The 144,179-nt window shown below is 39.8% G+C and overlaps 3 protein-coding genes and 1 long non-coding RNA gene across 11 annotated transcripts; 1 reads left to right on the top strand and 3 right to left on the bottom strand.

Moving 5' to 3' along the window:
- Positions 1-36,085: 36,085 nt before the first annotated feature.
- LOC128805132 (uncharacterized) lies at positions 36,086-44,499 on the bottom strand. Of its 2 annotated transcripts, none has more exons than XR_008436292.1 (3): positions 44,393-44,499; positions 41,448-41,560; positions 36,086-36,287 (listed from the first exon to the last, which is right to left on the bottom strand). It is a non-coding gene; the product is annotated as an uncharacterized LOC128805132 (long non-coding RNA). The 2 variants fall into 2 exon arrangements; XR_008436291.1 differs by lacking the exon at positions 36,086-36,287 and adding an exon at positions 38,901-39,319.
- A 30-nt stretch (positions 44,500-44,529) lies between these two features.
- Positions 44,530-46,127, bottom strand: LOC128804955 (uncharacterized). Its single transcript, XM_053973300.1, has 2 exons — positions 45,219-46,127; positions 44,530-44,650 (listed from the first exon to the last, which is right to left on the bottom strand). Exon 1 carries the CDS (start codon positions 46,125-46,127, stop codon positions 45,219-45,221), a length of 909 nt encoding a protein of 302 aa, XP_053829275.1. The 3' UTR covers positions 44,530-44,650.
- A 10,478-nt stretch (positions 46,128-56,605) lies between these two features.
- NT5E (5'-nucleotidase ecto) lies at positions 56,606-82,043 on the top strand. Of its 3 annotated transcripts, none has more exons than XR_008436506.1 (9): positions 56,606-56,965; positions 61,511-61,733; positions 67,216-67,404; positions 71,601-71,798; positions 73,202-73,353; positions 76,498-76,610; positions 77,424-77,569; positions 78,749-78,878; positions 79,050-79,135. XR_008436506.1 is itself a non-coding variant. In XM_053974471.1 (9 exons), the coding sequence occupies exons 1-9, from the start codon at positions 56,651-56,653 to the stop codon at positions 80,994-80,996; spliced, it is 1,695 nt and encodes a 564-aa protein (XP_053830446.1). In that variant the 5' UTR covers positions 56,609-56,650; the 3' UTR covers positions 80,997-82,043. The 3 variants fall into 3 exon arrangements, 2 of the variants coding, with proteins under 2 accessions (XP_053830447.1, XP_053830446.1); XM_053974471.1 differs by lacking the exon at positions 78,749-78,878 and adding an exon at positions 80,839-82,043 and having other exon boundaries at positions 56,609-56,965; positions 79,050-79,250; XM_053974472.1 differs by lacking the exons at positions 77,424-77,569; positions 78,749-78,878 and adding an exon at positions 80,839-82,043 and having other exon boundaries at positions 56,607-56,965; positions 76,498-76,606; positions 79,050-79,250.
- A 1,363-nt stretch (positions 82,044-83,406) lies between these two features.
- SNX14 (sorting nexin 14) lies at positions 83,407-129,187 on the bottom strand. 5 transcript variants are annotated; one of them, XM_053972951.1, is made up of 29 exons: positions 129,066-129,187; positions 128,858-128,978; positions 127,985-128,061; positions 127,794-127,872; positions 121,258-121,301; positions 116,577-116,664; positions 112,852-112,936; positions 110,464-110,620; positions 110,111-110,186; positions 109,236-109,280; positions 109,073-109,153; positions 108,814-108,928; positions 108,267-108,422; positions 107,853-107,977; positions 106,732-106,790; positions 103,207-103,233; positions 99,412-99,544; positions 98,560-98,761; positions 97,523-97,606; positions 97,287-97,387; positions 96,900-97,011; positions 95,064-95,104; positions 94,779-94,898; positions 90,441-90,564; positions 89,756-89,920; positions 88,611-88,706; positions 87,172-87,263; positions 86,961-87,017; positions 83,407-83,577 (listed from the first exon to the last, which is right to left on the bottom strand). In XM_053972951.1, exons 2-29 carry the CDS (start codon positions 128,960-128,962, stop codon positions 83,539-83,541), a joined length of 2,685 nt encoding a protein of 894 aa, XP_053828926.1. In that variant the 5' UTR covers positions 128,963-128,978; positions 129,066-129,187; the 3' UTR covers positions 83,407-83,538. The 5 variants fall into 5 exon arrangements, with proteins under 5 accessions (XP_053828926.1, XP_053828927.1, XP_053828928.1 ...); XM_053972952.1 differs by having other exon boundaries at positions 127,985-128,058; XM_053972953.1 differs by lacking the exon at positions 103,207-103,233 and having other exon boundaries at positions 129,066-129,186.
- Between the last annotated feature and the right edge of the window lie 14,992 nt (positions 129,188-144,179).

Raw genomic sequence — 144,179 nt, 5'->3', positions numbered from 1 at the left:
AATTTATTAATTCAGGAGTTCAAACTGGCCAAAATGTTGTTCTCATTTAACCAGAATCAAAGACATGTTACAAAGCACCAAATTATCAGATATCAGAGGGCAACCCAAATTGAAGTTCATAGCTAACTGTGCATGTGGTCACAGCTACTGTACCAGTGAATGGTGAATGATTCAGCCTCCCTCTGGGGGCATTATATGCAGGAATCACAGCAGAATTCTGGATATTTTAATACCAGAAAAAGGCAGTGGAAAGATGGGCATGTGGGAAAAAAAAAAAAAAATTGAACAGCTGGGGGGTTTGCTTTACGAAGATACATTAAAGGAATGATGTTTGATTGTCTGCACAATGTCCAAAAGCCATATGTTAACCACTTCAAGTATCTGAAGAGTGTAAACAGCAAGCAAGGGAATAATTAACTAGGCTAGAACAAGAAGGTGTAACTAAAAATACAGAAAATAAATACACTAGGGGAAATCCTTAAGAATGAGCTTTGTTAATTACAGATAAGTATCTGAAAAAAAAAAGCAGCAGGAGCCTCATTTTTCCTTGTAACTTAGAGAGTAAACTGGACAAATCACTGAAAAAAAAATTAGATATCTATTTGGGGCTGGCTGGCAAGAGAGCTTGACAGCTATTATTGTTTGATAATATCTTCCTTTGTGGTATTTATAAATCAAAATGCAAAACACAAGTGGTCACTCAATGAATTGAAATAGCCATTTACCTCAATTAACCCTACTTTTCTAAAATGTTAGAGCAAACCAAATAACACCCTTATGCAAACTATACTTATGAACACTTCCTGAAGGTATTTTATGTCACATATTTTTCAAAATAATAAAACCAATAACACTGCACATTTAAAATAAACCAACAAACAAAATTGTTCCTAAACAATTGTTTAGGACAGAAAGTTGGAACCACTAAAAGAAAACCAGCATCTTCTGCATTTGCAATCCAGAATTCAGGGAGTCTTTTCCTCTGCAGCTTCAGAAATGTTCTTTTGTACTTCTCGTTTGCTACTCAGCCCTGCTGTTGTAAGAAGAAAAGTTTGTTCCTGGTCAAAAGGCTGGAATTGCCATTTATTTGCAAATGAGGAACTTGATATTCCCACTCCTCTTACACAAAGCCATATTGTTATTTACTAATTCCCTCTTAGTCCTGCTTCAGTGTTTTAAAGATGGATTAGAAGGTGCAAAAGATAAAAATGTACTCTAGGTGAGCTCCAGGGAAAATTCACCTCAAAAAAAAATCTGCTTTGGAAATAATTAGATTCAAGATCAGCCAAATAAAGGACATAAGAAACTGAATGGGTTGGAAAAAACAGTTTGGGTTGGAAGGGACATTTGAAAGTCAGCTAGCTCCAACTCCCCTGCAATAAGCCAGGACATCTTTTACTAGAATCAGGTTGCTCAGAGTGCCCCCATCCAGCCTGGCCTTGAATATTTTCAGGGTTAGGGCAAGTACCACCTCTCTGGACAACCTGTTTCAGTGCATCACTACTCTCACTAAAAAGATCTTCCGTATATCTAGTCTAAATTGACCCTTGTTCGATTTAGAGCAATTGCCCCTTGTGATATTACCAAAGGGCCTTGTAAAAAGTTCCTCTCCAGCTCTCTTGTAAGCCCCCTTTAGGTACTGGAAGGGGCTGTAAGGTATTCCCAGAGAGAGGGAAGATCAAAGGTCTTACAGAAGTCCTTAGAGGGATTGACTTCCATGCTAGTCAATCCACTACTCAACAATGCAGGAAAAGAGATTATACCAAGAGCTGTCTCATTTGAGAAAATTAAATTCCAGTAGTAAACAAGTGTCTCTAGAGCTAGGAACCAGGGTCCACAGCCAAAAGAGGGAACAAGTCAAAGGAACTTTGCTGACATGCTGGTACAGCCTAGACTACATGCTCACACCTTCAGCTAAGGGGTACAGACACCAAACTGCAAAATGCTTGTAAGAGTCTCTAATATAGAAAGGGAAACCCCTTTTAAAAAAAAAACAATTTGAACATAGGTGGAGAATTGTTGCCCCAGTCTGCTTACTAAGATTACAGCTACCAACATTCTCCATTCAAAGCATTTCTAAAAAGCAGAGACTGCTTTTTCAAATTGAAATATTTTGTGTGATTCACAGTGCTCTATTTTTTAGTTTGTTTTTTTTTTTTCTTACTTTCCAGGCCATCCTAGAAGGAATGAATCTAGAAAGTAAAAACAGAAAAAGTGAGAAGAAAAGGGGGAAGAAAGATGTGAGAGAGAAAATGAAAATTGACCACGGAAAATATATTTGAAAATAGCAGAAAAAGCTAAAAAAAAATGTGGAGAAGTCTCATCAGGATCCAATGAGGGGCTTTCAGTTTACTATCTTATCTCTGGGTGAAACTACTCACAGAAATCTACCAAAAACGTTGACAGAGCAATTAGTCAACAAAGGAGCAAACAGGTGGAAATCCATGACCGAGAAAGAGAATCCGTCCTGGCAAGCTGGCATCACAGCCATGACCTGCTGGCTCCAGCTCTCTGCAAAGTTTAATGCCTGCATCCTTTAAAGCAGTTAGTGCACTTAATAGGGGTCAGTGGAAATGAAGCACCTACATAATGGTTAGTCACCTAAATATCTTTGCAGATCCAGGCCTTATTTCAGCAAAGGGCACAATAGGGCACTATTTGTCATGGAAAATGAGATTCACCACATTACCAGTGACAGAACTTTCTAAAGAAAGTCCCAAACTGAGCAACTTTATTTGGAAATGACCATGCAGCTACTTTTCTGAGCAAATGTGCACATTTACACTTTGTTCCCAGGGAAACAATTACAAGAACACTGAAATATGGAAAGATTTTTGCTGCTGTGTCAGGTGTTTTCATAATAGAAAGTTTGTCCATAAACATAGTCCTCCTCCAAAAAAAAAAAAAAAAAAAAAAAAAAAAAGAAGAAGAAAAATAAAGTAAGGGTGACTCAAGGAAAAAAGCATCCAGGGCAGAACAGAAATTAAGCTGACAGCCCTGTGAACCCAAAACAGCCCCCAAAAAAGATGTGTCTGCCAGCAGAGCCAGCTGCGGCGTCAGCCAAAGAACTCAGCCACAAAGCCAGACACGGCTGCTGGAAAAACACATTCCAGGTCCTACACACTGCTGCCAAGTCCACCCCATGATTATAGCCACGGACTTGGGAGAACCCAGAGGAAGAAGGTGAAAAGGAATAGGATCAACACTGCCTACAGGGAGAAGAGGCAGTGCCAAGGCAACACAAAAATTACTGGTTAGTCCGATTTTACTTTGTTCCTGCCCTACTTTAATGGAGAGTCTAGCTATGGTCTTTCAAAGTTTAAGGGAGACTTTGTCATTTTTGGCAACAAATCTAGCTTTCATAGCAAACATGATAATGGCCTGAAATTACATGGACTTATGGTCCAATGGATTCCAAAGTGTTTTACAAACTTCAGCTGATATATGGCCAATGTATACAGGGACCTCTTCATCCACCACTGAGATGTGCTCAGCCTCTAAGACAACCTGTCACAAATGCTTAGCAAAGCACAGAAGCTCTTCACAGTATTTTAGGCCAGGATATGGTGAATACTTTGCGCTACTGAATATGAACAGGAAGGAGGAATATAATTATTTGAGCAGATATTCAGTTGCACTCACTTACACTCCTTCTGCTCTACACCTGCTCTTAAACTCTTACTACACTGCCTTTGAGTGTCACAGTTTGATGACCTTTTTTTCCAAAGTCTCTTTGGAATGTCCTCAGCAACACAGTTGGATTCTCCTTCTGTTCTGACTGGTGCATATACTGGGCTCACACCAGTGGTTACCCCTCCACATATGTGTCCCAGTACAGTTCCCAGCCAGATTCAACTTCTTCTGGGACAGAAATATATAAAGGCCAATAAAATTCTGGGTGAAGCCTTGTAGATCTCTTTCCCTTTGGTTATTTACTGCACAGTGGTAATTTACCATATATGATGCTTTCTTTCATAAGCACTGATGTATTTTAATTGTCTCCTCCACAAAAAAGAAAAACAAACAAACAAAAATAAACAAACAGAAAATCAACCCAAACCACCATTTCACAAGCAGTACAAAGTTTTTCAAGCCCAATGTCTACCTGTCAACATGAACATTCATCTTAGCCACAATTTGATTCCTTCCCCTAATTCTATAAGAAAATTATCATTTTTGCTCTAAATCTCTATTAAGCACGTAAATCTTGTGGCCTTTCTGAAGTCAAGAAAATGTCAAATTATTTAATCCTGTAAAAAAAGCTTTGTATAGCTAAGCAGATTTGTGCAACATCTAGAAAGTTTGATGGATTTGGAAATGTGACAAAATATGTAATGCAGATTTTCAGATAAAACAACAGAATCACAGATATTCTAAACAAAATAAAATCAAGCACACTTTTAAACTTCACCTCCAGGACAGGGATATAGACAGATCTTTCTCTTCAAGGGATATTAGGGAAAAAATATTTCTAATTCCATTTGTTTTCAACTTTCTTTTTCCTCTCTCTTTAAGTATTTTCTCTGGTAACAGGGCTGATTTTTACACCTGTCACTCACACTGCATTCAAATCTGTCCCATCCAGTGCCACCATAGACTCATGTCAGGATAATCATTGTAAGAATGTCAAACTCTGATTTTTTTTATTTTTAGCTTTTGAAAACAGATGGTATTTTCCAAAGGTAAAATATTTCTGGTCATGTGTGAGAAAGAAATATTAACTGTCATTGACTGAAAATTTCGTCCTAATACCGAGCAGATGGTCCCACCCCTTTCAATTCCCCTGAGTGTGTCACACAGTCCTACTTTGTGCATCCAAGAATAGACTCAAGCCTTCTTCATATGGTAGATGTACTACCACTTCACAAGGACCAGGTAGGAAATCTGTAACAGTCTAGAAGAGGCAACAAAAATATGACAAAATTGACTATATTTGCCTCAGGAAACTTCTACAAATCAGGTGCATGCTAGCCTTGGGAAACTGCTTTCAGAAGCTCATACACATTAGAAGACCTGAAATAAAACAATTTATTATGCCTCTTAAATATGTCATTACACATCTAGTAAAAGCAAGCAGATGTAAAAGTCAAGCTGTCAATCTCAAGCTGGGTTGTATCTCAATGTTCTTATTTTCCTTAAAAAGCTTCTCATACCCAAAAAGTGAGAATAATGTGCTAGATCTGGATCCCACGGTCTGATTTCACAGGTCTTTAACTCACACCCAGTTACTCCTGTGCTGGGCTCAGCAGGTTGAGCTTGGCTGACTCTTGTGAGTGCAGCACACCCATCAGGCACTGGGGACCTGGTCTGATTTGCAGATATCCAGAGATGGAGACACCAACATTCCCCACAGTGGTATTTTCCAAAGGTTAGTCTTTTCCCTGTTAAAACTTGTGTCTTATTTCCAATATTATTTTGTCTGGCTTCAATTTCAGGCTATTGGTTTTCATTATTCCTTGGGCAAATAAGCCTGCTCATAATCATACATGTAGATATACAGCCCTGATGTTCCTATCCTGTTTTCTCTGCAGCTCCCAGAGCTCTGAACAGATGGCAAAGGCAGACTAGCTCATGTATTAAAAAGGGGAAAGCTCAGCTAGGGAAAATATTGCACTTAAGAAAGTTGTTTTGTTGTTTTATTGTTTTGGTTTTTTTTTTAAGACGACAACAGCACCCACAAAGACATGCAGCATTTTGAGACTATAGTCTTTTGTTGAACTTCTCACCACCAGCTCCTTGCTGGAGAGCTCTCTCCACAGAATTCCTCCCCACGTCAGCTAGTGGTGAAAATACTTTTCCTGCTCCATTTTTTTCTTGATGGGGGATCCAAATTTACTCCTCGGTTTGCCACATTTCAAAGGGAATTATAAAATGCCAATCTCTTCCAGTGCTTCTTTTTTGGACTGCTACTCTTAGCTGAGGTGGCTGCAGAAAATCACACCAGCATTTTAATGAGGAATTCAGAGAAGTTAAAAGACCTTTCCATTGGTGTTTAAATCTCACACAAACACCAGGCTGCAGCTGTAGCCTTTGCTGCTTATGGATAAATGTATTATTTTAGAACATGGCCAAGACCTCCTTCTAGGAGGTCCTGCAGGAGTGGAGCCAGCAAGTGATTATGAAAGGCAGCCTAAAGAACATTTGACACTGTTTTCTGCCTACGCTTAACAAGCACCTCGTAGTTCGGGCTGCAGTTTGCACGATTTTGGCTTTTAGAAAATATGAAACACCTTAGTAGATGGATTTTACGTCTAGGAGATTCCATCTGAGGCACTGAATCCACCCAGTTTTATTACTTTCAAAAGGTTGGGAAAAGCTTCAAAGTCGCATCTGACAACTTCATGAACTTATTCTAAAAAAATATCTGGAACTTTGGCATCCATGCACTTTTTTAAAAAAATAAACACATACAAAAAAAAGATCTACACCTCAAATAAATCTCACTAGACTTATTTTCTTCAGCTAAAATCAATGAATTTGTTCATTATTATGTATTTCATTTCCTTTGAATAAATAAGTCTTTGTTTACTACCTTTTGAAATACTACTCAGTATGTCACTCAGCCCTAGTCTGTCTTGTGATCCAGTGACTGAGATGGGAGAACCAGCTGGCAACTGAGAACATTTGAGTGAAATAAAAGCAAAGAGCAGAAGCTGCAGACTGGTCAGAGCTACAAAGGTGAAGAGAAGGGCATCATCCATTCCAGGAGAGAAGCTGGGACCACGGTTAGGAAAAAACTTCTGAGGAATGCATATGGATTGCCTCTCTCTCCATGTCTTTTCTAATTATTTTAATAAGACACACTGGGCTTGACCCAAAAAGGGACTCAGGTAAATGATGACTATCTTATACAGTGCATGGCCATTAGTGTTAATTCCACAGCATTGAACAGCCACTGGTGCTCTCTACATTCTGCACAGGGCTATCAGGCAGGTGAAGATTGGATTGAGAATGGGGACGATACTGGAAAACCAACAGAAAATGCTACAGAGAAGTAGCCTGCACATTTGGGATTTTAATTTCAGGTAAGATAGTGTAGAGCCTTAAAAGACTTGATTAGAGCTCAGCTCTGGTGTCCCCCAGGTAACATTCACTTACTCAGACACAAAGACACCTATTAAGTTACATGAAATTTGCATTTTTTTCTACAGAGCAGCCCAGCTTTAAAAAGAAGATTGGAAACTGCCTCTTACAATGGTCAATATCCTTCTCCTTCAGAGTTCTCCTGAGGGGGAACTGGCCTAGGTTTCCCATTCTTTAGCAGAATTATTTGTCCTGGGTTATTTGTCCTGACCATGCTAGTTTGTGCTGGAGGTGCCCATCAGAGGAGCACCTCGAAATCTGAGGATGCCCAGGTGATGGAGGTGGTGTACCCTAATAAGAAAGGCAGGAAGGCTGCTAATTTTGAGCATTGCAACTGGATGTACTATGCTGATGTGCTGTCTTATGAGCTGCTTTTAAATATATCGTAGTTGTTTGCAAAGGTGTTTTCTGCAGCACTGCCTGCTGCTCACAACTTTAGCCCAGAGGGACTAAATTGAAGGAATAGGAAGGAAGCAAAAGCCTTTTGCAATATCCAGCTTTGCATGTCAGAAAAGCAGATGTTCATTGACAGGATGAGATCAATAGAAGTATGGGGGCAAGGGACAAAAGAGAAAGAGCAAGCAGAGGAAGGCAGTACAAAGTAGTAAGAAAAGGGGAAAAGTGAACAAATGACAAAAGGATCATGACAAATTTCCACACAAGCTTGAAGTCACAAATGAGAAAAGAAGAAATTAGAAGCTCCAAATGAGAAAAGGAGAAATCAGAAGCTCCCTTTGAGACCATTAAAGAAGACGGAGTCTGGACAAGCAATCTAATATATGAGAGGCAAGGCTAGACATGGGCAGGCCTTCAGCACTTAATTGGGAATGGAGCAGGCTGACTCTGCCCAAGAAGGAGCTCAGAGGCTAAAAAAAAGAATGGAGGACAACATATACCAAGGAATTGTGTAGGGTTACTTGCAGCTCAGATATCCAGTGACTAAAACACTTCAAAGAGATGCACAAGAGAGCAAGACCACTGGAAGGAAAATTACTAAGCAGAACTCCAGATAGAGAAAAGTCAGCAAGCCAGACAATGATGTGAGGAAAGAGTTCAACCTCACCCATGCAATAAAGCAAGCAGTAACATCACACTTGTTGGGCCAGTCAGCTTTCCAGCATTCCAACACTTCTTGTCCTCTGGAATCTGGTATCAGAAAATATGACTAATTCAAGAATTCCAGGTTGAGAACAATTGCAGTTGGCACTGCTACATTTCTAAAAATATGTGTTTCTAAACCAGAAGTGCACAAAGTCTCAACAAAATCACTATGCTACTCTACCTTCAAAAATAATTGTTATAAAACTACCTGCAGGAACCAGATAGTGATTTCCACCATCATACTCTAAAGTCTGCAGTTTTCTAAGCCTAGCTTAGTTATTCCAGTTAGCCTAGGAACAGGTTAGCTCTGGACTGTTTTAAATCCTCATTCTTGAATTCAAATTCAAGATTCAGCAATTTGTCATGAAGTTCCTTAAGCTTTCACCCTTCTACTTTGCTATCGGGATGTGTAACTAAACATATTACAGCTGAAAATAAACCAAAATGATTGGTGGACTGTGGCAGTAAAATTATAAGTAACTGAGCATGTCTTGCAACATAAGGTGAATAATATCTGAAGCAAGTTAGGACAAGAATGCTTGAGGATTCTCAGTTGGGGTGCTAAGACATTTATTTATTACACAGTTCACAACTAGTTGCTAGCTTACCTTGTTCTCTCTTTTTATTTCCTTTTTCCATTTGATGTGGAATGTCAGGACAGGTACTTGTTTCAAGTTTGAAGAGGAGAATGAAAGTGTTGTTTCTTTAAAATGTTCTGTCCTTTTTGTTCATGTACCTAATGCCTAAAGCAGGACTGTATTGGAAATTCTGGTTAAAGTATTTTCTAGAGGAAAAGGTCAGCCGAAGCAAGAAAGAAGGATGATCTCATATTTCTGACAGCTCAGATACAAGCAAATCTTAGCACCAATAAGTTATGTCATCTGTTAAATTCACATAAGCAGAATGCTTATGTAGATTTTGCACTGTTATGACAAGGCTGTAGAGAACAGGGGGTAAATATTCCATATGAAATAGCTATCTATACAGGGTTACTTGTATCTATTATTATCTTTAAATAAATCAACTGAGAGTTAAGGCCAGCATGGTTTTCTGTTCTGTCTTCAGAGACCTAAGCTGTGCCACATTAAAAAACATAGAAAGCATAAATTCATATTTGGCCAGAATAACACAGAAAGCCATACCTTAGTATCTTACTCACTGAGACACCGTCCATCCTGACCTTGGCTGTAGCTCCATATTTTACACACTATTACTGTCATAGTAACAGACAGAGCCAACAATAATTTGCTTATACAATTTACAATACATTGTCTCCCAGCCACACTGAGGTCTCTTTAACCATCAGCAGATGTGTTGCTTGTATTAGCTATATTTGAACAAAGCAGAATCTATTCAGCCCTAAAGTCCCTATGGCTGGTTGGCTGTGTTTTGAGCATAGTGCATAGCAAATTTGGTGTTCATACCACTGTAAGTAGTTACAGCACAGCTGAGGAGGTCCAGAAGCTTTAGCCCACAACCTGCTAAATTTCATGTGTTTCTCCCCTTGCTGGCATCGCTCAGCAAGTTTAATTGGCAATTAATATTGTAGATGTTCTGTGATGTTCAGTTCTTAAAGTTCTTTCTACGTCAATAACATCCAAAATTTCTTCACCATAGCCTTAAAATATTAAATTTCATTTATTAAATCTTCAATATTCATGCTTCATAATGGAGCCACAAAATCTTGTACAAAAATCTATATATTCACATTAATAATCCTGAAAAATAAACTAATGCAAAGAAGAAAAACACCATCACTGTTGTCCCACATAAAAGACAGAAGGGCTGTGGTTTTTTAATGTATAGGTGTGGACCTACTTCTGTAAGCAAAGGCATTAAAGAAAGAAAAAAGCACATCCCCCCAAAAAAGGCAAGTCTTTTGTTCCAAATTTGGACTCCTGATACAGCAATACAAATGTATCTAGTGCAGTGCAATAAAGAATGCAGCTATAATTAATTTTTTTTTCTGGGTTCAAATTCTGACTGGTGAAAACAGGTTGATCCTAACACTTGGTTAGGATCAGCAAATAACTTAAACTAGTAGTCCCTGAACAGAAATTCATTTGGACAGAAAAGCTGTGTGGTTTCAAGGATCACTAGGCTGAGAGCTATGACTACTGTTTTTAACAGCCAAAGTAGACAAAGAATTGCCTTCCCAGAAGGTTCCCCAGAAAACGTTTGCTTCCTATTTAAAGAATATGAAGGCAAAAGAAACAGTTCAGAAAGCTGCAATATATTTTACCTTTTTTTTGCTAATTTTTGCTCTTTTAATTTCCAGAATTAGAAGACAAGGAACAAGGCAAGTCTGAAATAGATGGAGTTGACTTAAGAACTCTATATATTCCTCTGCTTACTTACCCCTTCTTCTATCAGTATTTCCTCACACATTTTATCCAGCACACAGCCTTTTTTTTTTAATACCTTTATCCCATCATTTATTTCCCTTCCTGGTATCCATAATACCCATCTTTGACATCTGGTTATTAAACCTACCATTATAGCACAATGTAAAACATGGAGTTTATAAAGCTTGTTGCTTATTTTGATGGTGTGGCTCCACAGCCCAAAGATTTTGCTTTTAAGCCTGACATATCCAGTCTGCAAGAGATTCATACAGCTGTAGAGATGTTCTTATGCCTGCTAGAAAATGAGAAATTTAGGTTCAGAATTTCCCCTTCTTCTCGCTGCCTCCACAGGAGATAGTATTTCTCTAAGCTGATCCCCAGCTGCTTTATTGGACCCTTGAGTCCATTGCCAGATAATACATAACCCCAAACAGCCTTAAGATTGCTGGAAGTTCCTGAAGGGTCTGGATGCAGGAATACTGCAACTCAGAGAAAGGCAGCTTTATACTTCCTCCCTTGGGCGTCCTTTTTGCTCTTTGGACATAATAGAGCATCCGGACTTCATATTTCACTTCTTTCTCTCTGCTTCCCTTTCTGGAATGCCAGTGTACATCAGACCTCATGTCTAAAAACCTAGGTGAACTTGCTATAAAGTTAGATGTTGATCTAATTACTGCAGACTGGATGTTTAATCCTTCTGCTGCTTCTCTCTGAAGAATCACAATGCCTGAACTGTCAAGCACTGGCAACATTTCTCTAGGATCTTTTGTTCTTATATAATAATATTCATCTTAGTTGAGACAATTATGAAATTAAGGACCTTATTCCTTTTCCTAAGATGGTTTTGCTTAGTTCCAATATGTCTCCAAATTTTCTGAACTTCAGGGTAGTAATTGTCAGCAAAATAGATAATTCTGTTCTTATACAGCTCTTCATTGTTCTTCCCAGCTGCCTGTAAAAAATTATAGCTGAGTTTGATAATTCTGGAAACAGAAAACGTATCTTGAGGGGTTTTGTGCTTCTGCCCTTTAAGATCTTTACATAAGACTATCAAAATGCAAGGATTGTATAAGTGACAGAGACAACATTCCCACATTTTAGTTATTTTCTGTGTTTTTAGGAATGCTATAAATCCTGTCATTGCTTCTCCTTTGAGCTGTTTCCTAAATCACCACATTTTACTCTTTGGAGCCTGTTCTGTTTTACCAGGAAAAATGAGATGTGTGTTCCCCGCACAAGGTTAATCGATAAAATCTTTACAGTCTCTTCTCATCTGGCCAGCCTCACTTTAATTTCAGTAACAGTGCTGTCAACTCACTCAGAGAGGCAGTTTAAGCTTTCTGAAGCCTTTGTACTTAATTTCCCCGTTCTTTTATTCTTTATTGCTAACTCTTTTTAATGTATTATCCAAGTTTCTGATAGCCAGTCGTTTTCACAAAACCCAAGATCTGCAAGTCATGTTGCCTCTTGAAAATCTCCATTTTTGAGAGTATCTGTTAACCCTCAAATGTGTGGAAGATTACTTGTAAAACATGCTGTAATGTATGGGAAATACTGAAAAAACAGGTTACAAATATCTTCAAATGTGTACTGTTTCTAAAAGTACTGCTTTTCTTCTTCATCTTGTGACTTTTGAGGCCTGATTCATGATTTTCAAATGCCTGAGACTGGCAGTGATATTTTTTCCCAAAAGCAGAGCAAATTTTCTTTTTGGCCAGCAGAGTACCTCAGGACAGTTCTGGACAAGAGTCACTCTGTATCTCACCACTTAAGCCATTTTCCCCAGCAGTTGCTTAATACCATACTTCACCTTCCTTTCCAATGGAAAAGACTCTTACCAGTGTTCCAAGTCCTTTTACATCAATTTTTTCACCATCTAAGTGTTGAAATGGATAAAGTGTGGCAGGCAACATTTATTTGAAAGACATATTTTCCGATTCCAGTCACATTTACACATGCATCTCTGCAGCTTATATACACAGAGACACGTCAGAAGATTGGGTGATCAGACACAAGAGCAGCAATGAATGCTCAAGGACTGTCAGCATTTGGTTTTGCCAGACTGTTTGGTGCTTGTGCCAAATACCTCACCACAGCCTGAGATTTGATGGAACTGAATGTTTTGGAGAATATTGTGGAAAGCTGCCAACATTGCCCTTAAAATTAAAGAAAGCATGAAATATTATATTTAATTTTATGATTCTGAGAAAAGTAAGCTATTTATTCAGGATAAGCTTTATGACTGAAATAGATTTTTTTAATTGGCAATTTCACTGTACTTTATTTTTTCAGATCCATCTGTCTGAAAAAATAAAGGGAACAGGAACTGAAACGGTGCATGGAACTTGGGCAAGGTACCAGGGTTGTTTAAAATTTGTAATATTAATGTACTAAAAAATCTACTCTTTTTCCAGTCCTCTCATTGTAATATTTGAGAACCTGAGATTTTATATTCATAGCATTCTAGTTTTTAATTAAGGAAATTTAGAATAAGATTAAATTATGGGCATTAAAAACAAGGAAACAAGAATAGTGAAAAACAGTTAAATATAATTCAAAGTGAATCTTCCTTCTATCTCTATCATGGCCTAAAGATTCCTGCATAGGCAACAAATGCAAGGTTTTCCAAATAAAAATTACCCTAGACAGACCTGATGGGAAAGCTGGGAGCTGAGTTGTTAAACACTGAAAGTAGTGCAAACATGAAAGCACAAAAAGGCCTCTTGGGCAAGTCTGCAAAATATATTTATAAATACAACCTGAGGAGATCTGGGAATCACTGAAGAAATTTAAAAGCTAAGTTAGGCTGGTTTATACTGAAAATTTAGGTGGGTCTACAGTTCTGGACAACGTGAGGAAGGGCTCAACTACACATGGCAGCTTCCACTGCAAAAAGCCATCATACAGCTATCAAAGGGTCATCAAATGCACGTAGTGAGACTCACAACTGAAACAAGCAGGCTGTGGCATCAACCTGCAAACTCATGCAGGAGCAAAACAAATTTTACATTCTGCAGCATCACACACCTACATTTTTCTTAAAATGAATTGTTATTCAAATAGTCATAGATTCCATCTTTAAAAAGAAAGAGGTTTTTTTCCAAAATATTCTTTTTAGAGATCTTTTAAATTAAAAAAAAAAAAAACTCAAAGTGAAGGTTCTTCTTTAAATAAATAACAAATTTTAAGGAGATTAAAACTATAATGTGTTTTAAAACCTACCAGTTTGGTATGTTACATACATAATACAAATACATAATACAAGAATAGATCATTCTCTGTTCCCAGTTGTCTAGAAGTAATGTCAAAAATATTTCTAAACAGCAGGATTAAAATACTGCACATTACTTTTTATGCTGCTAGCAGCTGTACTATCCTCTGCAAGCTTCGCTTTTCCAAATGATTAGAGCTACATATTACAAAATCATGGTTTGTTTACTTTTCTATCAAATACCTTTAATTTGCACCCTGAATGGAAGTGCTTTAGGTTCCAACTCAAATAACAGTAGGTTTTGAAGCTGTAGCCACAAGTGCTTTAATCATGTGCTATATGGAACAAGTTCTAAATATTAAGAAGAATATGAGCTCTACCAGCTAAATAAAAGGCTAGGATCCAGCAATACTTCTCTGCAAACACAAACTGAATCTCACTCTCTGTGTGACCTTGAGCAAGCTACTTGATCTTTTTGTGCCTTGACAAGACAATTATTAAAACTTGGACTTCTCTGACTAACAGATGTTTCTGTCCATCAGCGTAGAGAATACTAGAGTAAACACATTACTGAAAACATTCATGACAATAAAACGATGTGGAACCAAATTTCTTTCATTCCCTGTGATTTGCATCTTCATAATTCTTACTGCACTCACTGACAAAGCCACTTAAACCATGAGATCACTTGTTTTCCAGCAAATTAAGTCCCAATACTTGCCAATCATTCTGCTTCAGAGGTCAAGGAAGATAAAGTCCTTCTCTTCCTTGCATAGATCCTTAAGACCATTAGAATTACATCTATTTGCTAGAAGTGCTCACAAAGCTAACAAGTTCCAAATGTTTCCTTTTCTTAAATGCATGTTTGTTTCAAATCATATGTTTTTAATCTGCATAAATTACCCATTTCTTATTTATCTTAAGTATATGCTGTCCAAGAGATAGCATAACTAATACAAGTTAGAAAACATTTTTTTCTTGCTATCACACAAACTGTTGAGCTAGACAAAAAACTACTATCTTCCCATGACCAAATTATGAAGCCTGTAGTACCACTAAGTAAAATACTAATTGCAGAGAGTATCATTAATAGAGCTGATTACTTAAAATAGGCCTAGGCATAATTAACACTAAATACATAATGATAAAAAGTTTCAATACCTTGGAGTCACAATCACACTTACCTAATCAGTAGGTTCATTACATGCTATCCCAAGGTGATCACTCAAAGGTAAAGTACTTATTCAAAGCTCATCTTAAATTCTAGTTGTATTGAAGAGAGGGAGGGAAATGCTTCTGAGGGTGGGACATCCCACCCTCTACCAGCTGACTAAAGTCACCTGTCTCAGTGTAGAGACAGTCTAGATGAAACTCCTAGTTGAGTTATCAGGTTGAACATCTAAATTCAGGTGAGAAAAATGCCAGCCAAATGTGGGACAGTCTTCTTAATGATGCCAGGCAAAGAATGTAAAAATTAACCAAGTTCAATATGTCTGTTAGATTGCAAAATACTTCTAGGTCTCTACTTCTTTTATGTGTAATGCTTGGTCATTCTTGCCTGGGAGAAAGACCTTTGAAGCATCTTAAAACTATTTTGTTTTTGGATTTTTAAAATTTATATTTGGATTTTTAAAATTTATATTTGCTTTATTTATATATATGCATATATATATATATATGCATATATATGCATATTTATATATATATATACATATATATGCATATTTATATATATGCTTTATGCAAATAGAGAAATAATATGCTTGAACATGTGTCCAACGGTTCTACTGTAAAAAGAACAGTGTTGAAAGAGACAATGCACAAAACAGAGTCGGGAAAACATTAAAACTCAGATGCAGAAGAAGTACTATTCCATAATTAGTGTGAGCTCTGATAGATTCAGATTATTGCTATTCAGGCTAATGTAAAATAAAAACCCATTAGATGTTGCAGACTCAAGGTGGTTCCATGAAACTTGCTCTTCCAGTAGACATCATTGTAGATTTTGGGCATTATTTTATTTTCATAGCATTGATAAGCTTTTGTCACAGGGCAGTTAAAATACAAGTGTTTAAACAGGGGGTTGGTTTGGAGAGTTTTGAGGGGATCTTTTTGCTTTGCTTAACATAAAAACATCCAATAAAAATTATTACTTCCACCTTAGGGCTATTATATGTGAATCCATATTTTCCCAAGGATGCAACCTTATTACACAACCTTTCTAAGGTTGTTTAACAGTTAAGGTTTGAAAAATTAGTTCAGGTATATAATATAGGGATTAGTTCAGGTATATAATAATATAGGGATTAACCAGAATCTCTCTGGTGCCTCAGACTGATTCCAGAAGGTCATCCAGCAACAGCAACGGTGTTATATGTTATGTGTCATATATGCATCTTGTCATATCACAAGAACCTACTTCATACTAAAAGGAATCCAAAGAGATTTTGGCAAGGAAACAAGAGATTCTTAGGACATTCAAGCTGGTCCTTACATGTTCTAGTGGCATCCATTCTTCCAACATATTCATGGGGACTAGAACTAGCTGTAGAGCTGGGAAGGAAAGATAAAAGTGTAATTTAAAAGAATCTGTGAGCACCATTGATGGAATTATGCTTCCAATTTGAGTCTGGTATGAACTCTAATGAGGTTCCCTCCAGAGAAGTGGAATTTTTTTCTGTGCCACTTGTATCAAAAGCTATAATTCTAGAAATTTGTAATTAACTCTAGCTGCAATGTCATGAGTTTTCTCTCCATTCTTATCTAATCCTTAGAGACACTGAAAATCTAACAATGCCAAGTGCTTGAAAGATGTCTTCACAAGACAGTTTCCAGCACATAATATTGTCAAGGCTCTCTAGTCTCTCACCCATTTCCATGCAGTGAATGAAATACTGACATATAAAGATATTAATCCAAAAAGCATTTTTGCACTTCTAGGTTAAAAGAACCTCACAATAATACCCTGCTGTATGTCAATATCACACAGGCAGTTGTCATTACAACTGGCTCTGTCCAGCTTTATTTACTGTGATCAGAGCTTGATATGAAACCTGAAGCCTTTTGCCATATCTCTCAAGAAAATAAAAGAAAAAGACAAAACAGCCAAAAACCTGACTTATGTTTCCCAAAGCTGCAAATGCAAAGTGATGCTAGTAAGCAGGTTTCTAATGAGCTTTATGAGTAATTAATCCATTTCTTCTGGGACAAAACAAATTTTCAGACATCAGTTATACTGTTGACCAGGGGAAGAGTTAGGTTTTGAGGGGATTTTTTTAAGACAGTAAGAGTAGAAAACCATATGGACTCTTCCTATGGATTGGCTTCACCTTGCTGTACATGGAACTAAAACATACAGTTGTTTCCTATGCAGAGAAGTCCCAACTTAAATGTAACTTTTTTTTTCCCTTTGAGAGCCCCACTGCAAGGCTCTTCCACTGTCACCTCCTGGCCCTGGCCAAGCAGGCACCCCAGGTCTGCAGGAGGAGGATGGATGGCAGCAAGGCTCACAGCAAATTCAGGGGGTGACATGCATCCCCTCTTTTGCTCCCCTTTTTGAGTAGAACACAGGAAGCTCCCATGATTTCCCTGGGCACTCAGTGTCCCCCAGCCCATCCCTCAGCAATCTCTTTCCCAACCTTTATGCTATGTCATTTCAGCTTTCATCAGTCCTCTTCCTGGCTTAATGCCTCTGTTTCCTTCTTCTTGGCCCACTCCCAGTTGATGAAGACTTGGTTAGGACTGAACATTAGTCCTAAAAGGAAAAGGACAAAATAACCACAATCTAGTGGTTATTATAACTACAATCTAGTGGTTACAGATGCTCTCCTACCTTTCAGTCTAGATATATCTGTATCATTTTGCAGCCCTGTGCCCTCCTTCCAGAGTTAGGTAAGACTGAGTAGTTCCCAACTGTGTTTATTCTCTATTGCCCTAACCCACAAAATACACCTATGAACTATTTACATCCCTTATCAGCCTTCATCAATCAGGTTAAATATCAGTTATTTTTAGTCTGCCCTCCTGAAGCAGGCTTCCTCTTCCACACTTCTCCGCACCTGTTTCAATTTGAATATTTTTTGTGTTTTTTAACACAAGCAGACAAAATTGTATGAGAATTCAGCTAAGGTCATATTGGCACCACTCAGAAAAATTCCTCTTTTATTTAATGCTTCTGCTAGCAATATTCTGCTTGAGATTTATATTTACTTTTTTCCCAGCTGTGCCACATCCTTGGCTCAGTCAGAAACTTTTGTCTTTCCCTGCTTTCAACTGCTGCTTCCTGCTTCACATAAAACTTAAGACAAGCTATGGCAATGAATTGAAATGTGTTTAATAACGTCTTGCTTCACTTAATTTAGTCACAATGAAGATTAAATGTTATTTATAGTGTTATTTTACTTGTTTGGATTAGAAGAATTTCTTATTCGTGAAATTCTAATAACTCAAAAATTATACCAACAATTATAAACCAAATGCAGGGTGAAGAGCAGGCATCTGTGCTGGTCTGGGACTGCAGTTCCAGAAGCTTCAGCTTTGCTACTGTCAGCTTCAAAGCCTGACTACAGTTTCAAAGATGTCATCATCTTGCTTTAAAAATTAAGGCTATTTTAGGAGGTTCTTCAGCTGTTTATAGAGATCCAGCTCTCAGCACAGTCAACTCAAGAGGTGGGAGCATATGTCTGAGGACATCTCTGGGCTTCTCAGACCTGCGTTGGACCTTCCTCAGTGTATGTTCAGTATCCCATAAAGCCTGAGACTTTTCATGGAAATTAGCACTGAGTCGAGCACCAAAAGCCACAGTCATGCTAAACTGACTCTGGTTGAAACATGAGGTTCTTTGCTTTTTCATATTCCTTGAAAAGGTCATGGCAAAATGACAGATTTACAGATAGATAATCTTTCTCCAGCTGTTGCTGAAGCTGTGTCTCCTCCCATGCTGGATGTGGCCAGTTAAGCCAGCATTGTTGCTGTGAAGCATTAGTAGATCAACAAACCCAGGGATCAAGGCCTTTCATAGATTATGATACCACATAGATTATCCTTTATAACAGATAAAATTCCTCAAATCTATATATCTCATCACTGAAGTAGCTTTATCAGTGCTGTTTTACTTTTCCAGAAAACGCACAATTTCCTGCATTATTTTACCGGCTCACTTTGCTGGTTGCTGGAGTGTGTGCACATTAGGAAGCTGGCCTTCTGGGCCATGCTCTCCATTTTGGTTTTATTTTCCTTCAGTGATTTGTCACTGGATAAAACAACAGAGCCCTGGAAGCATGATCTGAAATCCCAGTTCTGCCCTTGGCCCAAGCAGAGTAGAGGACTAGTCAGGCTCCCTTCTACCTCCTGCTCTCCCCCTCCTACTTCTCAACTGAGTGTTTTTAGCACTAGCCCATCATGCAAGAGGCAGATGGTAGCACGTCAGATGAGGAAAGTTGCTTCCCTGACCAGATACAGTACCAGAATGACTATTAGGACAGTGTTAAGTGGGAAATAAACTCCTCTCTTGAATGAATGAGAAATAGATTCAAGACAAGACCTGAGTGACTAAATGAAAGTATTCAGGCTGTCTGGTTTGGTGTCCAATAAATCTGTTTTCCTATGGGGTTGTCACGCAAAAAAAGTAGGTAAATTGGATGATCACTTGGCCTGTTCCAGAATATTTCTGCCTTTTATCACTCCGCTGCAAGGGTTAATATGATACGGGCTGTAATGAGCTGGCCAGCTCCTGACATGAACAGAACCTGATTGATTATATGCACAGTACACTAACTCTCTGCAGATGATAATGGCCATTCATGTATCATGCATTCAGCAATCACCAACATCTTTAATACAGATGTAAACCTTTGTATTGATGCCAGTTAAGCTACAATGAAGAGAGAAAGAATGTCAGAGAACATTCATTTTCTTTCAAAGGGTCACTCCCAGCAGTACAGCATGCCATTTTGTGCTGCCGCTGTTTCTCAGAAACATAATTCCCAGGAATGTACTGTTCCTAGTTTCAGAAGTAAGGACACAATTAAACAGAAAAATACTGCAAACAGATAAAATCCATTGCAGCACCGCTCTCATCCTCTATGCAACAGCATGATGATGCAATGGTTTTTGTGACAAGATGTCAAAGGGGAGAGGGTGACCACTGTTCCCTGCTGGACCATTTAGGATGAGCTGGACAGTAAATAAATTCCAGTAAGTTTTTCTTACCTTCAGTTCACAAGAGGCATTTGCAAGTACAATGTCACGGCGTTTTCAGAATAACCTCAGATCCTCCTGGAATCAATGAGAGACAGGCAGGTACCACAAAACAAATCCGCAGAAGAGTAATTCAAGGAGAAACTTGTGCAGGGAATGGAAACAAGGTGCAAGTGGAAAAGGGGATAATATGCAAAACAATGGTGATACCACATAAAAACTTGCACGACAGACTAGACAGGCAAGGAACAGACAGCAGGAAAACATGGGATGGGTCATAACAGAAAACTAAAATTGCCGGGACAAGTAACTTGAGCTGAAAAGAAAGGTGGGATAAATAATAATTTCAAAGGATATGTTTCTTTGCAATATAAGCTGAGATCAGTCCTCCTAGATGCAACTACTACATCATACTGCTAAATCCTAGCTTTGTGTTGAACACAGGTATGGCTGGAGATGGTGCCCCCAGACCTTGCCCTTGGCTTGGTGTCACCCTGTTTTGCTTTACACTCAGCTCTTTTCTCTCTTGTGCAAGCACAAACACTGAGGCACCAATGCACCAAAAAGCTCACCTGGATGAGAAGAAGGAAAAGACAGCCATTCCTCACCTGCATCAGTTTTCTGATCAAATTCAGTAGGAGCTGTTGCAAATGGTTCTGTCAGCAAAACACAGGAGTCAGCAGACAGAGACTGGCATGAAGAAAGAGTGTTCATGGAATGGGGCATGGACACATGCAATGAATTACACCCTTGACATTTGCTGTTTCTGCTTCATATCTGAAAGAGGGCTTGTATGCCTGAAATCTTGTCTGTGTTATTTTATCAGTTAGTCTAGTAAAAACAATAACAGAGAAGGGTCAGAATTAAGATTTGGAGCAAAACCAGCTCTAGTTTATAACTAAAATAGTTGCTTACTTGAATAATTAGACTCACAAAGTTAGTTCTGCTTTGCCTGCCTGGTTCAGTACACTATAAGCCAACTTTTGCAGCAGTTGGAATTAAATCACAGGAATGGGATTGGTCAGAAAACAAATTATAAAGTAGAGTAGCTTAAAGGTCAAAGTCCCAAAGAGTTAAGTATTCTTTGAGGAATATTTCCATTCCCAAATGTAGACGGGTGTAACTCAGGCTTGAAGTCATTGATAGGAGTGGCTAATTGCATCAGGTGCATGAATATGCCTCCTGAGAGGCCAAAGTATCCCACAACACCAAATTAGATAAATTGGAGGTTTGTTATCTCTTTCACTATCCGAGCAGTACTTCTTGCTTACTTCTTCTTCCTCACTACCCTCCAGTAAATGTGTAAGTCACTTTTCATGTCAAAATGTCCAACAGAAATGCTTCTCCTTTCAAGACAAGCTTAACCTATCTGATGTGCCATACCAAAAACATGAGAGATATTCAGCAAATCTACATTTGCCCACGCTGTATTTAGGCAATGTTTTGACAGAGGTTATTTAACACTGGGACAAATGAGATGGTGTCAGGTGTCTGTACTATATGAAGGAGGGGGAAATATTTACCACCATTATTTTTGTATGTATGTAATTCTGAGAGACCTATGTATTCTGATAATTAATAATCATATGTCCAGAAGACAAAACACTCACCAATTCAATTTATTCAGCAGTTCTTGCTGTATTAAGACACTAAGAAAAAAGAAAAAGAAAAAAAAAAAAAAAAAAAAAACTTCCATGTGCTGGAAAATAATAGCCTAGGACACCAGAGAGACAAAGGAATGCAAGTCCATTTAATGTGTAATCAATTCACCTCAGTTTATAATAGGAATTAATCTCACTTCCTCCCATACGGTAAAAAGTATGCAAACAGAGAAGTGTAACTGATGAAAGTATATAGGAGGTGTCAAATATTCCACAGATGCAAGCCAGGAGCTCAATTTAATTGGCAAAGCACAATCAACAGAGAAAACAGATCTAAGGACCTACTGGACTTCTCTTTTTGTATAGCTAATTCCCATGTACATTAATGCCCTGCAAAAATTATTTGGCCTCAACATATCACCAAAAAATCAGTCAGAATTAACTATTTAATCCTGAAGGTGTAATTTTAGGAGACTAAAGTTCAGCATTTCAACCGCTCAGCAAAAGCATTCAACATCAGTTAATTTGTCTGTAATTTTCTGGAGGAGATTACTGAAAACTCAGATCTGTCACTTTTTTTTTTTTTTTTTATATTTGTATCTACAATGGGAATTTCAGAGCTCTGTGTTCCCTCCCCAGGAAAGTGTCCCATTTCTGGCATGGATTCAGTCACCTGTAGATCTGCCCAGACTCTCAGCCCTTCCACTCAAGCAGAGACATATAGAACCTTCCTACAGCCACAAATTCACCCAGAAATAGCTGAACATGATCTACAGGAACATGAATAGCTCCTGTATGTAAGATAACAGTGCTGGGGAACTTCTCTTTTTCTCCTCCAGAATGAATCACACAGAAACTGATGGCAATACTGCCCTTGATGATGATGATCAAACCATAGAATCATAGAATAGTTTGGGTAAGAAGGGATAATAAAAAAACATCTAGTTCCTGCTTTGTGCAGGAACACCTTCCTCTAGACAGGTTGCTCAAATCCCCATCCAACCTGGCCTTGCACACTCTCAGGGATGGGGCATCCACAATTTCTCTGTGCAATCTGTTCCAGTGTCTCACCACTCTCATAGTAAAAGAATTTCTTCCTAATATCTAATCTAAACCTACCCTTTTTCAGCTTAAAGCCATTGCCCCTTGTAGAAAGTCCCTCTCCAGCTTTCTTGCCACTCCCTTTTACGTACTGGAAGGTGCTAGAAGATCTCTCTGGGGCTTTCCTTCTCCAGGCTGAATAACCTCAATTCTTTCAGCCTGTTTTTCATAGGAGAGATGCTCCAGCCCTCTGATCATCTTTGTGGTCCTCCTCTGTTCTTGCTCCAGCAGGTCCACATCCTCCTGATGCTGGGGCCCCAGAGCTGGATGCAGTACTCTGGGTGGGGTCTCACAAGAGCAGAGCAGAGGGGCAGAATCATCTCCCTCAATCTGCTGGTCACATTCCCTTTGGTTCAGCCCAGGACACGGCTGGCTTTCACAACACCCCCAAAACCTTCTCCTCAGGGCTGCTCTGAACCCATTCTTCACCCAGTCTGTGTTTGTGCTTGGGACTGCCCTGACCCAGGAGCAGGACCTTGCACTCGGCTCTGTTGAACTTCATGCTGTTCACTCAGACCCACCTCTGAAGCCTGTCCAGGTCCCTCTGGATAGCATCCCTTCCCTCCAGTGTGTTCACTGCTCCTGGTAGCTTGCTGTCATCAGCAAACCTGCTGGGGGTGTGCTCAGTACCACTGTCCATGTCACCAACAAAGATGTTAAACAGCACCCATCCCAACACCAGTCCTTGAGGGATGTCCCACACTTTGAGCATGACCATCTAGCCAATTCTTTATCCACTGAGTGGTTCATCCATAAAATCGTGTTTCTCCAGTTTAGAAACACAGATCTTGGAGGATGAACAACTAAAATAGGGAAAGAATTGTGCATCCTTAGTTCTCTACTTGTCTTGTTCAGATGCAGAAATCCGGAACAACTTCAAAAGAAGACATCAACACCTTCAAGGCTTAGGATTCCAGTCAGCAGCAGATTTCCTTGCAGGTCACAGTTATTATTTAGTGTCAATCCTGCTGTCCCCAAAACAGTGAGTAGCTGAGGTCTCTAACATTATAGTGTTTGTTACAGAAGTTTGTTCTCCTGCTCTGTCATATCTCAGAAGAGGTATTGGAGTGGTCTCTTGCCTATTGCAGAATTTGTTGAGCCTCTCTTGTAGATCATTTTCAGAGCTACATGCTAAAACTGCTAGTTGAAATAGAGCCTATGAGCACCAGTATGATATCCTACTATAACAGTCATCACCACCACAACTCTCTTGGCTAAATGGAAGGAAGAAGTACCCACAAACAAATGGGACATTCGAGAGAACTTAGCACTAATCTCCAAAATCGCAGGATGTTCTGCTTCTTGATGTTCCCAAATTACATCTCCCCTGAAGCCCTTCAAAATTCATTTCTGGACAACCACCGGGAAACACCACAGGATGAACTGCCTGAGCAGCTCAACACCTACCTGAGGCCTGAACCTTCTTCACATCCGCAAACCAGGCACTCTGTTAATCTCTCCTGTGACACTCAATCCAAAAGTGCTTGAAGGAAAAGGCAGCAGAGGCTGCCATACTTTTCCAAAACAGCTCAGTTTAACCAACACTGGATTTGCTTCCTCTCTTGCTGCCAGCTATGGAGACCTACCTTTCCCTTTCACCAGCTCTTGCATTAATTTGACCCCTTGAAAAGTGAATTTAGCTCACTAAACTGGCAGAAACCTAACCCAACAAAACAAAACAAATCAAGAAAAAGTGAATACTTTTCACCACTTTAATGAGCTAATGGATCAGACACATCCCAGGGATGACAGAAGGGAGAAAAATGGAGTGTGTATCCAGGAACAGGCCTGGCCCTTTCACCAGCAGCACGTTCGTGGGCTGAATCAGCTGCCTCATGAAGCCTCACCCTCAGGAGAGGATAAAGCCTGTTGGAGAGGCCAGATACTCTGAAGAGGACTGGGAAAGAGAGAGTGAGACCCTTCTAGTCCAGCTGCAGTGCTGGAGGGTCCAAGCTGCTAGAAAATCAGGGCTAGGTAAGTCTTCTCAGAGGAGAGTTGTGACACGCTCTGGCTGGAAGTTTGGTCACCCATCAGCTCCAAATGGAAGGAGAGGCAGGAAGGGCAAGGGAGGTTGTCAAAGCCTATCAGAGTAGGGGTACTGTCATGCCTTTGAAAGGGTAGTGCTACAGTTGGCATTTTTTGTTGGCACAAAAAATGATGTGTCCTCCAACAAGAAAATTAAGGACCAATCACAACAAAGTTTACCACAGTGACTGAGGACATAAAGGCCTGAGCTGAAATAAAAGCCTATCTAACACAGCAAACTGGACCACATGCAACATTTTCTGGTTGGTATATACAGTTGAGAAACATCAGAGAGCAAGAAGTCTGGGTTGACAAAGCAAGTAAATAATTTGTCAAAGAGAAGAACCTGCCCCGTGTTATATCCATGTATGGATATAATTGACCACATTTCATCTTAGGAGAAAAGAAAAGTTGTGGCCAACTTCAAAGGGAACTGAAGAAAAGTATTCTAATGATTAATGAATTAGCATCGTTGAAGTAAACGAGCTATTCTGAATGCCTGCCCAGAGGCAGTCATGGGAAAGTTTCCAGAACTATTGTCATTTTTCCTGGAACTCATTGACTTTAAGGACTCCACAGCTGCAAGAATTGTGTGAGCATTTCAAGACTGTCATTTTCACCACTGATTTTCTGAAAAATTCTTCCTGAACTGATTTTTATTGGTTTCAGCTGGGGAATCCATTGCACCCAGCCAGGAAATGCCACATGCCTCCTAAGCTACTGCTCTATTCTTCTTGCACTGATGCTATCAGAGACTCAAATTCACTGCGGGGAGAACGCTGGGGGCCAAATTTGCCCTCTGATGTATGCACACAGCTCCCATAGAGCTAATGCAGAATTTTTTTGCCTTTGATGCCTCTTATAAAGAAGCCTGGAAGTATTGCATTAGAACAGGGAGTTCACACTATTGGTGGTCCCCATTGTCATTAACACAGTTAGTGGCGTTCCAGTGAAAAACACAGAACAGCTCTTTTGTTTGTTTGTTTTATAAGCAGATCTTCCAGGGTGGGATCTAGCTTGCTCAAATCCTGCCAAAGATGAAACCTCAGCCTCTAAAATCCACGTAAACCAAGAGTGATCCATTCTGCTTTCTTTTAAGAGCTGTCTAACCTTTCAGGCACTCAAATAAATCAGGCACTTTCCTTCTCTGCCTGAAAACTCTACAGGCAACTAATTCACAGATCCATGCTCAGCAAGGCCAACTGAGCACACTTCCAAAAGGAGTTAGGGATGGTATCTCACTCCTGTTCCCACTCTTACTCCCAGCCACACCAAGCCATCGCTTCTGTTGTGCTAACTGTGATGCTCATGGGTCCCTTGCTGTGGCAGTTTAACTCACTACACAGCAGAATATCATCCACGTCTTTGCAGGCCTTGTTTTCTGCTACTACAGTGAGTTGAGTCAGCTCCCAGAGGGTCTCAGTCCCACAGCCAGCCCTAGGTATGTGGTTGCACATGCAGACAGAAAGTGTGAATGAGACCACTTTGACAGCATTTTTGGCTCATGAAACTGGTTGCTTTATTGCCAGTTAATGTTCAGAAGGTCCATTCCTGGGAAGAGAGGAGCTCTAAGTCATCTGCTGCAACTTGCAAGCAGGAAACTACCCCAGATCTACCCCTACCCTCAGCAAAATCTGCATAAGTAAGGCCAAGACTACAGCTACTGTAAATCACTGACTCTTGAAAAACCTACATCAGGCAAGTTTGTTCAGTTGACTTGGCTTTTCTTTGATACGGTTTGGACTTTTTCTATGAAGTCTAATAAAGACAGACAAATTAGAGCAAATCGTTAAAGTGAATTAAATACATATAAACATAATTTCACATTGAAGGAAACATAAGTGAAGACATGTAACTTGGAGCAGAACTGAAATCCACGCCCACCAGCTGCAGCCAGTTCACCTCCTCCTTCCCGCACTGAGTACGCACCCCGGGTGTGCTGCTCTGGGGAACTGCTCTGGTCCTCTGTCCAGACTCCCAGTTTCAGCAGAGCTTTGATCACAGCTCTTTCCTGAATGCATTCTTGTGTGCTGGAGCAGCCATGCGAGGGGCCTTGATGGGACTGAGTGCTGAGAGCCACAACAGAAACTCATTTAGTTTGATGTGACAAAACTGCTCCTCAGACAAATGCTCCGTGGTGGTCCCACGGTAGGAACATGTGTAGAAGGCCTTGCTGAAGTAATAATACTGAAGTAATTTCATGCCTCCACCCACTTCCAGGCCTTGAAAATTTGTCATCCTCCAGTGGTATAAATGGATGCAGCTTCTCTGAATTCAGTGAAGCCATGGTAATTTACTGAGGATTCAGATTTACTGAGGGTCTGGTCTTCATGGTCTTACAGTAAACTACCATAATGAGCTTTATTCTGAGTCCTATTTATAAATAAAAGCTTGTTGTTCATAAGTTCAACCTTTCTCAAGTCACAAAAATAAGAAATTTTTTCTAGCTTCTGATTAGAGAATAGACCTACAGACTACCTATATTTATAAGTATCTAAATACTTAAACTCCCATTTCAAAAAATTAAGGACCAGGTTCTGTAGGAGACATCCTATAAAAGAATTCTTTCCCAGGTCTACAGTGATGCTCAGATGAATGATCAGATGAATGATCAATGATGATCAGATGAATCTGATATCCTAAGATTACAAAGAGGAAATATTAACACCTAAAGCAAGTAAATCAATGTGTGAACTTTTACAATACTTTCTGAAGCAGTTATTTGCATACGTGTGTTCAAGTTCTTATGAGCTTATTTGTTAAGCAACTCCATCACTTGCATATCTGCCATCAGTAACATACAGACACATGTCATTTTGGCAGTCTACTGAATCACTGACAGCATTTATCCAGCAATTTTTCAAGCATGTAGAAGGTCTAGATTCCCAGGACCACCAGTGGTACAAAAGAAAGAGGATACAACAGACTCCTCTGCCATCAAAAGAAAGCAGCCATTAATCCACCAGGAGTCTTGAGCAGAAGGACTCACAAATGAGCTTAGACCAGATTTGCGTGCAACACAAAAAGTTCCAGAGAGCTAGATGTGACACATAGGCTGAAATTGCAAATAGCTTTGCCTCTCCGCAAGGAGGGGCCAATATCATCCCATATCTTGCTTATAAATCTGGTGTTTGAACAACCATCTGAAATTCTGGAATCAATGCAGAATGTTAAAGCTGTTAAGCTGTTTAAGTCTGATGGGTGCATTCAGTGGGGCCAGTTCTCTAGTAACTGGATATGAACTCAAATTCATTGAAACTATGGTCTTTTCCAGTCCAAGCCATTCTGTGATTCTATGAAACAGTGTTTAACAGCTATTTTACTTAATGAAGTACAATCACAACCAGGTTTTACGTTTTCCTAAGGCCACGGAAAAAGTTAGAGCATTAGATAATATCATTGCCTGCTTAGAACGCAACATTTCACACTGGAGCAGGATGGAAATCACATAGATCACTGCCAGACACGCAGATTTGTTCTTATAAGATCTCTCAGACTCAAAATAATTTTATAATAAAGAAAAACTCTGCTTCAAACTACCCTGCAGTACAAAAATTCCAGTGACAAACTTCTACTCTCTTCTTTTTTTATTTCACATACCCTTTCAAGTCCTTCTCTACTCCACTGTCAAGTTCTGTTTGCATCACCACACTGAGAAAGAGACTGGAAACAAACCACAAGAAAATCTGTCTTGCTAAAATAAACCTGATTTTCCTTTCATGTGAGATGACTAACTAGCATTTTACTTTAGTTTAGTGAAGAGGTTTGCCAGAATTGCAAAATTTTGGATAGAAACTTGGTTTTCAATTTTGTTTTTCAAATTTCTGCTTATACTTTCAAAGTCAAATGGATTTAGGCTTGCGTTTTGACCTCTTCTGCAGGTTTTTTCCTCATTGACCCACCATTCCACTATCTTCACTCAGAACCTAAGCTTCCAGAGAACAATATATTTGCACACTGGCTTGCTAACATAATGAGCATAGTTTTAAACCAGAACTGCTGGACACTTGAACTTGAAGTTGTCAGAGAATGGTTAAATGAGGGCAGCCACAGGAGGGGCTTAAAATAATTAAAGGTAAATTTGCATTAAAGTTTAGAGGCTTAAGGACAGTGGTGGGCAAGGAACCATCTCTTTTCCATGAACCAATTAAGAGGAAAAGATTGTTGAGCCCAAGGTGTTATTGCAATATTTCATTAGCATTGGATGATATATAGAACTGGCATATTTAGAGAAGGTTACAGTTTGTTCAGTGGAAAGGAAAAATCTGACATACTAATCATGCATACACTTTCTCTGAAGTCCAAACAGAGGGGGGCTTGCGGTTTTAAGATCTTTGGACAATATTAAAAAGGGCTAGAAGACTATTGGGACTGTCTTGGATTAGAACATAGCATAATATCACATTGGGAAATTCACACAGCAAAGTTTGTGACAGTTACAACAAAAATTACCTCAAGTGTATAATTTGGTGTTTTGAATTTCTTAAACTTGATCTGAAAAAAAAAGGAGTATTACAAGGCCTGTTCAAGTTGGCCAAATATTCAAACACTTTTATAGTCAGTGAACGGAGATAAATATTTGACAAGAGCTATTAATCCTAGTCAGATATTCTAAATGGAGTCAAACAATCCTGGGAGTGCTCCTATCCACTGCCTGAAGAGACAGCCTGGACATCTGGTCTAGATATCCAATGTCTAGATGTGTAGGATACATGAGCTGACTCCCTCCCAGCAAGTTCTTGAAATATATCTATCCTGGAACAAAAAGGACAGTACTTGCCTGGACTCCACTCTAAGGAATAGGGAGGGATGGGGTGGAAAGGGGAAGTGGGCTTGTGACTGTGGCAAAGAGCAAAAAGGACAATGGAATTTAGGAAAACAGCTATCAAGAAATGTCATTTTAACAGGTTAGGAAAAAATAAAAAGAGTCCAGTTCTTTAAAAAAGCAGCAATGAGGGCATTGTCAAAAAGCAGTAATTCTTCCAATCCATGTCTCATTGTCAGATGGTGGCACAGCACTTCACAAAAGATGCCAGACTCTTGTGGGGAGTCTGAAGAAGATGTCTAGAAATACAAGGAAAATTAGGAATTGCTGAAGGAACTCAGAATATTTAAGTCTAGGGGAAAAAAGCCAGACTGATTTACAAAATTGTGATAATACTCTAGAGTAGCGCAACATGAAGGAAATTTGCCAGTTAGCATGAATATGTCTGATTTTAAATTGGTCAAAAATGCTCTGAAGTTACAGCAAAAGAGGTTTAGGTTGACATTAGAGACTTCTTTCTCTAGCAAGACTAGTGAGGTGGTGCAGTGGAAATTCAACAGTCCCAATCTATTAACAGAGTTTTATGAACAACTTTCATCAGTGCCTGCAATAAATGTAGATAATTGCCTTGGAGTAAGTGGTGGAGTAGATGAGCTCAGTCATTTCCTAAAGCAGACTCCAGTAAAGCTAATTTTAGCCTAGAGATGCTAATTCCTCTTGGCTCTCTCCACAGTTAGTCGAGAACAACTCTTACAGATGCAGATACAGAACAGAACTCTCCCCACTGGCCTAACATGAAGAGACCCAATATTCCCCCAATATTACACCCATCCTGGTCCCCTCCCTTTCAATCCACTTACAGTCTTTTCTTCCTGATCTTTTCAAATACTAGACTTCAGCCTGTGAAACCCAAAAATATTCCCATTCCTTCTCACTTTATTTCTCAGAATTGAAGAAGCACAATTTATTGAGAATTCTTACGAAACAGATCAGACTGACAGGGCTGTGTATGAGAAATGCCTCGGTCTAAGTTACAGTCAGGTCTGTTTTTCAGGAAGTGCAATTACAATATCACAAGTGTCCTTTGTCTCAAATTTTTTTTAATCAACACTAACTAATCAGCAGATATTAGTGCTCTCTGGAATATTCCCTCAGGTTTGAAAAGTAGTCACAAGTCAGCAATCATTCTTAAATACTTGCATGAGAAAAAATGTGGCCTCTTTGCCTTCCAAAAAAACTTCATAGTGCCTTTGAAATTAACTATAGTTTAGTAGGGCATATTGCCCAATAGTGAAAACAAAACAAAAACATAATCCCTGACAGACAGAGGTCAACAGCAACAACAGGCTCACAGTCACTCTCAGGTTTCTGCCAGGGATAGGGTTCAACTTCCATTGTACAGGTTATGTGCAGGTTCAGTGACCACAGAACATGCCCTTGAGCCACCCACTTTCCTCAGGATAAGCTGGCTGCAGAGTGCTCCACCCAGATGCTTCAGTCTGCATTGCATGGGCAGGACTGGCAAGTGACACTGATCATTCAGGGTGAGACCACAGGCACTGCCTCAATCTCAGAAGCACACAGGCAACCCTTGCACTGTGCTTCCTCTAGGAACTAGGGAAAAAAAACATTGTGGCCATCTGGTCATTTTATGAATTGCTTTTGCTTGCCAGGGAACACTTGGGGACCCCTAGCTCAAACAACCCTCAGTTCAGAAATCAAGATTTTTATCTAAAGCCTCAGGAGATAAAGCATAGTACAAGGTAATCTAGACACATGCAGGTTTCAAAATTATTAGAAGAGTAAACACTTAAATCTCAAGTACTGCTCTGCCTTATGGTCTGCTAACCCCAATGTTATTCAGCTGCAGATCCTCTCTATCACTTGCTTCTGTTTTATAAGTGACCATACTGGGAGTCCCTGGGTGAGTGACAGCAGATGATGTGGTAGGACAAGGCCACAGCCCGGTATTGACACAGGCAGCATAGCCTCAGCACTGAACCCACCTAATTCACCCTCACATTCCCACTAGCCAGCTGCAGGATAAGAAAGGCTGTGGATAACTGCTGGGGGCTGTAACAATAGAACTGTAGAATCATTAGGGTTGGAAAAGACCTGCACGATCATCAAGTCCAACCTGTGGCTGAACACCCCCTTGTCAACTAAACCACAGCACTAAATGCCACGTTCAGCTGTTTCTTGGTGAAGCACTTCCAAGTGATGGCTGTTTCTCCACCACTTCCCTGGGCAGCCAATGCATTGGGCATGACAACACTGTCCACGAAGAAACTCATCCTGATGTCAAATCTAATGGTTTGGAAGGAAGCAAAAAGGATGTTTACACACTATCAAAAAGGTCTATAGGTCACAGCTTCTTCTTTGGGAGATACTAAGCAGTATGAAGCCAAAGCAGATCACTGGGCTGAAGTGTTGTTGGCAGGAGAGACTTGAGGCTTGGCAGAGGAACCCAGCTATAGGAGTCCAGGACATCCCTCTGGCTGCCCTGGCTGTCTCGAGACCCTGGCAGGGGGCTTGGGGACCTTGGCAAGAAGTCAAAAACACTTGTGGCTTCAATTTTAGCCCGTGAGAGAAGCTGCCAACTCTGTATGAGGAATTACAAGCCAAAAGGGTTTGAGTAGTATAATAGGTGAATTGACACAGGATGGAAAAGTAGAAATGTGGGGGTTTTAGACTGTGATTCAGGGGTACAAGATGGAGGAATTTGAGCATGTCCTAGCCTTCTTCTCCTTCGTCTTGTCCTCCATGTCTTGGTGTGATGGTGACACTTTTCAATTGGTTTAAGGTAAAGATTCATTGTCTAACATAGGTGATGGGAATTGGCACAAATCTGTAAACATACTACACGTAGTTTTGAGTATATAATGTGGGAGCGCCTAAGGCTCGGGGCAGACTGCTATGGCTTCTTTATTAGACGGATCTCGGCAGGTCAGATAGAGAATGTTATAGATAAGGAAAAATAAACAACCTTGAAAACTCAACTTCACGCATTCCAGACCTCTTCCTCGGTTGCGCGGGCTGGGGAACAAGCACTTTTATGATTTCAGGGTCATTCCAAGCAAAGCAAACCCGTCACGAAGGGAGTAGAGTGAATGAGCAGCTACAAACTCATTCACACAAGAACATTGAATCTGAATTAGATACCATGAAAATGTAAAACCACATTATCTGTTGAGAATTAGACAATCCTACTAGGTCATAAGGGGGAAAACACCTGAAAATGGCAGAGACAGCACATGCATTGCTCTCTGTGAAAACCAGAATGAGAGACACAAGTGATAGTTTGCTTAAGGTAACCAGACAATGGCCAGAGAGAAAGAACTTGCTAAGAGAGAAAAGCAGAGCATCACTTGGTGAGAAAGTACAGTCAATGGCCATTTCTGCAAGAACCAGAACTAAGGCTCAAATAAGGAAGAGGTCAAGATGCAGGAGAGCAATTAAAAGGTCCCTTTAGCCACACCCCCAGCTGGAAAAGGGAGACTGTTCAGGAAAAATGAGCAATTAGTAAATAGGTACAAAACTTACTAAGAAAAGTAAACAAACCAGGAAATATCATTCCATAGACACACTTGGCTTATTTTTCAGCTCTTAGACTTGAACTCACTTAAACAAGTTTATGATAAATATTAAGACCCATGCTGCCTAAGAAAAGCAACAATGTATTAACATAAGCCATGCCAACTGAATACTGAATGCACCATAGGAATGCTATTGAATAAGAATGAATAAGAAATACTGAATGCCTGGAGATTATTATCTTGATGATGCCTCTATTATTCATGTCATAACCAGAGCTCAGCACTCCTACAGAGTAGCCCCGCATAGCTTCCAGCAAACTCCTGGTTTTTTCTCTTCCAAATGGTGAAGCTTTGTCTTGAGGTTTTAAAAAAGTTTATCAGTAAAGGATAGAAGACAGGTCATGGTGAGGTGCATGATCAGTCATTGAAAAATATTCATCATATTTATGATTTTAAAACAAAATTTCTTTGAAGCATTTTTAAGTGTTGCTTTACAATTTTCCACACATAAATTTTGGATACAAATAGCAGCAGATTCAAACACTCTGCTGGCATTTCCAGTAGTCCATAGTCATCAAACTGGCAGCTGTACGGCTCTAGCAACACCACCTGTAATTTAAGATGTGTACGTAAATAGTCAGGGGTGTAAAAATAGACTGTCAGCTTTCCTGAATATGAATGCTAAAGAGCAAAGTGTTGCAGTTCCTTTTCTCAGGTGATTCAGATTTATAATGAACAAATTCCTTATGAATTCTCAGCAAGTATGCAGACAACTGAATGTTAGCCAAAGATCCAGCACAAAGGTAGGTTGAAACACAGGAAGAGACGTGTAATAGTAGCAATATATAATTTATTCCAGTATCCCAGTTACACTTGTATCTGCTTTCATCTCCACCCAGATATTTTCCTGCACCCTATAAAGAAATGTCAAGCACATTCCTAATCTGGTGTTGAGTGTAATCCGACATTTGGAAAAGTTTGGTAACTAGAAGGTGAGGTCACATACACCCCTGAGAGAATCTGGATACTTCAAAGGATGAAGTTACCAAGCAAGCAGAAATTATTTTTGCAACTTGCACCACAATACTAAGATTACATCTTTCTCCGTTATTACTGGATGGAAAATAATCCTTATTCAAACACTATTCTTCAAAGACAGCCAGAGGTTCTAGGCAGGTAGCAGGGCCCTTTCACTTAAAAAAACATTAAAAATTTATTTTTTAAATACTGGTTACATTTCTAAAAGAGGAGGAAGAAAGGTTCTCCATAAAATTCCCCAAATAATAAGCAACATAGGAGGGTGAGAATGGCTGTGTATGATGATAGAGTAGCCCAGCTTTCAGTGGGATCACAAAAATTCCAGTAGATCTCCTGGTTCCCCCTGCCCCCGGCTGTGCCAGAGCAGCAATAGCGCTGTGGTCCTCACCTCTGACCCACCAGGCTGGAGCAGTCCTTTCCCTGTGTGCAGACTCCTATAGCCCCCTGACATGGTGGCTTCTTGTACCTCAGTTTTCAGTCTGCCCAGCACGTTTCACATGCACCTCATGCTCTTCCTCGCCAGTGCCTCACAGCACCATGGGCATTCCTCAGGCCCTTTCCCGTCAGAGGCCAGCTCTACACAGACTCCCTCCTTTCTCACCTTTCCCTGTCTACCAGCCTTTGTGAACAACCCCTATCCCACTTGATGAGAGTAAATCATTAAGTCATCACCATTTCTAGCTTATCTTTTACTAGAGATCAGATCACCTCCCCCTGCTGTTCCACAGCTTCATTTCCATTCCTGTCTTCCCTGCTCACAATTTCTTTTGTACAGCAGACAGCTTCAAACCTCATTTTTACCATCTGGAAGACAAGACAGCATGCTTTGAAGAGTTTCCCTCCACCATATTTAATCCAAATCCTTTAACCTTGTGGGAATGAGTTGGTTTTGTCAGTAATTTGAGTAATAAGAGCACAAACACGATTGCTAACTGAGCCAAGCTGTTTCTGAGCTTTCCTCAGTAAAATTCCTGTCCTAAATCACAGCTCCCTGTGTTTTAAGAAATAATTGCTCTCCCAACTACATCTGTCTTACAACCAGAATGGAGTCAGTGTCTTTTACCTGACTCCAAATAAGCAAGAGAGATGCAGGAACCAGAAATATAGCTAACAAGAGGGATTGAGAAGATCAGCAGTGCCAGCTTGCTATAGAAGTCCCAATAAATGCGAACAGTCTAATGAATAATGGCCTTTTAAATTTTTCTTTCAGTTCTATTTAGTAGATGAGAAATTCTTTTCAAGAAAGATATTCCTAGTTTCTGGTTTGGTAGTGGACCCCCTAGCTAATACTTTTCTTTAAATTCTGTGGCCTATTTGCCTTCATTCCTGAAGACCTTTTTTTCTTTTTTTCAAAGCCCATGAAAGCTCTTACTAAGCGTTCATCAGAACACACACATCAGTTCTTGTATGCTGCCTTCTAGCAGAATGCTTTTAATTGAAAGGAAAACCCGGCCTCCTGCTAGGTTTGGGTGGGCTGCAATTAGTTCCATACTAGTTAGTTTTTCCAGAAAGTCATATAACTCTTCTACACAGGCATTCCCACTCTGGACCAGCTGCAAACAATATGCTGAGTCAGGGAAAAAAAAAAAAAAAAAGAGGGGGGGAAAGGAAAAAAAAGGCAGCAGAAGGAATTTTTCATTGAATTAAGAATCCATTCTGTCCTCAAATCTTATAAAATATGTCTTGTATTCCATCTGTCCTGGAAGATACCCCCTCTGATCACGACAGTTCTTGGCACTCGCATGGGACCCGGGAACCTGCAGTGATACTGCAAATTCCTTCACTGCATGGAGGCTTTGGACTCCATCAGCCAGGGACAACACCTTGCAAGCTAATGGTGTGGGCCTGTGTGGGGAGCAAGATACAAATGTCCCCTTATGCCTGAACCACGTGGCTTCAGTGTAAAAAAAAAAAAAAAAGTGCCTTCCTTACTTACAAGGAAATCAAAAGCCACTGCCCTAGTAGTAAGCTGCAGCAACTGAAGCCAGGAGAAAAGTCGAACATCTGAACATCTGAATTTTGGCAAATTCAGATGCAAATGAAAGTTGGAAGAAACCTCTTTCAGGGTACTTCTGGTTTATTTGAAGCCAACAAAGCATGAAATGGTCTTAGCAGTTTGTTATTTTTTGATGTAATGTGAGGATCCAGAATCTCTTGACAAGTAGAGTAGGAGCTCGAGTTTCAGTTCGTTGATTGGTGGTTTTCTGGACTCGTCCAAGAAATGTATTCAAACAGCATGTGCAGCAGAAACCATTGTAGTCATGAATGTTCAATGGCAAACATCTGAAAGTGGACATCAAATAATGAAAGCAACAGCTAAGTAAATGATAATTTTCATTTCCAAAGACAACTGTTAGCATTGGGATATGTTTTATCTTTTTACATGCACCAAGGTGCGTGCTAGGATTTTTCTATATTCTAACAGAAAACCATGAGTTGCAGGTGCATTCAGAGCCTTTACTAGGCCTAAGAAACACTTATACTGAGACCCATTAATTTTGTGGGGTTTCACAGCCATGGCTTGGATCAGGACAGTTGGTCCTCTAACACAACTACTGCATAAAAATTCAAATCAGTCACAGCCCATATTTAGCTTATTCTTTCACAAGCTTCTCTTGGTAGTAGTAAAAGACACCAGGTAAATTTTGCATTGTTAACTATATGTAAAAGGAATGTGTCACATTTTATTTCACATGGGAAGTGAAAAAAGGAATTTTTATTTGAACTTTTTCCTTTAAAGTTGCAGGTTTTTATCATGGGAAATTTTTGAAAATTTTAAAGGAGTGTTTTAGCTTCACTTTGATTCAAAATATCAAGGGTTTTGCCAAAAAGCCCCAGTAGTATAAATTAAAATGATTCAGAAATACTTATTTATGAAACATGATTTAGTATGAAAAAAAAAAAAAACTTTGGGAGGTATTTGCTGCAGGAAATTGAAAATTTCCAGTGGAAATGAAGAAAACCATAAAAGAAGAAAAAAACATAAAAAATAGGCATTAACAAAACAGTATTTTTGGTAAGAAAATCTTCTGCACTAAATACTGTGGCCAGGAGTAATTAGAATTTATCCCAAAGCCTGAGAGAGCTACAATGGATTTTTGGAATCTTTTAAATATCCCACCTAATACAGTAATAATGTTGCACAGTGAGAGTGTGAAAAGATTATAGTGAAATGTTTGTATCCCAGTAGCACCTGAATATAAACAACATGTTTGTTTAACTGACAACAGCTTTTTCCCATACATGATTTTAAATTTGCAGAAAACTATAAATAGATAGCACTTTCACTGAAAGCATTAAATTAACCAACTGGGTACTTGACTTCGTAATGTGGAGCAATGTGGAGTGATAATGAACACCATGTGTGTGTGATAATGGGGGTTGTAGAAAAGAGATCTGGCCAGCTGAGTGAAAAGGAAATGCTAAAAAGGAAAAAATCTGAAGTCCAAGCCAAAACAAGTGACCTAGTGGAGCAAGTAAAGGTTTGTATTTGGGGCAGGCTAGAGGCCTGAGAGAGATCAGCAATTCAGCAGGGTATTTTTAAGCATATGCTCAAGGCCCTCCTTATTCTGCAGGAAACTTAAGCATATGCTCAGAGGTTAAGCATCAGCTAAAGTCTCATTGATGTCAATGGGTCTTAAACACATGCCTAGAGATACATATGTGCTGAAGTGCTTTTACAAATAAGAATGGACTGGGGATCAGGGCCTCAGTCCCCTGGTATTCCATAGCAGGCTAACCCTGCAACCTCCTGGCTTTCCAAATTCTTCGGAGTAGATCTCATTTATTATACACACAGGACCAGACTTAAGCGTTAAGAACTTGCATTACTGTACATAATTGCCATTGGCCCTTTGGTACCAAAATAAATAGGAAAGTACAGATACATTTATAAAACACCAGTAATTTCTACTGCAATGTGTCCAAAGAATTCTCTTAATGATAACAGTGAAAGCATAAAATAAGCAGAAAGGCGAATTTGAGCAGATCATTTAGTCTTTCCAATACTGATGTAAGAAGTCTTCTACAATAATGTATTTAAAGATAAAACTGAATCTTAACTGGAAACTGACTTTGAGTCATTTATTTTGAAAGAGCACATGGTGCTTTTAATTTTAGTGCAACCAATGGATCTGTATTTCCTTTTGACTTTCTGTGCCTGATTAGTCACAGATAAGTCCACTTATCAGCCACAGAGCTGACTGGACATCACTGCAACAACAGACTAGACTTTGGCAATTCAGCTTCATGTAGGCAAACTGCAAAGCATTAATCTGGCATGATACAAATTTAGAAATCCACAACAATTATTCTCTGAATCTCAGATGGCAGGTTAACATTATGAAAAAAGTCTCGAAAATTTTTAGGTAAGTTATATCAGACTCAAGTGTGGCTTGTCCTTCTTTAAAACTGCATGAAAATATACCATAAAGTGGCATGGGGAATTCTATGGTCAGGTTACTAGTGATATTAAATATTTTTTCCATGAAGTTAGCACAGAATTTGAAATTATCAGTGGAAATCCTTCCTGTGCATTTCAGTGAACCTGAACAACCACTTGGTCTTTGCATTTTGTAACTCTCCAAGGACAAATATGTGGCAGAGGAAATGGTAATAAAGATGCACTGCAGGGTCAGTTGAGAACTACTTTAGATGGATTCTGTAAATGATGGTCCATTTTAAAACACCCTTAATGCAACAGGAGCAAACTGGGGTGCATTTGAGTAGCAGGACACTGCCAGAGTACTGCTGTGTGCAAGCACTGCATTGCTTTTCTCTTAGTGATGCCATAGAAACTATTATAGCAAAAAGCTGACTTAAACAAACAAACAAACAAACAAAGATAACTTCAATAAAATTTATTAAGAAAATCTATTAGTTACATGTGTGTTTTCCTTCTGTCAGAGGACTCATGTCTTTAACTGGAGAGCATTACGGTTTGGCATTTCCTGCAAATGCACTGAGGAAAAGCCACAGCAATATAGTATTCCTTCCATAGATGTTAATGTTTGAAGACTCATAGAAGTGGCTAATGTTCAATTTCTGGTTAACATTTGATTACTTTCTTGCTTTGTTTTTCCAGATGAAGACAACCTGGTGAAAGCATTCCCACATTCCTCTTTGCACTTCTGCTATGACAAAACTTAGCTGATGTAGGCAAATTCAAGTTCTAAAAGCATATATCTTAGTCCAATTTTGTTTCAAGTTTCTGCCTCTTTATTAAATAGGGAAGAGCACCTCTTCTTTCTTGCCCAAGAAAGCTGCTGGTTATCATTCCCATCCCTCCAGTCGGTCGAGTAACACATGATGCTAGCCTAGTATAAATAGGAAACAGGTTCCTATGGAATCTGAAATACTGTTTGTACATCCTACCACTGACCACAGCGGAACAATGGTGTGCCAATGACAGAGAAAAAAAAAATAACTCTATTTGCTTGCTCTTTCTGTGCCTCTGTCTGAAATATACCTAACTCCAAAGCTATTATTTATAGTTATGAGGTGACAACTGAGAGCTAGCAGTCTGCTGAGTGAAAAAATGTTTGCATTTATCCTTTCTAGAGATATCCTCTATACGCACACACATGCATGTGCAGCAGCTATTCATACATACTGGATAGGGAGAAATACCTAATCAACTACAGTGCTTATTCAGTGCTATGAAAGAAAAGTAAAGAAAAGTTCTTTATTTTGTGTGAATTAAGTGGCAGAACTTCATTTTTTATGATTGTTCAAAATGAAGATCATTTTAATCAAAGCCTACAGCTACACTGGCATTGTTTAAAACACTGAGAAGCAGTGTTGTAAGTTTTCTGTGAACACTTCTGGGTATCAATTTTATTAAAAAATCCCCTCTTCGGAGTTGCAAGATGTTGTAACTTGCAAATATGCTTTTTAAAAGTCTATCTTGGGCAAAAAGCTTGGACAGGATAGACATTAGGAGGAATTTCTTCACAGAAGGGATTGTCAAGCATTGCAACAGGCTGCCCAGGGAGGTGGTGGAGTCCCCATCCCTGGAAGTTCCTAAGAAAAAACTGGACATGGCACTTAGTTCCGTGGTCTATTTGACATGGGGGTGTTTGGCCAAATATTGGACTCAGTGATCTCAGAGGTCTTTTCCTACCTAATTGGAGGTTTTTTCCAACCTAATTGATTCTGTGATTTTGTGAAAAAACTGTACATTGTTCACACAATCACCAAAATGCTGATGTTGGAGGGGTCTTCTGGAAGTCATCTAGTTCAGCTGTCTGTCTGCAGGACTATCACCAGCACCAGACCAAACCACCCATGGTTTTCCTTAGTCAAGTCCCCAAAACTTTAGGGATAGTTATTCTACCTCTTCTTTGGGTACCCTGCTCCAATCGTCCAAAGCAAAAACATTATTCCTTGCCTCCATTCTAACTTCCACAGTCACAATTTGATGTTGTGACCCTTTTTTGGCCACTTGAAGCTATGAAGAAGGGTTTCACTTCATCATCTCCACAGCTTGCCTTCAAGCAGCTCCAGACTGCCCATAGTTGCTTCCTCATCAGGCTCTACAAGCACAGCACCCTTCACCTTTCTGTAAAAGGCATGTCCTCCAGGCTTCTGGCCACCTTGGTAGCCTCCACTTTGTCCCTCTCCAGCATCTCTACACTCCCAATGTTTCAGCCAACCTCACACATCACTTCTGTAGTTAGGACAAATAGGATGAGCTCAGCTTCATCAGGGTTGCTTGGAAGGTCGTCACTGAACAAGCCCTTTATTCTGCTTGGGATTCATGGAACAGCCTTTGACAGGCCCAGCTGAGGCAGTCTAAGACACCAGTGTCCCAGGCTGTGCCTTTTCCCAATTCCAGAGGTAACCACTCCTAGCTCAGAGATGGCAGAAAATGTGGTGCCCCAACAGCCCTCTTCTGTTTGCTCTGGGACAGCACAGGGTGGCAGATCATGAGACCTGTAATGGCTGCTATCACTGCACCTAAATCCCGTGGAGGTTATTTCCAGGTGGACTTTACCTCTGAATTTCAGACAATGTCTTTATTCCTGGATCATTTTGCTCCATGAATGGGTCATTTCAAGGAAATATAAAAAACAGTTCATTGATCAGATGCAGTCTTATGACCGCTGCCCTTGATTTAAGAGGAGCAGAAATCCCCTGCACAACCCTTTCCAGCAGAAAAGCATTTAATAAATCTTGAGAAAGTGTGAGATAAATATGGGGAAAAGGAGACACTGATAAGATAAATACTTTCAAAATAGACAGCAACAACAGACAGTTTAAAGTAATTTTCTAGCCAAGTAATTACAAGAGTTCTCTGTCATAATTTCCCATGGAGGAAAAAAATCAAAACCAAATAGGTATAAGTCTGAACCACAGAAAATCTGTTATACCGTCCTTCTAAGGGAGAGTTAGAACTTATGTCAAAATAGGAGGTCTGTGTTTTTCTAATCACACAGAACTTACAGTCTCCATCAGTTCTTGGCCCCTGACTGCATGGGTTATGGTGGACACTACTCCTCTCATGAGCAGTGTGACTGACCTTGGCCTCTTCTTCAGCAGTTCAGCTGCGTACTTCCCTGTTAAGGTGGAAGAAACAACTACTGAACGGAAGAGCTACATTCAAATAGCTGTGATTACCCCCAAATCTCAGTTTTCAGCATGTCAGGACGTTCTGTCCATGTTTCCTACCAAACAAAGCTAACTCCACTTCCCTATTCCTTTATCTAGCTCCCTGCCCAGTTTGTGGTCTCTGGGCTGCTTTCCAGAAGCCATCAAAGCTGCCTGGCTCTCCCCACAGGCTAGGAAGAGGGAATGAGGTGGGATTTAGGTTATCTGGCCATGGCCTGAAGCAGAAAGTCCAAGTATCCCACCAGCAGGTGACAATTGCTTGGCTCTCCTCACCTTAGCCATCATGGATGTTTGATCCAGGCCAAATCCCACCCAGCCCAGGGGCTATCCATTCCTACATGCTTCCAGTCAACCTTTGGGAGCTCAGTGTATACACACACACGTTCCTCAGGCAGTTCCCTGTGAGTGTGCCAGGCCATTAAAAATGTTTCTTGTTCCCAGCTTGGAAATATTTGACCGGTTGAAGAGAAATATACTTTTGGCATGTACTACCAACCCACACTTTGTTTTCATATTCTTTGCTATCAGTAAAGACATTTTAATATGCCACAAAAAAAAGCTCTGGATGAATTTGCTCAGTTAAAAGTATTTCTGAATCTACACCATAAACAGAAACAGCTGACTCAACAGCAACACTTCCTAAAAGCCCAAAACTCAACAGCAAGTTACATACAGGAAACAAGATCATTTTAGTCATAAAAAGCAAACTCTAATCTCATATTGGGTATTTCTGTCATCTATATGAGACACAGTAATAAGTAATCAGACCTCTGTCATGTTATTTTCCCAATGCCTTAGGATGCAAATTAATTCTAGAGAAGTAATGAGCCTATTATGACAATATGAAGGAGACAGCTTTCCCTTTGCACTCCAGGAAACTTGAAAACCCCCTCTGAAGATGCCTACGTACACTTGCTCTCCAGCCATCAACTGACATAGAACAGCAGTGGCAAAGGCCAGCAAATTCTCTCCAGAATTCTCCCGGAGACACACTGATGGGATGGGATTTCGAGTCAAGCTAGATGTCAGCTCAATTTGTACCATCACAGCAGCATGGTGCAATTTCAACACTGAAACCAGTGGATCAGCCATGTGAGCAATGCCTGCTGTTCCCTCTGTCATATCCCTCTATGAAGTCTGGACACGGGTACAAAGGAGACCGCGTATAACCAATTGCATGAAGCTGCATATTCTCAAGGAATAAACCTTCTAATACCCTGTGGGGCTGAGGCTGGAGGTAAAAAAACCAAGGTGTGACACGTTCCTCCCCTGCTTTTTTGCCTGACTTAGGGTTAGAGGTGTCATTGAGTAACCCCTTCCTCAATGGAAAGGGAAAAAGAAAAGTTCTGGTAGTTGATTTGTTGTTTTTGTGAACATTTTGTTCTAAACTCCTGAAATTGTTTTCAAGAACCAGAAACTGTTTTCAAGTTTTTGCTTTGCAAGGAGAAAAAAGTGCTCCCCTTCAAAGAGAGGATAGAAGTGCATTTAAAAAAAAAAAAGAAAGAAATGCATACTTTAGGAATGTTTCTCACAGGAAAAAAAAAAAGGACACTCATACAAAAGGACATATAAGGCAAAATTCACCTGGGTATAAGATCATAAAAAAGGAAATATTAAAGCTTACCAAACTTTTCTGCTAATCACACAGCTAACCTGTCTGACTCCTCTCACACATGACCAGACAAGCTGCTCCTAGGTCAATGTCAGTAAGAACACACCACATTACAGCAGACTCAGTATCATGACCCAGACTAACACTCTTACATGGACACTGCTGCACTAACACTCTTACAAGGACATTGCTAAAGGAACACAGGCCCTATTGTTAATCATTCCTTTTAGCAAACTTCCCTCGCAGCCTGAGCTAAGCACCATATTAAATTGTGAAGAAATCACTAGAACTACTATGCTGCAAGTGACTTTTAAATCAAGTGCATCAGTTATACGATATTTAGCACTGCGCTGTAAAGGGTGGTAAATGGAGGTGTCATAAATATCTGACTTTATCATCTGTTGACTCATAATCCAGATGCCAATGGGATATAAATCATGTAAAGCATGTTTCCAGATTAGGAAAGTCTGGCTGTTCACTATTGTTCTAGCAAACCACATTATTTCTTTGTAGGATCAGGAGTGCCCTCTGATGGATAGCAGCTATTACTGGGAAGTAAGAGTAGACTGGAAAGTGACACATCCTAAATTGCGTATGCAGTACAAGATATTCTCACTTCCTGCAATGTGCATTTACAGTCTTCTGTATGCTTAACTGCTATAATAACCAACTTTTTTTTTTCTTGGAAAGAACTTTTTGCATATTTCTCTTTCCATTTCCATAATTTGTATTAGCATTACGAAATGCAATCAGGGCACTGCGTATGCATACATCAAGTTGTAAAATAAATAAACTGAAAGAAATGTAATACAAAGAAAACAAATAAAAGACAAAATTTAATACAATGAAAGAAATAAAATACAAAATTTGTGTAACAAGCTCTGAGAAAGTTCTTGAAAGGCTCTGACAGATTCAGACACCTGAAAATTTAAATATTCAGCTCAATATAAAAAAAATGTAACTGGGGAAACAGGTAAACTCTCTTAAGTGCTTATGTGCATGTAAGAGCCCAAGAGCTAGTATGTCTTTTTCTAGGTCTATAAGCTTTATAACCTAATAAAACATGTTAACTATCTCTGCAAACTCTGCCTCATTTACATCCTTAGGCAATCACAAAATAGCTGTGAGAAAACAGGAATTTTTTTTTCTCCCTCATCTGTTACTTTACCTGTGTGTCAGGTACTAAGCATCTTCAGGCTGCTTCTGATTTTAAATTTTATCACCTCTGATATCAACTGTCCTTTCCAAACTGATTCGGAAGCTGGAGAAGAGACACAGACTCTTCACAAAAAACTCCAGTTTTTTGTGAAGATGACTGTGCCCAGTACCTGGTAACCTCTCTCCCTTCCACTGGAGTAGCAGGACTGGAGCTAATGCCTTTGGTGACACAAAATCCCCTCAAACTGGTCTCAAACACACACTTTCCCTATTATACACCAAAAAAAAATACAAATGCAAATTTGAAATATCCAAGCCCTTACGATACTCATGAACAGCACCTTAGGGTTAACAGCAAGTAATACTAATACTGACCACTCAAAGACCCTTTAAAAAGGCAAAATACTGAGATTGCACATTATTTAATAAGTTGCAAATGCAGACACCCACAAGTTTCAGAGCAAAACCCGCCTCTTTAGGCGTGCACAGGATGATGGGCGGCATCGAGGAATGTGGCTGGGGAACAGGGAGCTGTGTGCATTTTCCCCATGTCGCCATCCCTGCTGCTGATGCACAAAGGCAGCAGCCATTTTGCCCTAGGTCTGTTGTACCCTGTTGGCAGAGACCCTCACTCTGCTCTCTCACTGCTACTTTATTTCACTGTTATTTTTAATATCTAAACCAAATGTCATTTTTAGATTTTTCCCTCTGATGAGCAAAGCAGGAGGAGATAACAGCTTCGAATGAAAGAGACCAGCAGAAAGTTTTTCTGCGACGGATTTTACTCGAGTTTCACACATACCTTTAGTAGAACCCTAAATATTCTGAAATAGTACTTAGATACTATGATTGTAGCGTCCCTTTTCCAGGTGGAATTGCAGCCAGCCGAGACTCAGACTGGGATTACCCAGACGCTGCCCTGGGTGGGCTATGAGGCATCTCCTCAGCACATCCGTCTGGGGAGAGCCCTGGCGCTCCCGTGGGCAGCCCGGCCGCGGAGGAGCGGGCACGCTGCCTGAGCGCCTCCAGGCCCCTGAGGGCTCTCCCTCGCCGGCACCGGAGCGCTCGTTCTGCCTCGGTCTGAGGAAGGACTGCTCAAGCCCTTGTCCCTGAGGGGTTTCTACACCTCGGAGGAGATGCTCCGGGGCGAGAGCGGGAGGAGGTCCCCCTGCTCGGGCCCTGCGGGACCCGAGGCGGGCGAGGGGCTCTGCCCCGGCCCCTCCTGAAGGCACCGGCCCCTCAAGGAAGGCGCTGCAATTCCCCTGCCAGCGACGGGCAAGGGGAAACCTTCTGCTGTGTCCCCTCAGCTGCCCGCGGCCCCCAGTTAGCCACATGCCGTCTAACAGAGCTTCACGCAATCGCTCCCGACGGTCATCCCGTCCCAAGGCTCCAGCCTCCGCCGCGAGGAGGAGGCAGCGGGGGAAAGACCGAGCCCCTGCAGCTGGGAGCCGGCAGAGCCACGGCCTTTCCCAGCCGCAGGCGTCCCCGCCCGCCGCTGCCAGCATCCCCCAGGGCGGGGGCAGCGCAGGGGAGCAGCGCGGGCGCGGAGGGCGGCGCAGGAAGGGCCGCGATCCCCGGCACCGCCGCACATCCACCGCGTGTGCCCCGGGAACGCAGGGCAGCGGGTGCCCGGCGTGTCCTGGAGCCGCCTTAGAAAAGGCAGGAAAACGGCCTGGGAAATCGCTTGGAATTTTAGCTAATTTATGCTGAATTGGTGGAACAGTGTTAAGGTCTGAATAAAACATCCTTTCCACTTTTCAGTGGGCCCGTTTAATTTTATATTCAGATTCGTGAAACTATCTAAAGTGGTGCCTTTTGGCTGGTTAGAGCAGGATTTTCATTTTCATGCTATAACCTTTCCCGCACATTACCACTGCCTCCCCCACTACCCCTTTGAAGACGCTGAGGTGCCGTGCCGAGCCTCGGGGCAGTGCTGCGTCCTTGGCACCTCATGGAGCTTGACCCAGGTTCATCTGAGTCGACATCCAGCCTTCTTGCCTAAATACCTCTCCACGTTAATTTTGTATTTTCTTGCATTTTCCCCTGTGGGGTGGGGGAAGGTTGGGGAGCACAAGTCTTATGAGGAGTGGCTGAGGGAGCTGGGGATGTTTAGCCTGGAGAAGAGGAAGCTCAGAGGTGACCTTAACACTTTCTACAGCTCCCTAAAAGAAGGGTATAGCCAGACGGGCGTCAGCCTCTTCTCCCAGGCAACCAGCTGCAGGACAAGAGGACATAGTCTAAAACTGCACCAGGGCAGGTTTAGGTTGGACATTAGGAGGATTTCTTCACAGAAAAGGTGATTAGACATTGGAATGGGCTGCCCAGTGAGGTGGTGGAGTTACAGTCCCTGGAGGTGGTAAAATAAAGACCAGATGTGGCACTTAGTGCCACAGTGTAGTTGACAAGGTTGTGTTCAGTCATAGGTTGGACTTGATGATCTCAAAAATCTTTTCCAACGTATTTGATTCTGTGATTCTATTGCTGTCACCCACAGGCCTGCTGTGATCTGTGAGCTTGGTGGGTAACTTGCATATACACACCCCAGGCAAGTGGCATTTTAGCTCTGCAGGAAAGATTTGTAGCAGAAAACTGAGTCTTGCTCTAAAACTAGCCAAAAGTCACCACTTTAGATATTTTCATGAAGAAATAATCCAAATAGAAAATAAAATAGATCCACTAAAAAAATGGAAAAGTAGTTTTATTTTGATTTTAACACTTTTCCACCTATTTAATAATAAATTAGATAAAATTCAAAATTATGTGCCCTCCTAAATTAAAAAACAAAAGTTTCCATTTAAAAGGTGAAATGGCTTATGCTCTTAGCATCTCTTCAAAACATTTTCCATTAAGATTAATAGGAACTGACCCTTTTAGCTTGACATTTTGTTCCAAATGCAAGCATTGTCCAGTGGGATAATAGTCATCATAATAATCATCATTACATTATCACCAACATTATTTGGCATCACAAATACCGTGAGATCCCAGTTCTCTTCTGAAATCCCGGTTTCTAGATGCAGCAGTGTGCAATACCTGCTGTTACTGTTTAGCTATGGCAGTAGCATCTACAAAATAAAATCTGTTTTCAAAATTAGTGGTAAAAAAATTGGGCTAAGGGAAAATACATGTAGTTTTCTAAGAGGAACTAAGCTGTATGAGAACAGCTCAGAAACAGCAGCTGGCTTACAAGTATGCAAAATAATATGGTGAAAGAAGATGCCTACTGGGTCCTTCCTGTGTTCAGGGCCCTTGGTGAAGTGCTTATGTTATGAACAGTGTCAGAGGAAAGTACCTGAGCTGGAGCAGGGTAAAAGAGTTACAGGTTTTTGAGGTTGTCCTTCAGTTAAAACTATATAGTTTGAAATTGTCCTGGGTTTCTGTAGAATAAAATACTGCCTTTTGTTGCTGCATGGCACTGGAGAAGCAAAATTACTGCATTTGTACTCTTAAGTGATCAGGGTATTATCAGTTAAGTAGTATGACACCATTCCTGTGTGAACACATGGTTTAAATTTATTCTCCAAAGTTTGACTGGACTTACTCTTTATAGGTGAGGCCTTTCAGATCCTGCATACCTGTCTCTGCCATAAATAAAGAGTCAGAAGTGCAGTGTTGTACTTTTCATTTTACTTGTCATTCCCCTGATCTGAAATCTTCTTTTGATTTGCTGACAATTCAGGGCAATCATGATTTAAACACGAGATATATGAAAAAGGCAAAATGAAAAGCAGTCCAGAAACAGAACTCTATGGACCAAAAGGCAGTGAATTCCCTAGTCACTGGGATGGATGGACTTTAATTTGTCAATAATTCCTCAGTGTTATGGAGAAGTATCAATAATAAAATGATATGAAAATAACAGTCTTGTTGCTTTATGGACAAATCGACCTAGCCAGTCCAACACCTTGAATGAGGGGAGACTGACATGCAAACCATGGTCTATACATCTTTACCCTTCAGGCATGCTGAGGTGATGGCAAGATCAAAGAGGCTTTTGAAATGCCAAGTTCTGAGAAAGGAAATTGGGAAATATAACTCCAGAGTTAGCTGGAGGGGGCAGGGATGGGGGTCATGTTAGAAGGTGTTAACCACTGTAGAGAGGAGAGAGACTCTTATCCCAGATGGTGCAGACATTTCATTGTTGAAATACAACTGTGACCAGCGCATGTTATAAGGTAATGAAATCTGTCACAACTGGAACATCAAAAGTGGTCACAGGCTATAAAGGAACGGTGTTTGTGGGAGCAGTAGGGGCAAGACATGTCGGACACTGGAGGCTGTGTCTCTGAGACGCTGTAGTCAAGAGGATCAGAAAGGAGAGGAAGGAAGAGATTGTCTTGCTGACAGCTGCCCGAGGATAGGAGCAGAGGACAAGTAAGATATTGCTTCCTTTGTAATGAATCCAAGATGTACCTCCGTAGCTGACATTTACTGAGTAAACTGAGTTAGTTGCTCAGACAAGTCCTTTCAGTCCACTCTGGTTTTCCTATACATTCTTAGTACATTCTGTTTTAATTAGACCAGTTGAGTCCTTGATTGTTTGCAAATTTCATGCAGACCTTCCCTTAGCGGTGCTTCTAAAGAAGAGGAACTACAGAAAGATGCCTGGAGCCTATCATAGTTGGGATGTTTGGTCAAAGGGGCTTGGACTATGGAGAATTCTCACAGGAGATGGCACTTGCAGAACGGGGGACTGGCAAAGACAAAGGAAACACCTGGATGATCGGATATCTTTTTATCTTCCTCTGGTTTTCTTTTGACCTAGAATTTGAGAATAATGGAAGTCAAATCAGAAAGAGGGCTGTCAGTCAGCTTTCATGAAAATCGATGCTGCAAAGTAGTAACGTATTGAAAAGCGCAAACTAATTGCAGGAAATAGGGGAGCAGACTAAAAAGTGCAAGTAGCAGAACTCGGCACTTCCAGCAGAGTGCAGCATCACCCTGGACGAGCTATGCATGAGCATGAAGGCTGAGAACCGCTTGCCTACCAATAAAAGATAAAATAGTAGGTGTCTGTAGCAAATAAATCTCTCAGAAAAATAATTACACCTTTCAATTTTTGACTTTTGAGTAATACTTAGATGCTCTTAAATGATTGACTGTGTATGATAAATGTGTTGGGGATGAAAAGTAGGAGAAAGAATCTGGGACTGGAATTGGAAGTGGCAGCCAGGAAGATCCAGGCCAGACACATGGGGAGGAGTGGAGAGTCAGCCAAAGAAATAATGAGTTGACTGGTAGCCTGGTGATAGAATAGGACATTGGAAATAAATGAACTCATGGAACTGACAGAGCAGAGAATGAAATGAGCGGAAGTACGGGCAAAGAGAACAGGATTAGTACCTGGAGCCAGAGACAGGAAATAGAGAAACATACTGGAAGAGATGAGACAGGTGGGATCAAAGAGAGAATGAATAAGTAGAAAGGATATTGTGTTAACCAGTAAAGCCCATCTCTCTACAGAGGCCTTGGGATGCATATGTGGAGCTATTCTGCTTCCTGCAAGTCTCTGTGAAACCCCATGTCTGACATAATATAATATCAAGGATGTTGTTGCTGTCTCTCCTTTTGAAAAAAGTTCTCAGGAAGAGGTCAATACTGTAGATTTAGAGGTCCCAAGCCAACTGTGGTATCATGGAGATAGTAAGATGCTGCCACATGATAGAACTTACAATTTTTTTGTTCTCATTTTCTTTTTTTAAAAAAACTAGGACATTGCAGACAAAATTATTTTTTAAAACCTTCTTAAGTTTGCAGAGTCAAATCTGGAAAAGTCAGGCAATGAGACAGTCAGAGGATTTTACCCAATCCTCTATGAAAAAACGTTATGATAGGTCCTTGAAGCCACCTGGGTCTTTTTGCACTGGAATTCTATTTCATGGAAAGAGCTGGAAAAAGCTTGTTTTGGGGGTGATCAGATTTGTACAGTGAAGGAGGGTGACTCCTCTCCCTTTATACCTCTTTTGTTGCAGAAATACAAGGGACATAAGACATGTGGAGAGAAGTTTATAGAGAAGGACAATGACATGGTAAGAGTCACTGGACAAACCCTGAATAACAGCACTTTACTTCAGTGCCTTAGCACCTTCCTAGCTTTGTGATATCTGGGAATTCACTTAGTGAAACTTTGCTAGTTGTTTTTGGTTTCTTCTGCTTTTTTGGTTCACTTTTGTTTTCTAAGTGGTGATCATGTCTTAGGGTGCTTGGCTTGAGGATCAGTGGTGTGCAGTGTGTAGGACTACCAAAGGCTACAACTGAAGCAGTACCATGCTTGAGACAAGCACTACACCCATTTGAGTACTCTGGAAAGCCAGGCATCAGGAGACTGAAGCTGGGGAAGGTGGCAATTCTAATCTTAATTTCTGTGCACCATAAATTCTTGATTTATAAAATTGTCATGATGATGTCACTACATTACTCCAGAGAAGCAATCTAGAAATTAAATAACATTTTGGTAACACTGAGGGTACAGCAGTGAGGGATTCCATAGTCCATCTTGCACATGAATCAGAGGTGCACTTAAAAAGCATATTTTATGATCTTCTGATTAAATCCTGATCATAACACACACAGAGTGAAGTGAAATTAATATTGTGTGGCCAACATGGGATTCATCTGACGTAGTTTTAGTCATCTAGACTTGCTCCAGTCAGTAGGGATTTTATTCCAAAGTAGGTGTCTGTGACAGGCAGAGCACTTGTCTCTCTGTGTCTACTTGTTAGCTGCTTTCTCATAGAAAATTTATTAAGAACTAGGTATTTTGCTTCATGGCTTAAAAATTACTATGGTATTTCACACTGTTTGTGAAAACTAGTGTGTTTTATTAATGGCATGTGCAAAATATACAACTACACCAGGTCAGTCAAGAAGAGACACAGCTATCTGGTGAATTTGATTCCAAACTTTATGTTCTGACCAAACAATAATGGTGTAAGTAAAACCCAACTTTGATCTCAAAACTTGTTTTATTTTAGATTCCTACATTATCTTTTACAGACCCTTTTTTTCCCTACCTGATACTTTTCCCTAGACAGTTCTTTGTTTAACAGCCTGCTCTACATACTCTTAATCTGGACTGTAAACTCTGGGCTAAGGTCTCTTTTTTATGTTCTGTCTGTGTAACACCTAACATCTGAGAGACCTCTTGGGTTTGAAACTAAGCACTTCCATAGAACAGGTAATCAATACTCATAATTCCAGTATCATAATGGTTTCAATCAAGTAGAAGTGAAGCAGTATAGGTCAGAGATCCATGGCTGGATCTTGCACTGCATCCAGGAGATCTAAAGAGCACTGGTGAAAATTCTTCAGTGAACCATTACATGCAGGTGCCATTGGAATGGAAACAGAGACTGAGGAAGTTAAATCTGCTTTCAGTAGCAGCACAGGGTTCAACCAACCACACGTGGTTGCTGTTCCATTCTCAGGGAAGAAGTAGTGACTGTCCTGTAGCAGCTGGAAGGGATGCTATGAGTCACTGGTACCTTCCCACTCAGCTCTACTCTAGTGTGGAAAGGAAGGGGAATTTTTCTAGAGTTTTTTTTTTTTTTTTTTTTTTTTTGCACATTTCTGACTAACCAAACTGCCTGAGAAATTTCATTGTAGAGCTCCCCCAAAAAATTAGGGGGGACAGATGCTCTCCCTATCTCTCCAGTTATATGCACAGAGTAGTGAATTATCCTGAAGGAAAGCAAAATACCTTCTCATTTTATTAAATTAAAATCACTATATGGGACATAAAGCAGTATATATTACATCAGTTAATGCCACAAGGCTAACAACAATTAGTGATATCAGCAGAAACTGATGCATAGAAAATTTCACATGAATATGAGGAAGAACTTCTTTACTGTGCAGGTGACTGAGCACTGGAACAGATTGCCAGAGAAGGAGTGGAATCCCCTTTACTGGAGATATTTGAGAGCCATCTGGATGCAATCCTGAGCGGGGAGGTTGGACCAAATGACCCACTGTGGTTCCTTCCTACCTGCCCCATTCTGTTATTCTGTGATATCGAGAAAAGTAAAAGATACGGCTGCATCAAAAGGCACTGAGTCTGTTTGGACTAAACACTGCAATGAAAATTCATACTTCTGTGACACAGAAGGGAGAGACAGTAGATGAGGATCCCCACTGCACCAGGATGGAAATGAGAATGATGTCCAAAGGATTTACTGAGGGAAAGAACAGTGTGGGGGATTGTTTTGTCTTATAAGACACGCCTACGAGCCCATTACCAGAGGCATGAGAGTGTGCCCAAGGAGAGCATGCTCTTGTTCAGCCCTGGAAAAGCAATCACAGCATGTCTCAGAGATTATGTAAGCCAGGGCAAAATGAAGCCATGCTTGGAGGTGATGAGCTATATGAGAAGCCAAGGACATTTTTTATGTCCTTCTGAAGTCTGCTGAGACAGTTCATTGCTCTGGGTTCTCACTCAGTTCAGACTCCCTCCATCACACAGGTAGAAGGATAGCCTATGTGAAGGCTGAGGACTGAAGTCTGGTTATTCCTGTAATACCTTCAAGGAAAGAAACGCTGTGAATCACCGTTCCTTGCAGATTTGTAGATTGCTAAGCCAGAACACCCTGGAATCTTTGTGGTAGAGCATGAGAAATTCCACCTATGTAGGACATTTACCCAGCTGGCTAGCAGGCTCTGTGATAGCTCTAAGTCACCTCAGAGCCAGTCCCTGAAGAGAGGACTCTTCTGGCCTCACTGCTTTGAGTTCCTCATCCAGTGCAGCTGAGTGGCCCTGTCTTGGCCCATTCTAGAACATTTGGAAACCAAGTATTTTGTAATATCTGATGTGAGCTGCTAGGAATTGCAACAGAGGTGCCAGGAAGGAATACAATGACAAAACAGGCCTTTTACCAAGAAGCCCTGTGTGGACACTCCAAAAATTTCTTCTAGCAACATTCGAACCCTAAAGTCAAGATATATAAATTAGCCTTTGTTCCATGCTGGCCTCCGGAGTAAGACGAAGAATTTGTTTCCCATCAGTACTGCTGAGTGACCTAGAAGAACAATACACAGCAACCTACTCCATACAACAAGGAGAGGTAATACCCATGGTCTCTCAAGGCACTGCTGGCTGGCTGTGGACGTTACCAACCAAGGTTTGCAACACTTGCCCATGTCAGAACTAGTCCTGTGTGAGAGGTTTGGAGATGGTTAAAGAAACTTCAGAAGAGCTTTTATGAGATATATCCCGTGCTGAATATAAGTGGCACTGTCTTGGGATGTGCCACTGACATTCTGGAGCAAGTCTTAATCACTTCTTTCAGAGGAGCACAAAGGAAGAAAGGAAGGAGTCAACTGCATTACACATTAAGCCCTCTTCTCTCTTTAGCTGTCTCTCTTTCTCATAGACTTGCTAGACAGACACTCTTGGATGCTCTCTTGTCTTCTCTCACTTCAGTTCCAACAGTCTGGGGTTTATTTCTGTATATTTTCACAGTGGAACTCTTTTCCTTAAAGCATTGGTGATAGGCTGGAGAGGCAGTGATAGGAGCAGATGGATTAGGTATCCAGTGACATCTTGTTTTAGTAGCACATCCCTTGGCTCAGATACCTTGTTTTGGGCATCCCAACATGATTCTGGAGTGGGCCATTTTAGCATAAAGCTAGTCTCACACATTTTCGTCTTATTGCCTGAATTCATATCCAAGAAGCTATTTTCCAGTATAAAAATGGCATCAAAGAGCCCTTCCCATAGCAAAAGAATGCCTATTTATGCATCGATCACCTTGTAAATGGATGTCACATGAGATGAGACCTTCACAGCATCAGAAGGCATCGATTCCTAAGAGAGTCATCATAAACGGCCAAGGCCAGCAGACACAAGTGGCAAGGTGACCCCCCAGGAATGCTTCGTTGTCCACCCTGTTCCATGAGGTGCAGGGTCAATTCAGGACAGCCCAGGCTGTTTTCTGCAACAGTCTGCCCAAGCAGACTAAAACACGCATGTTTCAGACATGGAGAGCTCTGTGGCGTTTGGGGTAGGGCTGTGCTTACCAGCCAAAGATTGTGTGTACACAATATTGTGTATACAAGTCCTTTTTGCTTCCTTTGGGGTTTTGCTGTCTCTCTGTTTGCACACAGCTGTGGTGGGCAGAACCAGCATCTGTTTAGAAATGGTGTGGCTGTGGACAGGGATTGATGAGGAGAGGAAACAAGGCCAGACAGAGGCCAATGAGATAAATGGTGTTGGTACACACAAACATCCAGAAGCAGAGCGACTGGCCAGAGTTATCTTTGTTTCTCACACAGCTGACTTCCTAGCAGATTTGAGACACTTGGTAATGATGGTGTTACTATTTGTCTAGCAGATTAGAGCAGGGCCACTGGATGAGGATGAAGTGGATGTGATTACACTCAGGATTGGTGTTTACTTTCAACATACTGTGAGCCATTCAAACTTACCAGGTCAGCAGAGACCTAGTCTAGGGAATGCACCCCAAAGAGCAATCCATCAGGCCTACCATGGCATGACACATTCAGTTGCCCAAAAAGAGCCAGCCAGGCACCCAGACCTCTGCCATGTGAGGCTGGCAGGTATGGCACAAGACCTACACAAGATCCTCCTTACTAGAGGGAAACCTGGAGAGCACCAAGCAAAACCAGCACTTTTGCTTGAGTGATGAGTTCCAGCTGCGTGTCTACTTTAGTGTGACCAGATCCCTCTCTTACTGCTCATGACTGTCCCAACCAGATTTCCTCTGGCCACAGTGAAAGCTTGAGCAAACTAGAGCTCATGTAGTCACCTCCTCGTGGACACCTGAATGTGTCCTGGCTTTGAACTGAATCCCAGCCAGGCTGCCAGCACACGCCAGCTGAGGAAGAAAGCAAAGCCAAAGAGGATGTGAAAAGGAAGGCAAGGAAACACAGCTCCGGGTTTTGCAAGCATGCAGCTCATGCCATTAAGAATTGCCCTGTGGTGGGGAGTGCAGAGCACAGTGCAGTCAGCAGGGCAATAGCAAGTTACCACATGGCTGTTTTAATTCAAGTCATGTCTGGGAGCACAGGGACAGCGGATCATAGCCATCAGGGAAGAAAATACAGGTCCATTCACTTTTCAGCCATCTGAGGAAACAAACAAAGCAAATGAGTCCAGATTCCATTCTGTGGACTTTGGGTACCCAGGAAACTGGGGTATGACATCATCCAGCAGAAAGGAGACAGCAGCTCATTTCAGCTTCTGTAATGCTGTAAGAAACCACCACTTCTCTGCACAGTGGGGGAACTCGTGTTTTTAAGAGGAAAAGTGACCTGTTGGTCACCACTTACAATGTGCGATTGTCCATAAGTTCCAAGGAAATGTACAAAAGTGGCAGCACTTCGACTTTGAAAAATCTTTTCTCCAGATAATTTTGTTGTTTAATAGTGGAAGAAGATGTGGACTTGCACTGTGAGTGCATGAATTAAAGGAGCAGGTGGGACCCCCAGTCAATCCGATTTTCCCAAGAGATGGTCACCCCATGCTGTACCCCTAACAAGCTGTTTATTTAAGGCATTGGCAGATTTCCCCCTCACCATGCATTTGCCAAGCCACAACTAAGAGCTTTCCATTTAGCCACGGAAGGAAAATCTTGAAAGCAATTCATGAATCTACACTAAAACCACTACAGCTATAATTAAATCAACTCTTAAAGTAGTGTAACTCTTTTTATGGCTGAAATAGCAGTCTTTATTTTAAGCATCATTGGAGAAGGAGGAGCAGAGGCAAACATTTCCATGTGAAGGCTTGGAAACTCCTTTCAGCGTACTAAACATTCACCAAGGCTTCCTGTGAGAACTGGAGTTTGTCCTTTCACTGCTGGCTGGATTTGATTTTCATCTCGTTTGACCTCCAGCAGCCGGCTGAAAGCCCTTCTGCAACCCGACAGCAGCTGTCTTCGGGTGAAGGACATCGGTGGGACAGCGGGGACAGGGACATGCGCGGGCGCAGGACATTGCCTGGCGCTCGGAGAGCACCGAGGGCAGACAGCGAGGCGCGACGAGGCACAGCCGGCAGCCCGGGCGGCCGCCCCGAGCCCTCCTCGCACACGCCCAGCAGATGCGGAGCACCTGCGGCCGCCGCGCCCGGCGGGCAGCCCGTGCCTGGCGGCGGGCGGGTCACGGCCGGAGGCTGCCCGGGGCGGCGCGCAGGCTGCGCGGTAGTCCCGGAGGCTCGCCCGCTCCCCGCCCCGCCGCGCCGCTGCCCAGCCCTCCTCCCCGGCCGCGGCCACCCCCTGCGCGGTGCGGCGGAGCGGCGCGCAGCCCCCGCGGGATGGCGGGGCTGTGCCTGTGGCTGTGCCTGTGCACGGCGGCGGCGGCGGAGCTGCGGCTGACCCTGCTGCACACCAACGACGTGCACGGGCGGGTGGAGGCGCAGGGCGAGGGCCCGCGGCGCTGCGCGGCGGGAGCGCCGGGATGCTTCGGCGGCGTGGCGCGGAGAGCGGCGCGGGTGGCCGCGGAGCGGGCCGCACACCGCAACGTGCTGCTGCTGGACGCCGGGGACCAGTACCAGGGCACCGTGTGGTTCTCCCGCTTCAAGGGCCGGGAGGCGGTCCACTTCATGAACCTCCTGCGCTACGATGCCATGGTAAGGCGGGCCGGGGGACGGCGAGAGGCGCGGTGGGGTCTTCCCCTCCCTCTCTCCCCTTGGCTGCTGGGTCTATTCCTGCCTTTCCTCGCCCTATGCCGATTTTTCGCATTGCCGCCTCCTTCAGTGCGTAAAGTTGCATCAGAAAAGGCTGTAAGTAATACTAAAATCGTGGCCAGAGGCAGGTGGGAGGCAGGCGAGGAGAAGGGAAGTGATTGCTGGGTGATGGGCTCCCGGCCGAATTAAGTAGTGAGCTGGCAGCCCCACGGGCAGCCAGAAACCGGGAGATGATGGCAAGGCTACACAGTGTTGCAATGGAACTGTGCTTGGCAGAAGCAGGGGCTGGACGGGCTCTGTTGGAGAGGGGTTGGCAAGCCAAGGAAATGACCCCAGCAAAAGCCGGGCGAAGAGTCTGGTCTGAGACAAAGGAGTTAACTCTGCCTGAGGCTCGCAGCCTGTCCTGCCTCGGTCCTGCGGGAGAGCACAGGTGGCACAGGTTGGCAGTGCTATTTCAAAGGGTGGAGGTTTTTAGTTTTCATCAGTCCCATCCTGGTTGTGTTCAGTCCCCTCTGGACTGGGGTATATGAGGGGCTGTGTACAAACAGCCCAGAGATTACAACAGTGCCTTAGTAAGGAAGGTCTTTGAGACTGTGCTAATCGTGCACCTTTACTCTGCCTCTTTTGGTCGTGCAAGTGCTGAGAGGAAGGTGGAATTTGTGGCTGAGATTGGGGGATGTCACCCCATATCCTTAAATCTTTTGTCTCAGAGCAGTGGTTTATTTTGCTTGTGTATAACTCCGGACAGGAGAGAGATTAAAAGTCATGTTTGAGCATGACTGCTGTTGTGAGAGTGACTGGTTCTTTATTTCATCCCAACTGTCAGCTTGAGGGAAAATCTTCTGGGCGTATCACATCCTCTGTCTTCATCTTTTTTGCTTTGTCTGGAAAGGACTGTGCTTTCCTTTCCAGGTAAAAGTGGCTTCACCTGTGTATTCCCCCTGCCTCAGGACAGCTGTGGAAGGGAAAATCATGCCCCAATGCACTTTCTTAGGCTAAGCACCAGACAGACAAGTCTGAGAGGGATACTGCTCCCTGTTCACATGCCGTAGTGAACGGTTTTCTAATTGTGAAATTAACATTAACAGGGTCTTTCCTCCCAATGGTGGTGGAGAGGAGTGTGTGCATTCAGGACTCATCCTCACTGAGAGCTGGGGAGGGAGCACTATTTCTGCAGTGCAAGAAATAGCTTGAGGTGGTTTTTCCTACTTTTCTTCATAAGGCTTTCTGCTGTCTGTCATTTTTCAGTCTTGTGCTTGCTGGTATAACTGGTTCATGGGCAGCCTGCGAGCCTGTACAATTCCTGATTATATCACAAGAAGAAATTTTTTCAGGCAGTGTTGAAGTACTGTTCAGTTTTAGAAAAGTTATTTAGGAAGCACCCGGTTTTGGAGATATCATGAGCTTTTTCATCAGAATAAGCTTTAAAAATAAACCCACCCCATACCAGATATCCAGAGGCTTGTGCCAGATGTGAATGCCTTAGGCAAAGTAGTCAACCGCTTGTTCTCTGTGGAGGTGCTGCTTATTACAATTTGAATAGAAGGTGACAGGATAGATGTAAACGTTCTGTAGCTTCTCAGTCTTTCTCTGCTGTCAAAGAGTCTGAGGAAGAGATGCCAAGTGTCGGGCAGTGCTGCAGCATCTGTTGCTATTCTTCTGTCTGTGGACCGTGGCGGGCCGTGCAATGGGGATGGTGGCTGGGTGGGGGCACAGGGAGCAAGGTAAGATCCGCACTGAGAAGGGTGAGCTGGTCTTTCTTTGAGCAAAATTTGGGAAGCCACATCCCTGACAGTAAGGGTGGGGATTACTGAAATGTTGAGAAGTGAGCTATAGACTAGGATTACAAACAGGATGAAGGAGAGGAGCATGAGTCATTAAAGTCGTTACAGGATGCGGGCAGGAACCATAGGAGGATTTAGGACAGCCTGGAAGCATTAGAGGTTTTCTCCACAAATAGAGAAATTTTCTTTTTAAAGTTTACCTTTTTCTGATTTATACCTGTTATCACCACCAATCTGTTTTCTCCTGTTTCATTACCTCCCAAAAATTATCATGGCACCAGCGTTTTGTTCTGGTGTAATTAGGACTAAAATTCAGTATAAATTCCTCAAAGGCAGTAATTGGAGAGGTGATGGAATTCTTCTAGCTTTACTTTTAAGTTTCATCCTTCTGTTAATTTGTATCCCAATTTCTGAAATATTTTTGGACTTGGTGCTTGTGAAAAAACAGGATTATATAATCACATGTTGTGTGCCTGAATATTTCTGTTTATTCCCCCTTGTGACTTACACTTATGCTGGCCAACAGATTCAGATTTGGTTAAGGGATATTGCACAGGTGCAGAGTCCCAGGAGCTCTAGGTGTAAGGGCAGTTAGGTAGAGTATAGCAACCCAAAATAGTCCACATCTTCCTCCTCAGAGGAGGAGCAGCATCAAAAGTAAAACTATCTTTTTAGCCACCAGTGATTTCTCATTAACAACTTAGTAACTACCCACACCATGGAAAATGTTTTGATTAAAGCTATTGTCCTAATGGACATGAAATAATCCAAATGCAAGACAACAAAGCCAAGAGAAACAATCTTTCCTAACTGGTAGGTTGGGTTAGGATTTTGGTTTTTTTTTTTTCATCCAACAAGCTGGTGGCAGTTATATCCCATTCAATTTTGTAATTAATTTGCAATCTTTTTTGGGGGTTTAATTGCATATTTAGGAGGAACAGAAGGCATGTACACTAGCCAAAAAGAAAGAGCTTTTTACCATTCTGATATACTCTACTAGTCCATAGATATCTTTTCAGAACATTCAGACAGCATCAAGATGAATGTCTTTTTTCTCTTTATTAGTATTATTTTTACAGCAAATTAGATTGCAATTAGAATACAGTTAGGAATAGAACATAGTTGGAGTGCACTGTGTCTTCCCAAGTCAGGATTTTTTTAAAGATAGTTCTTGGTTCTTTAGGAAAAGTGCTGCAGCAGCACACAAACAATTTGGCTCCTTCCCAGGGGTGTGAGCAGTGTTCTCAGCAGTGTCAGCAGGAATAGCTGATTGCCAATGCAAGTTACTGCTAATACCCTGAAATTTCCACAGAGCCTGTGAAGATAAAAGGAGCCAGGAATCTTTGTCTGTCCCAAAAGAAAGATACTGCAAATCAATTGATTGAAATACTGAGCTCCCAAACCTGTGGTGGCTTTAAGGTCCTGTTTGGTTTGGAATGTGATCAGGGTTAATACATCCATTTGAAGAATAAAAGCTGGGGCAAGCACAGCTGGGTGTGTGTGTTGTTTAAGTAGAACAGAATGGTACACAAGCCTTCTGAGACAATGAATGCAGCTTTACCCAGTTAGTTTCAGAATAAAATTAAGAGCGCACTTTTGCCTAGAAGAGTTGGTCCATCGGCTTTGATACCTCTTATGTGCTTTGCTCCATCTGCAACCTGAAACCTCGTATAAATTTATTATTTACCAGGTTACACAATTATCGTGTTTCTGTGGATACATCTTTTCCTTGCCTAACACTTAAATATGCTACAAAGTCCTTGAGTTATTGTGCTTCTGCAAAATGCCACCGATGGAAGTTTTGCTGGCTTATCGCCAAACTTGCAGGCACAGGCTTGTGGCAACTTAGGCTGAGCATGAAAAAGGGGCAGGTAGGAGAAATTTCCCTTGAGGTAAGTTCCTTTCCATCTGCTTAACTAGCCTGGAAAAACCAAACATCCTCATTTGGGTGGTATTGCCTTGCTAATAAAATAAACAGGACTGCTCGATTTGTGTGGCAGTCTTGACACTTCACTGTGTTAAGTGCACACCCACTGTGGATTGGCTCTGGGGACTCTCCCTAACTGATAAACATTACATCTTCCATAGGCAAGTAATGATATTGATGGTGGATAGGAAGTGATATTTTCTTGTTGCATGTTAAAGTACAGAAGAACCTTTACTAAGTGCAACATAAGTATGTTTTCAAAACTGTAGTCTAAGCACAAAGCTCTTAAAATGCACTTTTTATTTCAAGAAAATGCTAAATATCAATGACAATATTTGCTTTCTTCAGTATTTATACAACGTATTTTCCATACACAAAATATATGTTTTCTTTGTGGCTATTGTTAATCCTCTTTTTTAGAGCTACAGGATCTAAAATGAATGGGTTTTGATCTGATGAATGAATGGGTACACAGTCACAAACAGATAGGTTTTGGATTTTAAAATCTTTATCATGTATCTGTATCACATCGTCTGTATTCCACCTCTGTATCCATGTAAGAGAGTCTGAAAAACAAAAACCCACATCTAAAAAGAAAAATAACCCAACCACTTCTGTGTTCATAAGAAACAGCAGTGTGTTGGTTTAGACAAGTTAGGGTTTTCTGTCATAGAATGTAGACTTTGTTTTCTCAAACATACCATGTATATAACTGATGAGACTATTTACACTGAATATTTGAGGTAGGGTCTCATATTTTCTTCTTGCTTTTCACAGGCTTTAGGTAATCATGAGTTTGATGAAGGTGTGAGTGGATTATTGGATCCTCTTCTTAAAAATGTGAATTTTACAGTCCTGAGTTCAAATATTAAAGGGAAAACTCCATTAGGAAACGAAATGATGAAATATGTTCATCCTTTTAAAATAGTTCATTTTGACTCAGAATCAGTTGGAATTGTTGGCTACACTACAATGGAAACTTCTTTTCTTTCACAGCCAGGTATGTTTTCTTTAGTATGTAAGTTTATGTCCTTAGTTACTATTTTATTTGCCTACTTTTTTAAATCCAAAGACAAATATTTTCAGCTGAAAACTGGGAAGTCTGTTGTTTTATCAGTATTTACTTTTATTACTCAACTTTGCCTGATTTTTAACCTTAAAAAGGCTTGCTGACATAAAACCCTCTTTCATATAGACCCAGACCATATCTAAGAATATCAGAAAGTCAGTGAGATTGCAGGAGAGCTCAGGGGTTGTTTGGATTTTTGTTAATGCTTGGGTTTTTAAAATTATATTCCATGATATTTTTATAATAATTTATCCATTTAAATGAAAGTTAAAACATGAATACAACTTGACTCTAGCATGAAGTGTGACATTTCTCTGTGTGTTGAAATTTTGTTCTTGGATGCCTCTGTGCACAAAAACAAGAAGAGGTTCATAGTTGTTTTTGAAGCAAAAGTTGCCCAAGATGTTTTTAGCCTGTCAAAATATTTGCAAAAATTTGACTACAGAAGGAACACCCATTCAGCTTTTACCACAATTGCTTCATTCATGAGTAAAATTAGAATTGTTGAGGAAAAAGACTTCTCAATTTCTGACTATTTTTTCCAGTGTTTCAGGGGGTTTGGTTTGATGAGAGTTTTGTTTGGGTTTGGTTTTTTTAGTAAAATAAAATGGTCTACTGGAATGAGAAACACATTTAAATCAGCTGTAGGAGATATGAGTCACTGCCCACTCAGAGTTCAGCCTACATGTAACAAAAACAGAGTTTCTTCCCTGGGTTTTGCAGTTAGGGATTCACTGCTTTGAAACACTTTCACATTGAAAAGGGATTTCATGTTATTATTTCTCTTTCTATTGCCTAGTAATACAGAAATAGTGCATTGTTTTCCTGAAAAAAAAGGAATATTCAACACTTTGAGGAAGTATTAGAAGATAAAACTATTCCTTCTGTGATTTTTAATTCTAATGCTGTATGTTTAACCTGTCAAGAAATGGACATCTGAGGTCTGAATAGATCTCACATGTATTTTTCAGTGATGTGGTTTTGGGTTCCTGCCTTTTTGTCCCCCAACAAAAGAAAAAGAAAATGGATCTGGTTTTTGTGTAGGCAATAGAATTTTACCTGTGCCTGAGGGCATGAGGGTGGATATCATCAGATGTCACGCTAGGTTTGAATAATGACAGTCAATATTGTGCTCCATTAGGGATTAATAAAATCTGCTGCAACACCTGTGTTGGGGCAGCAAGATCATCAAAGTAACCATCTTGCAAATAAATACACTAGGTGAAAATCCAGATAGTGCTGGAATGATTCTATGAAGCATTTGAATACATTTCCAATAACACTCAGACATATCCAATGCCTCAGTATGCTGGAACATTGTAAGAGACCACAGCTAGATAAAAAAGCAGTGTTAAAAGGGAAGTCTTGTTAGCTCCATAGGGATGCTTCAGCTCCATCTATGGAAGTATATCCCACAGTGTAGTTGAGCAAAAAGCAGAGGAAATTCTAACAGCAACATTTATAGTGATCAGAGTTTTTATAGTTTTCTGCTTTGTCTTCTCGGCGTGTGGAGGAACATTTAGAAGCTTTGAAAATGTGAATGCAGTGACTATATATTGCCCATGACCTAGCAATCCTTCAGACTGGTAAAATCATGGCAGGCATGGGTCAGTGGCTAAATAATTATCAGTCTAGTTCCTTATATTCAATTAATAAGAGACCTTGCTAATTCTAAATTCAGCACCTTGCTTATCTCTACACATTTCTTCTAGATGATTCTGTTTTCTCTGCCTCTGTGTGCTTTGGCATGCTCTACACTCTTAGGGCATTTTCAAGGCAAACAGGAAACTTGAAAATGCTGAAATGTGAATTCCTACATTACTGCCTTCTGTGGAAGTATTTTGTGAATGTGATTTCTTCTGTTGTTAAATTTCCATAACTTCCACCCAGCTATGAAATTACAACTTGTACTTCTCATAATCTGCTTTAAAAAAGGTTATCAAAATACTTGAACAGAGTGTAAAGTCCTTAAATCTCAGTGTTTGCATTGGGAGGGACCAACTAATCTCTGCTGAAGGTACTGTTAATGCCACTATTTGGAAACCATAGGAATGGGAAACACATTTCTAGATTACAGCTAATTGGCAGTTTTTCTGGAGTTCTCTGTTTTGCTATGTACAGCTATCTCAGCTGAGTGCCCAGCAGGTTTTTCCATGTCCTGAAAGAGTAGGTCATAACTTGGCACATAGACACAGTTACCTGTGCATTTACTTTCTAGTATTTGATGGTTCCAGCCCACTTGCTTTAGTTCTGTAATGTTGTTTGGTCCACTGTATTTTTTGTATAAGGTGTAAATGCAAACCTACTTACTCTGTAACCCTACAGGCAGCAAAATATTTACTAAAACTATCAGCCTGGCAGAGTTTACAGAAAAGGAATTTTAAATTGCATTATTCCGGCTATCTTGCATATTTTTAACAGGCAGACAGTTCTTCTCCCATGTTCATTTGTAACAGTTTAGCTGTTTTTTCCGAAACTCTACCTCATCTGAAAAGAGAAGAGGATGCCAAATCAGCTTAATACCGTGAAAGAGAAGTGAAATATTGACATGAGCAATAAGTTAGTAATTTTGATTCAGATTGTTTTGAAAAACGCTAGATGAATGCTAAGCAGTATACTTGCAGCTTTATATATACTTATATATATATATTTATATATACTTATATATATATATATTATGTATATACTATACTGCTTTTTGCCTGGTTTCTTAGAGAACTGAACACTGTAATTGCTCTTACAGTCCCCCACTGCATAACTTTCAAACCTGCTGGCCCATTTCACCTCAACTACATCAAATACTCCAATGACTAGCATGCAAATGCCATGGCTAGGCCATGGAGAAGGGGTGAAAGAAACACCTGCAGCCCCAAGCAGAATTCCCTTTCTGAGGGCAAGGCAGACAATAGGAGATCAGTGGGCAGTGGGATGACCTACCTGAGCTCTGGTGTCTACCTGTCCTGATATAACAGTCCTTGGAGAGGGATGGGCTTACCTGCATGGGGTGGACCTTGTTTTTTCCCTCATTATGAAAGTGGGTTGGTTTGTTTTGATAACTTTTCTCTACAACTACCTGAAAGAAGGGTGTAGCAAGGTGGGGAACAGTGTCCTTCTCCTAAGAAACAAGTGACAGGTCAAGAGGAAATGCCCTCAAAGTTTTTCCAGAGGAGGTTTGCATTGGATTTTTGGAAAAAATTCTTCTTCGAAAGGATTGTCTAGCACTGGAACAGACTGCTCAGGGAAGCGTTGGAGTCACCAGCCAGTCTGCATCCCTGGAGATGTAGATGTGGCGCTTAGGGACACAGTTCAGTGGTGAACTTGGCAGTACTGGGTTACTGACTCTATGATCTTAGAGGCATTTTCCAGCCCAAAGGATTCTATAATTCTGTGGGTTGAAGACTAATAAAAATGTGTCTTCAATGTACGGCGCATTTGTAGGCTGCAGTGGCGGAGAGGGATAACAGAGCTGGTGCTGATGGGGAGAGTTTTGTTGTCATGGACCACCTGGCTACTGGCCATGGGAGAAGTTAGCCCACTGGCATCTGCATGCTGGCACAGCTCGTCAGTGGCTCATTCCTGCTCTTTGTTTCAAGAGCTCAGCTCTCTTTGCAGAACTGGTCCCCACACCAGTGGGGTGCAGCTGGTCCATGGTGGAGGGAGGAGTATGTGAAGAGCCTGTGCTCAGGGATCAGTTCCTGCACTTCCCTTTCTGCCAGCAGCTCTGCATCAGGCCCAGCTGCTGCCAAATGCAAGGATGCACAAAGAGGGGCTGAAGGCAGTGGCTTCCTTCAGCCTGGAGAAGAAGGCTAAGAGGGAACCAAATGCAATCTTCCACTGGTGTAAGGGGATTTTTTAGAGAAGACAGGGACAGACACTTCCCAGAGGGGAAGAGAAAGGACAGGAAACAATGGGCTCAAGCAGTAACAAAGGAAATTATGGTGGGACTTAAGGAAAAAATTTGTCATGGTAAGCATGGTTAAGCCATTAAACATGTTGCCTAGAGAGACTGGAATTTCAGCCAGCTCAGACTAGACCCTGAGCATCCTCATTTGGCTTTCTGTTTGTTCCTGCTTTGAGTGGGTTTTGGACTACATGGCTTCTGGAGATCTCTTCCAACCTCAATTAACTTTTGACACTTTGATTCTGAAAAGAGGTCCACAGGAAGAAAATGTGGGGTTGCACTGCACAATCCACTCTGCAATGCGCAGTACAAAGATTCCCTCAGGCACTAACAGAGCTATTGAATGGGTGTGGTGCTGAACCAATTTATGTAACCCCCTTTTATCTCTTCCATTGTAGCAGCTTCCTCCTCATTTCCTGAAACATTTTGCAGTGGATTGTGAATTTGTTTCGCTCCTCCCTTTGTTATGAAATAATGTAAATCTTTTTACTTTAAAGGCATATTTCAAAATTATTTGATAAAAAAATTCTGCAGGAAGGAGAGAAATTAGATAGAGGAGGAATTGGTAGAAAAGTCACTTGGTTGTCTTCACCAGAAAGTCTACACCAGAAAGTTTACAGTTGCTTGAACCTGTCCTTAAACTTTAGTCTTAAAACTTTGTCAGGGAAATTATCCTCTTACACATCCTCATACATCCTTTTGTGCAACCCAAACCACTGTGCCCAGGATAAAAACGCCTGTAATTCTGTGTTCATGTAACTGTTTGTCACATTAGAGTAATTTCAACGGGCACAGAAAACTTGCAGAAAGACTGTCAGTTTTCCAGCATCCTTATCCAGAAAGGGTTTCTCCTTTCCAGGCTTTCCGTTCCTTACGCTGTTTTTTCAGGATGGTAGTTCAGATGTGTGCTGTGCTCTATTGGTATTACTGAGAGTGGTTCACATTAGGTAAGATTATTTGTATGAAAAGGCAATTCAGATTTTAATGGAGGACTTTGAAGAAGCTGCTGTTTAAAGCCTTAGGGAGGCAGGATAAAGGAAAGAACAAGATGAGTGTGCCGAAGGGAGATTTAACTTGGGAGAATATAGATGATCTTAAAAAAATACAGTTGGGGAAGAAAAAACCCTTTGTAATGAATAGAACTGTTTATATGCAAACACTGATGCATTTAGTTTCCTTTCTCTAGTTAAATAATAAAAGCCATTCAATTTTTGATCCTACTATTGATGCCACGGAATCTTTTTACAGAGTTATAACTTTTTTTAGTCTAGGCAAGCACATACAGCTTGTTGCAGAAATGTTGTATTAGTCTAAGCACACAGGTTCTCCTGAGAGGCTGAAAAACATCAGCTCAGATCAAGAGCTTGAACCAGCTAAGGATATTTGAAAGGCACTGCCATTCAAAGTCCTTTTAATTATACAATCTAATATCTGATGTCAATTACTTTATTTTTCAAACTAGCAATTAAGGTACTTTGTAAGTAAATTTTTTAATTTATTTTCTTTTTTAAGGGGATGATGTAACCTTTGAAGATGAAATCAAAGCATTGCAACTGCAAGTGAATAAACTTACTGCTATGGGAGTGAACAAAATAATTGCACTAGGACATTCTGGTTTTACTGTGGATAAAAATATTGCTCAAAAAGTGAAAGGAGTGGATGTTGTGATTGGAGGACATACAAACACATTTCTCTATACAGGTATTTTACTTCTTACTAAAATGTTGTTTCTAAAGCTAAGCTGAAACTGTTTGTCTTTAAACTCAGAGAACGTTCACCAATGTAGTTTACTGCTGGCAGCACTCAGCCAGGTTCATAGCTTGTACATGTCCATAACTTCCATGGAAGAAACCAATTTGAAACAGCCTGTGCACACCAAGTACCACAACCCACAGAGCTTCCATAATGCTCTGGGTGTTCAAGGTGACCTATGCAAAGTGGAGAAGAGGAACAAAGGTACTAATACTGGTAAATTACTGCTCAACATGCTGTACTTCTTTTAAGCTCACACCTATAAAAGACTAAATTAGTTGTCTACTTTTAAACATGTGTGTGACTTAACCAGAAAAATCATTCAGAGAAGACTTCAAAACTACTACTGGTGTTGATTTTTTCTGTAATGTGGTTCTATATTCATAGGTCTTCATTTAGCTTGCCATTAAAATACTTTCCCCAAGTTTCATCTGGTTTTTTTTCAATCCCGCTTTTAATCTCTGAATTTATTCTTCTTTTCTCTAGAGGCAGATGTCATTCCAGAGATAAACATTGCTGATCTGTTTTCTCCTGCAGTAATGCTACTTTAGGCAACACCTAGCATCAGCAGCTTCCCCAATGCTGTAACCTTCCCCAGAGTGTAAGGACACAAGTAAAAGAGAGGCTGTTTTGTTCTGTTTGATTGAATTTTTTAAATTCTTTAAATTTAGCAGAAACTTTAATAACTGGTTGAGACTATAATGGGAACTTTCTGCATTTTTTAGAAAAGTTTCCTGTATGCCCTAGTCACAGGGATAACATTATGTACCCTACCCTAGGAACTTGAGCACTTAAAAGGTTTGCACTGTCCATCATCCTCTCCTCTCCCTATTCATCTCCCCTCTCTTTCTCTTGCCTTTTTTGTCTTATCTGGACTTTCACCTTTTGTTATCTCACTTGTTAAAAAGAAACAATCGCATGCCACAGTTACACTTGAGCAGATTAGAATATTTCTTGAATTTGGCCTCAGGAAATAACTTTGATGACTAAGCTAGAGGCACAAAGCATTTACACACAAGTCAGAGCTCACAAACCCTTTGCATGGGGGTGCAACACAGAAGTAGCCAAACTGGAACAGTAGGATGGACCATCCCAATACCATGTGTCTAAGAGTGACCAGGGGGGATGGTTGAGGGGACTGGATGAGCCTGTGGAGACATTTTACTCAGATCTGCCCATATTTCCCACCAGCTTGCAGCTCAGGGACTCCCCAAGCTAGAAGTGGTATCTTGATATTTACTTCTCCATCTCCTCTTGACTGCCTTCAGCTTCCACAACAGTCTATAGCAGGGTTTTCCAACGCTAACCTGCACAAGCCAGAGACCTTAGTCTTGTCTTGGGGTGCAGCCTACAATTTTACTGAATTAATTTTGAAATGGGAAAAAAAAAAAAAAAGGATGGATTCCATATCCAAAGTGTGCATTAATTGTGGATTTACACAGTGGAATCCATATTATCTTGCAATTATCTTGGCCAATGCCTGTAGGGAGTTTGTGCCTCATCGTGGTAGCCACAGTAACCAAAATACCTTTTTGGGTGTGATCCAAAGAGGTGCCACATGTCACAATTTGGAATCATGATGTGAAGTACTGCAGGAGCTGAGACATCTGCACTTATATCCTCTCTAGATCTGCAGGAGTTTGCAAGCACAGCTCTAGTCACCCCAGAGAGGACCCTGCTGTCAGACTATGTCAAGCTGTTCCACCCCTCCCCATTTGAAGCTGTCCAAGGCCAGAGAGAGCACACTGCAGAGACTCTGTAGCCTTCAGGTTAAAAATCTCAGCTGGGAATGACTTCTGGTCCCTTTTCCAAGGGCTCTACTGTTTTGATAAAACAAAACTGTCTTACTTTTTTATTAATACTTGCAAGGTGAGAAAAATAAGAAAGTAGTGTCTGGAGGAGATACACCAAAAGTATTTATTTAGTCAAAATATGATTTTTGACAAAATGTGGTCTGAGCATATAATTTTTATCCCAAGTGCAGTGAAACACATGCTCACCCATTCAGGAGCATCATGAGAGCATTTGTGAACCATGCCCTGCTGAGTAAAAGCCTCCAGTCAACATTCCCAGAGAAACAGCCACATCTGTGGAGGTGATTTCACTGCAGAGTAAAACATCTGATTTGAAACATCTTTTTCCATGTCACAATGCATATATAAAGCTTATAAGCTTTCATTTAAATCAAGAAGTGTAATCAATAACTGGCAGCAGAATCTGGGAGAATGTTCCAGCTCAGTCTAAGTGGAGATGTATGAGCTGCTCAGCCTGTTCTGTCATGGAGGTTTAGAGACATACTGCCCATGAAGACATCTCCACAGAGAAATCTTAATGTAAGGGTTTCATCCTGGACTAGTCCAACCTGTCTCTAAGATATTTGCCAATCTCCAGTTTATCCACAGGTTATAAGGCAAATATTGTCCTGACTTGTTCAGGTGTAAGATGAACTGAATAGTCTTTGCATTTCAGAAGGAACACATCTGTCTTACAAGGGAAAGATATCATAGTGCTAATTAATCCTGCAAGGAAGTATCAGAATCAGTATTTTATTAGGAAACAAGAAATGAGTAAGACTCTGGACAAACACTTAACTACACAAAGCTGATACAAACTAAAATAATGCCTAGAAAGAATAACTTTATCTTTCTAATGCCCTGTTCATTTGAGGATTAAAGAAGGACAAGAAATCAAAACTTATTCCTTTTTCAGTTCAGAAAATCCCAAATTTATTGCATGCATAAATTCTGGAGAGTCCTCATTAGCTGCAGGATTTCTTAAATTCTTCCCCAAATAAATGCCAAGTTAAGTGGCACTCCAATGAACCAACTCTGCTGGCCTGGCTGAAAGTAGAAAATCTAGATTTGTGGTAAGGTTGGTTCAGTTTGTGGTTTCTTGCAGCTCTTCTCCCTGGAGAAAGTGGAGGGATTAGAGAGGAATAGGAATTGTATTGGAGTTCTGGAAGGACTATTTATCATACTGCTTATCCTAGGATTTAATATTAAGTAAACAACTGTAAATGGAAGGAAGCAAGTTGTTCTGTGAGCAGAGGAAGTGAAGAGGCTGCTTTCCTCTGGATCCACGTCCTCATGCTCCCCCATGCCCCTGCCTTGCCAGCAGCCCAGTGCTCACAGACACATGGATGGGAAATGCCACCACTTTTGGGACAGGAGTAAGGAGCAGGCTCTGAGGGAGCGCTGCCACACAGCACGTGATGGCTCTCGGTGCTACCCAGCCTTGGTCTGACAGTGGGGCAGAAATAATGACAGGAATAACAGCAGGGAGAGATACTACTCAGATAATGTTGTCAATACTCAGATAACGTCAAGGAGACACAGAAGCCTGGTACCCTTGAGGCAAGAGCTGTGTTGTGCAGTTCCAGTTTTTTGTCACTCTGCCCCTGTGTGGTTTCTAAAACCTGTGCTAACCTCTGCCAACTGAGCTATCTCTTTTTTTCTGCCAGTGCTGTGCCTTAATCTGTTTCCAAGTCCTATCCCTAGTCATCTCTCAGACTTGCAGGTTGATAGGAGTTTTAAATTCATGACCACACAACTTTAATGCTAATGAAGGTTGTTTTTGCAGAAGGTTTGCAAGCTGTCTGAAATTTTGAAGGCTGTTTGGTATAGCGAAAAAAAAATCATCTGGCTCTATATACAAATTCACAGAACTGTTTGTAGGTATTCTATCTGCTTAACAGTAAAATGCATTAGACTTTTTCAGACCAAGAAGTCTGATGTATGTTTTACTACGATTCTTATTTTCTGTCTGATGTAGAATAATGTAGTATGAAGGCTCGTCAGTAAACTTTTCATCCAGTGGCTGGTATGTTTGCCTTACTGAGGGGTTTAGATTACAATAATTGGAATGAAAAGTTGCTTTGTTGCTGTTGTGATGTGATGTCATGGCAGAGTGTGCTGTCATAACTTAAAAAAACACTGTGGTAGTTATTGGAGTTCATGTCCTGAAAACAACATTGTCTCTTACGAGAGAACTGAATAATCAAATGTCTGCTTGTTGTCCAATACAACCATGGCTGTTTCTATCCTTTCTGGGTTTCTTAAGGCTGAGAAATGTTTGAAATGTCACTGTAGTAACTCCTTGAAGGTCACATGAGCTGAAGACCCGCTTTTAATGCTTGTTCTGTGCAGGCACCCCACCCTCTACAGAGGTGCCAGCTGGCCCGTATCCATTCATGGTTGACTCAGATGATGGGAGGAAGGTGCCAGTAGTACAAGCTTACGCTTATGGAAAATATCTTGGTTACTTAAATGTTACATTTGACAAGAAAGGGGATGTAGTTGAAGCAGTTGGAAACCCCATTCTGCTGGACAGCAGCATTCCTGAAGGTATGTGGACTAGGCATTTGAGTTTGCCTGCAGCACTCTGCTACAATTCAAGTCTTGTCATGTTAAATACAGTGTCTGAATAAGAATTCAGCTTATTCACAATTCTCTTCTGTGTAGGGTTCAGCCTCTGTAACAGTTAAATATGCATGCATTCAGAGTGTGTTTTTATCTATTTTAAATCCCTGAAAGTCCTTTTGTAAGAGTTCAGGTGATACAATACCTTACCACTTTGTAGAACCTGTTTTAGCTAGTCCTGTAATTGTGATTTAAAAGATTATGAGGACTAATTTACAGTTTTGCCAGAGCCTGGGTTCTTCAGAGCAGAGTTTAGAACAATATAGGAAAGTGGAAATGTTCCAGGAAAAACTTGGAAGTACCCTACTCTAACAACGTGCAAATACAATATACAAACCCATGAGTTCTTGTATGCAGTGCTAACTGTGTTCAACATTTTAACTGTGAAACATTTAAAGAAGTGGGAGGAGGAGAATCTCTCTGTCACTTTTTGTTTTAACTCCTCTGAGCTCTATTAACTTTTTTTTGTCAGCTCTGCAATTACCCAGGGCTGGTTTTCTAATCCATTTCTTCTCCAATGTTTGCTGTGTGAAGTTTTGACTTTCTAGGTTCTACCTGAGTATTTGTAAAACAAATCCTTTAAAAATTATTTGTTTATAGATATTGACTGTGTTATTCTCAGTGACCTATTAATGTAGTGAGATGATGTAATGAAACTTTATATTCTCCCTCTGAAGTCAGTAAAACTTAAAATTCAGATACACTGGTGGTATAATATTATAAATGTTATTCTTGCTGACAAGTGTGAGCAAATTGATTAAAACTGTAGTAGCTGATATAAAATAGTTGTAACATCTGTCTGCATATACAAGTATCATTGGTTTTTTTTCTGAAATAATTAAATTTTCACCCAAGAGACAGATGTGCATAGAGAATTAGTTTCTATAAAGGATTTATTCCCTCACATTGATATTTAAGCTACTTTTCCTTTTAGCACAGCATTAAAGGGAGGAAATTACAAACAGAAAAAAAAAAAGCATCAAAGACCAGTCTCACTTGTATTTTTAAAATTCTCTCACCTGTCAAGGTAGGGACTAGAAACCCCATCAACCAGAGGTTAGAACAGGACTGGGCAAAAGTACAAATGAGATTACCTTGCTGTGGCACAGGACTGGCTTATTTCCTTGATTGTCCTGTCCTGTCTTCTCCCCTTATGAGCTTTTTTTGAAGGGAATATAGTTGCCACGTTGCTTGAGAGGCTTTTAGGGAAAGTGTAACCTTTTAGAATCTTGAACACCATTTTTTTTTCCTAAGGTTTGTACTCACTGAAGTGTCATTAATATGAGATATGTATGATGCTTATTCTACACTTTTATATTACTTTACAGACGAGCACATTAAGGAAGAAGTGGAAAAATGGAGAGAAAACTTGGGGAATTATTCTGAAGAGATTGGAAAAACCAGTGTTTACCTGAATGGTACAAGCCAAGCATGCCGTTTCCAAGAATGTAACATGGGAAATTTGCTTTGTGATGCTGTGGTAAGATGTTTCCACCACTACAGATGGCAATTACATCTAAGGGTTACTCCAGAGCTATCCAGATCCAATCTGTCAGCACATGGGCTCTGTGCCTGCTTTTCAGCAGTGCAATATGCAGTGTGTCCCTAGAAAGACCTGGCAGAAGCAAGGCTATAAGGAATGCTGCTGTAGAGAGTAAGCAGCAGTTTATTCTTTGTGCATAGCCTCATAGAGAGAGCAGCTTTTTCACAGATGGCTTTGAGGCTGCACTTTTAAGGGACATGGCAGTCTGATCTAAGAGCCCAGCAAGGAGGAGAGCTCAGCTCCCCTGAGCCTCTCCTGCTACTGGTCCCTGCTCACAGCACTCACCCTCTGTCCTCTCATTACTCACTGGGCTTTGCTGTCACTTCAGTGCACTGGCACAGAAAACAAAGCTACTGACAAGAATTGTCCCCCTGAAGAGCCCAAAAGCTGCCAGCTGAAGCAAGCAGTGGGTGGGAAAGGCCATGAACCCAGCTGGGCACAGAACACCCCAGCCCAGAAGGAGCCACCAGCCCCTGCTGTGTTCTGACAGGCACTACTGGGCTTTAACAGCCACATAACTTCAGAAAAGTCTTTTTACAAGAAGTCACTTCCTGTTACACTGCCCTGCAGCAGCACCATTTCATTTAAGTGTTTCACAGAACATTCACTAATGTGACTGTTTCCAGAAAATTAACTTTCCCATAAAGGGAAAGTTAAGGGACAATTAATAATAATGAATTTTCAGTTAGATATGTCCCCCAAAGCTATTTATCTAGTCCATAGTATTGCTCTTATTGTAGTCCTCATAATAATTCTCTAGTTCATGAGCTAATTTTCAAATCAGATTCATGTTTGGGAATTCTGCATACAGTTCTCCTAGAATTGGAGCACCTTGCTTTTTTTTTTCCTGCTAGACTTTTAAATACCTTTATTTGCAGAAATGTGAACAAATTCTTTCGCACTTTTCAAGCTTAAGGAAAGTAATCCTGTAATGTTTCAGAAGTCTGTAGGTTTTCTTGCAATACATTTTTTCTTAGGGGAGTCAAATTCTATTTTAGTTCAATCAGTGTCCCTAGACAATCACCTGCAGTCATCAGTAGATACACAGATTTCTCTTCACATTGCCTTACCAGTTCTGTACTTGCTTTCCTGTATGCTGACTTGTGGTTAGAGGTATAAAGGGAAAAAATATACCTGCCTGTTCCACTAGCTTTAATATTTAGAGTTGTCCTGAGAAATGGAGAGATTGAGAATTGCAGAAGACTGATTGAATGTTTGTGCTGGGTCAAAACAGAAGTTCATTTAGTTCAGTGATGCATCTCAACCAGTAACCCAAAATCTCAGAATAAAAAGGCTGACAGGCCTAGAAGGCATTTTACAAAGGACTTTAAAGGGACTCAGAGAGTGAAAAGACTGTGAAACTGGTAACAGCACTGTGTGAGCTCCTCTTTTAAGCTGCCTCAGCTCAGGGCTGGGAAGTTGCAACCCTTTGATTATGAGTTACAAACCTAACCATGGATCTGGCCTCGGGGCATAACTTTGATGACTAAGCTGGAGGCACAAAGCATTTACACAGCTGCAAGTCAGAGGTCACAAACACATCACATAGGGGTGCAGCAGAGAAGTGACCCACCTGGAACACATGACAGGATCATTCATCCCAAAGTTTTTTCTCCAAGAATGACAGAGTGGGGATGGTAGGGGATGAGCATACTCCTGGACAAGCCTGGAGCTGCTGTGCTCAGATCTGCCCCTGTCTCCCACCAGCTTGCAGCTCAGGCATTCCCAAGGCAGAAGTGGTCTTGACATTTACTGGCTCAACTGGAACATGCAGGGAGAGCAAGAAACAACAACAGGGGAGAGAGAGGGAGAAGGGGAGGGAGACAGTGGGGATTAGCTCCTGCAGAGCAGCTCCACCTTGCTTTGCCTGCCTCCAGCCTTCCAGCAGCCAGTGGCAGGGTGTTCCACCATGGACCTGCACATCCTGCAGAGACCTTGCTCTTGTCAGTGTGTAGCCTGCTGCTGCCCACTGCCTGCATAACTGCTGGGGGTCAAGTGGTCCTTGCTCTGGAACACTTGCTCCCCATCCACCATCACACCACTCATGATTTTATAGCCTTCTTGAATATTTCCTTCCATTATCTGTTTACCAGGTCAGACAGTCCAAGTCTACATCTTCATTCTACATTCAGAAGTTTTCTGTGTCTTTGGCCATCCTCGTCACCCCTCTCTGAATCTTTGGGGTTTTTTTATCATTCTTGAAATGAGAAAAGACACAAATTCTTACCCAGCCTCCACATGCCCTTCTTCATTTTATAGGCTTCTGTCGTGTGCTTCCTGTACTTCTCTCTGTAAGACTGAAGAGTTATGACCATAGTCATTCCTATATGGAAACCAGTCCATCCTATTATCCTAGATCATTTCAGCCTTTTCCCATCCCACTCAGTTATTTCTGAGGATTAATACTGGAGGCTTATCATCCTGATGCAACTGAGCAAATATCTGGTCTCCATTTTCTTTACTGTTAAGGATGTCACAAGCAAATATTACCCTGTCCTTGCATTTTGTCAGAGCCTCACCACTGAACTGCTGGGGACACATTGATGTGCCTGTTTCCTGTTTTTCCACTGTTCTACACCTCTCTAGTTACCCAAGACCATTCCAAATATTAAAAACCAACCACAGAGAAGCCGAAAAAACTCAATTCCCTACAAAATTATTAATTTATGTTTTCCCTAAGAGATTTTAATGAACAACAGTATTAAGGTCCTCTTCACTTCTTAGTTCCCCAAATATGCTTGAATCATTTGTCTTTATCACAGTCATTGAAATAAAAAAGTAATTTTTCCTTTGTTCAGCTGGCCTGCCTTGGCCATGCCAGAGACACACAGACTAGGGCAGAGCCCAAGAGTTCATTACAGTAAAGGGCAAATATTTTTCATGTTAAGAATTTTAAAAAGCAAAATACTCCTTTGGATTTTTTAAGTAACTAAGTATTTTACAACAGGGCTGAAGATAATGTAAAAAAAAAAAAAATCAAAACCTTTCTGTCTTTTTTCAATCTCAGATCGTATTTGGTGTAAATTTCCAGAGCCTTTAGTAAGTGCAGATAAAATCTGTTCAAACATTTTCCTTTGGTAGCTTTATGAGAACGTTGGGCGTCCAGATAAAAGGACATGGAACCACGTTTCAATGTGCATCCTGAATGGAGGTGGAATACGGTCACCCATTGATGAGCAGAGCACTAATGGTAGGTAGAATTACCAGCTGAATGGCAGCTTCATCAGAAAGAAGGAATCAGCTTATGCCAGCCTGAACATAGTGTTAGCTATGGGCTTGTTCTGATGGGGCTTGCACAGTGTTTAGAGGTGATTTCAAACTTTCTCAAATGGTTGTCCATCATTTGAGCACAACTGCACTCAGGCTGACATTGACAGAAGTCTCTAGCATTGTTTGTACACAATGCTTTTTACAATTTCCCTCTCTCCTTGCTGCCTTGGAACAAAGGTCTCCTGCTGTACAAGGTCATCTGGTATGGTCGCTGTGAGCCTTCTGTAGTCTGCTGTAGAGTAAGTAAATTCTGGGGTTTCTGCATGCTAAGGTTTGAGTTTTTATTTTCCTGATACCACATAAATGCAACTTGAAAACAAACAGCTTTCTCAGTTTAGCTAAGTCTTTCTGTAGGACTATGTGAGTAAATCTTAGCTGGAAAAAGTGCCTGACTTAGTATGAATAGCTGTGTTTCTTCATCTTAGATTGGTGGTTTGTCATGTATTTTAGTAGCTCTGTTCTAATAGCAATACATGCAGTTATATCACAATCTGATTTATTGGTCTTGATACTTACTGGACAATAAAAGATGCAGGTTCTTTGGGACAAAACATGTGAATCTCACAGCTACCAGCCCTCAGTTTCTTAAACTGTATTTGCCACGTTCCTTGTCAAAAACTTGATGTTAAACAATCCTAAAATAATTCTGTAAACTACAGGAAAAAGAAAAAAAAAAACCCTACAACAACAAAAAACCCCAAACAAAGATGTGAACAACATCTCTTTCCCCCAGGTAGCATTACTGTGGAAGATTTGCTGTCTGTTCTGCCATTTGGAGGTCGTTTTGATATGGTTACATTAAAAGGCTCCACACTGAAAGAAGCTTTTGAGCACAGTGTGAGGAGATATGGAAAAGGAAGTGGAGAGCTGCTGCAGGTTGGAGGTATATTTTCTTCTTTTTCTCAGTTTTCCAAAACAGCCATCCCTCCTGCTGGCTTTTTACATCTGGAAGCCTTTTTTTTAAGAATGGAATGTCAAGCTGGCCATAGATCCTCGCCCTGTGCCTCTCACATGCCAGCCAGCAGCTGCTGTTTATCTCATGTGTTTAACTGAGCCACTGCAGCACACAGCCCATCGCTGTTCCCTTCAGCAGAGACAGTTGTCCTGAGCTTCCCAAACCCGTAATAGCAGCAGTTTACACTGCAATTAACTAGGGGAAAATAGAATTTAGTATAGCTGTAACACAGAAATAGCTACAACAAACTCCAGTTTTTAGTTCCTAACTGGCAGCCTACCTGTGCTGAATTTCAGTTTATCAAAATAATTTTGTGCAATTCTCTAATGATTGATGACCGTTTTAGAGTTTGTCCAATTGGGCTACGGAATTGCTCCAGTGAATTTCTAAATATTTTACGGATGAACAGTTAATAAAAAAAAAAATCAACTCATAGCTTTAATTGCAGCTGCCTATATGTTTATCCAGATGTGTATTAGGCTACAGTCATGTTTATTCCTGGTCTCTCTGTGATTTAGTGCAGATTTTTATTGTTTAGTTAGCAGAAGAGCTAAACTTCAAGGGCAGGGGCTGATGCATTCCCTGCCTCCAAGCCTCTAATCCCATATTCCCTGACAATGTGATCCCTCACACGCCACAGACACAACCAGTAAGTTCCCATGTTCTCAGGTACCTCTAATGTAAAACAGGAACAAGCTCTGCTTGCTGCCTCTTCACAGAAAAAAGAAGAAAACCAGTAGCTCTGGAAAGGGTTCAGGATGGAAGAAGCAGAGCAGGAATAGCGCCAGGTTTGGAAGAGCCTCAGTGTTTTGAACGACCTTTAGTGGCTTCCTCATCTGCAGATTCTTGGCAGGGCTGCTCTGGGAGCCTGGCTCTCCCCTGGCCTTGATCAAGGAAGGTTCACAATGAGAAATGTTGCTTCTCCTACAGTGAGGAGACATTGCAGTGTACAGCCCTGGTCTGGCTTTCCTTTTTCAGGACAGTGCCTATTATCCAGAATAGCTACCAAGTTAGGCTGGCCTTAAAAAAAGTCATTTCAGCCAACAGGCTAGGGAAATGAGAAAGCATGTGACTACAGAAATAAGGGAAGGTATTTTTATCTTGCAGTATTCCAATCCCACGACCAGTGATTTCCTTTTGTGGAGTAGTGATGAGAAAACACATCAGATAAGTAAATGAGGTGGGACAGTGCTTCAGCAATTCTTCTTTCTCGTGAACGTTCTTGCTTAGAAGTTGAGTAAGTGTGCAAAGAACACAGGGCATTAACTGGTGTAATTCAGAACGATACAACTCTGGGTCACAGAAAGCAATGCAAAGAACCAGCTGAGGATGAGGGAGAATGCTGCTTCTGGCCCTGTGTGTTCAACATGCCCTGCACTAAGTGGCATTCCAATGTGTATTTTTGTAGGCATCCACGTGGTCTATGATCTCTCCAGAGCCCCAGGAAGCAGAGTTGTCAGCTTAGAAGTGCTTTGCACAGCGTGCCGAGTCCCAGCCTATGTCCCACTCCAGATGGATGAAATATACAACGTGACTCTGCCATCCTACATGTTATTTGGAGGAGATGGCTACAGTATGCTGAAAGACAAAAATCTGGGATACACTAAAGGTAAGGGGGATACAGTCCAGGTAAGTATGGGCACTAACAGGGTAGCAGGCAAACAACTCACAAAAAATAAAAGATCTTTTCTTTTTACAGTACAAACCTCAGACTTTTTGCCTATACTCAATGATTAAATTTGCTTCTACCCTGACAGCTTTGGCTTGCTAGATTTGGTTGTAGGCAGCAACTCTATTCTTTCTCAGTTAAAACCACAAAAGTTTCAAGGAGAATCATCTTTACCAATTCAGCACTGCTCAGAGAGCAGTCCTGAGGTTGTGGTAAACCAGAAAAGCAGCAAAGAACACAGAGAGTACATCTTAAAGTGCCTTGCACTTGTACTCATTACTGAACAATGCATCAAAAATAAAGGTGCTATTTTCTATATAGACCTTAAATTTCCACTGTATAGAATGATTTAGAAAGACAGAATCATCACCTCCACTGTTACATGACATGCAGCTCAGGCAAACAACATAGGGTGAAGGGAAAGATGCCAACCTGCTTAAAGGGAATGAGCCTGCCCAGCCAAAAGTAGGGACCCCCAGGAGCTCTGCAGGCAGGAGAACACAGGGTGCCACAGACACCACACCACAGAGGTGGAAGAGAGGTGTTTTATAATGCTGGTTTAAGGTCCTCTAAAGCTGCATGCAAGGTGTTAGAATGTGTTTGTCCAATTGTTATTGTCCATCCTTTAGGATGAAGGGAAACTTTAAAAAACATTTGAGATTAAAATCCATTATTTCTGAAAACACAAAAGGGGTGTAGTGCTGTATTTTTTAAAAAATGTCTCATAGGAGCCAATCTACATTTTTGCAGAACTTTAATTTTGTATGTTCTGCTTGTTCATGGTGAAAGCATGCTTTTACCTCAAAAATTTTCCTTTTGGACCTTTTTTACAGGCTAATTTTTTGTTTCTACGGTGTTTAAATTTAAAGTTGATTCTCACAGGTACAACTGGTGTTTCAAATCAAGTTCAGTAAAACTCGATTTAAAACATCAGCCCTACTTGTGAGACTGAGAAAGATCATTAGGAATAGTGAAAGGGAACAACCTGAAAGGTTCTGGTAAAGTCTTTCAGTACAACAGAAGGGTACTGTAATTATTCTGTAATTATTCTTAAGATGGAGGACTAGCCTTTAGTATTTTAAGAGCTTGGATGAGAAGGGGCTCATTGCCTGGTTGGTAGCAGTGACTGAAAAGGGTCTCCTGCTGTAGAAAACCCATGTAATACCTTGTGCTTGTGTGCACACAAGCAGTGCCAAGGCTAGAAAGTTCTCCTAAAAATAGTATAAGTGATAGCTTTGCCAGGTCTACAGCCCTATACCCCAAACAGGTGGGAGACAATCTACCTGACTGGAAAATACCATTGTAACAAATTCAAAACAAAACAAGCCAGGCAAAACAAAAATAATTCGTTTGTTTTTAAAATACAAGTTGCTACCAAAAATTCTGGCAGGTAATGTGTGCTGATTCAGAATGGCAAACCATAGAAAACAATTTGATTCTTGAGCTAAAACTGAAATATAGGCAAGTTCTTACATTTTGGTTAAGAGCTTGGCAGATGCAGAGAATGCTTTTTTGTTTGTTTCTTTAGGTGAACCTGATGTTGAGGTTGTTTCCCGCTACCTCCAGAGAATGAAGAGAGTTTACCCAGCAGTTGAAGGTCGAATAAAATTTTCTTCTGGAAGTCTTATTGAATCAAGTCTCACCCTGATCTCTGTATTGTTCACTGTAACATTCTTGCACACTTGATTTTTTGTTTGGAGGAACACAGGAGGAGAGATGATACTGAGGAAGCTCTGAGACCTGTTCTCTTCTGTTACACCTTACAATGAATGAGCAGTGAGGCTGCTGCATGTCAGCAGTGAGCAGCCCCCTACCTTGTCTTTAACCTGGTGGTGCCACTGGAACACTGTGTGCAGGGCAAGGGGGCACAATCCATGACTTCTCTTGGTCAGAATCAGCAGGTACCTGAAATTGAGGTCTCAAAAGCAAAGTTCCAGTGAATACTTACTGCTCAATCATAAAACAGTGACAGACTGAAATGGGGTATTATAAATTGTCAAATCCTTTTAGCTGCTTTAGACAGTGAGTTAAGAACCTGATTCCTGATGTAAACAAGCTTCTAGAAATGGATTTATTATAGATCTTTATTCCTTTCTTTGATCTACACTCAGGGTTAAGGTATTCAATTTAATATCTCTACTTTGCTTCCAGTTATGTTTATCATACCTACATGAATCCCTGAAAGAGCTGGATTAAACTTGGTGCCATTAAAATACTGACGTCTATTTCATATGTAATTCTAAAAAGTTTTACTGCTGAAAAAGAAATATCACACTTTCATTTTCCATTAATAAAGGATGCAATGAAAGCTTGACTTGATTTTGACCAATTTTAGCAAATTGAGTATTATTCACTCTTAAATATGACCAATTTGGGGACTGTATCTAGAGCGAGAACACAATCTGTGATATATATTTCATATAAATATGCTCAATTTTATACCTCTTCCAAAGAACAAAGCACAGGACTGCTGCCTGTTACGCTGTATTAGCAACATTCCAAGAAAATGTCAGATACAGGCATTGACTCCTGTAGCACTTCCGGCATCCTTTGGAAATAGTCAGGTACTGGAGCTTTTTACAGCACAACCTGGCTTTATGATAACTGTGATTATTCCTCTTCTATGGGAAGGCTGTGTATAAAAAAATAGTTGTAAGAGACACTATGAAATCATATTAAATGCTAAATGTACATTGCTGATGCTTTATCAATAAATGATTGCTTATAAATGAGGGCAAAAATATCCTTATTTTTCTAAGATTAGTGGGAATTTTGACATCCACATGTTTGGGTTGTTTAACAGTGTTTTAAATAAACCTGCTACGTTTCCCTGGAAAGCCCACTACACTTTTTCAACACTGAAGCTACTTGCCTCTTCCATTCATTGAAACTAGATTTCAAGGAGAAGGTGCATTAAGATAAACATTCAGGATTCTGAAATTTAAAGACCCCATTCATTTCCACATCCATTCAAGGGCTGCTCCTGAAAGGCTCTGGACTACACAGCTGTATTAGGTAAGGGATGTAGAACAGGGAGACAAATGACAACTGACCTTGTCACACTGCGAGTTATGTCCTGGCATTGATGATTTGTCACTTCTACTCCCTAAGTTGTTAATTTACAGAATGGTTTTCCCTCAACAACATCAAACCAGTAACAGAGAGGGCACTGACAGACAGAGCTGTGCCTGCACACTGATTCTGAGAGTTGCAACAACTGCTTTGGCAGGGCCAGAAAGGAGAGAAATAACACTTTAACCTTCCTTTGACAAACAGAAGGGAAAGGTCTGCAACAGTAATACAGACAAATTATACTGACAAAGAACAGCAATGCTGCATTAGATTGGTGTGTTTGTAAAAAAGGAGAAAACGTGTGTTTGAAAAGAAAAATTAAGGCATGCCTATTAAAGCATCTCTGTATTGTTCTGTGAGTAAAACTCGTTATAAACCCACATATAAAAGTCCTTTTCAAAATGTCTTTTATAAAGGCTGGGCCAACAAATTAAGACTTAGAAAAAGCTTCCACACATTTTTATATGAATGAATTTTTATAAAATGCTGTGAACAAAACTCACATCCTCTTTTCTAAGCCTGTAAAGGGGATGTCAGAAAAAACCCACAAAGCCAGATAAGAAACTGCAGAAAAATTTCTTTTCACATCCATTATTATTTTAAGAGACCTTTAGATTTGAAGGTCGAGTGTTAAAAAGACTGAATTACAAATGTGATTTTCCATGCTCACAGAAAGATGAAGGCTAAAGACAGTTCTGAGATTAATTATTTGTATGTAATAGATTCAATCATACGCTTTTGTTTGGGGGAAAAAAAAAAAAGATTTGTTAAGACACTTTAACTTAATGGGAGAATTCTGTAACTTCTTCCAAACAATTTTTCTACATATACTTTCAGGAAGACATCCAGTAATTGCTTTTTTAGCAAAGCATAAGTTGGCTGATTGCCCAGCTGTCTGTTTTGATGTTATCCTGTAATTTCATTCACTGAGAGACTTTGGTGAAATTAAGTAGACCTTTACTGGTAATAGCTAAAACAAATTTTAAATTAAAAGTAGAAATATTTTATTTACTTGCAATTGGTATTAAATTTTAATGTCTTTATTGCATAAAGGTATTTTTTGAACTTAAATTTTATGTTATTTACAACAAAATATACAAGGCAATGTTAAAATGTCCATCACAACAGTGCACAGCAGATCCTACTGGGTGTCCACTCACATCCAACTTGACACAGAGCTTGCTTCCTTTGGACCCTGTTAAAGAGCAAAGGGAGAAAATTTACTTACTAAGTTTGAAAATGTGTATTTACATAGAAATTACTGAACTGAGCTGCAAAGATTAATGGTATCTGAAAACATCCACTTGAAACCAGAGTTAAGAGAATGGAAGGCTACTGGGTTTTAATATGATTTCTTAAAATAGGTGTTCTCTTCTTTCTGTAGAAGTTCTCACCTCCCCCATTACTAACTGCTAAATACAGTTTTCCTAACACAGCAATTTTCTGCTCTGGAAATAGTACTGGAGAGATATTTTTTCAATTGGATTTCTTTCCTTACTCTGCCCAGAATGCTTTTTCCCTTTCAGCTCTCCCTTTTCCCTGTATCCTGTCTGACAGACTCCCAAGGGCCTGGCTGTACACTGTCTCAGAGGAGATTTTCAGCTCTTGGAGCTTGCTGACTTACACAAGCTGCCATCAAACCCAGCACACATCGAGTGACCCAGCGCGTATCCGCACTGGTACGTGCGGCAGGAAATACCTTCAAGATACCAATCTCAGTGGTGGGAAGCAGACTGACATCCCCACTAAGGAAAATCTTCCCATTTCTCCCACCACTGTTTTCCCTTCCAAAGGAGCAGTCCTCAAAACAAAACATCTGCAATGCTCAGTTTCCCCTTTAGAAGTTGACTGGGCATGAATTGTTTTTCCTTTCTTCACTGTAACTGCAAAAACACTTTGGTATGAAGCAACTCAAAAAGGACCAGTCAACGCTGAACAGAGAGCACAGGCATTGGATTGGTTCCCCCAATACATACTGCATGGATAGCTCAGTAAGAACCAGTCATTACTTTTAAATTTGCCCACTGCAGTTGTTAGGAAGAAACAATTCTCTTTTCAAGTGGCTTCACAGTGACAACTGTTTGCAGTGATTTTGGGAAAATGTTTTTAGGGCTCTGGATGAAAACCACTGCCACCCCTCCACCCACACCCTCTCCATTTTGCATTTCCCCTCTCAGTCCTGGTACACTGTCAACCAGGTTCCACTGCCAAACATCACAGACAGCACTTTGGTCTGTATTGCTCTCTGTAAATAGCTCAAGTTCCCAGCTGAAGTATTTTTCTTCCCTTCTGCTACTGAATTCAGGGCCAGAGATTCCCTTGCTCTGTCCCCATCAGCTTCAGTCACAGAGGACAGGGGGAGCCCACCCCTCACCTCTGCCATTTCACCAGGAGAAAAGGTGGCATCCCTCCTCAGCAGGTGGTTATGAAACACTGCAGAGCAGCTGGGCAGTGCCATGATTACTCAGGAAAAAATAGATAAAGAAGTAGAAAACATGATCTTGATTTACTTTGAATAATCTTTCTCTTGATTTGTTTTTGAAGGAAAAATATTTTTCTCCATTAAATATACACAGCTGTGAAACCACAGCATGGCTGGGGTTGGAAGGTACCTCTGGAGGTCACCTGGTCTAGACCTCAAGCAGGGCCTCCTAGAGATGCACAGGACCATGTCCAGACAGCTTTTAAATACCTCCAAGGATGAGCATCCCACAGCATCCCTGGGCCACCTATGACAGTGCTTGGTCACCCTCACAGTGAAGAAGTGTTTCTAGATGTTCAGAGGGAACCTCTGGTGTTTCAGTTTGTGTCTGTTGCCACTGGTCCTGTTAGTGGGCACCACTGGTTCTGTCTTCTTTGTACCATCCCCTCAGTATTTACAGACATCAGTAAGATCCTCTGAGCTTTCTCTTCTCCAGGCTCAACAGTCCCTGCTCTCTAGCCTCTCCTCACAGGAAATATGCTCCAGTTCCTTCATCATCCTCGTGGCTCTCCACCAGATTCATTCCAGTATATCCATGCCAATCTTGTACTGGGAAGCCCAGACCTAGACACAGCACTGCAGGTGTGGCCTCACCACTGCTGAGCAGAGGGGCAGCATCAGCTCCCTCGACCTGCTGGCAGCACTGCTCCTACTGCAGCCTGGGATACCATCAGCCCTTTGTTCAACTTTGTGTCTTTCCAGCTTGCTGGCCCCCAGCCCATCCTAGCACCTGGGGCTGTTCTTCCCCAGGAACAGGACTTTGCACTTCCCTTTCTTAACATTCATGAGGTTCCTGCCAATCTATTTCTCCAGCTTGTTTAAGTCCCTTTGGAAGGTAGCATGGCCCTCTGGTGTATCAGCCACTCCTCCCAGTTTTGTGTCATCATCAGGCTTTGCACTCTTGTCCCATCACCCCGATCATTAATGAAGATGTTAAACAGGACTGGAGCCACAACTGACCCCTGGGATAACTCTGTCGTTACTGGCCTGCCTCCAACCAGACTTCATTCCACTGATCACCACCCTCTGGGCCTGACTGGTGCTTTAAAGACTATTTAAATGACACTCATTTTTTCCATAATCAACTGAAGAAAGACCAATGTTACAATAACCACATATAATTAGCTGCTGAGACACAAAACCAGTTCAGCTGAGTAGAACAGCAGGGCTAAGTCAGGTCTTCTTTTCTGCACTCAGGTTCCCAGGCTACTTCCTTGTTCCCTTGGTCAGCTGCCTGAGCATTGGCTTGAGGAGGGCAGCTACAGAGCTGAAGCACAAAGCAGGTCAGACTTGCTGAGCCAGCCTCATTTCACTGAAAACAATGCAAGTATTCTGGCTTGTGCCAATATCTTGTATTTGTTTCTGTTTGTCATGCAAAACAAATCCCTGCTGGCACTCTGCAGTTGTCAGGCACAGGGCTCATGCAATGAACATTTGTTGTTAGTGAGGGGGTTTTTAAAATTTGTTTTGGGGTTTTGTTTTTTACTAGCTAACTAGCAGGTATTTTCTGCTTGCCATGAAGACCAAACTGTAAAATTGCTATGTAAAAATCTGTCAAGGTTTGATATACACAAGAACAAATGTCAGACAGATCCCAAACCTTATGATATGCATTTATATAGCCATTTCTCTTGTGCAAATTCTTCCTCCTTTATCTGGATAGCTAAAGTTAACACTGCAGGACCAAAGTAGAGGTAAGAAATCCTCCTGCCAGATATTCTCAAGAAAAATGCTGCAGCTTTGCATGCAGAATTCCCTTCTTAAGTTGGAAAATGCATAAAATAGAGTGGGGACAAATCAATCAAAGAGAAAGGCACAGAGATCCTGACTGCTGGTTGAGCTGCCCAAGTCTCCTGAAAGGCAACTCAGACTTGCTGCGTGCTAAACAAATGGGCTCAAGCTGATTTGGAAAGAGCTAATTAGCCAAAAAGTAAGTAGTCCAGATTTCAATTATTTCAACATATTGGAAAACACATATTTTCCCCAAAATTTAGAATTAATATTTGTAATAGAGAACAACAGCAAAAATGCACCAGTGGCCAATTTCAGCAGCAGGTTGAAGAATTCTGCAGTTCTCAAATGGAGTTAGCACATACCTTACTCAGCTCTGGAAAGAGTTCTTGAATCCCAATGTCCAGTAGAACGTACGTTAACTAAAAGAAAATACAGAAAATTAATGACACCCCAAGGCAAAACTACTGCTTTTTATTCTTAATTCTGAGTAAGAGCCCACTCCTCTGCTATATCAAACATTCACTTTAGGAAATCCTGTGCCAGAAGGCAAGTTTGTCACACGTAGTGAGTTACCTGCTTGTTGAGCACTGGCTGCTGCAGTCCATCAAACAGAAGCCTGATGCCTTCATATTTAGCCTCTTCCCCAATGCACTTGCCTATTAAATCTAGACCAAATTCCAAAAACAAATACACAAGTCATGAGGAAGTACTGCAAAGCAGCTTTATGATGCAGGTATAAAACTCAATTAATTAACAAGAAAAAAACTGTTTAAACTAGAGTTCAATGTTTTTCTGTCTCAAATGGTAAATGGAAAAAAAACCTCACACTTTTGGGTTCATCGTTGGAAACCCAGAGCACTGGGAATATTTCTCTATCTGCTCTAGAGTGTCCTGACCCCCACAGGAGCACTGACTTTGACCCTCATTCACAGAGAAAACTTCCAAAGCCACAAGGTAAACTAGAAACCACAAAAGTGTGAAACAGATTGTAGAGACTGTAGAAAGTAGTGTAGTATGTCACATGGGTAAGAAATTTAGGTTTTAGGATTTTTAGTATGTTATAGATGGGTTCAAGATAGAGGACATAAGGTGCTGTCTCGAGTTCATGTTACTTCCTTCTTCTTCCTTCTTCTTCTTAAGTAATAGCTTGTAATTGAGTAAAAAATCCACATTACAGGTCTTTAAAGGTCAGTTATTAGGTTAGAAAGGAAAATAATTTAAGTGTCACTTCTTAATTGAGTAGCTTAATTTTTAATTAGACTTAAAAGGCCTTATAACAAGAGATTGTTAACCATTTTTGTGCTGTTTTTCTTGCACACAGAGTCTGGTACAGACAATGTGCTGAAGTTTTGATAAGATAACAATAAACAAAAGTTAAAGACCAAAAAAGTCCAATGCATCTCTCATTCCTAACACAAAACTGCTCCAAGAGGGTCTCCCCTACCAGGGGAGCCCCCAAAGAGTTGCCCAACTTAAGACCCACAAACTCACATTCATCCTTTTCTCCTTCCTTTCCTTCAGGGCTCCACACCCAAATAATTACTATACTTTTTGTAATATCAGTGTTTTGTTCTAATGCACTGTTTAATAAACCACAAGTGGATTTTAAAAACTTACTTTCAATTAAATGGGCCCCTCTTTCCTAGTTTATACAGTGCAAGGATAACTCAGATGTACCTTCTAGCTTAATGATATGCCTTTTTTTAACACAGTTTTCATCTGGATAAAATACAAACCATAGGAACATTCAAAAGATGAAAAATTTTGGTACTATGTACATGTGTAAAGCTCTTGATTTCCCTCACCATGTCTTTATTAATCACTATGCTACAAGCTTAGTCAGCAACACTTAAATGACAAAACTGAACTGTTGCGTTTTTACACCTGGTATTCCAGTAAATCTCAGCAGCCCAAGTATTATTTGATTTGGAAAGACAGTGTGACTGTATCTGGGTTAAATATGTGCTTGAACAATCAACCACACTCATACAGGCAGTCATGGAATACAGAACCTGGAATGTATCTCATCATTTCTTCAAAAGTCTGCTTTGCTCGTTTCTGTTTGTCCTGGAGAGAGCGAGGCTCGGTGTTCTCACAGAACACGGCATCTGCAGTGAAGACACATTGAAAAAATATATCTTTAGGCAGCTACACATCACTGATAAAGAAATATGTTTTGGATTGTGTATTCAAAACTGAACTTCTTCTCTGTATTTTGTTGATTACAAGGGAATTCTAATCTGTCAGATAATACTTTTTGCTTACATTCGCCTGATCAAATCCAGAATACCCCTCCTGTTTGAAGGACAATCATCTTTTCATTATTTGTTTCCATTCTTTTCAAAGTTCAACAAATTCTCTTTAAAGTTTGGATCAATTCCGTTTTAGGTTAGTTATGATCTCCTTAATCTCAATTTCCCTTATGCTTTCAAAACTATAAGCAGTATTTACGCTTTGTGCTAAAACACGGTCTGGAACTGTCAAAAACTTCAAATCTACCTATGAAGGAGAAAGCAAGTACTGCTATTCATCTGAAATAATAGGTGCTCAGTTTTGGTTTTAGGCTCTGAAAGTCATACTGCACTCCTTTTCTGCCTTTCACAAGCTTCATTTTTGGTTTGATAAGGACAGAGCTGTCTTGACTCCAGAGTTTTGGCCAGATGCATTGTTTGGATCAGACTGCAGTCACGTAATACTCTACAGTTGTGAGGTAATTAAACATTTTTTTTAGTCGCTCTTCCCTTATTTGAAGGTCAGGAATACTCAAGCCCCCTCAAGTGTCAACCACAACAAAGGGAACCAAAAAATTAACAATAAAAGACTGACGTAGTACACAAGTGAAGTAACTTGACAACTTAATGAAACATTTGTGTTGATACAGTAAACCATTTTATTCTATTTTTCTTGTTCTTTGCACACCCAAGCAAATTACTATTCATAATATTTTTTTTTTCTGTAATCATCACTGACAGACAACATAGGTGGCTCAACATCTTTCCAAAACAAGCTTTGAAGTTAGTCCAGGCCCACTTGATTTTTGATACTCCACCGGTGTTAGTCAGCATTGCAAAGTTTAGCACTTGGAAACTTCACTGAAGGGATTTCAAACACCAAACTAAAGCAGCATTTTTTCATCAAAGATGTAACTATCACTGACCTCTCAGCAGTGTTATCAGAGAAACCAACCGGTGCTCCTCAAACAGCTGTTCTAACTTGTTATGCAAGTAATAGTCTGTGTACAGTTCCAATGTGTTTTTGAAGAGAATTCTTCCTCCCATCAAGAGATGATGCAGCCAGTCAGGAATGCGGAAAACTACCCTACCTGCAAAGTCACAGCAACATCTATGAGTAGCAAAATATATCAGGGTCTCCTACTAGTCATAATAAAGGAATCATTTATTCAAAAGAAAAGAAAAAAAAAAAAGATTGGAAGCAAGAAAAGAATATTTCAGTTTTGTTAGTGCAGCACTGAAAATATCAGTATTCTCCACAGTGCTTATCAAATACTTCCTTTAGCTATTTATATTAATTTAACAATTACAATTCCCAGAGACTATCAGCAGCCCTGAGAAAAGGGATGGGACCTACTCTCGTAAATGCATACTACTGAGATGCAGAAAGATGAAGACATAACAAAGCAACTAAGCAATGATGAATGATAAATGACATTTTAGCACCACAATAAAGTCTTCTAAGGAATAACCACATTACTAAGTTGTATATTAGCTTGAAAGTGTTGAGTTATATATGACTGCTACAATAGGATTTTGTTTCTTACCAGAGACTGTGAACTTCATATTTGTCATGAAGTATATGAATAATTAAGAGAAATCACTTCTTACCAACATACATTAAGTAGTCATAGACTCCTTCTACAGTCATCATTTCCAGGAAGTAGTTCTGATTTTGTCGTCTTTCTGTGTTCTCAGACCGGTTTGCATTATTCTTGAATAAATCATTAAAAAGCTAAAAACAGAAACATAAGACTGAAACCACTGCATTCAAAGGCAAAAGGATAGCCACCAGTTCTTTGGATTGGTTTCTTTTTATAAAAGCAGCTTCTTTCCAGAGCTTTCAAAGAACTGACCAGGGGCATTGATTTGTTTAATTGTTTCTGGTTTTGTTTTTTCAAATCCTTCACTTTCCGATAAAGAGCACATCACATGTTGCCAAGATACACAACAACCAAAATACCTGGGTTCACAACAAATCAGCACTGAGACATTAATTCATGAGCCTTTCTGCTGCCACTACCTTCTTCCAACCTAAACCATTACATGATTGTATGCATCTAGACATTTATCACAGGCTCTGATTTCCTTGATGCACCCTGTTCTGAAAATGAGGGGCTAAGAGGATACAGAGCTTGTCTGCCTTAAATCACAAGGAAAGTCTACAACATTCAAGTATTCCTAAAAGCTCCTGTTGGTTTCCATGTTGAAATAAATACAATGGTTTCTAGACAAAATATACAAGTTTTTTACATAGAGAAATACCTTTTCCCCCTGCCAGTTTAATTATTTATAGTAAAATCATCATGAAGTAATATTTGGGTTTCTTTCCATTTACCTCATTTCTCCATTATGTTCCTTTAGCCTTCCATTCTCCTATGTCATCACCTTCCTCCCTGATCCCTTTATTTCCTTGCCTTTGGTTCCTTCTGAAAAGATACTCTAATTCTTGCAAAACTTCAAAAGGCTCTTCCCTGCACACCAAAAGGGGTCCCAAACCACCTAGGCAGCACTCCTTGCCTCCCCTGCCCCCAAGTCTGTGAATCCTAAGAGAGGGAAAGGGAAAAGTCTCTAAATCCTGATGCTTTCCATGTTTAATATCTAGCAATCCCTACTAACAGTTTATTTTAAATTAACTTACCCCCAAAATAGTTAATTTAGATGTAAAATAGGATTTATACAAGATACTCTGTATTATGAAAAGAAAGTTCAAAAGTTTATGCCAGGGTTCTAAAAAAAATCCTGGAACTAGAAGCAAATGCAACATAATCACAGAATTGCCTAGGCTGAGGTGATTGCCAGTCAAAGAAGGTTTTTTTACCACTCCCAAAATAACATTAGTTCCAAGAAACAGGAAGTCATTTGCTTATATATGGTTCACTTTCTGTACTGCAATTCTCCCCAAAATAAAGAAAGCCAAGAACATGCAAATCACAACATCACACAAGTCTCTTAAACAGAATGCTTTGCACTCTTAGGAAAAGTTACATCAGGCCATCTGGCAAGAGTCAGGTTTTTGACCTGTACTCCTTCAGGTCCTCTCTTGTTAAGTGCTGAGTAACTGGTATTACCTTCTCAAGGTTCACTCAAATTAAAGAACACCAACTTATCATATAAATTACACAGTTATTTATCATATAAATAACCACAGAAGGTTAATGCACTCGTGGATGACTGGTATCCAGGAACGTAACAAACCTAAAAAGAACACGTAATTATTCACACCTACTTTATGGAAGCATCCCTGGTAAGTTGCTTAAAGAACTCCAGTATAAACTGAAGCCTACATCCTGCTTAATACTGAAACCAGAACAGCAGAAAAACCTTAGCTGTATTATTGTAACTTAAACAAGAGCCTCCTTTATTTTTTAGATACACCTCACGACCTGGCAAAGGTGATAAATACTGAGCCAACTCAAAGCAGCTCATTGTGCAATGTAGGCACAGGTTCAGTGTCTGGAGGCCAAACTAAATCATTAACAGCAATCTGGTAGGTAACCTATAAAAAAATCAAACATGTAGGCCAGCTTAGGGCAAAGGGACTTTCAAGTGCTATTTCCTCTTTTACTCCAAAACAAAAGCAGCATCTTCTGAATGCTGACTGCACCTCCATACACTGATCTGTGCTGCACCTTGAACAGTAATGGTTCTTTGATCAGAGGCACACTTTGGAAGCATTTCAGAATGCAATATACAATGCACTGCAGCAACCATAATACAAAGTGCCATTAGACCTCTATTTCCATGTTTTACACTTTTCAGTATCTTGGCTCGGAAGAAATTCAAGTAAAAAACACACAACTGGTTATCTAGCACAGAAGTTGAGATTATACTCACAATTCAGAAAAGCACAAGATGATGCTTTTGATGTTCCTGTGCATGTTCATATTTGAGACTAACACCACAAACCTCAATGCTATCATTCATTATTTGTGTCCTTAAGATTAAACAATAATAATGATTATAACAATGAAATATCCTTAAAAGGGTTACAATGAAGAAATTCCATGAATTAGTATTGATTAATAATGGGAGCCAAGCTCTTGGAAGTCAGTGAAAGATAAAAGGCCTGTATTAAGAAAAAGACTAAAGTAATCCCTTGTACAATATGCTACCATGCCTTATTGGGAGAAATAAGCAAAGGAAGCATGAATGCTCATATAAAGTGCCTCACAGAAAAAAATTAAGGTTACTTAATGGTGAGTGCATATGCAAACATACACCCATACATTCCAGCACAGGTGTGAACTGTACAAAACCAATACCATGACTATGAACAATATCTACAGCCAGAGGCATAAACATCTCTCCTGTTCTTCCTGCTCATTTAGAAAATACAGAGGATTATGCCAAAATAATAAGAAGAAAGATTTTATGCAGTGTCTGAATCATATGAGTCAGTGTAAGTGACCACATCTTCCTCCAAGCAGCTACTCAAACACATTTATTATACTGCTGGGGTTCCAAAAACAGCTTTTATTGCTGTTGGCAGGCCATCACAAGCCAGCAGAACAACGCCTTTATTGGCATATTTTGCAAAGTCTGCATCAGCTGAGAAGTCCTGACCTATTATAGCAAGTCTGACAAAAGTATGTTCAGAAGATGATCAAGCTGCTTACAGCTGTTTCAGAACAGAAACATGGCCAGAAATCCTGCTAGTGCCCCTAGGAGGAGGAAGCAGAGTTTTTTGTGCATGTTTTTTTTTTTTAACCAGGCAAGTTGGTAACTCTTATTCTAGTGGAGCTGATACAGAATGAAATCAAATTGCTCCAGGTTATATTGGGGTTGACTACCCACTTCCATTGTGCATGTTTAAATAGAAGTCTTTCCACCAATATTTAGAACACACAAACATACACATGGCCCAGGAGCACTCAAAAGGAAGGAGCATGCAGAAGATCTGTCACATTAGGCACATTTCTGACTGGGCCTGCCCAGACAGACCTTCAGGCATTTCTTATTCAGCCTGCTGAGGAAGAGGGAGCCTGCAGGTACCCCACTCATGGCAGCACCAGGGACCATGCATTGTAATCTCAGCACAGTCCAACATGCTGAAACTGAAATAAACAGATCTGTGTCAGAAAACACACATGAGAACACAGTGGCAATACAAGCATAAGGTGGAAAGCGACTACCATTTACCAAAAAATTGAAGAACTCTCCTGCTCTGAGATAACATGCTCTTCTCACAAATGGGCACTCAGGAAGCACTAACCTTTCACTTTCATCTCTGGCTGCCTGCCAGATCCCCACACAGACAGCTCACACCGTCCTGGTACAGATGTTTGGCATTCACCTCCTTCACCAGAAGTGAGGTGCCTTGCTGCTGCACAGCACTGCACACACAGAATCACAGAATGGACTGGCTTGGAAGGGACCTCAAAATCATCTAGTCCAACCCTCTGCCATGGGCAGGGACAAATTCCACTACCCAGAGCTCCATCCAATCTGGCACTAAATACCTCCAGGAATTAGGAATCCACAATCTCTATGAGCAACCTGTTCCAGCACCTCACCACCCTCACAGTTACACATTTTTTCCTAATATCTACTCTAAACCTACTCTCAGTTCCATTTCCCCTTGTCCTGTCACTAAATGCTCTTAAAGTCTCACTCCATCCTTCTTGTAGGCTCCCCTCAGGAACTGGAAGGCTACACATCTGCACAAAGATGTCATGTCTCACAACAGAAGTGAAAGTGCAGAACTCAACAGCTCAAGTCTGTGCCACACATATCTGGGGAGTAGGAAAGTGTGTTACTCCACTCTGCCTTTGGTCTGGCCTTTGGACTGAACACCCTCAGTGTCTGCATTCCTAGACAGCATTTTCCAGCTTGGCTTAATCTGAAATAATTTTAGTTAATGAGTTCTAAGACAGCTCCCTAGTAGGAGAGAAAATGTATGATTTTCCCCACTTCTGTAAAATGGGAAAGGAACGTGACTTACTGTACCTTCTTGTTATTTTCAGAAGTGGGACTCAGAATGGTAAGTTCAGGCCTGCTTGGTTTAGGCTTGGGAGATTCACAGGAGTTAATAAAATTCATGATGAATGGCTCCAAATGCTGACCTTTCTGAAAAAAGATATGAGTGACCTGTCACTTGCATAATTATAGGAAGTGAAAACAAAAACAACAAAAAACCAAGAATTTTCAAGCAAAGTTTTGATTAGTCTGTAACTCAGTAATCTCACAAAATTAGCTAATGAAGTTAAGATATTGGCAACCTGAAAGACTCACCTCTTTCATCAGCTTTCCTGGAACGGATTTTATGATTTTACCTACAATTAGAAAGAAAGAAAGAAACAAACAAACAAACACCTTCTGTTATCTCTGTCTGATTTTAAAGACATTTTGCTCTGCTAGATTTTATGTACTCATTGTCTAGTAGTTATTAAAAAATACAATAATTTTTTAAAATCTGCTTGTTTTGTTTTTTGATTTGGCACAAAACCCTATGAAAACAGTCTTGCACATAACCAGCTTGTAACCTAGTGATTGCTACTCTTCAAGGAAAGATACTTAGAAATATACCGATTATTAATCTGAATACTTAAAAAAAACAAAACACCACAATAAAGTACTACAGGAGTAAAGTACTACCTCTTAACTCTTCTAGAGTTTAACCATAAATAGCTCTAACACTGTAGCAACTGCTAGTACTACTACGACACCAGTACAGGCAAAATTCCTTTTTGCCTTTTTGAGTATTTAAGTTACTCACAGAATCATAAACACTTATCACAGAAGAAATCAAGATAACTCAGATTCTCCTCTTTCTGTGGAAAAATCAGCAAATATGGAGAGATTTTGTGGGGAACCAGCCTCAAAAACCCTGGTGAGTAGAATTTTCTAGATTGGACAGGTTACAGCCATGGCTTTAAAGATCAGCTCTTGTGTCCTGATAAGGCTATCAGGATATGGCACAGTAACTTTGAATGCTGAAAAATGAGAAGTGTCTAAGACTAGTTTTATTTTAAGCACTACAGTTACTGTAATATTTTTCTTATCTACATGTCATTAAATATGGAATTTACACCGAAAAGTATGTACAGTGATCAAATGGAAATAATAAAAGCTCTCATCCTCACAAAATGCCAAGACTCGTTATAATGCTCTTTATGGAAGTGAAGCACGGTCTCAGACAGGAAATGCATTACAGTAAACACCATAATTATAAGCTTTGAAAAGGATGCATGGTTCACTCTAGAAGGAAGACCCGAAACAAAACCAAAACCTTTTGACTGGAGGCTGAGAACAGCCTCAACAACTCACTGTCACTCAACAACTCACGAAGCAGACCAAGAGAAGGGCTGCCCTAGCAGGACCACACCGTGCAGAAATGTAGCGGCGCAGCTTGGACACGGCTCTCTGGGACCACAGCCACAAGGGGCACAAGACATAGAGACAGAATGGCCATGAGGTTGACCTGACCAGCTCAGGCCCACTATTCTGAGACAGCTACACTGCAGCCAAGTCACACTACAGTCAACTTGTTTGATTTATTAAGAACTACTGTCATTAGACATTAGAACTTCTCAATTTCCATTTGACCTGCCTGTATCACACACAGAGATTCTATTAAGTAGCTCATGTTAAAAAAGATCTTAACACCAGCTAATACTAGAAATATCAAATATTGGAGTTTTCAGAATAAAGTAAGAGGAGTTTAATCAATTAAAATCCAACAGTAGTTTTATAAGTGTTCATGCCATCTCATCTGCACGCAATGACAGACACATGACCAATTTGACTTGTGACAATACAGTAAATTTTCTCCAACTATGCAATTTATTAGCAGAAACCTTATCTTGCTTGCTGACACAAAAACTCAAAAGCCACTTAAGCAATTTTTTCCCAAAACTTCAAAATGTCTTTCTTCTTCAAGGAAGAAGTATGAGCATACCTCCCTTGCTGAGCTATAATTTTAGGGGCTGTGAAGGAGCAGAGTTCTTATTTCCTACATCCACCAGAGTTATCTATTCATTACTACAGTCAATCACAGCATCAAAGAATTCAATCACAGCATCCACAGCATTCCTATTTGTCAGCATAAACAAGTAGCATATTACATACCAAGATTCACATCAGGCAACATTTTATCAAGAAACTGAGTCTCTCCTCCATTAGGGGATAGGAAGTCAGCTAAAAGCTGGCTGTTACTTAGTTCTGGATGTTGCAGAAGTTTCTTTGAAACAGAAGGAACAAAGGAGGTATAAGTACTTTAAAACTAACTTTTAAAAATCTGTTTCTGCATAGCAAAAAGATATTCAAAGAGTATTATACTGCCACAGATATCGTCATTTGCACGAGATTTCTGTTTTCAGTCATGTGAAACTTTAACATTGCCCACTTGAATCCTTTCTCTAATTATAAAGTTACTTGGAAACAAACTAACAAAAAAACCCAGATATTCTTTTAGTAGTTTTAGAACATTCTTTGCTCCAAATGTTTGTTTGATACCTGCAGATATTCCTGAAACTCCTCTCTCTTGGATTTTAAGAACTCATAGTTCTTGGGGCCAATGATTCTCTTTGAGGGAAGCTGAGCATCAGGAAATGTACCTAGTAAAGACATCAAGGAGTTTAAATTATTCTTGTAGTGCAGCAAACACTGATTTTATTATTTTAAATTTAATGTAAGTAATGAATGATAATCACAGCAGGGGAAAATGGCTTTCCAAATGACAGAGAACGTACCATGAAATTCCGTAAGTTTTGATTCAAGCACGTAGAATTCCAGATACCTCCTGTAGACAGACCAGTGTTCAGGTTCATGTCCAACTGGATAAAAAAAAAAAGTTACAAATAAACCAGGTTTTATGGCACCTGGGAGACAAATTAGCAACAGCAAACATATGCTGATTATCATAAGAAAAACCGCAATGGCATTAGCCCCCTGTTGTAATAACATAAACCTCAAGGTACTTTTAATGTTACAGTAAAATGCATAACTGGTAGATAGATATGGTACTAGCAAGGAAATTATCATTTATGGGATCACTACAATCTAAACAATGGAGTCCTGCATAACTTCCACATTTATGATGGCTGACTATATTAGATCTATTTTCCAACATTGAACCAAATGATTTACAGAAATAGTACTTGTTAAATACAGCCCTTTGCACCACCAACTTGAATGCTGATGATTGTTAATCCTATCACTAAAGGTATCACTAAATGCCTCTTAAATACTTTCTGCTCTTTGTGGAAGTATTAGTCTCACTAAGACAAATCCCAGCAGCCTTAGGATGATGCTATTTCCCCCCACTCCACATGGATGTATTGCTATCCAGAAACTGCTAAACTAACTGCATGCCACGATGGTTCCTAGTAAGCAATACATTTTCATTTCCTAAGAACTAATTTTAAGGTTATATAAAAAATTACTTGTTGTTCATTATTCCAAAGTTCAGAGTGGGTGAAAAAAAATATGACAGGTGTTTATTAATATGAATTTTAAGATAAGTATTTTTGGAACGAGAACATTTCAAACTTTGGTATGAAGTCTAAATAGAACTGATTGATGCTGAGGAGTCAGTTCTCCACTAGCAAATGCTAAATGTGATCATTTATCTCTCAAACTCATTTCCTCAGAACTTTCAAGCTATTATTTTGAAATCAGAAGAACACATATACAAAACACAACTTGCAAAAGCCAACAGAATACGGCAAACTAGAATATTCTGAGTTCACTTTCAAACGAGACTTTATTGATCTGCAACACTGCATACCTGCCCTTCTATCATTTCTCTCTACATCAATGCAGAATACAGGAATTCTCTCCTTTCTGTCTTTTCTTTCCAAGGAGGGATCATCGAAAAAATCAACGTATGGGATGCTGATTTTCCACGCAGCAAGGTTGCGGGGTGTATTTGGGGTGCTAACAGCCTCCTCAGGAGAATCATCTTCCATCACCATAACACCTTCTTCAATCTGTAAGGATTCAAACAGATCTCCAGTTCTATTTTAATTGGTACAGTCTACCTCTGCTTCAAACCAATTCCCTCCTCTACTCTTTTTCAAATTTTCCATTGGTCCCGCCACTGTGGTTCAGGTAACAATATCCCGTGCAGTAAATTCTACCACTGGCTCTATTCATGACTGTTTAGCACAGAAGAAAAACATGAACTCAGGGAGACATCCAAGACAAATGAGAAAGGACTATTGGCTCCTGATCTATAGAGAGAATTCTGCACCACAGACCAACTTGACAGCAATTTCTACACTATGTTATTTATGGTCTAAAGGTCTTGTGGCAGGCTGCAGATGAAGAGCCATGCATGCAGTCTTGTACATGCCTTACTACCCAGAATTGGAGAAAAAGTCTTGCTTATAAAAATATCTGACACTGCTAGTTCTGGTACTTCTCTGTACGAAAACAATAAGCTCAGAAGCACAGAAACTGGGGATGTGACCTTGGCTTGTGAATGAATACAGGGAAGATAAGGCAACTTAATCAGAAGCCAGCACATGAAAACTGTGCAGTGAAAAAAGCAGAAGTTTAACATTTTCAAATGAGCAAAGGAGAAAAAAAAATTGAAGCCCAACAAAGATTTCAAGTAAAATTTAATGGCTTTACTCACAAAATCATCTTCGCCTTCGTTTAAGTTATAGTTAGGCAACATAGCTCCTTCCATTGCAGAACTCTTGAATACACCTTTTATTTTGTTCCCTATTTTGCTGATTCCAAATGATTCTCCTCTCTTCTGTGTGGTCCTAGGATTACAGAAGCCACAGTTCACAATACAAGGCACGTTATTACACAGCTACTCATTAGGCCACTGCACGCCATTTGCAGATAAGAGAAATAACTCTATAAACAGGTATCTAACATATTTACAGTTCCCCTTAGTTAAAATTCATTTATGGTATAACTGTTCTCTGATCAATCAGCAAAATTTCTTGATTACACTTTTTAAGAGAGACACAGGATTCCCATATGCTTAACCATGAGTAAGCTCTTACAATAGTATCTTAGTAATTCATGACACAGAATAAACAATTAGCTAGGTAAAACAACTTTGTTTTGACAGCAGAAACTGTGGTATTGCTACAGGCACACACATCAAGTAGGTCATTAACTTTGTCCTTTTCCTTGAACTTGTATTTAAATATTTATCCTTCTACCAAGTGTAGATGCATTTTTAATGGAATTTTACAAGCACATATCATTCAAGATAAATCTCAGTTTTTAAGCAGTAGATACAGATAAAAGGAATGTGCAAGGAGCAAGACTGAGCATGAGAGAAAACAGATGCAACTGAGGAATCCTGGCAGGAATCTTGGCTTGAAGAGCCAGTCTGACAGAAAGACGAAGAGTTTTTGAAGTCTTGCCACTTATGACAAAGCATCCAAAAGCCAACAAACCAGGTATGGGAATAAAAAAAGATACTTGGGCAGCAAGCAAACTCCTCACTGAGAGAACAGATTTTTTATTATTCTTATGCCCTTACACAAGTCCTGACACTGAAGATTATTTCTTGCATAGAAATGCTAGCAATTTTGGAAAGAAAAATATTTCTGTTGAATACAGAATCAACCTGAGGTTCTTTACAGTGATTCACTATATACAGTTGAGAGACAAGTTAAAAATCAATACAGTAAACTTCAGAATCAAACATTCAAAACAAATTTATAGACTGCTATTAGACATACAACTAGTACTCTGGACAACAGAAAATCCTGTTTCTTTTCCCTTTAAAACAAGTAACTACTGACTTCTGGAAGGGATTACAAAGAGAACTGCAGCAATCAGCAGGTAAATAATTTTCTTCATTCATAAAACCATGCAGACAACATCAACTGCTGACTCCAAGCATGCACATGCATGTTACTAATAACCCTCCTGTTTATAATCTTACACAGACTGTGTGCATAACTAAAGTTGCATAAATAACCCACTGTTTTTCCACATCTTTTGCTTTTTCTATCTCATCTAATCATCAAGTCCAAAGCATACTGGCACCATCTATCTTAATTATCTCTCCTATGCAAAGACAAGGTTGCTTGGCTGCTTGCAGTCTAAATCCATATTTGAACAATTTTACTCCATTCTTGCACAACTTCTACTACATGTTACTGTGCTGAACTGAGCTGTTTCACACAGGGGATTTACCTGAATCTTGTTCAAGTGCTTCAACACTGGGCTAGAAAACACAAACCTCAATCAGACAAAACTAGCTTTTCTGGAAGGCTGGTACTTCAGACCTCTGGCTTAACCTCGAAGAGAATTTTCATAATTCCTCTGAAAACTAGTGCAGCTCTCAAGAGTTTGAGCAAAAACATTGATTTGCACAAGGTTAGTGATTTGATAGGAGGACTCCAGTCTCAAAGCAGTTCTTTGCCACACTGAGCATGCTGCAGGTGAAGGCAGCATTCACCTGTGCCTGTAGTGAGCTGTGTGCAGCCAGAACTCAACCTGGCAGCTAGGAACCAACCCTTCCAGCCCCAACACAGAGCCCAGAGATGACACCACGTGAATAAAAAGCAATCACTGAAGTATAAAGTGACAAACTAGGATGGGGATCTCTTCACAGAAACAGACAAATTCAGAACAACATCAGTGAATGAGAGGGTACACAGACATTCTCCACAATATATGGAGAAAACACAGGACTGGTTTAGCAAAAATCCTTGATCACAAATCACATTAGATGAGCATGGAAAAGAAATGTGTGGATGTTAGCAAAGATGGATGGACTGACAACAGGATGACTTGACATTTCGAAGAAATGGAGCAATAAAACAACATATACAAAAGGTATCACAGTGAAAATCTAACAGACTCACTGGCTAAGCAGAAATAGAAGAAAGACCTTGAGACTAGGTAGAAGGGAAGATGGGGCTAGGATAGGGGCAGGTTCAAGACATGAAAGACCAAAGATGACAGGAGGTAGCCAGCTTAGAACAGAGACTAGAATTTTTTTTAAGACCTGTCAACAAATACATATCTCCAAAATTTGTTGGAAAAATATCCTACTCCCTCTAGTGCTAATCCATATAAATAGCATTATTAGACCATCATTCTATAGTTGCTTTCTCAGGAGGGCCCTCTGTGTAGAGTCTACAGGCTCCAACATTCCTGAGGAATGATGTGACAACAAGAGCTTGGAACACTTTTTTTTCCCAAAAATTCCAAAAGTAACACATACCTAACATTAAAAAAAAAAAAAAAATTACAATTACTGTTTACTCTATAAGAGGGAATTGCAGACTGAAGACTGCAGTAGTCCACTGTACACTGTGGCATTCTTCAATCATGGACTGTTGCAAAATCATTTTCCCACAGGATGCCTGCCTCATTCAGTGCACTGAAAAGATCTTGGCAGGTGATGAGCCAGGGCTGTGCAGCTGAAGAATGATGCTGTGAGCCTCTCTGGGTCAGGAAGGACCAGACCAGTTGTATATATCAGACAAGGCAGATATTAACATGCACATGAAGTCATAGTACCACTTCCTTTGGCTGACTAAACTCCCTACACACAGTTAGGAGAAATGCTGAGCACATACTGCTGCACTTGAAAATCACTGAGCTGCATATGTAACTCAAGAACTCCTTATTGCTCAACAATCAAGCAACTTATAGCTCAACATGCTGAACTGGCACATAAAATATAAAAGCACCTAATTACCTTGATTCTTAACCTGAAAACTTAAGTTGAAAAATTTCCCCTCAAGACTATATGAGCAAACTATGTCATACTTATCCTCTGTTAAATTCTAAGGAAAAGTCCATGAGGAAAACATTGTTTTCTGAGTTTGGATATCTTGTATTTAAAGAGGCATGAATAATGAGAAAACAAACCAGTGGATAGCTACTAAGGCATTAATGAGTGGTCACATACTACCTTACAGCAAATTATAAAAAACAGCATGTGTTGTCATCAAACCTGTAACAGTCACAAGAGAAGCTGCAGAGAGAACTAATTTGGGCAACTGTTGGGTTTGAGTGCTTAAAAATCATAAAATGGTTATATTTGCAAGTTAGACAATGATCACTCCAGATACAGCTTGCAAGATAAAACAAGCACGCAAGTGGATAACAATATGACATGGAGTAAAGGAAATTTTGGAGCAGCTAGCAGTTACAAGTAAAAAAAATGTTTCAAGCTCTGGAAATATATTCAGCAAAGTGCTGCTGTACAGCAAACAATGTTAATGTAATGCAAAAACATGTGAAATTAGTAATTAAGCAACTTCTAAACACTTGTGAAAAGGACATGGGGGTGAACAGAAATGCACCTCAGTCTGGAGAAGACATTAATGTCTTTTACAAATAAAATGAACAGTTAATTACTGTTATAAAGGCTGTATGATGAAGTCATGAGAGATGCAGCATAACTAACACACAACATTTATTGAGTGTTAGATAGACTTACCGTAAGTCATCCAAACTCAGGCTACTTCTGCAACAACAGGCAAATGAATTACCTCAGAGCCCAGCAGGAAATCAAAATAAAACCAGAACAACAAAAGAACCCAAACCAAACCAAATCTGACTGACCTATCCCAACAAAACTGACCATGGGTTAAGAAAAGAGGTAGTACCATTAAGACTTCCTGACCTAGAATCCTAAGAAAGTGAAATGTGAACCGTGTGTATTCATCTCATCATCACAAGCTTGGCCTTTGAATTTGAAACATCAGTTATTGAAACCTTCAGATTCAGCACAAGCAACCACAAATTAACGGAGAACAATTTTCATTCTTAGCGTTATCTGTAGTGCCAAATAGCCAGCTAACTTTTCGTATTAGCTATATTCAGAAGTCAGGTAGGAATCAAGTTAATTTGGCCAACACAATGAAAAGGCTGTGGCCTCATTTTGTGTAATAATACATCCTCTCTCCCCCTCTCCACTAGTATAGTATATACATATATAATACAGTATAATATATGTATTAAGTATAGTAAGAGCCACTATTAAAATTTAAAAATTTTAATATTTTTATTTCACAGATTTTAAGATTTTTGACATTCCATAACCTGGTACATAGAACCAATGCCTCAGACATCAACCCACTAATTCCAATCAAGATGTTTAAATGAAATTAACCATACTGTCACCAGGATTTTAATTCATTTGAGCTACTGAATTCTGGACAAACTAATATGGGATAAAAACATTAAAATATTAGATTTTGTTTTACAGAAGGATCTGATTGTAGGACATCTTACACTGCCTCTGGCTGTGTAAGCTGGGAAACTGGAATTATAACCTAGCAGGTTATAAATGATGATGACTATTACACTGCATAGAACTTTTCACAGACTAAATTCCATCGGTTTTTCTCCTAACCACTCCCTGAAATTGTTAGTATCTTTTCTACATGGTCCTTTATCTTAAAAAAATGCTTCAATTTCACTGCTATTCTAATATAAGATGTTTCTATTTCTATTTGTGGTTATGGCATGTCAAAAATCGAGATCGATACACAGAAATCCAGAAATCTAGGAACTCATACTACATAATAGCTTTTCTTTCCTTGTTAAGACTTTCAACACAGACTACATTTAAGTAATGTAGTAATGTATTATAAATACATAAATGTGAGAGAGGGAGACTGAATTCTTGCTTTCTCTTCCATGCTACCCAAATTAAGTTAACAGACCCAGAACTCGAAACATCAGTTATCATAGGCCACACACATTAAATATTAGGTGAAAAACATCAGTTAGAGTTAAAACTGATGACAACCACAGTTAGTTATCAAGTTGTCAGAAGACCCTCAATGTGACTTCTTTATGCTACAGAAACCCCTGCCACTGCCCACCTATTGGCTTTGCAGTTTTCATAGCACATTATTTGTCCTATCTGTCTGCAAAAAGCTATGATTGTTCTGTACAGTTCAAACAAGTGATTCAAACCTTCCTCCTACCTTTCCACCTGTATTTTCTAGAAACTGTCATTTTCTTGTCTTGCAATAAGGGAAATCTTTCAACACATTACCCGCACGCACGTTCCACTGGGATCTCATACCTACTTCTTGATCTGATTTTTTAACCAGCAGTATCTGTGCAATACAGACAGTACCCACAGCAAAGCACATCAAAAATACAGTAAAGAAAACTGATCTCTTTGCATCTAATTACTTTCAAGTGGAACTAACGCTAGAATAAGAAAGAGAGGGCAGGACAAAATATATGGAATAACATCTGGAGTAATTCTGTGAGAAACCTTGATTTTTCCCCACCCCTTTGGAAGTGACTGCACACAATTCTGCAGAGGGAAATTCCAAAGCAACAGGCAAACTACTTGCAAGATAGGACCTCTGTTTCATGGAAATAATCACTGAGGCACCACTTCTGGAACACACAGTATCTTGTATTGTAAATCAGCATATATACTGAGAGTATTCAAATTGTTCTAAAATGTAAACCAGATACATTTTCAGTAATGCTACGGATGCTGTTTGAGAATATGCTGCAACAGCTACCAAACAAAATTTGTTTATTTTGTAGCCAGAGATGCACTTCAGAAACTCCAGGCAGCAATGGCCTGTAACTTCCCCCTTTCTGTTTTTAAAAGCCAAGCACCAAAGATGTAACCTACATGTTCTCATATTTTAACTAGATTTAAGAAGAGTATGACAGAATACTTCCAACCCCTTACATGAACAATTTGGGGGAAGAAACCAGGGGGCAGATTTAAAGGTCTAGGTGAAACCCTGTAGCCATCTTCAAGAGAAGCCTGAAGTGTGTTTAAGGTCACCCTACATGGAGTACTGTGTAGGAAAGGAATGCAGTTTGGGCTAGCTGCCTTCATCCCATGCCTCTTTGTTGAGAAACAGAAGCTTGCCAGCACCACTAGGAGACAGCACTACACCAAAGCTCCAGTCCTGGACCTACAAAAACTACAAAGACTCCATAAAAGATGTCACCAATGGAGACATAATAAAAAGAACAATCATCCCGTTTTTGAAGAACAGGGGAAGGGAAGAAAGGTATATGCCAGTAATACAAATCTCACAGTAGGCTGTGAAACAGGAGTTTACTGTCAGGTGTAACTCTAATGAAAGCAGTAAAGGTTAAATGAATCAGTGTTACTCCTTTAGAAGAGGACAAACATTAGCATTTTTCACAGTACCATGGATCTTACTTCATATCAAGAAAGAAAGCCTACCCAAATTAAAGACTGTCTCACTGATGTTTTCCTTCTTTTGGCTAGGCCATAAGAGAAATTCAGTTGGGCTAGGCCCACAACTCTCAGAGCCATCCAACAAAAAGTGAAACACAAGAAATTTTGAGGCCTCAAGGTTTATCAACCCAGCCCAAGCCTACAGGGGAAGATCACCCATCCCCACCACAGAAGAGGCTCTTCTCCTCCACAGGCTGTAAGGAACCTGAAGGGGGTCTGGACTGTAAGTATATGGCTCAAAAACAAGGCTTCTGTTGCTGCATTTCTGCAATGGAGTTGGGGGACAGAAAACACATTTGATGTAGGAGAAGTGGCAAAACCTCCCTACCACGGTAAGAGGAGATTCCCATCAAATAACCAGGCTGCTTTGGCATAGGGTACGCTGTACCTATCCCTGTAACATCTGAAATCCAAGAAGACACAGCTTGGCACCACTAAAATGGTGCCAAATATACACAGTCAATTAAATCTCCACTTTAATTTCATATAATCTTATTCTCACTGCTTATTTTTTCCCTTCCCTCTTCTCAAATGTTGAGGTCTAAATCACATCTGAATTCTTGAATGTAAAATACTTCAAGAGAAGAGATGTCTCCTATACTATTGCTTGCATCTTTAGTATGCAATTTGCTCATTTAGAAACAAAAAAGTAGAGCTAAAAATTTAGTCAAATTAATATAAGGCAATAATAAAATTCTCACAGCTTACTATTTTGATGTTTTTAATTAAAAAACAAAGAAACCCACTTAAAAGTTCTACCATACCTACCTGTTAAACTTCGAATTGCGGGTTGGTGACTCTGCTCCTCTTAAAAGGTGTCTGAAGTACTGTAGCAGACAAATAAAGTATCAAAGGAAACACTGGATTAACTGAGGTAAAGGCTACTGTGCAACAACCTTGCAAAATTCAGGAAATGAGAACTGAAGGAAAAGCCAATCTGACCATAATCTAGCAGTTAGAATTGTAATCTGGAAAAGGACAGACCATACAATAATCAATATATGAGACTAGGACTATTTACTTAACCTCACATAATCATGAGATTAAAACCACAAAGCAGAAATAAAAATTAAATTAAGCACCAAAATCCACGTCTCCTCCTTGTTAAAAAAAATCAAGCATTTGAAGCATTACAGCTATCATGGGAGAGACAACCATCAAAACCCTTTTTGAGAAATGCTCTTTTTATTAATGCCAAGTAAGGCAAGTACCCACTCCCTGGACAAATCAATATAATCTGCCTCAAACGAATGCAAGAAGCTTAACACACAACCTGACTCACAGACACAAACTTCTGAAAGGAACATGAATTCAGACTCACCCCTGTGATTAAAGTGTGTCCTACTAGAAGGCCTTAGGCAGATAAAGTCATCCCAGTGCAGGGAATTCTTAAGGTGGCATTTAGAACCCAATCACACAACAATCTTAAATACCTTGTAAATTGCATTGAGTGATCTTGAAAACAAACACCAGACTTTTAGCTGCAAGAATGCATAATGCTGACAAAACCTAAATACAACTTTCGTATCTTTAAATACCATTACATTTTTAAAAGTAAATAAAGACATTGTGTTTTACATCTATCGGGCAGATTACTTTTGCACCAAATTTTCAATCATGAGGACAGGGTGGAGAGGATTTTGTAATAGCTGTGATATACACAAATTGTTACGTCAAAAAAATGAAGTTTTCCTTTTATTCTGTGATGATGTGCTGGACCAGAATGAATTTTATTTTCCTACTGAGAATGGTCCAGCTCTAGAATGTCAACTGAAGTGGAAGATGAAGCCATGTTTTTCAGTTCCACATACACATGACTGTTGTAAATAGTGCATCCTAAAATATATAACCTCGCTTTTAAGACTGCTCTTCAAATCCTTCATGCTTACCTCATCACTGTGACAGAACATAGGAGTAAAAACATTCTCGAGCAGAGAAAGGACGTGCTCATAAGCTTCAAAAAGACACCGCATAGTCTGAAGTTTCACAACATCCTCATATGGACCTTCAGCAACTATTAAAAAAAAATTAAGTATGAATAGAGGGTGATATACATACAGGCATATAAAGTTCATGTTTTCTTCTGGTCAGAGTTTGTGATTATTTCACAAGCTACTCAAAGTTTTATAAATAAAAAATAGAAATAAATTGCCAAAAAAAGGATTATGCACAATATAGCATGGGAATAATTTTTAAAACTGGCAAAAAAAAGTTTGACGATATTCGGTAAAATTTGTTTTCACTTCATTACAGGACGCTGTCTAAATTCCAATGTACATTATTCCTTTCAAATTCCAACTTACTTCTTTGAATCTCTTCCACAATGAAAGGGTCAAATCTAATCTTGTCGATGCTTTCATCCAAACAGTAAGTTTTATAAATTTTCTGTACTTCATCATGAAGAGACATCTTTTCAGTATCTGATAGCTCTGGTCTCAAAATTCGGTCGTTGAATTCCTCTGAGAAGTAAAGGAAAGAAAAAAGCATTTCTTGATCAACTTGGCAAACAAATAACATCTTGAAGCACCCGATATCATCAACTCATTTTCCTCTAAGTAAGTAATTTGCAAAACTTCAAAATTAAAAGCAACATATGACATGTCAAAATCCGAGGTAACAAGGCAGCTGCCTTCTTATTAACTATAATTCAGATCTGTTCATAAAGTTATTACTAAAAATATATTGCAATTAGAAGAAATTATTCCTTATCACAGTAAGGATAAATTCATGAGGCTGTTCCTGGCATATGAATGATTTTTTCTTCCTAAATTACCCAAATGCAAATTGCAGTGTTCAATTAGAATGATTTCCATATCATCAAGTAACATCAGCACATGTCTGCAATCTTACCCACAGCCAGGCAGAACTGCAGCACATGGACAGCCCCTTCCTGTTTCAGGAAGTTCATAAACCTAAATAAAAGGTCTTGCTGATCTCTGATCTCCTTTAGCTCCAGTTTCAGTACCTGAGTAGGTAAAAAATGCAGTCAGCCAATTTTCAAACTTTCAGTCAGTACATAAATAATGCAAAGAGCTGTAGAACAAAATCAGCAGGTAAAGTAAAACACTTATTCAAAACAGGAAAGGGAGTAAAGGTTGCCTTTGCTTACAGATGGTTTTTTGTTTCTTGGCTCAGCAAATTTCTGAAGGAATGGAACCAATGAAGAAGTAGGCTCAGTTGCTATCTCAGGCTGCAGAGAAAAATGACAACTGCATAAGAACACTTCTTTCATGGGTGACCAAAATCACCATTTTAACTCTGTCAGTACTCACTGGACTATCATCAATGAAGATCAGCAGTAAATGGTTGACAGTATCCTGCAAGAAACACAACACAAGAAAAATTATTATTAAAGAAACTCAACAAACAGATTAAAATTATTTCAATACTATGTTATACCCAAGTTTAAACGTGATCATATTAATACTTTTAAAAAAGCAAAGTCTGGCAATACATGTTTGAGAACTGACCTTCAGTGGTCTCCTCAAGCAAGTCAGGGAATTTCTGAAGAGACTCACACAGAAATATTCTTTACCCAGTGGAAGAAAGGCCTCCAAAGTATTTTTACTCCAAGTGCAGATCTAATGAACTAGTAATACTCCCACTACAGTACCTTCTGTTTGCAGCCAGGTGATGCCTGCATAAGCACTGCCATTTTGCCTAATAAAATACATGCATATATAAAAATAAGGATGGCAGTGTCACAGCTTCAGAAATAAATGCCTCTTGATTTGCAGAATTAAGGAAAAAAATTATTTTGATACAGCTGCAAAAAAAGCTGGTTACTTAAGACTGCTATTAAGATCCCCAGAGCTGGAGTTCAAGTAATTGAGCCCTTTTTAAATGTAGCAATAGTAAGTTGTAGATGTTTAGACTAGCACAGCATTCTCCATTTGACAGGAGCTGTAAACCTTCACTGAAAAATACATGCTTAAGAGATCACACCAATACTGATATTTCAGTCAGTCCAGTGAGTTAATTCATATAAACAAATAAAACAGCTGGCCACAAGATTTCTTTTTCTTGTATCTAGTCAAAATGCACAGCAAGTAAGTCATTGCACATCATTTGCTTTACCACAACATACTTAGTAGGTAAACAGTAATTTTGAATAAATTAAGATTATTCTTGTGCTCCAAAGTCTTACAGGGTCAGCTAAGAAATCCATTGAGGGAAGGAAAACTGAACCAGGGAGAATCTCTCTAATGAGAAGGGCCAGGGATCTGAAAAGAAAATAAAAGAAAGGAAATAAAAATCCAAAGCAGTGTTAGATTACATAAATTTCTAAGTGAAGTTTCCCATTCTGTCATATACTACTAGAAAATATTTTAGGATTTAATAATACCATAATCATGCTATTTTAAAGATAAATCCAAAAAAATCATAAAAAGGGGGTAAGAAGGAAGGTGACTGTGAAGTTCATTCTTTCACTTTCCAAAATTATTGTACTACACAGTATGGAAACACTTTAAAAACCACAATTCTAAGTAATTTATATACCTGCACTCTGTTGACTTTGGGGGCAAAATATAAGGAAAAAGAAGTTCAGTAAGTTTTCTTAAGTAGTGAAGTTCATCTCTTCGGCTTCTCAAAGCAACGTGCAGTTCTGGTCCATATTCTTCTAAAGCAGCTTGCTGCAAAAATTCTGCATTTTTTACTGAAAGTAAAAAACAACATTACAGAGTTGCTTCAGCTTCTTCTTACTGGTAAACAAAAGGCAATTGGTTTTTGTTTGAGCTAAAAAGTTAGTATTTGTAGTACACACACAACTGCCAAAGGGATAAAATGTTGAAACTTTACAAAAGAACCTTGGCTTAGACTGTGAAGCCTAGCTATGTAAAAATAAAATCTCACACTGAAATAAGAATTCCTTCACCAAATAATTGCAGTTTGCATGGTATCCAGAACGCTTTCTCATTTATCGTTATATATAAATATATAAAAAATTATATAAACTTTTATTTATATATTCAATTATATATATATATATATATATATATAAACTAAATATAAAAACTCAGCATCTGGATTCTCAAAAAAATTGCATCATGCAAAGTCTGCCTCTAATTGCCTTTTTCCTGACCTTCCTCATGATCTCAATTTTTTTGGCCTATGACACAATTTGAAATCAACGTCAACTTTTACTCAATTCTGTAGAATCTGTTTCCTGCTTAGAACACTTAAAAACAAACGTGAAGGAACATACATTTTAAACACAGGGTGAATCAAGCCAAAACCTGCAGGAGGATCTGCTACAGTACTGCCTCTTAAATTTTGCCGGAATTGAAGGAATGCCTCTTTATCAGATTACAAACGATAGATATTAATTAGAAGTAACAATGTTACATTTCTTCAGATCACTTCAAAGGCAAGAGCGGCTATAAATCACACCCAGCTGAACTAGCAAAGTGGCACAGCCCCATGCCAACACCACCACCAGGCATAGTGAGGTATGTAATATATTCCTTTCCAAAGTTAAAGCTTATTCCCAGCATATGAGAGAAGCCTGCTGGCTTGGCCTTCACAGCCAAAACCCATGAGTGGTATCAGCTGACAGAGGGGATGCAGGAATATATATCACCTGATACATCTGTCTAGCTGGTGTCACTAAAAGCAAAGAGAAGCAATGCACCCTCTAGCGAGGGCAGGTAATGAATTGTGGAGGTGTCTGTGCAATTAGGAATTACTAAGAGAGGTAAGAGTAACGAGTAGGAGAAAAGGAAATGCTCCCTTACAGCAATCCACTTGAAAAGGATTTAGAAAATAAGGAGAAAAGGCTAGGGTCAACTAGCAACCAAAGCAGGGTCTGAAAGCTGCCTCTGAACCATGTATTGTGGTGGCTGCTTTAGCAATGTTTACTAGAAAGTGCTACTAAAAGTAATTTTCAGCTGCTACTTCACCTATCTGCCCTCAGGAAACAAGTCTTTTTCTTTAAAACACTGAAAAAAATGGCTATATTTTCAATGCTGTACATTTAAAATATAGTTCTTTTCCACTAAAGAAAAGTGTTTCCAACTCCTTAGTAGAAATCAAAGGGAACATGAAATTTGGCATGAACAGCACTGCAAGATTATCTACTATCTTGAAATTGCTGTTGTGCCATGAAAGACATCCAACATGATTACAATGTCATTACTCATCTTAATCATTAACACTACTCACAGGACCAATGGCATGTATTTATGGATATCAAGCAGACGTTTGGAGGGAAAGAAGAAAAGTTCACGACTCCAGTTAAATAAACATTTACACTTAAAAGTTGAATGAAACCACATTTAGTAGATACAGCACGGTGGAACACAGCCAGTGAAAAAAATAACAACAACAGCAAGTGTTTCCAAATATTTCTTCTATGTGCAGTTTAAATATAATTTTTACATTAGGCTTGGGAAGATACTCTTATCTTGGATAACAAATATGCTTCTGCTTCAAGTCTCTCCATGGCTTTTCAACATATTACAGCTTCACTAATGCAGATTTGAAATCATTCTATCTCTAAGAGCTATGAGGTACAGTGCACAGATGTACAAATCCTTTCATCTATAACTGCTCATTTGGAATATAAAGGAAAAACTTCAAGAAGCATCCCTAAATGATCTTGATTGCTCTAAATAGACAAAACCATATTCCTGTTCACCCCTGTACAGATAGAGAAATTTAGTATTTTCATCGTGGGGCAATAAAAATCAAAACAGAGAATACAAATATGTACTGTAACTTTTTCCCTATTTGCCTTCACAACCACCAGAAGAAAAATGTAAAAGGATCTCATTTTTTAAAAAAGAGGCCATAAGGATAAAAAGACAAAGCAATACAATCTCAAACATGCATAAAAGAATATTAATACTTGGCCTTTGAAACTGACAACATATTAAGTTTTGACATTACCTTTTTGCCTGGCCTTGGCTATTACTTCAATGTGTTTCATTGCTGCCTTGAGCATCTTCTTCGTTACAACTGTTGGAATGTCCACCTAGAGAATAATTTCAAAATCAAACCAAAACTGTTCTAGTTTTCCCCCAAAAAAGTTATTATAGACAACCATCAATCATAGTAATTTGCTGATATGTTCCGGTTTGAACTATAAAATGAACCATTAAGAAATAATTCAAAATTCTCTAGGTGAGCTGACAGGGACCTCATTCTTCTGCCAAGGTATATAAAACCACATAGAACTAAATGCCACAAACAGCACAGTTAACTCATTTATTGTCAACTCATTCCCATTATGATTTTTTCATTTCAATAAATATAGCAAGGCAGTGTGACTTTCGAGTCACAGTGTATGAAACCCAGTTCTATGGGACAATTGGTCCACCAAGAAAAGGATCAAGTTAACTATGCTCTGCTTTAACACCTGCGTGCCTTAACACTCTGCAGTCGTGTCCACAAGGACTCAAACCAAAGAGAAACCCTCCTATTCACAGGCAGAAAAAATGTCACCCTTCAGGTGATGGCAGAACCCAAAGAGAATTTGAGTTACAGAGTCAAAAGACCATTAGTGCCAAAACCAAAACCATGTGATCATAAGCCAAACAAAAAACACGTATGATTTAATCAAGGATTGTACTAGGGTCCTGCATTTCTATTTTCTTTGGTGGCTACAAAAATGGAAGGAGAACAATTCAGGCACAAATGACTTTGGGTTGTCTTAGCCCTGCTCCAAAAAGGCTCTGATCAAGGTGCTCAGGGCTGTATCCAAGCTGGTGCTGAAAACCTCCTGAGTTGAACACAGTCACCTCCTCCAGCCCCAATAATCTTGGTGACCCTTAGGTTGAACCTGCACCACTTTCTCTTAAAGACAAGCCCAAAACTGGATTAGTATCCTAGATGCCATCCAAAGAGCATCAAGTGAAGGCAGAAAATCACTTTCCTTTATTTTCCCTGCTCCTGTCATACAGCCCAGGGTGGTGTTGGTGTTTTAAGCTGCCACTGGTGCCTCACATTCAGCTCACAGCCTACGATGGGCCCAGGTCTTTGCAGCAAGCACAGCTTCCCCTGAAGCCAGTCAGTCCCCAGCCTGTACAGTTTCAAGGGATTCTTTATCACCTGCAGCAGTTTTCACAGAAACTCATCTAGAAGGTGATTTACACTTTACATACCCTTTATTTTAAGCAAGAGACACCTCAGAGATGCAAAAACATACACCTGTGAATGTTCAAAATCTAAGAATTCTGAAAAAGTTTCTTTCCTAATGGAGGAATCCCTCGATACAGCATCTTGCCAGACAAGTAAAGAGACAAAGCAATTGCAAAGGCCACCAGAGCTGAGAGAAAAGTTGGTGTTTTTTATTCAATTGTACAAGGAGAATATTACATATTCCTGCATGCTCCCCTATAGTATTTGAGGTGCACAGCTATGACCTGACCTGGCCAGCCCCAACAAGCCAGTTCAATTGACTGGAACTGCCTAAATGTAAGGTCAGCTCCTGTTTACAAGCACAAAAGCACAGGCTTCTGGTTTTCAATGGAAAACCCTGTCTTTTGTGCCTCACATTCCAACAGTAATTTCTAGAAATTAAGAGCTTCCTATCACTTATAAGGAGAGGGCAGTGTTTCTTCCTACAGATGTAACTCAAAGAGCACAGCTAAGGAAATTGTTATCAACACTGCAGTAGACACTGTGAACTTTTGTCAAAAACTTCAATCAGATGCAGGGTTATCTATACCACACTGTACAAAGGCATGGTATAACCCTTGCCTTTCCCTTCAAAATCCATAACCAATCCAGAAATGGCCACAGCAAAGAAAATCCAGATTTGAAGTATTTCAGCATACATTTAGGAGTTGACTGGCCTGTAGTGCTTCTAACTTCATTCAACAACCATGCTTCAACCTAGGCAGCTTCAAACAGAAAAGAAAGGCATTCTTTTCATTAAAGCGATTTCCAATTTTAAGTCTCAATACAAAAGTAGAATATTCTTTGGCAAAAAATATAAAGATTTCATCTCAAAAAAATGAAAAAATAACCTGTGTTTTCTTACACAACTCTTCCTCAATTTAAACATTTTATCTCTATTAGCTAAGAACTATTGCTTTCAAGCATTTAATAATAAATCCAAAACAGAGTACAGCTGCTTGGCAAAGGTATAAAACAATTTTATTTTTCAACTGATGATGATGAATTTCTGCTCAATATATGTACTTCTGTGATGAACTTTATTTTGTATGGTCCCCTGACAGTGCTTAATACTGGCACACATCTTGAGTGTTTGTTGCACATATTGCCTACCCAGAGAGCTGAAGATACTACATTTAAATCCTCACTGTCAAAGGCAGAGATGGTAAATTAACAGTCTGCTTCAAGATGCTGTAACTCACTTGAGATATCCCAATCAATGCCTTATTGCATGATCAATACAGGAGACATGGTCACTTTCTGAGTCAACAGTGGATCCATGAACAATGCAACTAACACCAGCAAGTATTACAACTCCAAATTAAATTTTAAGACCGTGGTCTAGATTTTCACTTTGAAGCTTTACTCCACTCTCACATCTCCATACAATGTCTGTGCTACATGGATTTCCTAATCTTCCCCCGTGCTCATTTTAAAAAGCAACATGCCTGATTTAGAGTAAACAAGAAAGTCATCTGGATTTGATATGTAAGATGGAGAGAATCACGCTGTTAATAAGTCATGACAGGGTACATGTGCAACTTGTAGCTCAGAAAATATTGCTGTTAGTAAGGAGGGGGGATAAAAGACACATATTCATGGTAGTGGCTCCAACAGAGAGGCCAGCACTGACTAATTCTGGAAATTGAGTTAGCAACCCTTTCTGCATAGAACAGCCAAAAAGTTAGAAGCAGTTCCTGTGAAACAAGCTTGAAGCACTTTTCCAGGAAATAGTTGTGCTGCTAAAAAGAGAGCACATACAGAAAAAGTATATGCTAATAGATTAAACACAGCAAATAAAAAGTATGTGCTAATACATTAAACAGAGCAAATAAAAACTTCTAATCTTTAGCACTCAAAATGCTCCTGAAGAATTGTGTTAATATAAGAACCATATCTGTTTTAATTCCTACAGTAACCTGGTCACCTAATGACAGTCTATTCTTTATAGACAATGTAAGGGCCTGGTTTGCATTTTAAGAAGACAAGCAAGCAAAAGCTAGAACACAGCTCACCATTTTCTAGTAGGTCTTTTTCAGTGATTCTCAAAATGGTTTCCACTTGGATTAAGTCACCAAAAGACAGCTAAAAGATCACAAGGTTTTAATGATGCCTTGCACTGGTGTAATAAATACATCCATTTGCAAGAACAGGGGAAAGGTTTGAGTCACAAGGAACCTTCACAGAGCACTTATTCCAATCCCCTGCCACGGCAGGGACATCCTTCACTAGAACAGGCTGCTCAAAGCCACATCCAACACGGTGCTGAACACTTCCAATGATCAGTCTTCACAGATGGTTTACAGCTAGGAAGGGGATAAGCTCCAGAAAGATGGGGTAGATACCACAAAGAAGTAACTCAGATGGTTAGAAACAACCTACACTGTAAGGCTGACTTTGGAATCAAAATTAAAAAAAAAATTAAAAACTCACAAGAGATGGATATCAATTAATTCTGATGGAAAACCAACACTAATACCTTTAAGTCACCTTACCTTGTGAATTCTCCGAACTAAGACAGATGCAAAAAACCGTAGTGTCCCTCTCAGTTCATCCACTGAGGACTCATCATCAGTAATATTTCTGCAGTGTTTCAAACCATGGCATATGAGGAAACAGAACAAAAGAAATTTCTATTAATCCAACCACAATACATTTGGCACTATTAAAAGCCTAAGAATAAGAACGTTCAACAGTGATACTTCAGCTGGAATGAACTGAAATGAAAGCTACCAGAGAGTCAGCAGTCTTCTGTCTGAGGAAAATACACAGCATTCCCACAAGGTCTGTGCACACAACAGCTTAAGAAAAACGTCAGGAAATTGCAATGATATACCAATTCCTGCTGTCATATACTATCTGAATGATTTTGACTGACTAAAATCTAACCTAGTTTCTACATATGGAAACACATCCAATCTCAATGGTATAAAAGAAATTGAAATTATTTAAAGTGGCTTCTGCTTGGAAGCAAAGAAGAATTCAAATAGATTTCCAAATTGCTATGTCAAAATATCATCCAAACTTTTAATCTGGCTTGCCAGTTTCCATCCACTGCAATAAGAGATGTTCAGTGAAAACTCACAGTAAAAATAATTAAATGTGATTCAGGAAGAAAAATACCTAACTCCGTGACTTTTTTGGAAAACTGAATGAAAACAGGAAATACACTACGTCTTAGATGAAGAAACTGCAACTAAACGGAGTGGAAAAAGATCATAATGCCAGCATTCCACAAAATGCAAGCAAAAACCAAAAATCTATCAGTTATTAATATGAACTTTAGAGCATGACTAATATATTGGTAAAACTGAAGTATAACAGCTGAATATTGACAAAGCAAAGGAAGTTGCATTAGGTTTAACTGATGATCATATGCAAGAGCCATCACACTTTTTGGTGATAAATTAGTGTAGTAAGTAGAAACATTACTTGCATTGTAAAAGAACCCTACAAGGAAGAACAGGACACTTAAAAATAGTTTTAAAAATTATGCATAAAACATTTTACATTATTCAGCATCCAACTTTTAAAGCACTTTTAGCCTGGGTTATAGAACATTCAAAGGCACGTTGATGATGAACAATCAGGTACATATACTAGAGATACCAGTGACCTGAGAGTCAAAGTATGTAACTAACTGCATGGAAAAAAAAAAAAAACAAAACACCTCAAAGAAAGCAGCCTAGCACAAGAATCACAACCATCCTCCAAGAGCTAATCAAATGCAGATAAGAACACTGTAGGGGAAAGTTTGGTTTAAGATCAGCAGCTGACATTTTATAAGCAGTATGGTTAGAAAATACCCACATTGTCAGAGGGATTAGCATTGCCAAGGGATTAGCAAACAAACTGTATTACGGTATTACTAGCATTTGACAGACAAGAAGATAAATGAAGTAATTTGGACCAAGAAGTTGTTATTTATTGACAGTTGGATAACCAGTATCTTGGCTAGCTCAGCTTGGACACGACTTTATGCCACATACTCTCACAACAGATTTGCAAAGACATTCTTTTAATCACCAGCAGACTGAAGACTGGCAAAAAAAACATCATGAACCTGAAAAATGCCAAATCTACAGTGACTCAGGGGAAAGTCCAAATAACCCTCTTGGAAACATTTTAAAAGCTGGCTGTGTTTTCCCAGAACTTTAGGAATATTAATTGTAAACAGTTACGAAGTCTAATGTCTCAAGAGAGATACACCCAACTGCTATTGCACGCAAAGCCTGATGGGATTCACTGATAAATGAAAATCATACACAAATAGCAAAGTGATATTTTTCCTCCGTGTGTTAATTATTCTTACAAAACTTGGCTAACTCCTTCCAAAAAGATGTAGAAAATAAGTCACAAGCCAATAAAAATGTAAAGCTATGGTTTGTAACTCAACAAAAATTCAGAATTTTTCATGCATTACTTGCATTTAAAAAGAACTTGCCTTTAAAATAGAAGCAGCTCCATATATGAAAACATTGTGTTTAGTCACCATCAAAGAAAAATGTTTTCATAGCAATGTATTACAAAAAATGTGGTAATTACTGAATTCTGTCCTAATCTGAGAGAACTGGATTTGCAGTACCATCAATGACCAAAAATATTTAGTAAGCACAGAGTGAGCCATTCAAACTTTAAACTCTATTTAAAATAACGCTGGTATAAGCAAGATATTATATAGTTTTGCTGAACAGCATAAGCAAAAGACTTAGACCCAAGTTTTGTAGCTCTACAAACTTGGGATTACTTACAACTATGCTCTATTTTTCTCACGCAGTTGAAAAAAAAGATCTTAATATAACCAGCATAAATACTTTAAAAAACAAAAATTACTTTAAAACAAAAAATACTTTAAAAAACAAAAATTATTGCAGTAAAGTTCACTGGATTTTAAGCACTAACCCTCATTCCCCTAAAGTAGTCTAAATTTAGGACATGCTTAAATTTTAAGCTGCTATTAAAAAATTAGAAATCCTTACACAGTTTATTAATGAAACAAACATAAACCAGCTTTAGTGCTTATAGCACTTTTATTCCTAAGCAAAAATCCATTGTTTTATCTTGCAACACACCCTGTAAACATTACACTTCCCTGGCTTCTCACTGAGATACATCCTGGTAACAATAATGTCCAAGACAGCATCAGTTGGCACAGCACATAAAACAAAAAACAAGTTGTTTTTTTTTAAATAAATAATAATAAAAAAAGGAGAGATAGCTTCTGCGCAAAATCCATTTACATGAAAGGCAGAGCAGCTAGCCCAAGGATTTATGCCCAAATTTTTCTTTGCAAAGGAACGCAGCCGACTGTTTTAGCAGCCTATCTGCCAAGTATGAATTGCCTGCTAGTGCTCACCCAGCCACGCTGCTAAATAAGGACAGCATGGATGCAAAGGCCCTAGGAAGATTTAACCTGAGTGAGGTTTATTTGCTCAGAAACAAACGTGCCCTGGATGCACGAATCCTCACTCCCAGGTGATGTGAGCTTTGCCAACAGTGCAGGTACAGCTAGAGCAGGGAAGGTCAGAGCTGACATGCTCTACAAGCCAGCTCTCAAACCATGGCACAGAGACACAGTTCAGGTCTCCCTGCATAACCCCTGCAGGAAACACCTGAATGTCCAGACTAAATAGGACCAGATCTGACATTCCTACGGTTAAACTGAAACCAGTAAGCCTTCCAGGACCGAGCTGTTTCCTGTAGAATTACTTCACTGAACTCTCAGTATTTCAGGTTCACTGAAAGCTTGTTAGATTTCTTCAGCATGGTGTGAATTTTTGGAACTAGTTCAAAATCCTGAGGTGCAGCCATGCAGAACTTAAGACGGGGCAGGAACACCTACACTGCTCACCAGAGGGCAAGATGGAGCAGAATGCAGGCTGGCTGGCTTCATGCAAAGTGTATTTTACACTGCATTTCTAACTGTACATTATATATACAGTGAATTGTTATCCCTACCAGATGATGTATTCCAGACTTCCACTGCCTTGGGCGTCAGAGACGTAAGTTAATTGGTGGAAGCCAAGTTTTCTTGTCAGTCCAAAATAAAGACATTAAAGACACCTTCCAGCAGCCAAGAAAAAACTGTTTTCCAATCATGCAATATAGGAGACGGTTGCCTTACATTTGTTACTTTATCAACAACCCAATAGAACACGCTCTAGTTTTCTGTATTTGAAAGTTTAAAACCTTGAGATTACCAACTTGCATTCACAACACGTGGTGCTAAAGCTCCCTCTGCTGTTTACATCAGCAGTGAAATTTTACACTTCAGCATATTCAACACACAAAGTTAAAGATGGGACATGGAGGTACTGGCCACAATCAAAAACCCAAGAGGCAAAGAAGTCTGAACAGTAAATTTTGGGTCCCAGAGACAGAAAAAAATCCAAACGACACAGAGTAAAAATAAAAGAAAGCATACTTTTTTTAGGACAAATTGAACTTTCAATGAAAAAGTCAAATTCAGAATTAAGGCAAGATGTTGTTTTAACACATTAATGCCAGCATCATCAGTTAGAAATATTTTAATATCTTCTTACAAAGGACTGCGAAGCACTAACTAATATATAAAAGTTCAAGGAAGAAAACCCAAAAGAAAAAAAAAAAACACAGAAAAAATAATCAGCCATAGTCTCTTCTTTATTCACTATTTAATAGTTACACAGTACTATTCTATTCAGCATAAAATAATCACCAACAGTCTTAAAAGTTGGAAATTTATGAGATGATCTCCAAGAAGTTGGCCACAGGTATTTGAAATATCTTTTCTTTAAAGCCCTGCAAAGTTATTTATTTTTCTTTTTTTATGGAAAGTGATAGATCAGTATGCTTCTAATCAGGAAGTAAATTTCACAGGTAGTGACAGGTTGAATTTTTACACAAATTTTCATCAATCTGTATTTAGTTCCAAGTAAGAGCTATCACAAAATGAACATATAAAAATATACAATCTAATGAAATGCAAATTTCAGAACCACCTCTATTATAACTAAACTATTAAAAGACCTGTTCTATTCTGCTAAGACACAATAAAACAATGATTCATAGCATTCAAAAGTATGCGTTATCTTTCACTAAGGAAACAGAAATGTTTCTTTTCAGGTGTCAACTTCTTAAGCAGGTTGACAAATATTTGTGATATTAAAAATAATAACTTTTAGATAAAGCTCGTACCTGTACCATGGATAAATAAAGTTTTCCAGCACCAACTCAAGCACCTGTGCAGAACAAAGACAACCATGTTACAAAATAAACCATTTACTACAAATCCCTGTTAGAAGAGGCAACATCACAAATACCCTCTAAAACTCATAGAACATAATTTATACATGATAAAACATAAAAATGTCTAAGTTGTGTTGATCAACCAGTTGCTAGATCAACCATTTTGCATTGTAATCAGTACTTTGGGCAAGTAACAGCAAAGTGATGGTTTCATCAGATATCAACAAGAAACATCTGCCACAAGTATTATCAATAACATGAAGCACAGTGCCATGGCCACTGTCAGGCAAATGCTACAAAAAATGTAATCTTACCTTAAACAGCCCATCCCTAAATTTTCAGGTCAGTCAGTCCCTGTTCTTTTCTGATGGAGCATGGAGTGTCCCAAAGGCACAGTTACATACTACACTTACACACACCTCCATCCTTTTCCACCCAAACCTCCACCTTCAAGGTGGGACAGTCATTCCTGTATGCTCACCACTCTCAAAGCAAGCAAAAGAAGAGTCATAAAAAGCAATTCCTATGAAAGCTAGCCGTAACAAGGAAGGAGACAGAAGGATGAAGTTTTCTTAGGATTCCTCTTCCTTCACTATAGCCCCAAGATATCATCCACACTACCTTCTCCCACTCCAACCTATCCCTTAATTTGAATCAGCATTTTAGATATCAGTTTATCCCCAACAGCGTCAATGTTGATGAGGAGAGTAAGAGAGAATACGTGTGTTGCTATATGAGGCTGCTCACCATGTTCTGCTGAAGGAAAGGTTTTGCAAAGCCACCGTGTACAAAGAAAAATGTGAAGTCTGTCAGAAAGGAAAGCTGAATGTAACAGCTGATATACAAGTGTCATTCATGAGAATAAGTGCTACTCGTCTTACAAGATCTGCTGCTGCACTCATTCACACAGTATGCACTGCAAGAATTCAAGACTTACTAAATTTATACTATCTTTAGGGCATTACATGCCTCTGCTCCTCTCATGATTATAAAAGCATACTCAGTAAAAAACACACATGGCCTTTTTAATTCTTCTCAACCCTTCAGACCTGAGCAGCTCATGAATACTCTTTTTCTGTCTTCACTAGTAAGAATGTCGCCTACTCGGATTGGATAAGATACTTTCTCTTTTCCAGCTGTTCCACTTCAGTGATTTTCTTCGCCTCTCTCTGAGGAGATGTTTTGCAGCTTGGGATAACATTAGATGTCTGTGTTATGGACCACGCAAAGTCATCAGTGTCTTTTCTCCTACCCTTATGTGCTACAGCAGTAATAGATCTTGAAACTGTAACACCATCACGTGCTAATGATGGATGCGTAAGCTAAATGTTTTATCATGTTGTCCTGTGTCATTCCCATCCCCCATCTCGTATTTCCATTTATAAGCAGGGTGGAAGGTGAGGGAAATGACAACAGATGCTTCAATTCCCAGTACAGAAGAGACTAAGAAATCCCAGAGAACCTTCTATGGAAGTTAATCTTCAGACAATAGAAAGGAGACCTCATCCAGCTCCAGTCAGCAATCACAGGCCATTGCCCTTAAAAGCAGTATATCAGACTACTTAAACCAATTTCCTTGATGCCTTCCATAGCACTACACGAGCCACCAATTTACTCCACAGAAATCTCAGTCTCACAGGTATTGTGACACTATTTTTCTTCATGTGGGGTTCCTAACAAAATAAACCGCTTTCAAGGCTCAAAGTGCACTCTTCAGAAGAAGTGCCTTACAGAAAGCTTGCAAAAAAATCCATCTGTCTATTAAAGGAGCCCTTTTCCTTCTTCTTCCACTTTTCCTCTGTGCCTCCCCATCAGGAGCAACAGCAGCAGAGCATCTTCTGTTTGGAGTGGAAAGTGCACTTGCAGAGCCTTCAAGCACGGAACAGTGCATTCAAAGGGATACAATGAACTCCTCTTGAAACAGCTTTCTTCATTTATGACTACTGCTTTTGAACTGAGCGCCTGTCTATCAAGCTTTCCATTAATGTGCCACTACAAATTCAGTTCATCAGATGCTAACATAATTTTTTGGCCCTCTCTTCCTCTATAGTCCTATAGAGGCCTCTGAAGGCACTAGAAGAATTGTTTCCAACAGTGAGAGATCTGATCCTTACGGCTGCCTAAGCAAAACAATGTTCTGAGATTCATCTTCCCACGGTTATTAAATAAGCAAGGAAAGTAGAAAAATGTGCAAGACCTGATGACCCTTCCCACTCAAAAGTGGAAGACAAAGTCTCCTTCAGATTCATCCCATGTTGTAGTAACTGAGCACCAGCTGAACCATTTTACAGACTTGGCAGTGCTTCTCTTCCACAGCCACACTGTAAGAGCAAGCTTTATGGTACTGCTTCCACAGAACACTGCAGACAATCCCACTAGGCAAAGAGGCAGCATGCACAGAGACACACAACTAACTCAAAATGCCCAAACACATGGCATGGCAGAGGCAGTTAAGTACGATGCTCCATTCCACCAAGGTGCTGTATAGAAGTTAAAGCAGAGCTAGTGTGTGAAATCATCCCCACTGCAAAAATCGAAGCACTCAAGAAGTAATAAGCCATTGACTGCCACTAATTGGATTTCAAGGCATGCAGTCCATACTGTTTTTCCTTCAACCCTATCAGCATTCCAGACTGTGTCAGTGTGATTCTGCTGGAATGAAAAAAATTGGCCACATCATCCACTGCACCTTCATGAAGCACTGGGGAAGCAAGACATGTGTACCCACTTCCATTCTATCAACAACAAAAATATTATTCAGACTCAATTGCTCACACTTCACACATGCCAATGAAGTAGATGGGACACCTCAAAAAATGACAGCTAATGATAAGCCATTTCCTTGTCTGTAAAGTATAATTCTCCAGTTTTAAATACAAATGATGAGTCATTTAATTTAAAATCTACCTATTTTTCCAACCATTTTGCAACATGACTGTTTTCACTATGCGTGGGCAGCTTGGAATTAGAAAAATATTACAAACATAAAGCCAAATGCAGCAGGTAGCAATATAAGCAGTAGCTGAATTAAAAAAAAAAAAAAGAGAGAAATTATTTTCTAGCATGCACTGCAACACTGCAAGCTAGTCAGTCTTTGCTGCTGAGACAAGCTTTTTGGGGACTGCCACACAACTGACCCCAGCTGTCAGGAGGAGGAACTGTAGAGACGAGTGATGACTGAATCAGTAGCAGGTCAGAACTACCAGGCCAAATTAGAACAGAAAGGAGCAATGATTTGATATAAACCACAATAACAATTGTAAAGCCTCCAAAGACAGCACAACCTGACAGCTGAGGCCACTTCCTGGGGGTAGAACAAGCCATTCCAATAAGAAAGCATACAGTCCATTTTGTTACTGCAAGAGTTCAGGACTTGCAAAGAGCACATTCTGGCAATAACTAATTTCTTGTCATGCATTTGTCCACTTCTTGCTTTTAGAAAACAAAACAAAAAAATTCTCATCCCATAATCTCAGGTCCCAAGAACCTGAGAAGAATTTAAAAAGTGAGATCAAAAGACAGCACCACCTTGATCCAGTGAGACTTTTTTTTTCAGCATGCTGATAAAGAATAGCTGAGCAGCTTTCCACAGACTTGACTTGCAACCATCCCTCACATAGCAAAAATGAGATTGCAGAGAAAAAGATGAATTCATTAACAGAACAACAGGATCAAACTGTCCTTTATACAATTTGTAGCACCTGGATTATACACAATGTAAAACTGACCAACTGATATAATGTCCTAATTCAAAAAGAAAGAAAACACTGAAGAAACAAACATAATGCAAAATGGATTAGAAACTGGAAACAAAATTATACTTAGGTCACTGCTTTATCTTGTGCAGGATGCATCCCAAATTATAAAATATTGATGGTTGAGACAGTTTAGCATTCAATTATAACAACAAACAAGCGTGGGGAGGAATGTCCAGGCACAGGTTTTGTTATTCTTTTAAACCACACACAGCAGCTGAATAGACTAAAACAAGGCTGCAAAGGTTAAGAATTTGCAAAGTGAGACAAACTATCATCACAATCCAAGAAGAAAAATCCATACTTGTGAGGAAAACTTTGATTTCTTCTGATTTGAGCGTGTATTAAATTATTCTGAAAGCACTTGAAAACACAAGCTTGAAGGCTATACACCTGGTTCAAATTAGAAACATTTGGAAATGAGAATATTGCCTAAATTCTTCAAGCTGCAAAAAAAAAAAAAAGAACTAGAAAAATTAAAACATAATAAAAAATTCCAAAATTATTCCAAGTATTTGAAGGAACTGCTTTTTAGAAGCAGGCTGCATTCCGCACTCCTTTAGAATCTAATTAACCTTAATTCAGTTTACACTGTATCAGCTTCTCTCTAATGTATGACTAACCCACAAAAGAAAATAAGAGCAGTCTCTCCTTCCAACCTGAAGCAGGCTATCCAATTCCAGGCCAGCATTAGATGCTGCATCCTCAGAGCAGGTGGTCAAGAGGAATATGGTATGGGCAGAACCCCTTGCTACCCTTTTACAGTAGAGAAGAGCTGCAGTGAGGAACCATGCAAGGAGATTTCTCATCCCAAACAGTATCTGTCCAACACAGGTGGAAAAGGTGGCTCAGACCACTTGTTTGGGTCCATCAAGGAGGGTGACCCTGGCTTGCTGCCCTGGGAAGGTCCAGAACTCAGGCCTGGTTCTTCCCTCCAGTTAAGCACACAAGGGAGGGAAGGGAATGAGAAGCATGGGCATGGATACACATAACCCACATCTGCAGTGCTAAATAAAGCAGGGCCTGGGACACGCCACTGAAGTGAAAAGTAACAGCAAAGAAAAGGCCACTATTCCAGTAAAAGCAGAACTACAGCAACCACATACAAAATGCCATGAAGATAACTGTGGTATCTACTCATATCACTTGTAAAGAGATACTACAAAGACCCTTTTCAGCATCAAATTCCCATTTAAGCCAAACAAGAAAATTTCCAGTTCTTCAGCATTTACAACATCCTTGGTTAGACTGCCACAGCTATTTGGTACCCCAAATCCTAAAAATATTAAACGCCTAGAAGCATTTCTTTTACATTCTATTATTAAAGCAAGAGTCTATTGAAATTCTATTCATCAATATTGTCATTTTAATGCACTTAAACTTAGTTTAAAAATAGATTAAGTAACTTTAAAAGAATAAATGTTTATTTCTGAAATCACAGAAGATGTCACTTCATTCAACTAGAGGAAGTCAACAAGTTGCTACCTGTTCTTTTCTAAAAACATTCCTCAGCTGTCCATTCCTTCCTTAATGTTTTCATTCTCCTCCCACTCCTTCAGTGGGCCATGCTTGGGACGTCTCACAGAGCTGAACTGAAGTTTTAGCTTATACCACAGACACACATGGCTCTGGCTTCATACACCATGCTGTTAATGGCAAGAACTGACAGACAAAAACTGACTCACTTCTGCCATGCCAGTTCTTCATCCTCCTACCACAGAACTCCAAAGCTGGAATTCTAAATAAATGGATATTAATCTACACATGTGCTTGTGCATTTTCCTAGCTTCAAAAAACAAAAAGCTTATCTGTTTAGCTCCCAATACATTTCATCAATTAGTAATCAAGGAAATAAAAAAAAACCAAGCCCAAAGAAAAACTGCTCTTCAAACAGCTCTTTTTTTAAAGAGATTAGAACAAAACAAAATTCCTGATTTACAGTCTTGCTACAAAAGATACATATATTGTTCTTTTTTGAGTAAATGCAGCAATTTCATTTTTAAGACAGATTTTGTTACAGCTTTGTCTGATGATTTTAAATAGATTCATGGAATGGTTTGGGTTGGAAGGGACCTTAAAGATTATCTAGTTCCCATACCCTGCCATGGGCACCTTCCACTTGGCCAGGTTGCTCCATCCCACCTGGCCTCAAACACTTCCAGGCATAGGGCAACCAAAAGTTCTCTAGGCAACCTGTTCCAGCACCTCACCATGCTCACAGTAAAGAATTTCTTCTTAATATCTAATCTAAACCTACTCTATCAGTTTGAATCCATTCCCCCACGTTCTTTTAATAGTTTTTTTCCATCTTTCTTGTAGGGTCCCTACCATTAAATTATCATCTTCATGACAGAACTTTTGTAATTGGAGCAAATCATCTTTTACCCTCAACTACAAAGAAACTAAGCAGGCTGAAATCCTTAACTTTTTAAGATTCAGACATGTTCAATTTTAACTGTTCTTTCCATTATTCTTCCCAATTTACACGGACATTTTTTCTAAGTGCACTGCTACACAAGCAGTCCATGTTTAAAAACAGGCCATCGTGGCTCCCTGCTCCCAGCAAACACTCCTTTGACTTGACTTTTAGTGAACAAGCTAAAATACCTGCAAGGTACGTGTGAACCACCTAGTGAACCAGAAGCAAAAGGTTTCAAAGACACGTAATAAAACCCCACAGAATTTGTACTGAATGTACAGGATGTACTAAAGAAAGGATGCACCCATTACCTCAGAAAGCGATGCATCAACCTTGGAAGGCACTTTCAGATCCAGCCATGGCTGATAGTTTTCCAGAAGCAAAGTAGGTCTGTAGGAGAGCATGGAGAAGTTTATGTAACAATGTGCAATCGACAGTTTCCTACTGCGATGTGTCAAATGGCAGCAGTACCAAGCTTAGGAGTGCCACATATGTAATTTACCTGTGCCTCTTGCATTTGACCTTGCCACATACAGCACAGCTGTGGCCGTGGGGAAACAGCTCCGGCAGTTCCAACTGCTAAGAGATTTGGACAAGCTTACATTCTCCAAAATGATGATTCTATTAATATAGCGACACATTTGTGAATTTCCTTTCAGAGCATGCTATTACAGAGAACTGAATAAAGACAAACTTGTTCTTCCAGCAGGAAAACAAGATAACAAAGCATGGCATGAAAAACAACTGAATCTTAAAAGAAAAATCGCTTCTGCTGAAGCAAAGTGAGAGGACACACATATCCTTTCACATCTCCACTCACCTCACCATACATTAATCACTCTAGTAACAGATCTTACTTATAGCCTCGAACTATTGCAACTCTACCTTTTTAGGCCTATGAAATTCTACATTGAATTGTTTTAAGTTAGAAAAGAGCAATTTGCTTTGGGAATATTCTTCTCTTTGAACTGCAGTACTGCTTAAAGAATCCTGATTACAGTGAGCAAAGAAGACTGACTCACCAGTGGCCTGCAAAAAGGAGGGCAACTTTAGAAAAGAAAAAGCCCCATTAAAGGAGCAAGCAACAACATAGTTTCTCCACTGCCTGCTACTCAAATGCTCAAAATGCACTATGAGGGAAGCAGGAAAAAACATCCTTGAACACTCACACATGTGGATTTGATGGGACTATGCAGAAACATGAGAAGAATTCTTAAGCATCATCTATTTGCCGCAAAACACCTGTCAGCAGGAGTGTATGAGCTGTACTGACGCACAATATTCCTGAAAGCAGCTAGGATTAGAGAATAATTGCCTCCATATAGATTCTTATAATATTTTAGAAAAGCACAAGACTCTTCACAGGCATATTTACCTTGGGTTTATACTTTATTGTGAACAGAATATTGGGCAGGAGGGAATCCGGTCCCAAGGAACAGTAGAAGGTGACGACCCCAGCCACGAACGACCAGAAGACCATCAAAACATGAAGATACCTTACAGACGCACAGGAAGGGAAAAAGCCGCTGCGTGAGAAGGCGCAGCGCCGCCGCCCGCGCCCGGCTCCCCGCCCGCCCGGTTACCGGTTGAGGAGGAGGGTGGCGGTGCCCAGCCCCAGGAGGAGGCAGCAGGAGAGCGGGTACTGCCGGCAGGTCTCCCGCAGCCCCTCGGCGCCCCGCAGCCGCCGCAGCAGCCTCCGCCCGGCCGCCCGCACCCCCCCCATGGCGGCCGCTGCCCGCGCCGGCCGGGCCGGAGGCGGGGCCGCTTCCGCTGCCGGCGCCCGCTGATGGCGGCGCCGCGACGGGCCCGCGGCAGAGGCCGCCGCCGCCGGGGCGGGGACAGCGGCGGGGAGGAGCGGCCGCCCGCCGGAGCGCTCCGGGAGCCGCGTCCGCGCAGCCCCGCCGTGCCGCTCGCAGCTGCGCTGTGTCACGTAAATAGAAGGTCTCTGATGACAGCAAGCTTAGCTAGTTATAAATACTTGGGTTCTGGACAACAAGGGGTTCGCAGCGCCAAGCGGCCGGGAAGTGGTACGTCTGATTAAATGCTCTATATTTGGATGATGACTGAACTAAATCATTCAGTGACTGGAACACTAAAACCCTATAAACACCACTCAAAGCTTCATCTATTGGCTGCAAAGAAAAGGAAATGTAATAAGATCCCACCTTAACATCGGTGAGTATACAAGAGTGAGAAGACATTGAAAAGAGAGGAATCCTAGAATGTAGTTTATTGCTAGCGAGAAGAATTTAAAGCCAACGTCACACGAATAACACCTCCAGTTGCACTGGAAGCCACAAGCTTTCAAACCACTGGAGTGCTTTCAGCAGCTCTGTCTTACGAAACTCAAGGCTCTGTTAATAAGACACTGCTGGTTGTGGGTGTATCACTTCAATGGGCAAAATGAAACAACTCCTGGGAGTTCGTACCCATAAAGGGGCTTCTAAGTGGCAAGTCTGAAGGCGACCCGCGCAGGGAGAGATGCCCGCTTTTACTTGTTTTGAGAAGTTGCTGTTGCCTTGCACGTCCATTTGCAGGAGCCCCACGCAGGCACATTGAGCACACTGAACAAGTGAGGGCACATGAAATACTGAAATACATCTGTTCACATGAGCCATGTTTACAAATCTTCACTGAGATCCCCCGCAACTATGCTGTTAAGAAAATGCTGGTATTTGGAGGGTGAGTCAGCATCTAGAAATCGAAATCCGAAAACAGCTCTCAGAATCTTTGCTCAGATGCTTCGTCAGTTTATGCAACACTTCCCTTGACCTCCCAAGTAGGTGAAACTCTGCAGCTGGACTTCAGTATGTTGACCTTTCTCAGAGTGCTTGGCAAAAGCCCAGGGTCAGCTTGAATTTCTTTTAGAGTTTCTGCACAGTATTATTTCATGTCAGTCTACATTTTCTAGTAGAAAAAACCAAGATGCATTCACACAGCAAATCTCCATACAGCCTATTCAGAGGAAATCGGATTTCATGAGATGCATTTTTTTTGTTATCAGCTTACTTTATCCTCAGCTTTACTGCTGGTGATTTTTAGTCACTTATCTTGCAATGCTTTTAATAAGGAATAACTTATAAAAATCTGTAATTCTTACAATATTTCATGAAGATGCCACAGCATTGCATATCTGTAACACAGGAACTGACTTGCACAGCAAACCAGCAGAAGCATAAGTCTTCTGCTTCCATTTGCATTCTCTCCTTCAGGTAAAGTTTCTTCAGTTTATAGCTTCATTGTTCAGAATTGTGTTTATTTACTGTAAAGTTGCCACATTCACATCTGGCACTAATTGTACCTCATTATCTTAGAAGCTGTGCAATTTCCTTCACAGACTTCACATCTGCTGGGCAGACACAACAAACTGCTTAACCCCATCCTGCTCTGCTGGAGTGTTGGCATTGCCCATCAGCCTCTGTCACTACAGACAGGCCCCTAGATTGTTCTGGTACACTGAAAGGCTAAGCAGATGTTTGTTTGTTTTTCAACAAAATAAAACTACAGAAGAACAAAAGGGAACTGCTGACAACACCAAGCTTTTCAAAATTCTTTGAGAAATAAGAACTTCATCCATTCCCTGGAAATAGCAAGATTTGAATAGCAAGGCTCTGAAGTAATGTGGCCAGGAGTGGGTTATTCTGGAAAGATAGCTTTTATTTTAGTATTTAAAATGTAAAAGGATCTTTCACTGATCATACAAGTCATCTTGTGGAGTCAGTTCTCCCTGGTTTGGGGTTTAGGGTATGTTTTCTTTGATGTTAGGAGAAGCTTGCCTATTCTAGCATCTAAGAAGTATATTACAGCAGATTTTCAACAACTTGAAATATAAAACTACAGTTCTTGGCTAAGTAACATCAGTTTTTAGGCTGAGATTGTATTTACCACAGTGCTTTTTTTTTTACCTTAAAAAATGCCTTTTTTAAACAAGCCAGACAGTGAACTGTAATAAACAGATTCTCACCAGTTAATTGCATTTCATTTACTCTGCAAGTCTGCTTTTGCTCTTTTCAAGGCCTTACATAGCTCTCTTTTTCAAGGATACAGTTGTCAAGGCTAATTTACAATAGCTAATCCTTCATATTTACTTAACAAGGAATTAATTTTCCTTTATAATTATTCCTCACAGGTCCCTGTTCGTTTTGTGGGCCATTTCCAAGAAGTTTCAATAGAAGGCTTCACATTAACCTTTAACTACAGCCATTTAGCACAAAACTCTAGAGAACACTTATTTTTAATATTCAGCATATAGCTAAGCTTAAGGAAAGAAGTGAAACTGAAGTTGGCCAGTCAGATCCCAAGAAAGGCAAGCATTAGTAGGCTCTTTGTACTTGACTTTTTCAAATTCAAAACTTAAAGGGCATCCGCCAACAGTCACTGGTTTCCACCTGAGACAATCCAGGTGTATGCAACAAATGTAAGGTGAAAACTGCCCTTTAGTACTTTCTGGCCTTTAAAGGAACACTGAAACTCCAGGGAAGTGATGGCTGACCATTTGCTGCACATTTCTGGTTTGGGTAGAATAATTATTAGCACTTTGAAAAGCAAAATTAGCTTTACTGTTATAAACACAGTTATATTAATTTGTCTGTTAATGAGCTAATAAACTGTTCATAGTCTAGATTTATGGCACTTGGAAGTCATATCCAATACCCACACCGGCCCATGCTTGCCAGCTGTATGGAAATGTGTGCTGCCTGCAGTTGTAGGGTCTTGTATTTGCTTCCTGGATCACATGCTGACCCTCAGGATGACCAGATTCAAGCAAACTGGATGAGAAAGTGATAACCTGGGCCCAGAAGCACCTGCTCAATACAGCAACAGGGACTCTGGGTTCCTGGATAAAATCCCTCACAAGTTTTCTTTTACAGGAATGGGGAATTCAGCTGGTGCAGTAAGAAGAAGATGGCAGGTGGCAGGGAGAAATGGTTTAAGAAAAGATGTGTAAAACACTTTGTAAAAGATCACTGGTCTCCACACTTGCAGGGGATGGCAGAGACTTACAAATTGTGTTGTTTGTTTAGAAGCAGATTTAGAAAACAATTGAAATTAAGGGGAAAGACTAAGAAGTTTAAATTGTAACACACCACTCAAAATTTTTAAAGAGACTGTAAAATACAGTTCTGTTAAAAAACCTGAAAATACTTACTAGGCTGTGTTTAGAACTAAAAATACCAGGCAGAAGACTTGCAGGGCAAAAAAAAAAGAAAGACAAGGCGACTGTTCCAATACAGAAATTCAAGGACCCATTTCAAGTGGAGTTTCCAGAGGGTCAGTTTAGTATTCCCAACAGGAACGATACTTTGCAAAACAAGGGGTGCTGAGGAGCACAGTGTGTTAGAATTTCACTGGGACAAGGTCCACTCAGGAAGAAGATAGAAAGCCAAAACAAAAAACAGGCAATGTACTAGAGTCAGTTTTACCTTGAAGAACTTGGTAACTCTCAAGGAGAAAGTAAAAATATTCAGAGACAGACTGGTGTATAGTGCTTTTCTTCAGCTTAACATGAAAAGGAATTTTATGAAGAAATTCTTTCACAGACAAGACACTGAAGAGAATTTAGATATTAGAGATGAAAATAATTTGTTTGGTCATAAACTACTATTTATGGGACATTAAAAAAAAAAAAAAAGAAAATAGAGCAGTAAGTTGCAAAGTGTAGATGTTGACTACAACACAGTAAGAAATAGATGCCTGCAGGAATATGCACAAAAAGAGAGGGGAATTATAAGTATACAGGTGACAATGGAAAATTGTTAAAATAAATGAATATTATGATTTATGGCGACATTTGGCAAAGCTGTACTCCTTAGAAATTTTATCTTCATTCACCTGAGCAAAAAACAAGGTTTTTGGATATGCACCTTAAGTATTAAGTGAGGTTGGTCAATTAGTTGTATGTGCAAAGGAAAGATCTGGAAAACCTAAATTCTTTGAAAAATGTAGGCTGATCAGGGAGGAATGAGGGAATGTCAAGATGGATGTTAAGAATTTGTAAGAAAGTGCCTGTGAAAGAACTAAGGAGCTGTACTCATGCAAAGTGTTAGAACAATGCCAGAGCACATACGTAAGAGGTCAGTCGAAATGAAAATTAATCTGTTCACTTACTGTGGGGATAAAGAAAATCTTGCCCTGGATACAGATTGTGAGAATAACTATGTTAGGTCCTGAAGGGAATTCCTGCTTACCAGCCATGGTCAGTGGGGAAAATTTTCAAGTAGGGAGTTCAAGGATGAACTTGAGCCAGAATCCTTTGTTTGCAGCTGAATTTAAAAGTGTCAATCCTGTTAGATGATGTGTTTCTGTTAAATCATTACAAACTGTTGCAGCACCTACGTCTCAGAACTATGGTGAGACCTGAAGAATTTAAAGCTAAGTTAGTTAAGTTTTTCATCATAGATACACACTGGACTCATGGAACTGTGTTGGATCAGCAAAAGTTCAGCTGAGTGAACATCCTGTTGATGATAGCTATCAGGGGATACATACCTAGGAAAAAGCTGTAAAAGCATGGCAAGAATATAATAATAAGTTTCTGGAACTCTGATTCACAATCTTGGGGATATCCTGAGAAAGAATTTATTTCCTAAGTTTCAAGTTGCTTTTGAAGAATGAAAAACTTTAACATCCATAAAAATCATGCAAGGAGTTCCACCCCTTGCATTTGTGTGAGTGAAGATACAGCTCTCCAAGCATTCATGTGTTTACTAGAGATGGTGAAAAATCATTCCCTACTCAGCACAATTGCTGCTTATCATTTTACCAAAATACTTTGGTCATCTGAGAAAACTGTCTTTTCCAAAATTAAGATTTCTGCTCCAGTGACTTGTCCTTCACATAAGAGCACTTTTGTACCTTTTATCATCTTTGTTGTTCTCCCTTTCCTTTTCCAATTTTATTATCTCCTCTGTTGTGTAGCAGTGAGTAGGGACAGGCTGCAACATGGGGAACAAAACTGTTAAGAAAATAGCATTCAAAATTATTTTTATTATAGCTAATGCCTTCTTAAATAGTTTGATTTTTTTTGCCCTGTCTCAAGAGTATTTTAACATTTTTTGTCAGTGAAGATTTATGATCCTTTTTCCTCATTTGGATACAACCCTCATTTCTGATGGATTCATTTTTTCCACCTTAAAAGAAAAACAGTGAAAAAAATCCCAACCTAAAGCCTTCACATACTCAGGAAATTCTAATCAACAGGCAGAAGTCATTAAAAGTGGAAAAAAGACTAACTGCAACTACAGGTTGCTGTTGTAAGGCAGTTTGTATCCAAGAAAGCTTTCTGTGGATACATAACATGACCATGTAAACCCAGACCTAGTGATGAGATCTGCGAGATCAGGACTTCCTTTGGTGACTGGTGAGCTGGTATCCTGGAGCCCATTGCTTTCAGCTTCTGTGGACACAGCAGCAAATTCCTGGAGTGTTTTTGTCAGGTCACAATTCCAGAGAGATATTTTTAGTTCAAGCAACCAGTTCCTCCAAAAACATGAAGTATGTAAAAGCAGCATGAACAACATTAATTGTCACCTTGCAAAAGTTTTTTGTTCTTACATCTTTCATCAGACACTTGATAGGAACTGTTATGGGCAGTTTGCCCATGTCTTACATACTTTGTGGCATACCTGGAGCATATAGCTCCGTGGTGGAGCTCCACTGCAAGAGGAACATGATGGTTTTAATGAGAGTTTGAGAAGTCTGTCTCAGTACCATGCTCTCTGCAAGGCCAGGCTTCCTTACAATCACAACTGATCAATCCTTACAGCTGATCAATGCTATCTATCAAAGAGGTACCTAAGTTCCTGCAGGTATCCCAAACTTTGCCATCCAAATTGCTGGAATATCTGATAGAAAAAAAGGCATGTATTATTACACAGCATTTCCCCTCTAGCACTGGCATTAACAGTGCTTCTGCAGAAGCAGATGGTCCCTCTGTGGGTCTACCAGCAGACAAGGAAAAGGCACAAACTGAAATCAAGAAGCAAGGACTATTTGAAAAACTTTGGTGAGTCCTGCAAAACTCCACTGAAGTTTTGCTTTGCTTTTTATTTTCTGTTTTATTTAAGTAAACTAGCATTCTAGCTAGGAACGGATTGGAGCCAATAAGGTCTGATATCATGTAGGGAATTATTATTACCACTCAGTATTTTTCTGAAACTGAATAAATTGATTTGTGACTGAATTACTTGCTACTATATAAGCTATCTTGCTTACCTTTGTACAAAAGAACCACAAAACAAACTGCTTAAAACACCAGGCAGTAAGTTTTTCCTCTTTCATAGATACATATTTTGAAGTATGTATTAATAAAGGAACATTTTTATATGAAAATCAGTTTACTATCCTTTCTATCAAACTTGAAGGAATAAGACTTTCTTCCCCTTAAGACACAGTGAATCGTCCTGTCCAATCTCAAGTTTGGATGTTCTCGGTAGGTAGAGTTTGTAGTATTTTCACCACCACCACCTCAGAAATTTCAAGTGAAGACTGAGGTCTTTGGGATTTCAACAGTTGCTTAAACATACATCCTAATCCAACAAAAAGAACTTGGATGCTGTAGATAGACCTCAAGCTGGGGTCACTGCAGTTCAGATGCAAGAGGGAAGGTTTTTTTTTCCCTGAAGAAAGTAGATTTTGCTTCAGAAGATAATCAAAACAGAAAAGATTATCTAATATCATCCAGGTTCCTATCAGACCATATATTGAGGATGAGCAGAAAATTCTCCACTTACCACCATTCAGCTTGGATGTGGTAAATGGTACATTAAGTACTAAGCTGTAACTGTAGTGGTATTTTGTCCACATCCAGTGTGTTTCTGGGATAGATTATGATCAAGAAACTTGGGAGTATCAGCTAGTCTCAGATTCTGGAAAGCCCATGTATCTGGTGTGTTCCTGGACCACTGCCCAGCTGTATGCTCCCCTTTCCGTTTTCCCCTTCAGCTGTTAGGTCTGGAAGTCAAGCTACCTACACAGTAACGACTAGCTCTCCTTCCCCAAAGCCCAAGGGCAAAAAGAACAGAGAAATGACCAAACTGAAATCATGTATTATCTGGAGGGGCAGCCTTGATAGTGAGAAGACATGAATTTAGTACATTTAGTCCAAGGTGTCTTAGTTCAAAGCTGCTGACCCGAGTTTCACCAAGAACTCAGACCAGGCACCTATCTCTGTAATTTCACATTACTTCTACCTTCAGGTACATTCCCTTCTCCCAGTCTTCAAAGATGCTGCTCACCATGCTCATGCCTGCAGAGAAAGTGACTTTTCCTGACTAAAAGCTCTCTATGAAAACAAATCCTGTATATTCTCAGCACTAATGAATGACATACAAAGATTTATCCTCTTTTAACTCAGGAAGTAGAGACCGCACTGGCAAACAATTTCCAAGTGTATTCTACCGTACTGCATTCCTTCTTCAGCCTCCTCCTACCTTCTGATCTGATACAGGCCTTAGCTTTAGAAAAAAATCCCTTTTGTTCATTAAGGAAGCGTAATTCCTTGAACTAAGACATGTAGCCTAGACTCAAGGAAGCAGAACATCTTCAAACAAAGTTCAGCAAGCTTCAGACTGGTTCTTAAGTCTTCATCTCTTGGGGTCCCAGAGATATGCTTCCAAGCACTTTAAGCACTTTCATTTCTGAGTAGCAACCACCTTCAGTGTAGAACTTATTTCGGTTCCTTGCACTACCAGGTCTTTAATGAATTAATGAATCAGCCACTTCTCCCTCCCAGGATGCTGAGCTTGTATCACACTTTTCAAGAACAAATGCGACTCTATAGAAGGCACTGGTGTACTTGGGAGCTCTTTGGGCCCATCCTGAACACTGCAGAAGCTGCTGAATTGGCATTGATTCACCCCAGCTTTACAAGTGAAACACCTATTCTCACGTTAGTGCCCTGCATTGAGACATTCAAATCAAGACTTCAAATGCAAACTTTGCTAGGAGCTTGGCATTTCCTCAAGCATCACTCAATTATGAGGCATCATTGGGCCTTATTAAAAAGTTTTTCTCAACTACCCTACTTTTACTCAACTTCTAAGGGATTATTAAGAGTAGAGAATGGCAAATGTGTTATACCATGAAAAGGAAATGGAAGAACTCCTTGCCTATGTGGGGAAAGGTCTGACTTTGGAATATGTGTATCAGATATTCAAGGCTGGCTCTTACTTCCCTCTAGACAAGGCCATTAATTCATCACTTCCAAACAGCAATTTTACAAATACCAACTCTAGGACATCTGAAATAGCAGCATTAGGCATAGTAAGAGTGATTTTTTTTCCCACAGATTTTCTATTTTGCTGTGTTTAAAACCTCCTCTCTTACAGAGATGCAATTTTCTTTTGAAATATGTATCAAGATAAAGTGGCCATGATGATTACAACAGCCAGGACTGGATATTCTTACCTTCTGACATATAACCCAAGGGCCCTGTCTGCTTTTGACCTGGTGTTTCCATCTGGCCAAGATCCATCACCTGACATTCCCCTCTCATGATGCTGTGGCTGCTACATGGTGCTTGGCTAAAGAGTGTACCTACCTTTCACAGGAAAAGGACAGACAGGTTAGAGGCAGGGAAGATTCTACAAAGCTGTAACATAGCTAAGTGAAGTTGTTGTATGTTGTGGTTTGCCAGGTTATTTCCCTATTTTTTCTTTAATCCTAGATTAGAAACTTGCCAGCAGTGTAGTTTAGGCAGATTTGATGGCTGTCTTTTGCCCACAGGGAGAGGACTTCTTTTTCAAACTGTTTCATTTCTTTCCCTTTTCTCAGGGAGCAAATAATATGTTTTGTTAAGAGCTTTCCAAAATGGGGAGTATTTGTGATGTGATGAGACCTAGGCCAAGCTGTTAAACACAAGACAAACCCCTTGGTATTTCTCTGAGGAGGAACTCCCTGGTTGTCAATGTTGCTTGAGAAAGAACAGAGGTATTTACAGAAGACCCTGCAAGTTTTTCTTTTCACTTTTTGCCCTTCCAGATGTCTAAGACATGACTGTTCTTTCTTAATGTGAACATTAACCACAATTTTAGTTCATTTGTGAAACCTGAGATCTCTCTACATACCATGTGGCAGAAAGGCAGAAATTCCAAGATTATCACATTAATCTCGCCTGCCCCATATCTTAGAATTCCAACACCTCTTCCTAAACATCTTTCAGGGCCAGAGGATACGGGTATTGGGGGGGGGGTGGTGGTGGTGTTTGTGTTTTGGTTCCTGTGGGTTGGTTGTGTCTCCCCCCACCGACCCCCCAGCAGTATATGCATTTTTACTAACTACAGGTATTCTAAGATTGGCCCTCCTGTTAAACAGGTTCAGTCTTTCTCAACAAAGAATCATCGCAATTCTAAAATGCATGCCTCAACTATGGGATCTAACTACACCCAGCCATCTGAACTTAAAACCAGAATTGCTAAGTTCTTCTATCTTTAACTGCATTAAGAATTTGAATCATACATGTTTTAATCTTCATGTATTAAAGAAGAAAAAGCTTGCTTCCTAAAGATTTAGAAAAGTGTAATACACGCTATGCAGGTCTGTCTCTTGTTCTTCCAGAGACTACAAAAATTGAGTTGATCATCATCTACCTGCAGCTGTACTAGTTACTATATTGTAATATAGTATATTGAATATTATATCTATATATCTATATAGTATATACTATATATCTATATAGTATATAGAATATTGTAGCTATTCTTTACTAGCTCCACAGTAAAACTACAGAAGCATTTTAGCACACTTCAATACCATATAATCTGCGTTAGCACAGGCCATCACTGAAGGTAGTTTGTGCACACCTGGTGGAGATGTGACCACTACCTGTTATAGCTCAATGCCATCTGTACCTGCACGGCGGGTACACCTTCATGCACCTCAAACTGCATTACACACTGGCAGGCTTCATTTGCCAAAAAGCTTAGTTAGCAATGCTTTTTCACTATTCATCTCTATACTCCACTTCACTCATCACTCAATGAAAGCAGTACTATTTAGAAATATTACACTTGAGGCAATAAACTGTGAATGTTTATATACTGCCATTAAGAAAACAAAACTCTTTACTTGCTAGTAGCAACCTGAACCGATTTTAACAGTTAACCTAAGAAAAGATCAACTAGCTCAAATTAACTTCTAGGGTCTAAGACTTACTGATCAGTTCAGGACATATGAATATTAAGATCATTTTCTTGGATAGAAACATGGCCACCTGAACAAACCAAACTTCAGGTTAGTGTAATATTAAGCAAAAATACAAATTGCCATTTATTACACCGTTCCCACTGTAAGGACACTTTCATGCAAACCCAAGCTGCAAACACCAGACTAAATCCAATGGATCGAAGACCTTACAGATCCCTTCTTAAATGGAAGATTGATCTCACTGGAGTTATCCCCATAATGAGTTGGGATTTTTCCTGAGAGGTTGTGTTAATTACAAGAAAATAGTGGAGCAAGGCACTGCTAATGATTGAAGCCACTTAAGCCTTGTTATACCATCAGGTCTTCCAATGAGAGAAGTTATGATCTGTCCCTTTGGGTCCAGGCCTAGTCTTCTGTTAGCATGAAACCCACATCATATTTCTTCATATGCAAATTCTGACAGATTTTAACAACATGTATGCCAGTTTTCTTCAAAGCAGCTTTTAAGTATCTCACTAATTCAAAAGTAAGTGTAAATGATCACACTTCTGTAACTGTAGACAACAAATACAGGACAGTTTCACTAGACTAGTTTAAAGCAGTTACACACTGATCACTTCCTGGCAAGACACATCAGTGATTGCCACTGAATGTTTGTCTTCTGCTAGAAGTATTAACTTAAGCACACACACGAAACTCAAAATTCTGTTGAAAATTGTGGATTGGAAACAGGTTGGCTTATCAAAACAACTGTTTGTACTAGAAGAAAAAAACATTTAATTGCAACATCCAAAGGAAGTCTTTGACCACAATCTGAAACACGAACAATCCTTTAATAGCCACTTTGGCTTTCCAGGTGCAGGGACTATATATTTTTATCTGTCATCTCAAATAGTATAATGTTAAATTACCTCTGAATTGTAATACACATCTGCATAATGAAAAGATTACCTGTAATTTATTTTATGCTAGCTCTCAACAGTGTTTTGTAATACAGCTTCATTTTAAAGTATACTGACATTGCTTCTTAAGAAAAGCCCTGGTATACTGATGAGGCATCTATAAATTTATCTTTGTCAAATTCCCAAGGAAGAAGCTTTTCAATCCCAAATTCATTACACTTAGTAATAGTACTTAGCAGTTATTTTTAAATAACCATTATGAGTGACAGAATTAGGTACATTCCTCATCGCACTGAAGAGGAAAAAAGTCTGAAAACTGTTACTTTAGAGGCTAGAACAATACTGAAAGTACACTTGGAACCAGAAACTCAGGATCTGAAACATTCCATTCCTGGCTTTCAACAGATGACTTGTGTTCATGTAAAAACCTTTAAACTACTATTTAAACCCATTAGTGTAAAAATAGATACTGAATTATCTGTGAAGCATTTAAGACATTTTTAGATCTGAAATATTTAACACTAAACAGTGTCAGATTACACTCAACATTCACTTGGCATTGAAGTGGACACACTAAGAGTTAAAATCCACAACCTGGGTTAATCATTGCAGATAAGGGATCAATTAAACAGTCTACTGAAGTTGGATTTTAGGTACTGCAAGTCATTTAAGTACTAGAAAGTCTATTTTTACTTACCATTATCTTCTGTGCAGTCAAATGACATAGACTATTCTACTAGCTGTGCAGCAGAACTAAGAGTGCATTTCATAACTTCCTTAGTGCAAAGAAAACAAGGAGTAAGATTCCATGTCTTTTCTGCACGTTAGTGACCAAGGCAAGTACACTGTCACACTAACTGCACATAGGGAACTGTCACCAATAATCAGCCAAATGAATCACTCTCAGACTGTGGGGAATTAGATTTTTGACACTCCAAGTTTTACCTAAATGACTGTTTGAATACAAGTGTCGGCTTTAGAGTGGACACCAAACTTCATGAACAATTACCTGAACTGCAACGTATTTTGTAATTCAAACTTTAAATATTCAATCTGCATTTCAGTACCTATTACCTACATTATGACTGCATTTTCTAGACTTCACAGATACTTTTATTCTTCTACTTTTTAAAAAAATAAAAAGCTTCTACCAGGTATCTGGAAGTCTGACCATCTAAAGCTTTTGTGAAGATAGCTTTAAATAAATCACATAACTCAATTTATCCAGATAAGCCCAGCTGTGCAGCATCTGCTCAGGAGTTGGCCATTTAAAAATATGTATTTTGTGGAAAACCTAGTAACCAGTTACATATTGGCAAGAAAAAGTATAATTACATGAGACAGTCACCCCTCTCCAAACTGCCAGTAAACTAACAATGTAGTCCTAGTGGCACTTTTCAACTCTCTTTTGTAACCATCTAGATGAAGGGGCATCTAAGCAGTGACTCTTTCCTCCCATGGATTTTTTTAACCTAAGTAAATACACACTTGCAAACTGTGACCAGATAACTGTGAAAATCAGGCTCCTGGAAAGATTTTAACATCAGAGCTTCTAAGAAGCATTGTTTATTTGTACTAGATGGCTGTAAAGTGACAGTAATTTACTCCTTCTTCCCCCACTACCTGTATTAAGGATCAAGGAATCTTCAGCTCAACTTCCTCTTCTGTTGCCACATCCCATTTTCATCTGACAGAGCAAATGGCAAAGTACAACCTGGTGTTTCCTATGCCCAACTAATTTAACTAGTTAGCCCCAGACAAGAGATGTCATGTGCTGGTGCTGGAGGTAAATCAGCAAGACTCCGTAAAGACAAGACTTTTATGTCCATTAAGTCCAAATAGTCAAAAAGTCAGGAATTCTAAGATTCAGGGCATGAACACAGAGTCAAGCTTGCACTTGACCCATTTCAATTGTCCAAAAACTGTCCTGTCACATTCACTTCCTCACTGCCTACTTCAAAACTTGCTACTCCATTTTAAACAATTAATATTTTCCACTAATATCTCACTAATGTGAGGGAATAACAGTCTTAATGTTGTGCAGTGTATCAATTTAAATACACTCTTTTGTGAAAATGTTCTGTGTGTTTATGTCCATGTTGCCTTTCAGTTTTATTTCTCAGAAAAAACAAAAAAAAAGCCGCCCCTCACTGGTGTATGGAAGCACTAAAATAATTGCTAGGCTGAACAGTAAAGTTAAGCCTCTGAAGAATAATCAAAGGCACAAGGGAATAAAAAAGTTGCAGCCATGTATAATATTTCTATCCTGAAGTTGGGAATCCTGCTTTTAGAGGACACTGTGTTTATTTTAGACTATGTCATACCCCTCGCCCCCAACAAGAACAGAATTAGTATTCCTTATTTTAGATTTTAAAGACAGTATTTACATAAGAGTTGTACAACGCAGAAATTCAGAAACTGATCTTAGTATCTTATTGTAGTAACAGCCTTCCTCCAACAGTATAAACACAAACTTAAGTTCTGGGTCATAACAAATCTCCTCTTTAAAAATTGGAAAGAAAAAAAAAAGTACAGTTGCATGTCCTATATAAAACCTTTCAAACAAAAATGAGTATTAAAACAGGAGTATAATTTAAAAAGCTGTGTATTGGAGTGTTTATAAACCAGAAGTGTTAAGCAGCAGCAGTTTCCGGTTTCTTATTAAATTCAACAAGACTTCAACTTTAGAAACACATTACAAACCAATGTGGAACTATACTACTTATGCACCTTTGCAGGTGTTTCAGTAAAGAAAGCCTCCTACGAGAACAAACAGAGGAAGCACATTATATTAAGTCAAAACTTGCCTTCAACATGCCAGAAAGAACTGTGTCATATGTTCATTTGTCACCAAAGCACCTCCTAAGAGATGCATTATTGCTGTAGAACATTTCAAGTTTACCAACACCCAAGTGCAACCAAACTGATGTTGTATATATGCACTTGCCCATTCTCACCAGTATTTCCACTTAATGGTTTTTCTTTAAACAATCAAATTTAAAGCTTTGAAAAATAACATTTTTTTGATTTTAGTTTTTTTTTTTTCCACAATATTAATCACCACATGCAATTTAGTTTTCTGATAGTTTTTTCTAAAAAACTGCACCAATATCAGAACAGTGCAAATCATATTTAATTGTAAAAGTTATAATGGCTTGAGTTCATAATTAGAGGGAACACTGTCAGGATCTCGGTATTTTGCTCACTCACCATTGCTCGCATTCCATTAAAAACTTTCCTGTCAATTTTGCCTTTTTTTTTTTTTTTTTCTTTAAATAGTTGTCCCCCCCATGCTTTTATCAGAGCTGAAATTAGGGATTTAATCCACAATTTCAACACACATAGTGCCTTAGTCGCAATGTTTTTATGCACTTCCATCTACTGTTACAATTCCATAAACGTATTATCCCCCGCAACACTTTTCCAGACTAAGAACTAGTCACTAGCACTTGTGATCCAACAAGTGTTTTAGGTTTTTCAGCAATGGAGAGATTTCAAGATTAAGAAAGCTGAGGACTTTCCCTCTCCTACAGCCCCCAGTGTTTCATTTCATAGCAAGTTCAAAATTGGTTTCCACATCTTGACAGTGTTCCTCATAAAACCGTATGACAGTAAAAGTGCCAGTAGGCATGGCAACCTCTTGGAAGGGAG

Source organism: Vidua macroura, chromosome 3 (assembly GCF_024509145.1).
Source record: "Vidua macroura isolate BioBank_ID:100142 chromosome 3, ASM2450914v1, whole genome shotgun sequence".
NCBI classification, from domain to species: Eukaryota; Metazoa; Chordata; class Aves; order Passeriformes; family Viduidae; genus Vidua; species Vidua macroura.
This window is presented reverse-complemented; position numbering and strand designations above follow the sequence as displayed.

Coding starts and splice junctions, on each gene's coding strand:
- LOC128804955 (XM_053973300.1), bottom strand. CDS start 46,127: ATGTTTTATTCAGACCTTAACACTGTTCCACCAATTCAGCATAAATTA.
- SNX14 (XM_053972951.1), bottom strand. CDS start 128,962: ATGGTCTTCTGGTCGTTCGTGGCTGGGGTCGTCACCTTCTACTGTTCC. Junction 106,791..107,852: donor TGTTCTGTCACAGTGATGAG/GTAAGCATGAAG, acceptor TGTCTGCTACAG/TACTTCAGACACCTTTTAAG. Junction 94,899..95,063: donor CAGGAAAGCTGATGAAAGAG/GTGAGTCTTTCA, acceptor ATCTTTTTTCAG/AAAGGTCAGCATTTGGAGCC.
- NT5E (XM_053974471.1), top strand. CDS start 56,651: ATGGCGGGGCTGTGCCTGTGGCTGTGCCTGTGCACGGCGGCGGCGGCG. Junction 73,354..76,497: donor ATTTGCTTTGTGATGCTGTG/GTAAGATGTTTC, acceptor TTCCTTTGGTAG/CTTTATGAGAACGTTGGGCG. Junction 79,251..80,838: donor AAATCTGGGATACACTAAAG/GTAAGGGGGATA, acceptor TTGTTTCTTTAG/GTGAACCTGATGTTGAGGTT.